The sequence below is a fragment of the Aphelocoma coerulescens genome, chromosome 3 (assembly GCF_041296385.1).
Source record: "Aphelocoma coerulescens isolate FSJ_1873_10779 chromosome 3, UR_Acoe_1.0, whole genome shotgun sequence".
Classification (NCBI taxonomy): domain Eukaryota; kingdom Metazoa; phylum Chordata; class Aves; order Passeriformes; family Corvidae; genus Aphelocoma; species Aphelocoma coerulescens.
Window position 1 is genome coordinate 40,199,730 of NC_091016.1, and position 121,896 is coordinate 40,321,625.

The 121,896-nt window shown below is 46.1% G+C and overlaps 2 protein-coding genes and 1 long non-coding RNA gene across 3 annotated transcripts; 1 reads left to right on the forward strand and 2 right to left on the reverse strand.

Moving 5' to 3' along the window:
- Positions 1–43,414: 43,414 nt before the first annotated feature.
- LOC138107208 (uncharacterized) lies at positions 43,415–48,067 on the reverse strand. The gene is made up of 3 exons (XR_011149318.1): positions 45,134–48,067; positions 44,822–44,852; positions 43,415–44,502 (listed from the first exon to the last, which is right to left on the reverse strand). It is a non-coding gene; the product is annotated as an uncharacterized lncRNA (long non-coding RNA).
- A 24,691-nt stretch (positions 48,068–72,758) lies between these two features.
- Positions 72,759–94,753, forward strand: MRPS18A (mitochondrial ribosomal protein S18A). Its single transcript, XM_069009897.1, has 6 exons — positions 72,759–72,878; positions 73,042–73,073; positions 76,581–76,685; positions 84,598–84,721; positions 85,471–85,537; positions 94,139–94,753. Exons 1-6 carry the CDS (start codon positions 72,779–72,781, stop codon positions 94,281–94,283), a joined length of 573 nt encoding a protein of 190 aa, XP_068865998.1. The 5' UTR covers positions 72,759–72,778; the 3' UTR covers positions 94,284–94,753.
- Positions 94,754–94,892: 139 nt separating this feature from the next.
- Positions 94,893–114,712, reverse strand: RSPH9 (radial spoke head component 9). Its single transcript, XM_069009896.1, has 5 exons — positions 114,486–114,712; positions 114,157–114,319; positions 113,321–113,450; positions 112,616–112,762; positions 94,893–96,467 (listed from the first exon to the last, which is right to left on the reverse strand). Exons 1-5 carry the CDS (start codon positions 114,710–114,712, stop codon positions 96,307–96,309), a joined length of 828 nt encoding a protein of 275 aa, XP_068865997.1. The 3' UTR covers positions 94,893–96,306.
- Positions 114,713–121,896: the final 7,184 nt, after the last annotated feature.

Sequence of the window (121,896 nt, forward strand, 5' to 3'; positions counted from 1 at the left end):
CTTCCAAATGTGAAGCTCATCCTCCAAGGCCAGCAACCAGAGGTGAGATATGTGATATTCAACACACAAGACCATAAATGAGGTGATCAACATGTGCCAATAAAATGAAATTGATTTTGAAGCACTGGAGATTTGCAAATAACAAAACTTCTGAGAGTTCATCTGTAGGCAAGACATAAATGTATCACTTGAGATGACAAATAATCAATCATAAACTCATGGGCTGCTTAACAACATGACCGGGGTTGAAGTACCCCAGATACATGATCGGGAGTGTTACTCACTTGATTGCAGGCATGACTCCTCAGGTCTACATGGAACCAGAAGCTCAGCCAAGATCTCACCAAGCTAGCCCTAGCTGCCAACTCCAAACCCCTTCGCTTAGTCAAGTCCTCTGTGCAATACACACTTCCTGCCCTATCCCTTGCCAAAGTCCCACTTATCTGCAGCTCACCCCCAGCAGCAGATGGAAAACATCCACAGCAAGAAGCAATGAGAAAAATCAGCTCTGGCTGGCTTCTTACCTCTCAGCATGCTCCAAAATCAGTGAGCTGTGCTGGCTCCCTATCTCAGACAGTGCTGCCATCTCTCCCTTTCCATTTTAACTGCTTCACATAAGGAGTGGAAAATTCTGCAAGGGAATTAAGCTGCTGGGAACACTGGTAGGCATTAAGCTGTGAATAACCTCTCACTTGTCTGAGTCACAAGAAACATGTTAGTGAGGGAAGCAGGGTAGGTCAGTGCCATGATGGGACACAGGCATGGATGTCTCTCTGCGTCAGATGCCATAAAAAACAATAACCCATGCATTATATTTATTATATAGGTTTATAAGAGCCCAAAGCAGCAAGATGTACCAGTCTGCACTGCATTACAACTTTGCAGAGCTCCAGACACAAGGTATAAGCAGGCACGACTCACTCCCTGGCAGAGTATCTCACAGAGCAGTGCACTAGAATTTCGTAAGCACTGTGTGTCCCCCAGCACAGGAACACGAACAAATGCCGCGTGCCTAATGCACCCGGGTGTGGAGGCTGCGCATTACTGCAACTTTCATAATCACAGCTTCGTATCTCCGATGTGATAACAGACTGACAGTTTCTATTATGCAAACAGCACCAGGTAGGGCCAAGCAACCCTCAGCAAGGTATCACTGGCATTCTAGGAACGGCTCTGGTCCCCTGCTGCCAAAACACACCACCCAGAGCACGTCCCAGTGCGGTGACATGCCAACGGGGAGCTACAACCGTCTTTCGGCGGCAACACAAGGTGCCTTTTGGGACTGACAAGGAGCATATTTTGGGAGGATACCGTGAAGTCCTGCTGGAGAAGGTCAGCAGCTGGATGACTGTGGAGCAGCTCAGGCAAGACCTGACACCACACAGGGTGCCTGTTGCTTACTTAAGGCAGCTAATAAAGCTGGTTATCATCCCAGCAACTCTTGCCTTAGGTGTCAGTGGCCTAAGGAGGGAGGACACCCAAAAGCAATACACATGCTGGCTTTGGTGCCCAAGGAGAGGAATGTATAGTAGGAACTCAGCAGTTGGATTTTGTCGGTCCTTTAGAAGATATCTAGCAAAAAATGTGGAGCAAAGCTCATTTCAAAAGGCACTTAAGCATGTGTGGATTAATGTTAAGCATGTGTTTGTGTGCTGTCCTAGATCATATCCATTGCAATCTCAGGGCCTGTGTCTGCAGAGGCTTTGTTGGCAGAAGGTGTCTTAATGCAAAATGCCACCTACTGAATATAGGCTTTTGCTGGGGTCTCCTGCCTAAATGGAGGACATAGCCAGCCAATGTGTAGAAACAGAGAATTACCCCAGCAGGTGTAGAGGCTCCAAACATTTTTAGTCACACTCATCAGAAAAAAGCAAAACAAACCCAACAAGCTGTTATAGCTGCATCTTGCTCACAGACTTTCTTGAAAGAGCCTAGAAGGTGCATAAAAGACACATATTCACACCTCTGCCTGCTGAGGACAGACACATTCTTCCATTCCTTAGGGTGAGAATGTACTGCGGTGTATTTATTTGTAACCAAAAGCATGACAGGAAAGGCCTCAGTGAAAATTCATCCAAGGAAATTGTAAAAGAACATTACAAGTACCAGGGGCATCAAATGAAAGCAGCAAGCAAAGCACACAGTAGGATGTGTCTGTTTACACAACAGGTAGGGACACTGTGGAAGTCCTTGCTACAGGACGCTGTGGATACTACAAGTTCACAGAGTTTAAAACCAGCAAAACAAATGTGTGGAAAAAGAACAAAAAATGCAACAAAGATACTAGGTCTGCCTCAGAAAGTTCCCCAAATAACAAACTGTGGGACACTGGGGAACACTTGGGAGATGTATCGCTCTATCACTATTTGCCTTCAAGTAATGCTCTTTGCATGTGTTATCAGCCGCTACTGGAGACAGGCTGCTGGGCTCCAAGAACCCTTGGTGTGACATGGCACAGCTGTTCCTCCCCTGTGGATGTACACTTTTTTCTTGGTGGGGACAGAAAGAAGCAGCAGACTCCCAGCAGTCAGTGCCAGAGGGAACACCTCAGCTGGGATCAGGCTCCATCCCATAGCTGGTTGTGCATGATCGGGGGTAGATATTTTGCTCAAAACAAGATTGGGCAGAGACTTGAATCTGGGCATTTCTCCCTTGGTACAAACACTAGCATGCACCCGTCATATTTCAGCTCTGAAAAATGTAAGTTTCACTCTGAAAATCACATTTCACACACAAAAAATGGAAATTTGACACAACACACTTTCTGCCAGAATAGCTGAAATATTGTGGCTTTGTCCCAACATAGACTGAGAGCTAATTAGAAAGCTTTGAAAGTTGTTCCCAAAGAGAACTGCTTTCCTCTGGTTATCTACCATGGCAGTCTCACTCCAGAAATACACAAATATGTCCAAAAATACAAGGATGTGTATCAGCAATTTGTAAATGTATCTGGAAAAGAATGGCACAGTCTATTTTACATAGAAGTGGTAGCACGGCTATGGATAGAAGCTGAAGCTCTGAGGAGTGTTCAAATGCTCCTTTTCAAATGTTATGAGAGGAAATGCCAGAGGTGAAGGACATGGGCAGTGCTGGGGGGAAGCTGGCAGAGGGATCTGGGATGTCAGCCACAGAAGGAAATTTCTGTGATTAAAAAACACAACAGAAAGGTAGTAAAGAATTATTCAAACACAGTAATGGCAATTCCAGGCACCCAAACTCACAAATCAGATAAAAAAATTCATGAGCTTTGTTTAAAAATAAAAATTTAAATCCAGCATGGTAAGCTATAGCTTTTGTATTTGCAACAGAGCCTTTAAGCGTTCAGACTTCATAATCCCAAGCTTTTATTGATGACTCTTTGAGCTAGAAATTTGTTTTTAAAAGTGCAGGAAATGTGTGGTGGGGGGAAAATCAAACTGATTTGGGGATTTTTTTTGTTACAGTCCTTTTGAAATCCTTGCTATTACATGCAGAGCAGCTCCTGCCTAAGTAAGACTTTGGCCTAAATATTTGCCCTGAAAAAGACTCAAAAATAGCAAGGTCAAAGAAGAATAGGGCCGAGGATCCATTCATGACTATCAACACAAAAATAAAATTTTAAGATAAGAAAAAAGAAGAGAAACTTGCTACGTGTTTTGTTTGTTTTTTTTTTTTCTTTTTGCTTTTTTAAAATAAATATCATCAATAGCGTGAAAGAGGGCAGCCAAATTTTCTGGATTAATTGATGAGTAAATCCACTCAAGTCAAGTGGTTTATGACCAGAATAACCTGCAGAGTGTTACCAAAAGAAGGAACAAACATGTTAGCTGGTTTTGCAACACAGAAAAAGAAAAAAAAATACTTTAAGTAGCTGCTTTTCTGTGCAGACAGTTCCTGACATTCAAAGTCATTACTGAATGTTTAACTTACCAACTCATTAGAGGCTATTTACATTGTTTATGAGCATATGAATAATTACACAATGAAGATAGTGAAACATAATCACCTAATAACAGCATACAGTTGTGGCACAGATGAATTGGATGATCGAGGAGATCCTGCCTAAGTGCTGCCAGCAAGCCCCAGCCTGCCCTGATCATGGGGTGCTTGGAGACTCCTTCCTCATCTCCCACAGGCAGCAAGTCCAGAAGAGGCAAAAAAATTTCCAGGAACACTTGCTCTAGGAGGGCCACAGTCCAGAAGGAAAGCAAGGAGGGAGGCATGCATACTCTTGCAGGGAAACACGGGTGAGAGGCCCTGCACAGAGCCTCAGTACCAGTGTCACCGCCACAGAGAATGCAATCGGGACGAGTGGTATTTGGGAGTGGTTCTCATTTTGTCCAGAGCCAAATTCCAAATCAAGAATTTGATCCTGATGAAAGGTGTTTGACAGGCAGCCTTGAAGATCGAAGGCTTCAAGGTATAAAAAAATGGCAACATCGATGCAAATTCAAGTTATGTTAACAAATTCTTACAGTATCACATCTCCTATTTCTTATAGGCTTCCCCTGACCACTTCACCATATAAAAACAAAAAGTCTGACACGGTCCTGTCTTAACCAAAACTGATGTCTCAGGGTAAAGGGTTGTCTCAGGGATGGTAAAGGGAAACAGTGACTTTGAAGACCTAGCTCCAAACTGATACCAAGTTATGGCACAGAAACTCTTTAAGTGCTGCAAGATGCTCCCTTTGCAGAAAAACCCCATGCAGGAGGAACATCCACCAACAGCACACAGTGATGTGAGCTCTTCCTCTTCTGCTGTGTGCAGTGGCCAGCATCTGAGGGAGCGGCAGATACACCGGAAGGCTCTGCTGCCACTCAGCAGGACCTCAATAGGCTGAAGAACTGGGCAGAAAAAAACCTAATGTGGTTCAACAAGGGCACGTGCAGGGTCCTGCACCTGGGGAGGAATAACCCCAAGCCAGCACAGACTGGGGACTGACCTACAGGAGAGCAGCTCTGCAGAGAAGGATCTGGGGTTCCTGGTGGATGACAAGTTGTCCATGAGCCAGCAGTGCCCTCATGGCCAGGAGGGACAATGGTGTCCTGGGGTGCATCAGGAAGAGTGTGGCTAGAAGATTGAGGGAGGTGATCCTGCCCCTCTACTCAGCCCTGCTGAGGCCACCTCTGGAATGCTGTGTCCAGTTCTGGGCTCCTCAGCACAAGAAAGAAAAGGAGATACTGGAGAGGGTCCAATGAAAGCCACAAAGATGATGAGGGGTCTGGAGCATTTGTCTTACGAGGAGAGACTGCGGGAGCTGGGCCTGTTCAGTCTGGAGAAGAGAAGACTGAGAAGGATCTCACTAATGCATTTAAACCTCTCAAAGGTGGGTGTCAGAGGATGGTGCCAGACTCTTTTCAGTGGTTCCCAGCGACAGGATGAGGAGCCATAAACTAAAACACAGGAAGTTTCACATCAACGCAAGGAAGAACTTCTTTCCACTGAAGGTGGCAGAGCACTGGAACAGGCTGCTCAGAAAGGCTGTGGGGTCTCTGCAGACATTCAAAACCCACCTGGACTCGTTTCTGTGCAACCTGGTCTAGGTGACCCTGCTTTGGCACGGGGAGTTGGACTGGATGATCTCCAGAGGTTCCTTCCAACATAAAACATTCTGTGTGATTCTGTGTGATCTGGTCAGTGGTCCCACATGCGCTGGACTTGCAGATGCACTGTAACAGGGACACTGAAGCATGGCCAGGTCAAGGGGGTGCAAGACTGACTGCCCACCAGTAGCCAAGAAGCCAGAGACCCTCAGTGTTCAATAACCTCAAAGGTAGCAGAAGAGCCCTTGCCTTGTCTGTGAATGTTTTTTCCATGACAGTGCCCAGAAGGGGATGAACACTTCTCTGATGGGGCAGACAGGCAAGAAGGACATAGATGAACCCCAACACCAGTTTCTGCAGGCAAGCAAGTGGCAGCACTACTGTGATCTACAGCTCCCTGTGCCTGCAAGCTCCTCATGCTGCTCTTTCCAACAAGCCCAGTGCTAACCATATGCTACAGTTTCCCATCTGCTGCCAACTTCATCCTAAGCTCATGCCTCCAAAGCTGCCAGGGATATGTACCCCAAAGCCCAGGAACCAGCTCCTGCTTTTTGGACTGGCTCTTTTGGCCTAAATGCAAACTGAAGCTCCAGCAAGAACCACATTGTCTCTGAATGGACCACAGGAAATCTCAGCCCAACTCAGAACCCACAAAGGAGAGGCAAAGGACCTGATCTGTGAGTTACCCTCTCATCTTCTCTCCCCTTCTGCCCTGAACAAGATGGTCAAAAAGGAATATGGTGATTTATTAGTGTAGCTCTTGTTCTGAAAAGAGGCCCTGGGTGCAGAACTGCTGAGCTCAGCTGAAACTGGGCATCTCCCACAAGCAGCAGGACAGGGAAATTTGTGTCAGCTGAGGAGTGACCCTGCTGCACAGCGTCCAGCTGTTTCCCTTCCTGCCTGAGACAGCGCAGGCCAGCCTACCCACTTCCCTCCCCCAAACCGACTGTCACATTTGTCACAGACTACATTGGCCTAAATAGTTAGGTGTCACGTAGCCAGCAACCCATATGGGAAGATCTTACATAACTCAGATAAATGGGACAAGGTCAACGCCAAGCCCAAGATCCTCTTGCAGAAGACCCTGCACCAATAGGTTCTCACAGCCCTCCTGCAGCATGGGGGGCTGTCAGGTATGAGGGGAAGCAGGGGCTTCCCAGGAGCCCTGGCCACTGTCCACAGGCCAATCAAAGGGCACTGCTGATACATGCAGGAAGGGATTCCTGGTAGGATTTGCAAGACTGGAATTTGCCATCGTCAGTTAGTAAGCAGCAGTGCCAGATCAGGTGAGATGGTTTAGTGAAACCACAGGTGTGGCCCTTTGTCTGTGCCCAGCGTCTGGCGCGGTGGAGTTTTACCTGTGTTATCTCACATCCCCTGTGCCTGCTCATTCAGGTTCCTCTCTCTATTTTTAAACAAGGTGTCTAATGTCACCCAGTCAGGAAAATTACTCTGTGCCTTCAGGAACAGAAACTATACCTTATGTCTGCTTTGCCTCATCCCAGGAGAGTCCCTCAAGGATAATACCATTTAGCAGCCATCAATGCTGCTCCTTCATGCACAAGCATTTCTGCTGCATCTGCTCTGAGACTGCAAAACCTGTGTTTATGGGAAACTCACTGAATGAAATGCAAAGGGGGCTGAGCTGTAGGAGAGGAAAGCACAAGAGAAGAGGGAGCAGGACTGTATGTTTTTCATTTTCATTGAAAAGGAGGGAGGATAAAAAAACACAGTCTGGGGAGATGGGCCAGGGAGACTGGGTGCTGTGGGCAGCACTAGTGGAGGTCAACAGCCAGACAGTGCTGGGCCGCGATTTGGGAGCACTGGCCTCAGGAGCAGGGATAGATACCAGCTGGGGAGGACAGATGTGAAGAGGGGCCTGCCCCATGCAACAGGGAGAGAGGAGTGGTCAGGGGGCAGAGGCACACAAATTAGGATAGGTTTTGTGATAATGTGGGTTTTCCTTAAAGACCCTGCTTTCACTGAGGGAAGAAAATTTTCAGGACTTGCCTAAAAAAGAAAGGCAGTTTCTAGTCTTGGTGGTTTCAGAAAAAAGCTTAGAGTTCTGTCCCAAGAGTAATTTTAAGGGTAAGCAGTTGGAAGTGGGGAAGGAGGGGAAGGGCTATTAAATACAAATTTCTTTACTGATATTTTTACTTAATCAATTTGCTGTACACTTCAAGCTGGCAATTTTAAGAGCCAGTACGCAGGGTGGCTGCTCTCTGGTCACCTCTGCCTTGCTGGAAAATGCAGTGAGGCTGCAGCACTGCTCCAGCTCTGTGGCCAATGCTGCTTAGGAAGGGTCCAGCCCCACAGCAAGCCTAGTGCCTTCATTTCACTTCCCCCTCCTGCATCCCAAATGTCTCTCTCTTTCAGGGAGCATTGGCTCCTTTATGCAGACCCTTTTCATACCACCGCACGTTGTCATGTCGTGTTCTGCAGAGTCCAGAAAGCAAGTCTGCAGAGTGGTGATGACTTTGTGTCCCAGTGCCACTAACCCTGACCCATATGGGGACAGGGGGCCAGCTACAGGTGTCCATCACCTGGAGGAAGCAGTCGGTGAGGAGTGTTTTTATCACGTGTGGAGAAGGAAAACCACAGTATCAGCTGGAGGCCAAAAATAACAGCCGGGAGAGGAGGAATTCATTAAGAAAAAAGTCAAGAGAAGCAAAGTGTGTTTATGTAAAGGCAGAGCCAGCAGCAAGCCATCCTGCAACCCGCAGCCCCACAGGGTTGGAGCTGGAGCCATGCCCACCCAGCTGCTCCCACACCCAGCCATCTCCTCAGCTGGGCTGTCCTGGCACTTGGGGACCCTCCTGCCCCCTCTCAGTGGGCCTGCATAACCAAGCTTGATGTTTTCACATGTCCCCAGCATCATCATTTGTCGCTGGGTTTGGGGCATTCGGGCAGCAGTGGTCCCTGGAGCAAATGGGTGTTTTTTCAGAGCCCAAGACCCCACAGGGGACACACACCCCTGCTCCTCATGGCTCCCCAGCTTAGCATCCCCTCTGGCATGCAGGTCAGCAAGTTCCCAGCAAAAGAGTTGGAACAGACTTCAAAAGGATTTACAGTGAGCAACCTTTCTATCTCTTGATCCTCTCAGCTGTACACTGGATTAGGGGCTGGCTGAAGCCTGGAGCCCCCAATCTGAGGCTCGTTCCTCTCGTTCTCTGGGGATGCACCAAGGACCTGCTTATCCCCAAGTCCCAAACTCTCTGTTTCCCATGCTGGCCTGAGGCAAGTTCTGTCCTGTGTCAATGGCCTTTCCTGGACTCTGGCTATTGGGGGACAGGGGACCCCACATGGACATGGGATGGGTTTGCCCACTACAACACAACCTGGTAAAGCTCACTAAGGGAACAGCATCTTCTCCACCTTGGGACTGCCATTAGAGCTGCTTCAGGCAGAGACCTTTATCCAGAAGGAGGGAATTAGCCCAAACCTTGTATTCCCTGACTGTTTTTGCTGGGACTTTTTCCAGTAGGTGGGGATGGGATCCGAGGTGGAGTCACTTCATGAGGACAGGAAACTGCTCAAGCAAAGTTCACACTGCAAAAGTGGAGATATTTAGCAATCACCAAAAAAAATAAAGTAGCCAGGATAGTGGACAGGGCAGTACTGCAGGGCAGAACACCAGGGTTTCCCTCCAAAGTGAAGGAGAAGGGCTGAGAGGCAGTGTTGGAGCAGCAGAGCAAGGGTCGAGGAAACAGGGTGTGAAAGCAGCATTGCTGCACTTAAAGCCCACTTTTACCACTGACTCCCTGCAGGGCTTTGTGTAAATCTCCTTTGTGTTTCAGCCTATTCCTACAAAACGCAGAGTGGAAAAAGGTGGGGTGACTTCCAAGGGGAGGTGAAGGTGTCATGTGTTTAGAGAGCTGCTGAAAAAGGGAGAGGACTCCAACCTGACACTGCAAATGATGGATCCATTAGGCTCTACTGGGATGAGCTTGTTTGCTGAGCCTTCAGCTCCCATCACACTCTCCACACAGCTTGGCTAGCCAGTGCTGTGGGGGAATTGCACTGGGAGGTGCCGGGTAATCACTGGACAGAGTCACCACTGCTGCCAGTGCCGCTTGAGCTTGTTTGTTTTCCTTAATCCCAAGAGGCAGCATCTCTGACATGGCAGCAGCGTGATTAACAAGATCCAGCATTGCTGTCACAAGCATGTAATTATAGGTTTCCTGTGTCACTCCTGCTGGGAGGTCAGTGACTTGCCCTCCCTCACTCCAGCAGAGTGAAGCCGCCAGTTCCCATCTGCCTCTTAACCCCCTGCCCAGCTCCAGCCTCCAACCTCCACAGCCCTGGCGAAGGGAGGGACAGCAGGCTGTGAGGGGTCAGGGAAACCCAGAGCAAAGAGGACAGGAACCAGGAAGAGTGGAGAAATGGGGGCTTGAAAGGCAGATGACAGAGGATCCTCCCCCCTTGCTGGTACTCAGTACCCTTAAGTTTGCTCACAAGACTCAAGCACAGTGGCACACGTGGAGGTGACTCAACAGCTGCCAAGAAGGGGCTTGCCTTTCAAGAGAGGGTGTCTTGTGCATTTTGGGAGGCTGTATTTCAGACCCAACAGCAGTGGGACCTGCCTGTTCAAGGAGACTCCGGTCCCAGGGAGATGAGAAACGTTCTCCTCATGAGCACAAGGGCCTGCTGGAAGTCCATATGAGGACTGCACTGCCCATGGATCCAAAAAAGTGGAAACTGTGGCCTATTTCCTCTCCTACGATCCTTTTAAGACATTATCATACATCTGAGACCATCCTGAGAGGCCTGGGCAATCCTTCCCATCCCCTGCATTCACATACCTCTGCCTACAAGTGTATCATGTATGGCACAGTTTGCCCATGTTCTCCCAAAGGCACTGCAAAATCATTTAGGAGGCCCCATCTTCAACATGTATATTTTCCTTACAACTAGCAGGCTGGTGAGGGATGCAGAGAGGAGCTGCTCTCACCAGATCAGTTTCTGAATCTGTTGTACATGGGATTATCTGCAAATCGCAGTGGAGAAGGACCTGCTGCTGGCCTGTCAGAACAAGAAGAGGTTTTGTGCTGCATTTGCTCCTGGAGAAGGCCAGGTTTCCTCAAGCTCTGTTTGTTTAGTAACCCCTACAGAAGGGAATCCATCACATAGCCTCCTTTATTAATGCTGGCAATCATCTGCAACCAGCTGTTGCCCAGCTGTCAGAGCTGGTATTGTATGGGAATCCCTGCACAGAGAGCCACATCTCCTTATAGACCTGCGCTCCAAAAGAGACTTAAGGAAGAGTCTGATGGCAGCATCCTGTTTAGTGGGGTTACTGGTACAGGCAGATGCGGCCAACCTTAGCTCTTAGCCACACAACAAACTGCAGGTCAGCTGTACTCCAGGCTGGCTGTGCCCCCACAGCAGCCAGTATGAATGCTCATCCTTTGGCAGGAGTAAATCACTTCTGTCTGAGGAGCTGATGTATGGTCACCAGTTCTCAGCCCCATCAAAGAGCATCTCTCTCTAAAGCATCTCACGCTGTTGTATTTAGATGGGGGCCAAAGCCCAGAGTTGTGTGTTGAGGCCAAAACAGACTGGCACCTCATATGCAAAGCTAGCTGTGAAACTGAGTCTCAGTTCTTCCCTTACTGATCCCAAGTATTTGCATCTAGCCAGGCATACCTTCCAGAACATCATCCAGCTTCAATCAAAAGACACCAAGAAACAAGGAAGCTGCTATTGCCCACAACAGATTGCTCCAGCAAAGAGTTGTCCCCATCACTGAAAAATTCTGCCTTCATCCTAATTTGGACTTGGCTGGCATGCTAAGAAGCAGGCAAACCTTACATGAGCTGTGTTCTCACCTATCACAGTTACCAAGATCTTCAGTCTTGAAGTAAGTGCTGTATAAACCTACACGGGACCAGACGGTGAGGATTTTTGTTGCATTAAAAGGTAAATAAGCCCCACCATAAAATGTGCTGTGAGCAGAGGCACAATCTAGAACCTCACAGACAGAGGGGGAGGGTTTTCTAATTCATACCAGCAGCCATCCCAGCCACAAGCCATTGCTCAAATAATCAAGGTTTCTCTGAAACCGAAAACAAAGGAGCACAGAGGTCCTTCAAGTGAAGGCTCCCAGAAGCAGCCTCACATCACAAAAAACTGCAGCTAATGCACAAGCTTAGGGGTCACTGGGTGACTTAGCTATAAAGATACTTCTTCAAGGGGCAGCACAAATCTAGCAGTGGGAGTGCAAAGACAAACTGGAGGAGGCATGAGGCAGCTGTGTGGATCCTGCCAACCATCCTTCCCACTTCCTCCACAGGGAGCAGAGGGGAATGCTGCAGCATGCTGGCCTGTGGTGAGGATTACTTCTGAAATCCCCTCTCACTGATACAGCCCTCTGCACAGACAAGGCCTCCATATGTAGCCATCTTGCTCCTGACCACTTGCACAGCCAGTCCCTGAAACTCCCCCGGTTTCTTTCTTGCACCCCTCAGTTCACATGACACAACACCTTTGTGTTTCTGAGTGTGCTTGGCGTGATTCATAGGCACATGGACAATGGCTTGTTTTAGCGAGAGGCCAGGGAGGAGCTCTGCCTGCCATGACAGAGATACTGCTGCTTTCCGAAACATTTCCCAGAAGGGAAACCCTTCACCTTGCCGAGGGCAACGTCATGTTCACTATGCCGCTGCAGGCTTAGCAGTGACTGACACGTGCAGAGTCCCCTCCCAGAATGTGGGAGCTAATCACTTCCCCTGACCTGTCACAGCCCTAGGGGTGGGAACGTGTCCCACAGCAGATGAGACACAAAGTGCAAAGCCCAGAGGTGTTGCTTCTGGAGGGGAATGAGATGCTGCTCTGTACTGAACTTCTATTATATTTGAATTTCTATATAGTGGAGGGATCAACATGTTTGCACACAGTGCAGGTAACTTTGAAAGCAAAGCACAAGGCATCCTTTAAACACCAGGCAGGGAAGAGGGAGGCAGTTGTTTGTCATCTGCAGTACTACTGGATTGGTTAGGACCACCAAGGCCATCAACTACAGGCCGATCCAGAGAGATCAAGGACATTCACCTCCATCTTCTCCACCACTCACATAACTGTGTCATTTTTCTCCTCTGCAGTTCACAGGAACATCTCCTGGCCAAGGGAAGCAGACTATGCCACACATTACAGAAGGCTAAAACATTGTTCCGGACAATCTGATTTGGATGGAAATACTTTCTTGACCCCTAATCTGGCATTTCCTCAAAGCTAGAACACATGCATTAGACATGTCAGGCAGGCCTTGGAGGTGTTTCTGTGTGCCACTAAAATAACCATGACAACCCACAATATCTTATATCTAGCAGAAGCTAGTAATTTGTGCATCAGGGAGAAAAAAAACAAACAAAAACCTTTTGAATGTCTTTTCAGCATTCTTTCTAAGTGAATCAAAAGGGTAAAAAAGTTTGTCAGTGTATTTACATGGGCAGCTTGAGATAGGAATTAAATTAGCAGAATTGTGTATATTCACTGCGATTAGTTAGTGCACTGCACCAAAATGAAATGAGATCACCTTTCATGTCCCTTTTGGCAATATCACCAACTGGAACATCCAAAACTCAATACTGCAAGCTTAATCCCTCCAGTCCAGAACCCCGTTTTTCTGATATCTGATCCCCTCCATAAATTCAGCAATCCTGCCAACGAATTATGCAGCTGTCCTAAGTCTTAAGCATCAGCTGCCATCCCCATGTAAGATCAAGATCATGGGGAATGAGAAGAGGGAGAGACCTTTGTCTTACAAAAAGTAAGACAGTCTGCTTTTTCTGTAGATAGAGAATGCCCTATAGCACATCCCAGGAAAGGGCCCAGAGCTCCCCAAAGTGTCTGTGCTTTTCTAGTTAAGATGCAGAAGAGCCATGGAGAAGGGCAAGAGGTTCATGCACTTCAATATGTGTATTGTATTAAGACCATTTGTTGAACTTGTATTATTTGAAGATCTTGGTTCTTGAGATTTCTATGAAACTCCATTTTTCGCCGCTTTTTCATTTTTCTCTATTTATCTAACCCACGGATGTAACTGGTGCAGGAAGTACTGACAGGACATGACTCAGAAATACATACAAGTGTATCACTCCACATTTATGCAAGTAAATTCCCATGGATTTGCTGCCAAGGATGGTTGCATTGCACTGGATATAACAGGTACTTGTACCAAATGTCCTCAGGGCCCTCCAAGCTTGTGTAAACGATCCCTCCTTGGACACCCTGGAGCCTTCTCACATGATAGGAAACAGCTATACTTACTCAGGCCTGTGACCCACCACCAGACGTCACAGAATCATAGAATCATTCAGGCTGAAAAAGACCTTTAAGGTCACCAAGTCCAACTATTAACCTAGCACTGTCCTCTTACTTTCTGCTAACAAAAGTGAGGAAGCTGATGAAGAGCGGTGTGTTTTGGAGTGTGAGGTGAGATCATACACTAGGTGACCCTGCACCAGGAAGCCAAGCCCAGCCTCATCTGTGACGCCTCTGCTGATCTTTATCTGATAGAAATGTGATTAATCTATCCACAGCTGGGTCTGATGGGGCACTTGCAAAAGGTGAAAGCTCAGTGAGGCGAGAGGTGGATGAAGGATTGATTGGCTCTGATGGATAAAAGCTTTCCTGCAGCTCAGACCAAGGGGACCAACACTGTAAACTCTGCAGGAGGACAGGGGAAAACTGAAAGTCAGTGAGAAAAAGCAATGTATGCTCCTTTGGGACACTTTTTGAAGGCCATTACCATCATGCTATGGCCAACTGCTGAAAGAGGCAGATCCCAAATTACAACAAAAGACAGAGGTTCTGGGAGTTCTGAAACAATGACTTAAAGCAGGACAAACATTGCCACAAAGACATAGGAGCAGCACTGGAGAAGCTGACCCTGCTACCAAGCACTGCAGAGGAGCACCAAGTTGTTAGGTCTTTTCTACATGTCCTTCTTGAAGGACATGTAGAATTATTCCTTCTTTAATTCTGACTGCCAAGGTGCTCCAGAGAGAAACAGAACTTCAAAAAAACAAGTGTGGTAGAATGAGCATGATGCAAACATTTAACTGCACATAACACATTCATTGGAAATTCCACAGAATTCCAATGTCCTTCATGACAAGAACCAGTTAAACATCACATCCTTGCAAAAAAAAAGCATTTCCACTTTAGCAGTTAGGAAACTGAAGCACCAGGAGATTCCAACCAATGTTTCTAAATGTAGAAGTTTTAAATCAGGTGTCTAAAAGTGCTTGCAAGCATGGAAAAATGGTCTCAGTCTTTCCAAGGTTCTTCATGTCCCCACTGTTGCTACCTGAATAACTGCCAGCTGACCTACTTCAGCATCCATAACCACAAACATTTCCATAAAGCTGACAATTATTATTTCTGATAAGAGGGCAAAATTCTACCACTCCATTTTTCTAATTAATTCCAAGGCTCCCAATGCCATTTCCACCTGATAAAACAGAGAAGAAGGTTGCCAAATAATTTGCTTAAAATTTCTCTGAGTTTTCACAGTTACCTCTTGCACAGATTCTTTTTTCCAATCTGAAGGCAGCAGACTCATGCATGACTATATGGGGCCATTTGATCCTATCACTTTTTAAACAAACGCCCCCCCGGAAATCAGGTGCTAGCAAGTCCAAGCAAGAAAAATCTGTGTTCCAAGACCATGGGTGACTGCAGTTGAGATCTGTATTAACATGTTCTTTCCAGGCCAAAAGAGAATTCATATCTTTTTATTGTAAGTTCACTTTATCCAGACTTCTGGTTTGGATCACTGAATTGGATGTTTAAACAAATCTTCCCAATACTCCTCTTATGGCAGGACACTAAGGAGATTATGCAGCAGGGTTTATACTATTTTGTAAGATAAAAGCACACAACCTTTTAAACATCAAAAAAGTGACCCTTCATCACTTACAACGCAAGTAGAATTCCTGTCCATGAAAATACTAATCTTAACACTTTCCCGGTCTGTGTTAAATTAGTAGCATTCATATGCAGCACTTCAGGCCATTTATGAGGCGCATTTCCTGCAATCAAAAACATATGTCCTGTAAATGGCCCATTTCTAAGTTTGCTTTCCTAGAGCAGCTGGCCATTCCTGAGAATACAAAGGAGAATATATAAGTGAGTGTAGTGTTTGCTGATAACCGGAGTTGGCTGGGAAATAGAAATCCTTTCTAGCAGGAAAGAAAACAATGGTAGCTGAGTTTCTTTTTAAAGAAAATACTGAACAGAAAAATCAAAAATGCTGACTTCATTAGAGTTCCACAAAAATCAAGCTTTACAAGAACCAGAATGAAAACTTCTGGCCTCCTGGCTGTCCATCTGGTTGGGGTGTATTTGCTTTCTGGAGCAGGTGAGCTGTCAAAAACCTAGGGGAGTGACTTCCCATCTCCCAGCCTTCTTGCACCTCTGACTGCTCAGCTGCATCTCTGATTTCTGGACATGAGGGGAAGGCTGAGTGTCTGAGAGCTGCAAAGAAAGAAAATGTCTGTTAGTTCACCTACAATGCTCTTGGCAATTTTATTTTCTTCTTGCAAAAAAAAAAAGAGCCAAGGATATACTTCAGTTTGATTTTCCCAATGGAAATCTGCAATTTTGTTACAGAAACTGCTGAGTTAGTGAAAACAGCATTTTCCATTGGAGAATTATTCTGATGGAAAATTTCCCAACTAGCTTTATTAATACCCTTGACATTGTTTTGCCATTCCTCCTATTTGTGTATCAGTGTTTGGCCACTGAACCAAATTTCCAGCCAGGGCTTTCATAGCTATCATTCCCAGAGGGCCATCATGTAATTCTTGGAGTACAGTAGACCTGAGATTTATTACAGTAAGTGCTCTGGTGCCACACGTTAGGCAACCTGGACGTGTATTTCAGTACTCTCTTTCCAGCCAAGATGGCTCAAAGAGGCTGTGTGCTAAGCCCATCTCCTCATCCTTTCATCAGATGTCTCCGTCGACTTGGCTTGTTCTCTCTTTTCACATTGTGTTAAGATTCATGTCACTCTCCAGGTGTTTGTGGTACTCCTACCACATCACCCAAGCAGGAAGTACCCCAGAAAACCTTCCTTTTTCCTAACCAGGCTGTTCCTGCTAATACTGAAGCCAGTGTTTGGCATTTGCAACCAGAGTAAATTGTTTCCTCTTGAGATAAGCTGTGGTTAAACCGCTGACCTCCCAAGACGACCCGTGGGTCTTTTCTCTGGGTGTGAGCAGAGCGCTGCAGACGGATGACAGCGAGACCCAAGTGTGGCTCTTTATTTTACCCTGATGTCTGGCTTTCAGCATCAGTGTTCCAGGCCTATGGCAAAGTGCTGCAAGCGAATTTTACAGGCAGTTTCATTTTTCTGTTAATGCAAAGTTGTTTGCTTCATCTGGGGCCTTGGCACATCATGTGGATCAACATTACTTCTGTCCTTTGTGCACTGGTCTATTTAGGGAGTGTAATAGTGTTGATGTGTTGGGCAAGACCCATTGGTAATAACTGCCTATCCCCAGAAAGGAAGATAATTGTGACATATCTTGTAGTTGAGGTGCCTTGAGGATAGCCTCATGCATTACTTTGATTTATGAATATCATCTACAAGACCCACAGCATATGGCTGAGACTCTGGAAAATTCACTTTTCCCTCATTAGCTCTGCAGCCATTCTTGACAGTCTCACCAGTACCTCCACAGACACCCCTTGTTGTCATTTCCAATAATCCTTGCCTGCATTGCTCTGAAAGTTAAAAACATTTTGCAATAGATGGGCCAAGACCCTCCATCAGAACATGAGTGTGGAAACTATCCTAGTGCTGGCCTGTTATGCTGGAGTAAGACCTTGTGTGCATTATTCATAGGGGTGTTTTTTGCCATTAGCCAGCACTCCCGTAGGGTTGATAAGTTTTGCTTAGTCAAACCTAGGCAAAGGATATCCATCTTTGTTCACAGAAACTATAGAACCACCACAAAAAGGAAAACCCCATTTTTCCTCCTCATTGACATCTTTCCTCAGTAGAGGGAGAGGAGAGGATCCCAGGTCCTACCCACATTGTCTTTCTTCCTCTACACAGGTTGTCCTGCAGATGGATTCTTGGAGCACAATGGAATTAAAAGCATGTTTCACTTTCAACAAAACTTTCTCTCATTAATGTTTTCAATACTGATACTCTTCTGAAGGACTTTCACCCCAAAGGGGAGACTGTCCCCCAATAAAAGTTTTGTTTCAGGCTGTTTGATGCTGTTGCAATTCCCTGTCTTCTGGAGTAGCTGTATCCTTTGACACAGAAGTTCCTAGAGCACATTTTAAGGCCAAATCAGCCTCAGTTAATAACCGTTTTTGTATTGCTTCATTTTACATACCACACACTAACTGTTCCCTTGACACAGTATTTAAACTCTCTCCAAACTGGCAATACACTAGTAATTTCCTTAAACATCCCTCCCCCTTCCCCCCCCCCCACCCCCCCCCCCCCCCCATATTTAGAAGTTGTTTAATTTTCCTTTTTTTTTTTAATTGCATTTTTCAGGAGCTTAAACACAATGCCATCACAAGTGCCTTTATTTGGAGAGGATTTGGGAAAACTTCCATCATCTAGACAAGCATTTCACCCATTGGTTTAACAGAAGCCACTATTCTGTGGCTTCCTCTTTAACCTTTTAGCCGCCACTGTATTCCAGGATCATAATTCCAATCTGGTCACCATTTCTTGTTTATCTTTCCTTCTTAGACATAATACAAAGAGCCACATGGTCATGGATCAGGGCTGAGTATATACAGCAGTCTCTCCCACTACAACTTGGCCATGAGTATGGAGCAAACGTTGCTTTCTCCTTCAGCATTTTGGCCTGTCTTCTTAACCATTTATTTGCTTCCTGGAGGCTGTTTAGTTTAGGGATGTAATGAAGTGGTTTGATTACACATCCTCCCGGAATATCTGTGAACTGATCTTGGGCACCTGGTGATCTCCATGTCAGGTGCTGCTCTCATACCAGTGAATCCTCACAGGGTGGAGTTCAAACACCCAGGCTTCTGTATGTACGTGGTCAGTGGTGTTGAGACCTCACCGCAGCACACAAATAACTCACCCCGTTGCCAACACACGTCTCTGCTCACAGCTTCAGGCCTTTGACCTCTTTCTTCTCTCTTTTCCATAAGGGACAATGTGGTGCCTTTGTTTTCCAGTTCATGGTTCCCACTTTGCTGATAGGGAACCTGAAGTGAAGAGACCAGCACCATGCAGCAGTCACGGGGATTCAGCCTTCCTGTAAGCCACTGTGAATGCAGCAGTTAGCTGCCAGGATGCCTATGAGTGAATGCCCTGTAATTCCTCTGTATGCCATGGAGGATCTCTTCTGGCACCACAGGAGAGTGGCAGAGGTGCCACATGATGCTCGTTTACTCTGCAGGCACTGTCTCTGCTCATGGCCAGGCAAGAGGATGTCTGATGTGCATCAGTTGTGGAGGGGACAATTAGGAGCAGAGAAAGGGGGCCCATGTATCTTATGGGAAGGAGGGAACTGGAGGGATAGTGTATCAAAACACAGGGACAATCCAGGCACCCGGAAGTGGAAAGGCATTTTTCACACCTTCCTTCTGGCACCACAGTATATTCTGGCAGGGCTGTGGCAATTCACCTGAGGTATTACATCATTGGGGCCTGGCAAAAAAAGGCTGAAAAGAAAGAAGTTTCACCAGGCACCCAAGCACTGGCTGCAGGCACAACAGCCTGGCTGGAAAGGTACTGAGATGTCAGTGAGTCACAGGTGCAGAGTCACATCAGAAAGGGGATACCAGCTTGTCCCCTCCCAGTCCGGTTTCAGACAGAGTTGCTGGTCCTGCTAGTGGTATTTTCCATGTAAACTTGGCAGAGCTGGTGATGCCCAGGATTAACTTCCCTTGAGGGGGGAAGGGAAAGCCAGGTGATACTTGGCGTTGCACTAGCCTGATCCTCATGCAAAAAGAAGACTGGGCTCTTCCCAGGCTCTGTTTCTTTCTCTTGCCTGCATGGGAACCACTTTCCCCCGAGGGGACAGGCTGGGAGGCCACAGGGAGAGACAGAAAAGCCCAAGGAAGCTAATGCAGTTGTGCTACCTAGACAGGTCTGATGCTACAGCAGTGAGGGGCATTGCAGGATCCCCCTGTTGCAGAGAGGAAAGTAAATACCATGACTGCTTATTTGGTGGGGTTGTCCTTCCTCTCTGACATGCTCCCACTCCCGCTGCCTTGCTCACGCACAACACACACGACAGACCTCACAACAGCTGCAAACTCTCACTGCTGTACAGAAAACAACAAGCCAGCAACTCCTCTCTGTTTTCTTTTAGCCTAAATATGATAAATGTCAAAGAAAAGATGAGAAATTACTTTGGCCTGAAGCTCAGTATGGACAATAGTGAAAGTCAGGCTTAAGGCAATTTTCTTTAAGGCAATTATCTTACATGTTTTGTAGAACATTGGTGTCCTGCCTCAGGGGAGGAATACTGCCACCTTTCCAAAAGCACCAGGCTGAGCATCAGCTCTGCATAGTCCAAGGCAGCCTGTCTAACACAGCATGGAGCTCAAAGCCATGACTTCACATGAAAAGAGGAAGCTGTTCAGGAGCATCTGGAGGAGAGGGCCTGCAAAGGAGGACTGCACTATCACAGGCATTGGGAGGCTGCAGGACACAGGCAGAGCTGGGGTCCAAGGCTGGACCAGCCAGGGCTGAAAGGCAGGAGTGTGGAAAGATGCTTTGGGTTGAATGAGTCGCAGATAGGAATGGAGGGCACAAGCTGAGCTGCATGGATGACACTTCCACAGTTGCTGTCTGCAATACATGCGGATCTTGCCTCTGCCCTTGGTCTAGTCATCCTTAATGAGCTGTGGTTGGTTGGTTGGTGGGTTGGTTGGTTGAAGCAATTTCAAACCCAAGAGTAAAGCTGAGTTGCCTGGAGCAGTGCTACTGTCCACACACTGTGTGACCTCATGCATGTATATACCAAGGAGGTACATCCACCATACAGTAATGACCCAGGACCTGCAGCTTTAAGCTCCAGCTCTGGGTGTTGCATCAGGTTATGTAAAGTTCAGTTGCATCATGCACTGTTGCACAATGCAGCCTGATGGCAGCATGCCATCTTCATTCATCGATCAGGTCTCATCGGCCATAGCAAGCTGGTCAGGAGAGAGGTGTCTGCTCCTCAGGGTACCCCAGTGTGGGAAAGCCTCTCCCAGATCACCACACCCTCCCAAAATGCGCAGGGGGGGTTGCCACCCAGTTCTCTGTGGTATTTGGCACAACTGCAGCACAAGAGCCCAGTAGGTGAGCAAGGCATGAATTGCACAGGTGGCCTCCTCTTGACCAAAGCTGAGACCATGTCTTTTTGGGGAGACCCTCTGCAGGCACTGCTCCACGAGCAGCTCTACCAGGGTCTGTGCCATTTCAGAGCCCAGGACTCACCTCACCATGGTGTATCTGTGTGGCACCTCTTGAAGATGGTCTTGGCCAGCCCAGCCCAGCATTGAACCCAGCCAATGCAGCTGCTGCCCTAGACATCACTGCCAGGATCTGCAGAAAGCATCTGCAGATCAGTCAAGGATAGGGCACTGCACCAGCACTGCCCCGCTCTAGCAATTCAAGCCATGGACTAATGGGAAAGATGATGAATGGCTCTTCCAAGGGCCAAAGGTGACAAGAAAGCAGTTGGAAATCACAGACCACCAGGAGCATACTTGAAGTTCAAAGGAAGTTTGCGTTTATCTCCAGAGAGCCCCTGATCAACACCCCTCCCTGGATGTGCTGGGCCACCCATCGTGGCAGGCTCGGCAGTGTTCAGTGGATTCACTGCTATTGTGTGAAATGCTGCCTCCTTGCCAAACTGCGGCCCTCCTCTGCTAAAAGCGCAATCCCGCGATGACCCACTCCAGGGCGCGGCACTGCAAGCAGTGGCCCATCCACCAGGATAAACTGGATGAAAGCCCTACAGCATGGGAGGATCTCTTCTGGGAGGGGTGTAGGGGCACCTACCTCTGCAGCAAGGTGCTCTGTCCCCCTCCAGTGGCAGAGACCTCCAGGAATCAGCTACCAGGCTTTGCTTGCCCAGTTCACCCAGCCACAGCCATCTCACACTTTCCATCGCAGAATGTGGGCATTTGTGGCCATTGGGAAGTGCCATATGTCATAGCCATGGTGGGTTCCAAAGACACCAAGGCATTGTACCAAGAATGTCTTTAGCAAGAAAGGTGTCCTGGCTTGTGGTCCAGTAGCCTGTGGGAGACCTCAGCCAACCAGAGCCTGATCCCTTACAGATCTTGACATCAGGAAGGGCATACAGACCTTCATGGCTCCTATATTCACTTTAAAAGAATACTTTTTTACTTCTGCTTCTTCTCTTCCCAAGATACTGTTGCTAGAAACGGAGGAAAGAAACCCCCAGTGTCTCTGTATACAGAACTAAATACTTGGTCTTGCATTTGCCATACCTGCAATTTCCTTGTGGAGCTGTAATTGAGCAGGGACACGGACTGGTTGTCTGCAAACCTACCTGCCTCTGCAGTACATGTATCTCCACAGAGATCATCCCAGCTCTTGTGGAAGACCCCAAAAGAGCCCAGTGCAACAGGGATCCACCCAGACAGTGGCATGGAGATGCTCAAGAGATTTTCCTAGAGCACTTGCTGGTAAGGTGGTAACACAGCACAAGAAGACATAGACCCAGCTTCCCTGCAGACCAAACCCCCTTCAGGCAGCAGGAACATCCTCCAGCCAGAGCATGAATTTGGCACAGGAAGGATGAAGGTGAGAGGTCTGGGAAGATAAAGGAGCCTGACAGGCTGGCACGTCTAGTGATTTTCCTCTGTGCAATGACAAGAAGAAAACACGTCCACACCCTCATGACTGATTTTAACACCAAGCTATTGTACATAATCACCTGCAACAGGAGCACATGCTGTGGAAAAGAGTTACAACCAAGCCACAGCCCAAGTCTCCAGCAGCTATTTGCTCCCTCCAGGAAGGTACTCTGCAACTGAAACCTGGCTTTGTCAGGTTTGCTCAGGCTGTTGAGTAGGATGAGGGTTTAATACCAGTCAGTCAGTGGTGAACTGTTAGGGCAGACTGAATTGGCCAAGGGCATGGAGAATTTGTTGGACCTACTGTGACCTCTGCTGGCTTGGTCTGAAATTGGTGTGCTGGTTGGCCTTGTCTCACCAGAGTGTAGTGGGAGGTGGTCCCCCTGCTGCAAGGCTCCCCGGAGCTCCCACACTGCAGGGGATCACTGCCTCCAGCGACGTCTTTGCTCTCACTCCTGATGTAAACGCAATGCAACACCCTTGACACCTCTGGAAAGAAAACTGGCCTCTAATCCTCATAACATCTTTCTGTGGTCCCTGGACATCCCAAGTTTAAGTGGTCATCTCCCCCGAAACCTATGTGGGGTCAGGGAGTGCCACATTGAGACAGCAGGCTCCCATGGGGCAGTGGTGTTCTGCTCCATGTGGACTGGTGGTTCATGGGTTCCCACTGCAGGCCTTCCCCATCCTGGCCCTAGTGTGGCCATTATTAGGGTGTGCTAACAAGGGGCCCTCTTGTGAAGGATGAAAATGATGCTCTGAGTGACTGTGGCCATGAGAGGCCAAGACAAATACCTGCTTGGGTCCCCTATAGATGAGGCTTGGAAAGGACACCCCAATGAGGTGAGCAGGACAGCTCACTCCCTTCAGAGCTGCTATCTCGGGGTCTGAGTCTTGATCCATTTTTCTCCAAAAACAAAGCTGATTTAAAAGTTTCTGGCCTTTCCTAAGCCTGGATGCTTGTTCCTGAATCCATGCTGCAATGTTCTGCCTTCTCAGGGACATATTGATGATAATTTTTCCTCAGCAGCAAAGCTGCTTAGGAAGCTCCTGCCCTACCCTTGTGTTCCTGACCCTGCATAGAAACTTGTCCTTCCTCTTGTCCCTCCACCCCCGTGGTGCCACTACATCAATGTACATGACCACAGAGACAGCTCATTCATTGAAATGGTTTGGGCTAAAGAAAAAAAAAGCTTCTAAAATTATAAAGCAAGTTTTGTGCCCCTTTGTAACCCTCTTTGTGATCCATCTCGCAGATGACAGCAGTAGCACAACCAAAGGCATTGTTAATCTCAGCACAGGGGACAGAAACCTCTGCCCATCTTCGCTGCCAGGCAAACTGCAACTCTGAACTGTGCCCTTGGGGTTTTGGGACACCAGAAGAAGGTGTTGCATTGCTTCTCTTTAGATCAAGGGTTTGATCTTGTCTAGGCAGGCAGAGAGCTGGAAGCTTTCTGTTTTAAAGGAAATCTGAGCTTTCAGTTTAATCTTGTGTTTTTAGGAATGCCTGAATCTTAATCCAAGCCTAGAGTTTGGACTGTTTTAAATGGATGTTGCATTTAATTGGTGACCTAGAGTCTGTTCCCACTGCTTTGTGTGTTCCCACTGTTTTAGACTACAGTTTGATGAGAAACACCAAAACACATTTACCCACAAACCCCTCTCCAGCCTTTACATATAAAAAGAAATATGGACAGAGAGAGAGGCAAAATAATTTCAAACCAGTAGGGTGCTGAACCTCATTTTGAAAATAAAAACCAGAGACTTATTGGTAGTGACACATTAAAGTGTCACAAGTTATTCCCATAAAAGATACTGCAGAACTAGTTTTGGTTTGTGCTTTTGGTTTCTGCAAGTTACCTCATCTACAACACCACAAATGTTTCTTGTAGCAGAACTTTTTCAGTAATTTAACATTTCAAGCTCAATTCCTCCCGCAGCACCAAACAAGACTGAACACTCATACAGCTTCAGGGTTTTGCAGTCATCTGACCTCTCTTGTCGTCCAAATGCTCTTCATCACAGCGAGCACACCTTCCTCTGGGCTGTTTGTTCCTGATAAACACAGAACAGATTCTTACCAGTGCTGCAATATGTACTGAACAAACATTGTATCGTGATCTAAAAATAAAACCTGGTGAAATTAAAAACTGAGACATTTAAAACCCCCTAGAAGACATTCCTGGGTTACGGGAATGTCTTTCGAAAAGCCAAGACATGCAGACAAATGACACAACACATCCTTATCAGACAACCTTTGTCCCGACCCATCACACTGCTTCTCTCCCATATGATGTATAGTATGGACTTGTGGCCTTGATCTAATTGTGAATGCTTTAGTAAGAGCCTAGCCTTTCTTTAGCAAAGGGGATTGTCCACACAGACAAGGGGAATTGATTGGTACACCTCCAGATACCTAACAGTGTCACTGAAGAAAATATTGACAGCACTGAATAAATGATGGTGAAAACCACTAGACAGAAGGTTTTGTTATTACCCTTGCTATCACATTTGGGTTGCAAAACCACCTAGAAGATTCCAAATCCCATCTTTAGGCCCAGTGTGCAAGGCTGACATACATTTGCCAAAAGCTCAGATCTGCTCCAAGCAACACATGAACTGAGACAGGCAAATGAATGAAGAGCATAGAGAGGGGCAAGGTGATGACACAGGGAGTTCCCAAATATGTCCTCCACCACCGGGGCAGCTGAATTTTCCAGGTCTGAAACAAAACTTGTACAATTGAGAGAGTTAATCATGACTGTGACTGTGAGAAAAACTATCCTGCAATATCAGCCTTGACCTCACTGAAGCAAAACCCTCTTAGTCCCTGAGGCAGGGTGGAGTGAAGCAAGATAACTTAAGGAAAAAGAGACTCAAACACTCCCAAAACAAGAGGCTCAATAACAAGAGAAGAGTGACTGAGCAGGAAGGCAGTTGCAGGCTCTGCCATGGGCTTCAGGCTGAATCCCCAAAGCTGGAAAGTTCCTTTCAGTGTCCATATAAATATTTCTGTAAGTTATTTTTAAGTGCGTGTTTGGAAACTGAAGTATATTTAGACTAGTTAAATGAAAATGTGGTTTAAAGGAAGCTGCCTCTTTAGAAATTTCCCACACTGGGGAGTCTGCTCAGCCGTGCTTGGTCCATGCCAGGGCTGCCCAGTCCCGCGGGCAGCTTTGCAGGCCGGTGTCATGCGGCAGCAGTGGCACTGCGGGGCAGAAGCAAGGCCACTTCTCTCACTGGGGACAAGACAGCCGTGCACCCTTGTTGGCACAGGATTGCTGGCAGCCCACACAATGCTTCCATGCTGCTTTTTGATCCTGGCATGCCAGGAGTGGGGTAAGATGTGGTGCAGCACATGAGAGAGGGGAAGGGGGAAGGAGGAAATCCTGGATCTAGAGAAGACAAGCTTTCTCCTTCCTGTGAGCCATGGCCGAGTGACTTTCCCAGGGCGCAGCAGGGGTCATGACAATAGTCTCTTCCCGATGCAGCACAAATCTGGGGTACTCATCACGTGTGGTCTGATCCCAAAGCACTTGCCACAGAATCAGGATGTTGCTTTGGCCAGGCTCCAACCTGGCTTGAGCAGCCAGCACCCTTTTCACAGAAGCCAGAGATCAAAAAAGTTCATGAGATGGACAGCACAGTGCCCTTTGCCTGGTCAGTGGAGACTGGCTGCCTAGGACCACAGCATGCCATGTTCCACCTCTCTGTTTCCCTGAGGGAGCTTCAATGGGCTGCAAACTTATTTTTCCTTGCACATCTCAAGCCATTCTGCAGTACACATAGACAGCTTTCTGTCTCACCCCAGAGAGAACTGCTCTGCAATGGGTGGTAAAGTCTTCCTACCTGTACTTAAGGCTGAAGGAGGAACACAATTATTTATGCACTAGTTCACATTAAAAAATGCTGGGAGCGACATCATGTAGAAAAATGCTTTTTCTTCCATTTTTTGCTTGCATTATCTGTCATCTCATGAGTAGAATTCTCACAAGCTTTCCTGTGGATTTCAGCTGGCTGGGTTGATTTAGGAAAAACCTTTTGAAGCTTTTGCACTCCTGCCTGCACAGTTGGATGACTTTTCGGGGGAGTTCTGGGAAGTGCACATCCAAGAAAATCTTTCCAGGACTCTGATTTTCTTTTCCAGCTTTTATAGATAGTCCAGCTGGAACAGCAGCATCGTGTATGTTATAGTTTAGAAATCTGACCTAGTTCCTTTAATCCTCACTAGCCATGGGAGCTCTCAGAGGGCTCAGAAATTGTGCACAGCCTCACCAGGACACTTGCAACACAGGCATTAAAGAAAAACTTTCATCCAAAAGTAAAAACATCCTTTGATGGATATGAAATTAACCTAAAATAGGGGGCAGGGGAGACTTAGGCTTAAGCAATGGCAGAAGTGTTGCAAGTCTTGGTTCTTCTGCAGATAAATGAAAGATAAACTCTCTGAGATGCAGCCTCCATCACCCATGAGAGCCCTCTTCAAGGGAATTCCCGAAAGCAGAGCAAGAGGTATATCTGCTAAATACAAACAGGATTAACAGCAACTGACCCAATGGCAAGACCCCAATCAAGCCGCTGCAAGGAAATATAAAGCTTGCAGCAAGTCCCAGATTCCCTGTTTTCTGTGCTGTGTACCCCCAGTGCTGGAGAGGCAGTGTTCCCCAGCTGGTAGGCTGCCATCCGCAGAAAGGCTGCCGAGGGGGGGGGGGTGGGGCAAGATCACCAAAGTGTTATTAAATCCCAAATAAAAGCAATGCTGCTTCTTTCTGCCTCTCTCCCATAGCATAAGTGATATGCTTAGAGGGCCAGAAGTCACCTCTCTGAACACCACTTCTCTTCCCCAAGTCATCAGTCAAGCATTTTGATGTTCCTTTTATTTTCCCCTCACATACAAGGGCTTCTTTTTTTCTCTCTTTTTCCCAAGTGAGAGCTTACTCCTTGCAATAGGAAAAGGCTGAGAAAAAGAAGGCTGAGAAACCCATTTCTAGGTGCCCTTTTCTCAGTATAAGCAGAGGTTTTTATAAACCATATTCATGGTCTGTTTGGAGTCTGTTTTCTTCTTACAATGATAGGTGCCATTTAAATAGAGGAACAGACCTGCTCTCCCTCTAGTCAAAGCCAACGACAACATTTCTTATCCTAAATCACCCTCATCTTTTCCTTCTCTCATAGAAGTGCTTTTCCCAGGCTCCCAGCCTTTCTCAATAGCAGTGCCCCAACCCCCTCTTGTTTCTTTTTTACCAGAGCTGGATACTATATTCCCTTCCCATGAGAAAATGCCACTATAATATTTGCTGGTTTTTCTTTTTTTTTTTCTCTTCCACCCCACTCCGGTTTTTGTTTCCTTTTGACCCCAGTGACACACTGGGAAGAGCTTTCCATCCAGCCATGCCCACTGATACTGAGCCTCCCGGCCAAGCAACTACAGCTGATTTAAAACACAGTCCTCTGAATGAATGGTTTGACCAGTCCCTTGCTGTGCACCTTTCTCCAGACTGGTTTGCTTCTCTCGGCCTCAGAGTCCAGATGTTCTCGCCGCCCTCCTCACGCCTCCTTTGGAGCAGAGATAACACTGTCCCAGAGAGGAAACCTCTGGGCCTCATCAGCAATGCTGAAAATGCATTTTGAATGCATTTCATCACAAAGTATCCTGACAGCAGAGACTTACTCATCTCATTGCTTTGATCAGGCCACTCAAGAATATCGAGTATACAAACAGGCCGTTTGCTGAGATCAGCTATGAAAATTTAAGAGGTTGTCACTACCTGCCCTGTAACAAAATTCCTGTTCCTAATCTGCACAGGGAAACATTTACAGAATCACTGGAGTTTTGTTTTGCTTGTTTTTAGACAATGGGAATTTTGGTTTTGTTTCCCAGGATTCACATGCAGCCAAAGGGCTTTTCTGAAACAAAACCATTACACTACAAAAATATGGGCCCAAAGGGCATTCTGACTGCACAAAAGCAGAAATATTATACTAATAGTAATAATTTGAATCATGAGAACATTCAGGGTGAGACAGCTGAACAGAAAGAAATAAAGGTGAGTTTTGGAAAGCCATAGCCCCTGCTGCTGCTGCAGAGCTGATGCTTCTTTTGGACCCCCAGTGTCAGGAGAAAACCACCCTGGATACAGGTCACAGCATCACTGTAGGTGTTCATACACAGGTACCTGTGCAACATCACCATTTGGCTGCGGTGAAGAGGAACCCCAATATTCCCATGCATGGCTGGACTTTGCAGAGGCAGCAAGCCTGTGGGGCCAGCCGTGCATGCAGTCTTCCCCACCTCCCTCTTTTTCAAAGGGTTCTTTCTTATCATCCCCCCCTCCCCACTAAACCTCCCCATTTCCACATCTTACTGGCATTCAAGGCAAATATTTCTCCCAGACTCTTTGGTCTGGTGTGTCCCCCCCGGCTTTTAGGAGGCCCCTTTATCAGGCAAGATCACGGCGAGCCGGGCAAACATTACCTCAGGGGCACCGTGAATCGGGGCTGGGGGCGTGAATAGGCCCCACACATTCTCTCCAGCCTCTTCCCTTTCCTATAGCAACCAAGTTGGGAGCAGGCAGGTCACACAGCCCCTCCGTTGTGTGGAGAGCCCTGCCGGGGCCGGGGGGGCGGCAGTTTGGTGGGAGAGGGTCACGGGGGGACGGGATTGGGAACAGGGGGCGCGGGGGCAGCGCCCAGCCCTGTGCAAATATGGCAGGGGCTGCCCCGGCTTCCTGCGCGGGGCCGGCCCGCGGCTGTGCCCCACCTGCTGGCGCCCGGCTCTCTCTCCCCGGGGAACCAGGCATCTTTTCCGGCGGGGAAGCGGAGCTGCTCCTCTCCATCCCGGCCTTTTCTGCCCTTCAGAGAGGAAAAAGGAAAACAGCGTAACAAAAAATCCTCTGTGTCAGCCGCAGATCCCAAAGGGGAGCACCAAGCGAAAGGGAGGGAAGGAGCAGGAGGAGCCTGGCAGGTCCTTCCATAAGCAGGGGTTCCTCCAGGAGTCTTAGAGAGGGACCCCCTGCCAGCAAGCAGACCCAGCACACTGTGTGCAGCGGAGGAGCCACTGCTCAGGAGGGTCTCTCCAAGGCAGCATTCCAGAACAAGGGATTGTGCCTGCCTCTCCACACCAAGCCCCACATCTCCCTGACAGACTTCTCTGGGAAAGCTCCTCAGCCTTGGTGCCTAAAGAGCAGCACCAAGGTGGGAGACATCTTCCTGTGCCACTTGGATTTTGCATGGCAATGCCAGGGGCTGGGATCAGCTGTGCCTCTCACCAAATCTCAAAGCAATGTGGACCTCACTTCAGTAGTCCCCTCATCCCTCACCAGGTGTGAATGCCAGCTCCCTCACAGCACCCAGAAGGTTTTCCACAGCCTGTGCATTCACTCTCCTGTTCATTTCCCCACCACAGGGCTCTGTGCAGTTTCTTCCCAAGGGAATTTGCAGTGCACAGATCATGCAGTGCTTAGCTAAAGATACCAAAGGGCCATCTGTCCTCTCACTTCTGACCTCCACAGGTCACCCCTCTCTTGGCACACTTCCCACTCTGAGTGTGGAGATCGGGTCTAAACACAGTTTCCCAAAAGGACCAGATCTCACTTGGCCCCATGAAACTCCATGGCTGGGTGCCCTCAGGGACAGCAGACAAGGCACAAACCCAAGGCACCAGTGGCATGACCAGAGACAGCACCGACTAACACCCTGGGAATGTGAGGCAATATGCTTTTTCACAGGGAAAAGGGAAGAGAATGACATTTTGGCTTTGTAAAGCTTTCCCTTGCAAAATATTTATGATTTGATGTGACAGGGAGAGTCATGGGCAAAACTCTACGTGCAACAGCAGCCTCCCTGTGGCTCCACACATAAAGAACAAGCACAGCTGTGCTGAGTCAAAGTGAGCATCAATCTAGCCAAGTGCTCTGTCTCCAATGCTGGCTGATAGATGCCTGAGGGAGAAGAAGAGAAGAGCAGGCCAACAGTGATATTGCCTCTGCATGGTCTTCCAGGCTGATTGTAGCTCAGGACTTCCTGAGACAGAGGCCGCTTTCATAACTAAGAGTCCTTGAGGGACTTTTACTCCTTGTGTCTGACTAATCATCATCATGAGTTGCAGATTTGTAGCACTCGCTGCATCCTGATGCTTACCCAAAGACTATATGAAGGACTAACCCTTTTTGCTTTTGTCCTGTACATTATACTGCCTTCCCCTGGCATCTTAAATAAACAAAAAAATAACATTAAGTTATTTTCTTCTTGGAAGCATGGTGGTGTCTGGGATGCCAGACCAGATCCTTTGACCCCAGACTTCTGGTAAGATGCTGAATACACCCACCCAAGTAATGGGATGCACAGGCACGTGAGCTCCATCCAGTGTCTTTTCCATCACGCCCAGGTGTAGCAGGGCTTGTTGCCTTTCCATGCCAGAGACACAGCTCCTGGGCTTGATATTGTGCTTAGCTGTTTGGGACAGCTCTTGCCTCTGACAGGGAGCTCTTCCAGGAGCTCCTGCAGCATACAATGGCACCACAAATTCAGCAACGTTTTTCTCACTTTTACTTTGCTCTCCTATTTTATGTTCTGCAGGCCTCCCCCAGCAGCCCTTTCAGTCACTGACATGGCATACCTCTCACAGAGGATGGCCATGGATAGATGCAGTCCCTTCCTTAGGCTCAGCTTAACTCACCACAGAGCTCCCAAGCCATCACAGAGCTCCCAAGTCTAAAAACAAAGATATTGAACAGGACTTTGTCTTCCAGGAGAGAAAGTAGGATAGACTGTAGAGGTATAGGCATGAAAGGGACCCTGCTCAGGTATCACCAGCACTATCTGAGAGACACTAATCTAAGACCCTCTGAAAACATCACAGGAAGGATTTCCCATTGTACCCTTAGATTGTTTGCCCCTGCATTAACCAGCCTGACAGAAAGTTTTTCCCTCTATCATACCTCAAATATTCCTGGACACTTTTGCGTGCTAAGCTCATACCAGCTGGAGCTTTTCCAGGACCTGTGGTTTTACTCCTAAGTATAGAGGGAAACTGTCAATTTGAATTCTCATATGTTTCCAAAATGAGTGTGTTGTGGTTATTTTACTAACATTTTTTTATGTCACAGTAGCAGCCATGAGGCACTATGAATTGTACAGATGGTGAGGAAAGAATGGTCTTCCCAAAATCCTACATGATTCATGGAGAATTAGGATGCTGACAAAAGGTGGGTAGCAGGGAGCAGTAGGCCAGGAAAGTGATAGTGATGGTGACTAATATCCTGAAATCCAGGAGCCATTTAGGCTCTCCTACCCACGCCTGAGACCCTCCAACACTCTTGTGGTTTCACAGTCATATATTCCACTTTCTAAAAAAGCTTTCGCTCTTCCCCAAAGTTTGTGCAAGGCCCACCCAAACAACGGAAGAACTCACTGACCAAACGAAAACTGATTGCACCCAAAGTGCTGACACACGCACTGCATGACCCAGCCAGGAGCCGAGCGTGAGCGTTTTCCTCCGCTCTTGGGAACTTCACAGCTCAGCAAGGGGATGGAAGTAACTATGAAGTGCATTTTTAAGTGGATAGTGCCCCTTCAACAAGTTGCTATGTTCTCTGCTGAGAGATAACTGGGTCTATATCAGGGTATTTTGGGTTGTAGGTAAAACATCTGATGCCTTCTGCTGCCTCAAGGGTAGGGAAATTCCTCCTTGCTGGGCCACTCTCTTGCTCTGTGAGAAGTACACCTCCATCCCAACATCCGTAGCCATCCCCACCACATGGCAATGCTTGTGCTTTCCAGGCAATGGAGAACACCAGGCTTTTGATCATGCACTGGAGACACTACTAGTCATATCACAAGGAAAAGGCTGGGGGACAGCAAAGAGCAGTAACAGTTTGCAGAGTCCACAACCTGCTCCTCACAGGCCTCTGAGGGCTTCAGGATAGAGGTGATATAAGAAGGAACAGGTACCATGCCAGAGAATGTGGTCTGGCAGACTTTGGGCTGTGGCCTGCAATCCCAGCTCCACAGGGTGACATGAAGGGGTAAGGCAACACCATATGTATGATGAGCTACCAGATGTTTTACCAAGCATGAGACACAATAGGGCATAGTAATACCCTCCAACATCACCCTGACCCACCCCTTCAATGTAGGATTATTGCCCTGTGCATCCAAGCTCAGGCCACATGGGACCATGGGGAAGAGTTCCTGCTGGTTCCCAACCCCCAGGGAGGCTGGAAATCAACACTGAGAAGGGCTAACCACCACCATGGCATAGATAGCCTCAGCATGCAGAGCCACCCACATTCCTTCTCCCTGACTCCAGGGCAGAAAAACCAGGCACTGCCTGGCAATTGACTGTGTTATCTGGGTTTAGGATATTGGCCAAGTTGGTGGATTTGGTGCACTGGCCATGCTGCAGGCAGGGCTGGCTGTTCACTGTGCAGCAGGGACAGTGTGCTGCTAAAAGGGCACCAGCCTCAGCCACTGAAGGCTCTTGCCACACTCTTTCCACCAAAAAACCCTGCCCTTGAAGAAGGATCCTGGTAGAGAAGGCAACTCCCAGCACTGGCCAAGAGGATTTATTGGCAGGCTCTTTGTCTCCGCAGAGCTCAAAGACTCAGCAAGGGAAATTTTCAGGAGTCCTGAATTGTCAGATGATGCTCCATCCTAACACAGAGGTGGTACCAATCACAGCTTTTGCCCTGAGCCACACATAATCTTTGCACCTCCCTGTTTTTCTCAGCTTTTGTCTCTTCACCAGGTATTCCCATAGAAGAGAAAACATGAATTTGGGATTAAAGCACTGGGCTCAGGTCTCCCTCCTCTGCATGCAGCAGGCAAACCCCTCCTTGCCTCAGTCCCCTCTCTAGGACCCAAGGCTGATAGGTCCCTGCCTCCTTTTCCTGGGGTGATGGGAAAAAAAATCCCATCTGCTGAGGGCTGTGTAGGCATCAGCCCCCATGCTTCCTGATGGGGAGCAGGTTAACACGCAGCTTGTGCGTCATGTTTCCAGTTTATTTAAAATCAAAGACAGGCAGGAGAATAGCAGGGATGCGTTGGCTAAAGGCCACTTATCCTGCCACCCCCATGTGTACAAAGTCTCCATTTGAGGCATCTGTGCCTCCCTAGAGACACATCCTCTGCTCCCGGACTGTGGGCAGAGCATCTCTTTCCAGCTGCCTCCTGCCCCCCTGCCCTGCAATTGCCTGTGAATGAAAATGAGTTATTATTGCTACTTCTTTTAAAACCCATTTCCCAGAAAAGAGAGAAAAAAAAAATTCCATGTTAACAGGAGCCTTCGGCAAGGCACCCACCTTTGTCTTCCTGCTCACTGCCACCCACCCAAATCAGAAAGAGTAGTGGGTGGCATTTACAGAATATCTCCCTGCTGAGACGCAAAAGCACTAGGAAGGTGGGCCAGCCACCAGAGTGGGAAATGCAGTGGTCTGAGAGCACTTGGCCTCAAATCGAAGTGGTTTATTTCTGGTAACTCAGCCACAGCAGCTTCCAGTAACACTCATAAAGCTCCTTTCCGCTCGGGAGACTGACTTCCAAGGGCCATCTCAGCTAGCGTTCTAGTCTGGCTTCCCTTAAAGCGTGCTGGTGGTAGGCTGAACTCCATGAGGGAGCTGAGGCTGACCAAGATCCCACGTGGGGGACACTAGAGATCTCCTAACAGAACCCACAAAGCACTTTTACACCATGAGTATTGATGAGCCAACCTCATATGGTCTGGCCAGCATCCATGCGTTTGGAGAACAAGGGAGCAGGATGACTTACAAAGACTGCCAGTTCCTGTCATTCCCAAGATCTGCCTTATCCAGGTAGGAACTCCCAAAGACCTGCTCTGGACAGGTTGCTCACATTACCTCACTCCCACCAAGCCCAAGACAGGGTAGTGTTAGCTGGCACAGAAACTGTGGCTTCTCCTTACATCTGCTCTAGACCTAATGACGTCTGGCATTTGCACTGTCCCATGGGGAAGCTGGGATGTTGCCTGAAAGACATCTCTTGGGGAAGCTGCAAGAACAAAACCACAGCACATCAAAGCCCAGCCTTGCCCAGAGCTGTTGTACATCCAGATCCAGTGACTTCATGCCATAAGAATGCCATCAGAGCTGCACCAACGTGAAGCTGAAGAAGGCATGGTCCAGCCAGCTACCACAAACCACGCTCTTGCCATAACAGACGCCATCTCTGATTGTTATCCTCCTTGTCACCAAACAGAAACAGGAGGTCTCATCTATCATGGTGTCCTGCCTCCTGGCCCCAGTGGAAAACAGTAGCAGGGTCATAGAGCATCAGCTTCAGCAAAACATAACCTCTGCTCCCCACAGCACCCTTTGCTCTCTCTGGGGTTTCTCCTGACTGCGTGTGTCCAGCTACCTACCATTGCCACAGCTGGGCACTCAGCCCTGAGAACCTGACCTTGGCCAAAGCCTCTCCAGATCCTGGCTCCAATGGCTAAACAGCACCACCTGGGGCACTTTATAAAGCAATTGGCCAATGCTCTTCTTGGTCATTAAAAATATTTCATGTGTTCTGCACTTAATTATTTGCTGGTTTTAAGGGTTGCACAATCACCCCTTTTATCTGCCTGGAGTTTGGCCTCTTTGCATTTCAGCCTGTGCCCCATTCATCTGACACTGAAAGGTGTGACACACCAGAGCCTCTCTATCTCCCTGTAACATTTATTCCACTATTGCACTGCCCTTATTTCCTTTTCAAGCTACCAGGTAGACCACAGTGCTCCCTTGCTTGAGGCCATGCACTTGCTACAGGAAATTGCTCCCTGTTTTGTCTCCTGTCCTGTCTTTTTGGGGGACAGAGCTGGCCATGTAGCACAGAGATGGGGAATGATGGAGCAGCAAGGAAATACAAAACCTCTGCCCATAGAAAGCACAGCACACCCGATGGGTACACACAGCTTGGCCTCAGCAGCATCCCACTGTGTGAACAGGCATGCACACGCAAACACAGCAGCAATGCACACACAGACCCAACCACTGCCATCCAACACCAGCACACTGGTTCCAGAGCACAGCTCAAGGGATCTGCCCCTCAACTACCAGATGCAGCTTCCCATTTATCCCCTCTCCCAGGGACTACCCAACACACTTGTTCATCTTCCAACCCAAAAGAAAGGGCAGGAGCATCAAGGAAGTTGTCCAAGCAGATCCCACTTCCCATTTGGGTAGGCAAGCACTGCCAGTTTTCTGGGGTCAGCCAGGGGCTGTTGCTAGCACAGGGAGGAGGGATCTCATTCCCAGCTGATGTGGAAATGATGGGGATCAGCTGAGGGCCCATTTCTGCTCCCTCCGCTGCTTCAGGCTGTGATCTGGCCTTTCCTCAGTCACTTTAATGACTGAACATATCTGAATGTCCTGCCAAGTTTCAATCACAGGGATGGAGAGAGAGAGAGAGAGAAATACATGCAATAAAGGGGAAAGGCAAGCAAGGCAAAGGGGGGGGGAGAGATATGTTATCTTCAGCACGTCAGCTTGGGAGAGAAGGTCCTGAGGAAATGAAGGCAAGCAAAGCAATACATGCTAGCAATGAATGCCCTTTCCCTCAGGCCAGCCAAAAACTAAAGCTGGGCAGGGAGGTGAGGTGATGCAGTAAGGGAAAAACACAGCCAAAGAGCAAAGGACCCCAGTAGGGAAGGAAGAGGAAGAGAGGGAAAAGGTGAATAAGGATGTAAGCATCTCCATCCTCCACACAGACCCCCAGTAATCAGGAGTATGTAGGAGCCTTCAGGCTCTAGACAAGCAAATTAGTGAGGATTAACAGCCAGTAGAGAACAGCTGGCCAGAGCAGCTTGGATGCAGTGCAGGCTTGCAAAGAGCTTGCTGATCACTAATGTTTGTAAACATAAGAGCCCTGTGGTGCTTCCAAGTACCACTGTCCCTCTCTCTGGGAAGCCCAGCCACTACAGCAGTTGACCCTAATACATGATGTTTTCCAGCAAAGGTATGTTCCCTTCCTGTCTGTGCCTCTGTCTCACCAATCTGCGAATGAAAATTCCAGTGAGGATGCGGCCATGCTCTGTATGCCTCAACAGGGCAACGAGGCCAGGGGCATGCCTGCCCTTTCAGTTCATTGTCTGTTGCTCACCCTAAACCAGGATGTCCCTCTGTCTGCCAGTGGCTATGGGTAAGGCTGGCTAAGGCTTCTCAGTAAGGAACCCAAAGTTTCTTCTGCTCATGCCTCTCCACTTCTCTGATCCACTAACACCACTGCTTCCACCCCACTCAGTTTGGACTCTGGACAAATGAGCCTTGAACTTGTCCTGTCCTTCTTCAGTGACCAGGGATATGCTGGAAGTGCTCTCCCAGGTCAGCTTTGTTTGTCACTGTGGTGTTTGCCAAGCCAGGACTCATGTGCAACCCAGCCTGGGCTTCTACAGTCCACCTGCCTTCCCTGTGGGGCCCCACAGCTCTGGTGTTCTGCAGCCCCAGCACCTAAAGGAGAGCAGGAAAAGTTTTTTTTGGCTTTGTAGAGGGGGAAAAGACAGAGAAGATGGTAAAAAGAGAAGAGCTCATGGCATCTGCAGTGTCTTCTCTCTATGCAGACTTGGTTCCTTCTGTTCTCAGTTCTGCAAATAGCAACTAACACTATGCATTGGTATTACTGCTGATGTTTTAATTACTGTTACTAATAACACAACTGATGTTAATAAACAGTGCTTTCTGAGGAGTGGAGAAAAGCCTTACAGCAGATGCAGAGGAGAATGAAGTCAAGGAGATGACCTTGGGTGTATATTCCACACCTGCACTCCCCATACCCCACTCCACACGTACACCGTTGCTCTCCCTCACCCCATGGCCCATGTGGTATTTCCCAAAGAGTGCTGTGGCATCAGGACAGAGTCAGTGTCCTGGGCTTCCTCTCAGCCTGCTGGGAGTCACCACGCTTAGTCTCACTTTGCAGCAGTGCTGAGCTGGCTTGAAAACCACTGTGAGTAGCCAAGGAGAGGAAATTAATTCTGAGATCACTTTACCACGAAGCCTCAGAAGCTAATCAGGGAACTTTATTAAAAAATAATAATGGTGATAAAAAGAGAAAAAAGTAAGCCGCCTTGGAAGCCATTCAACTGTGAGCTGCTGGGAGCACGGGAGGCCTTTCCAAATGCAAACACAAACGAGCCTCCTCAGGGCCAAGCGGTGCTCAGGGCAGCAGGTTGCAGTTATCAGTCCTGCCGAGATCTAGTGCCAGATCATTTCTGATCAAAACCAGCCCCTGCTGGGAATGAAACACATCCCCTCACCACTTTTTGCCAGGATCAGTTCCCGTCTGGACAGCAATGAATGAAAGCATTTCACAGAAGCTGGTGGTGCTTCTTCCCAGAAGTTTTCCTCCCTAAAACCAGGGAATCCTCAGTGGCATGCCTGAGGCTTACCCAAGTCCTGCTCTGTGGGCAGCCAGAGCTCTTCCACCACCTGGTGATGTGGCAAGACCAAAATCATCTCAAAAGTCTTTTATTTTTTAATGTTTTTTTTAACAAGTGTTTACAAACAAAGCATTGCTCAGAGGCTCAGGGCACACACCTTGATATCACAGAAATCAGATGGGGCAGGGCTGGCTGTCCTCAGAGGTACTTGCACCTTGTAACTGTATTCCCTAAACTCCCTCCCTGGTACTCCCTTCACCACCACTGGCAGGAAGGGTGAGAAGATGGGAAAGTACCACTGATTTCTTTCTAGTCCATTCTCCAGCTGGTAGCCAAAGCGTGACTGAAACCAATGCAAACAGGGAGCGGCCAGCCCCTTCCTGGGGATAAGGTTCCACGGACTCATAAATGCTGCCTGTAGTCCAGCCTTCTCATCTTTGTCATGCCTCTCCTCCCCACAGCTGTCCTGCTTCAGTGCTGGATATCATGGCTTTCCTGCACTACTTACTAGTCTTCACCTGTCTCTGACTTCAGCTGCTCTCTAGCAGTTCCCTATTTTTTTTTTTTTTTGCATCTTTCTGCTCAGGTGAACTTGTACAACTTGAGGGAAGGGCTCCACTGATTTATCCTTCCCACTCTGGCAGGTTCCCCCCAGGTCACAGCAGAAGGAATGCTCCAACATATCCCTCACATCTCTTCATACCACAGTGCTTCATCCTTCAGATGCTCAGAGTTGGCATCTCTCAGAGGATATATGTTGTTTCAGCAAAGCATGATGTGATGCTCTATTTTCCATGACACCTGGAGTACATCAGCCTGCCAGTGAAATCCTCCAGGTAGAAAAAGTCAATTCAGCATGCCCCAGCTGACATGCCCAGGGACAGTACCTCCTAGCATCAGCCCTCAGGATGGTCCTGTCCTCATGTGGATTCACCCTGCTTGTTCCCTCACTAGCAGCTCATGGACAAAATGGCCATTTCATGCAGGTGAAGTGCCTGCGGCAGAAGATCATCTCTAGGCAGGATGATATACTGCTCCAGGAATAAAGGAGGCCCAGGTAAGAGGCAGAAGCTGAGGAGGGAACTGAGGGACAGAGGAAGAAAAGCCAAAGCAGAGAGCAGAGCCACCAGAGAAAGGATTGTGGGAGGCTGGGCCTTCATGGATCAGCCTGATGCATGTCAGAGCATGGCTGCAGTTGGGCCATCATCGTTGTACTGGGTTTGACTGGGACATCCCAGATGAGGTGATGCTGTGGTCATTGGAGCTGGAAACCACTGTCCTGTGTCCAGTTAGTACATGTTGCCCTACACATTGACCCTCCACATCCAGAAGAGAGCTCACCAGCAGCAGGGCCAGACTGGGTCCCAGGAGCTAAAGGCACTTTCCAAAGAGGTACTCCTGTGCCTGGCCGGATTGGGTTCATCAGCCTGAGTCACTCCTGAGACAAACAGCCACTAGCCCACCTCCCTACAAACACAGCCAGTACTGGGGCAGAGCGCAGCGGCTCGCCACTGCAGGTGCCTCACACACAAACCTGGCTGCGAGTGGAAGAAAGAGGCAGGGAAACCTTCAGCTTAAGGAAATCACAAAGCACGTCTCTGCATCTTCTGTGCCAACTATCTCCCGATGGGATCAATAGGAAACCAACAAACACCCTGTACACACACAGCATATGGCACGGCAGGGACATAAGCTTATTGCCCACTTCCTCTTGAGTGTGTCTGCATCTGCCCTCAGTCCCGCTCCCAGCACGTAACAAGAGGTGCAAACAAACAAACTGCCAGCTCATGCCGACCTCCTTGTTCCCAGGTGGCCTCCAGGGAGCAGCTCCCCTCCCATTTCCACTGTGCCATTTGGGGCACAGTGGAAGCAGGAGAAAGTGCTGCTCCTCTGCCCCAGTGAGAAAGAAAACCTGCAGCCCACACTGCTGGTGCCTTTCCAGGAGTTTTCTCTCCTCCAGGCAGCACCCACCAGGCTCAGCTCCCCAGCACCTTGCCAGTGTGGCAAGGAATTGCTCCAGCAACTGGGCTCATTGTTCTCCCCCCAGCCCAGGGTTCTGGAGAAACTCCTGGAGTTACATGAGAAGGAGAGAGCACAGGCACTTAAGGCAAGGGAGTTAACAGGCACTCAAAGCCAGAGACAAACCCCTCAGGTAAGGGAAACAGGCACCAGGGTCCCTTCAGCATGTCTTGACCACTATCTATGAGGCTTTCCCCTGTAGTCTTTGTTTTCCTTTGGGCCAGCCCCAGCATGAGTCCCTCGCTACTTCTATTATTTCCACTGTGTGGTCCATTACACAGCTGGATGTCTTGGATGTAAAAAGCAGCTCTCATGGCTAAATTGACTGTACTGCCTAATGCTTCATCACGGCTGGGAGTTTTCATCTTGAGGGAGAAGTGACAGAGGTCACTTCACTGCCTCTGTTAGGTTAAATGTGAATCTCTCTGGGGCTCTCTTTGAAAATTAGTCATCTGGGAGCCGTGAAGTGCCCCCAGGGAGGCATAGGAAAGGCAGAGGAGGGCTGAGAAGGGAGCAGAAAGCTCCCCCACAGACCTGGAGTGCATCTCAAGCACTGATATTGAATAAACCCCATGAGCAAGTTCTCCCTTTGCCCAAGGACACCCTCAAGAGGAAATAAGTCCTGGAGGAGACGCTGCACCAAAGCCACAAGCTACTTCTTTGCCTGCAGCCTGCCTGCAGCCAGAGGAGATATTTACACCTTCACTGAAAGCCCACCAGGATTTTCCTTTTGTCTGCAGCCCACACTGCCTGGCAGAAGGGGCCAAGGTAGGGAGGCTGAAGTGACTGCCACAGCCCCTCAGACTCTTTGTGCCCCTCCACCCTGGTCCCAAGTTTTGGGAGATCATTATCAGTCACAGGTGACCCCCAGATTATCTCTCACCACTCTTCAGGCTCCTGACATTCTTTACAAGTCTCCTCCCTTCTCAGGGGCAACCTGGCTTTCCGGACCCCCCTGCAAGTTTGTCAGGATGTCGGGACACAGAAGGGGTGTTGGAAGACATAACCAATAGCCCATGACGTGCTAATCCTGGGATTAGCCAGAGTTCAGAGGTTAATTGCAAAGGTGTGGAGAGGAAGAGGGGAGAACAGGGACCACGGGTAGACCGAAAATGACTCCTCTTCCTAAAGCAGCAAGGCTGGCCCCAGGTGGGCTGCAGTTTCTGAAAGACCGCGTGAAGGAGGCAATGCTCTGAGAAGACACGATCTCCCACCTGCAGTCAGAAGGGCTGGTCCCCCCCAGTTCCTGCCCCATCTCCAAGCCACTGAGCATCTCCTAAGCCCCAGGTCATCAAACTAGTACTGTCTCCCCCACAGGGGGGTGAGAAAACTAAACCCACTGGAGACTGTGCACAGCTCTAATATAATCCAGGCTGTGCAGGAACATAAAATGGGAACGTGCAGGGCAGATATCTCAGGAGGAGGCGGCAGGATTTACAAATCTTCCCACCCAGACTGATTTCTCAGACATCTCTGCGGCAGACAGAGGCATCCCGCAGAGAGATCTGAATGGGCTCGCAAGTGGGAAGCAGCATAAACGCTTCAACCTCAATTCATTATCAGAAAACATTGCTGATTTGCTCCAGCACAACCCTACTAAGTGCGGTTTTTTTGGCTTCCAGGCCATAAAGTGGCTATCTCTGCAGGATACAGCTCTTGGTTTAAGTAGCTTTACCCACCTGTGGAGAGCTGCCTGGGTGCTCAAGCGTGGCAGAGGCAGCCGTGTGCCACCCACTGAGCCCTGCCTGATGGCAGGGGGAAGAGGGAGAGAGCAGAAGGCCCCTCCCCAGGGTCTCCAGACAGCAGCTCCTGGGGAGTCAGTGCTGCCAGCCCACCAACAGGTTCCTGGCATGCCCCTCACCCGCCCCATCGCTGCCGCATCTCCTGGGCTTTCCTCTGGGATGTCGTTAGTCAGAAACTGCAGCATATGACCACACATCTGGAAAGAATTAGATGACAAGAGCCTCTGCCAGCTGTCTTCATTTAGGTTTGTTCATACTTGGAAGTGCTCTGCAGCGTGATCTGTAAAATAAAAAGTTGTGCTGATTGACACGAGCCAAGGGTTTCCTCTGAGGCGCTCCCTGCCCCCATCGCCTCTGCCCAGGACATTAGTACTTATTATATCCCGGAGGCTGGCTGCATACTATGAAGGAGGTTGTGTAAGAATAATGATGGCACAGCTGTTAACCATTGCCTTTCTCCATGTCAGAGCATGGCCAACTCCAGCATGGACAGGGAGCCCATGGGAATGCCAACCCTAGCCGATGTTTGGACAGACCCAATGACACCACCAAGCATTGCCACTTAAGGGGCATCCAATGGGTCTTCGGTACAGCCCTGCTGGGAATCCAGGGCCTCTCCCTCAGGACCTCACCCAATGCTGAGTGCTGCAGTATGGGCACCCCGTGGGCTATGGGGCAGCTGGCTCCTTCCCTATCCCTATTTCTGTACGTTGGGCATCTTTGGCCTCCTTTCCAAACCCCGGCGACCCCTGAGCTCATGAGTTTTGTTCTGCTGCGAGAGGGAGGAGAGCCCCCTGCTGCAGTAGTCTGGGGGTGCTGGCCTCCCTCCAGCACTTCCCACAGACCTCTACATACCAAACTGGGACAGCTGGGCAGGTTGTGCTGCCTCCGCTGTAAGGAAGGAGATGGGTAGAAGGACAGCAGTGTTGTGGGACACATGGGGCACTGGTAACATAGCAGCCACCATCCTGGCAGCGGTGTATCAGTGGGGTTGGGCATGTTGCCCTGACCACAGTGCAGGCATTCCTGACCTGTGAGTTCAATCTAAATATCCCAGATACCTGCAACACCACTGAGCTCAGGAAGGGCTGCAGAACTCACTGGAGAAGGAGATGAGAAGCTTGGGAATCTCCCTTTTTCATTCCACACACCAATCTCCCATCTTAAGCTATTTTTGCAGGCTTGCCTCTGGGACATTAACAAGGTCTGAGGTCAACCAAAGGAGGCTATCAGGAGAGTAGTGTCTAAGCTTCACTGACTCTTCATGGATTTGCCAACAGACTTTGGATCAGCTGTTCCCAATCTAATAATCCAAGTCCCACACACGAAGCCAGGGGCTGCTGGGAAAATAGCTGATCTTTTTTAGGATCTCCCAGGGTTGGATCCTTCCCTCAAAAGATGAAGCACAACAGGAGCAGTCAACCCCTGACACTGACTCCTTCCCAAGAAACAGGATGCTGCTGTGGGGAGGTGTGATGCTTCCAGAGCATGGACTCCTGCAAGAGTGCCATGCATTCACAGAGCGAGGTACAGCTTCCCTCAGCTTCTGTAGGACATGTGTGAGCCGCCCAAAAGCAGCACAAGGGGCTCACAACAGAGCCAGGGAGATTGTCTCGGCTGTGTGACACATGATCTCCCAACGAGGCTGCCATTGCTGGGCCCCAGCCAAGGGATTGCGTTCCTAAGGACATGGCTTCAATTAATGTATTTTCTTCCCCATTTTGTTTAAAATTGGGGTTGAGCTGCTTCTAAACAGATGTGTTGGGGTAGCCAAAATATTTGCGCTTTTGCCAGCTGCTTGTTTGGCATCCATGCCTGGCTGATGCTAAAATATTCTTTCCTCCCACGGGCAGTGAGTGAGAAGCAGCTCAGGGGATGTGGTGGGCACCCTCCACTCACATGCCCAAAGAATCACATTCAGACAGGTCCCTGTTGCCACAATGTCTTTAATGGAACCCTAGCATCTCCCACATCAGCTACATGCTATGGAAGCACAAGAAATATGAAAGCAGTTTCTCCCCTGGGAAACTCAGGGAAAGAGTGCCCAGCACTGGAAGGAGTGGGCACGAGGCCAGGGAAGGAGCATCCTTGTGGGGGAACAGCAAGCAAAGCCATCCTGCACTCACTCTGATCATCCTGCAGCCCACACCGAGAGCAACGAGGCAAGCAAACCCCCATCAAAGGGGTTCCATTGCCCCCTGTCAGGGTGTCACAGCCCCAGTAACCCACAGCTTTTTTATGCCCCTGCTCAGCCAGGTAACAGTGTCAGGACTTGTCCATTCTGTGGAGGGAGATGGCTTTGGAGATACCCTGAACTGGAGGAAAATATAAGGAAGCACTTGAGAAAAAGACCCCTCACCAGGGGGTGCAGCAAGGCCAGCACCTTCTGCCCCCGTGCTTACTGCAGGGGCAGAACCCACAAAACACAGCGAAGTCCTCAGGGACTTCCACCCACTCGGCGACATTTTCAGCCCTGGCTTTTCCAGGAATGTGCCTTTGGAGACGATTTCCAGCTGCCTGCAAGGAGGCTTCTCCGCACGCAAACCCTTGTGCTGGGCGCTGGGAAATCCCCCCGCTCTCAGCCAGGACCCGAGCGCTGTGATTCAGAGGCAGGTGGCCGGACGGACATTTGACGTGCGGGCGCACGGCTGACTCTGCTGTGTGCCTTGGGAAGCAGCGTGCAGACTCCCTGTGACCCAGAGCAGCTTCGCCAGCCCGGCGTCAGCCTCGGGCTGGGGAACGCGCCAGCGTCACAGACGCGGGGGAAACCTCTCCCTGTCTCGTCCTTCGCTCGGGAGGCGTAAGGAATAGCATCGTGCAGCTCCCGCCTCCGTCCTTTCCGTGCAGACACAGACCTATTCATGCCGGCAGAAAACCGCAGTCCCTTTCGGCGTTGGAAATGGGGCTGTCTCCACAGACTTCAGCCACGTGCAGGGTTGAACACAGCCCCCTGCCCTCACAAGTGGTCTCACCAAAGCTCCCAGAGCCTGACACGCCACCTTGACTCTGCAACAACCTAATAACCAGTGGAGAGAGCATTAAACCAACTGCTCTAGCCCAGCAGCCTGATCCACTCCTACCCAGTAACGCACCTGGAAACTCATCCATGATGCAGACAACCAAGCTAGAAACAGTCCTAGCACATCCTCTGGCTCTGAGCCTGAGGCACCACGATGGGAGAAGGACATTTCAGCATTGCAAGCTTCTGTTCCCTTTTGCTAAGGATTAACCCATTATGCTATCAGTTCACCCCAATGCCAGTCTATGCCATCTCTGCCTCCTGCCACCTTTTTTTACCCCTCCCACATTTCCCAGGTTCCTCTTTTCTCACTTACCATTGTCTGAGTCCAGATGCTCAGGACAGACCTGGATATAAAAGGACAAAACACACCAGTCAGGTCAGTCCCTGAATACCCATCAGCAGCTATTTGGGTCTCACTCAGGGGCTTATTCTTGCTGTTTGCTTATACAGCTACCAAACCCTAAAACCTGTGACTGCAGCCCCACAAGATGAGGTGTCACGATTCTGAGGAAGAGAGACATTTTACACTAGTCACTTGACAAATTGTTTGAGACTACAGTAAAACTGAGCCATCAGCCCAGTGCTCAGCACCTCAGCAGAGTATCAAACCATAGAAAGCTCTTACCCAAAACTTTAGGGTCAGGAGCTGACCCAGGAACGTCTCTTGCTATGCTCTCATGTGGGGTTTATGAGTTTGATGCCAACTCTTTGGATCCAGGTGCTTTTAAGCTTCCTCTGATCTCTGTGTCAGCTTCGTGTCTTTCCTATACTATTCTGTCTTCCATCATTTCCCTGAAACAGGACCTAGTCTTGTCCTCCAGCAGCAGACCTGAGCAGATGAGATACCACAGAGCTTCACCTCAGAGGCAAGCGAGTTATTTTCGACAGCAGTTTAGATGCCAAACCGACCATGTGGGTCTCGCCTGCAGTGCTTTCCAGCTGGAGGTCTGATACTGAGGCTCTCACCCACATTGGAGTCTAATGCAGCTCACACAGACTCAGCATCCCATCCCTGGAAGTGTCCAAGACAAGGCTAGATGGAGCTCTGAGCAAGCTGCCCATGGCAGGGGGGTTGGAACTAGATGATCTTTAAGGTTCCTGCCAACCCAAATCATTCTGTGAATCTGTAATTCTATTATTCCATGACCTGCTTTTGGCAGTGGATGGATCCAAACAATAAGAGACAGGAATCAGTGCCAAGGAAGTAGTGGCTGGTAGGATATGATAGTCGCAGGCAAACAGTTGGCACTTGTAGTCAAGCTGATCAGAGATGCAGAGCCAGGGAGTTAGAATGGTCCATCTCAGGGGGACACAGAGCAGCACCAAACTCCTCGCTGCTCATGGCAGCTCAGTGCCCCCAAGGGTTTGTCAGAATGTCCACCTAGCTCCCTTTCCTTTCTCTTCACTGAAGTCTTGCCTTGTCTCCTCTGCCTGGGAAGGCCAAGGGGAGAGAACAGTGGTGCAGCAACCTTAGTCACAGCACTATACCCCAGCAACACCCTGCAGCCTCCTAACTACTCCATATAAATGCTACAGGCCATAGAACGGGTTTCCAGCAGCTAATCATGTCTGGGATCCATCCCTTCACCAGGCAGAGGCTCTGCCTCTCCAGTCCTCCAAGTCCAACACAGTAGGAGACCAGACCATCTTCTCCTTGCTGTCCAACTCTTAAGTCCTTAAGTATGCAAGTGGAAAGGAGTGACATGTAAAGGCTTAAAGAACATTCCTGCTGGTCCCACATCTGGGTCAGCACTGGCTCCTTCCATAGATGGGCCTTTGAAGAAAAGGCCGCAGAACCCAGGGATATTCAGTTTCTCGCCTGCACTTCAGATCACTGTGGGATCTCTCCTGATCCCAGCAAAGACCTGGGCATGCTGTGAGTGTGCCCCACAGCAGCACATCTGTGACCCAGCTGTGCACATCTGGCAGCACTGGCAGCATCCAGATCCTCCTGAGAGGGGAGGAATTGCCAGCCTATGTGTGCTGTATGGTCTATCCCTCCAACTCGGAGCAAGGAGCTGGTGCCCCCTCTAAGCCTTTGAGACAGGAGCTGGCTGGTCCTGTCTCAAAGGAGAATCCCACTCAGCAGGAATTTGTGTCTGGATGCCACTACATAGGAGTACCCAGTAAGGAGGGAGGATGGTGGAGGGGCATTGCTTTTTCCCCGATCACCAACTCACTCACTAGCTCATCACAGTGCCCCGGATAGGTCAAACTCCAGAGAGTGCTTCTCCCCAAACACCCACCAGGATGAATTCCTTCCCTCTTAGCAGAAATGTCTCATGATAAAACAGGACTTCCCTTGTTTCCTCAATACCTGTGATTTAGGGCTTTGATTGCCCAATGCTTGTGTGATGGGCTCGAAGGGAAGGGGAGGGAGGTCAAGCGGGTGTCTTCAGAACTTGATGAGCATCATTCCAAAAGAGCCTCACGCATGTCTTGAAGGCCTGCCCTGAGTCATTCCCTGCTGAACTCAACACAGCCGTACAGTAAACATCCCACTCTTCAAGCTAGCAACGTCAGATGCTGACTGTCCCTGCTGGCTGCTCACATGCACTACTCACGTATTACTAGAGAGCACTCACAGATCTGTCGCAGCATCAGAGTGGGATTGTATTTTTCCAGTCTGTCGTGACTCACTGGTGAGCAACTGGGGACGTGCGGACTGTGTCTGGTGATGTTGTGACATGCATACACACATCTGGGGGAGTAATTAGATCCCTAGCCAAACTCTAACCTCAGCCTTCCTCTGTGGTCCCACACTCAACCTGGAAGCCGGAGATCGAGGGCATAGTCTGGCCTTGCTGACCCCAGTCTGGGGAGACCTCCAGTTTGAGGACATTCCTGGGACAAAAGATGCTCCAATGTTCATACTAGGCAGGGTGAATGTTAGGGAGATGATGAGAGGCAGAAGGATGCTGGTGAGGCTCAGCTCCCAAGGCCTAGCACCACACACCATTCCCAGCCCCGACTGCCCCATCATTCTCCCCAGATCCTCAGCTCAGTGGCATGTCAGGCAGGGCATCTTCCAGCGGGTGCAGCCAGCAGGAAGCACAGACATGCTCAGCTACAGAAAATGAGGCCTCATTCCTCAGGAGTCCCATGCTGGACAGGCAGAGATGAGACCCTCCAAAATTTGCTCATAAAAAAACTTTTCTCTTTCCTTTGCCTTTCCATACTGTCCATCTCTCTCTCCCTGCCTCTGACAGCCCTCCTGTACTCCCAAGGAGGAGGCAATGATAACAGCAGAGCTGGATAATATCACCTCTCTGATGCCCAGAAAGCCTTTGGTATGTCTGCTAAGCACTGTCTCGGGGTAGCTGCAGTCCATGCTCAGGCAGACTAACACACGGGGGAGGATGTTTCTGTTGCCTGGAGCTCCAGTGGGGAGGATTGGGATTCTCCAGACTGGGCAAGGTGTGAGCAGACTGGGCCCCTGGAGATAAATTCCAAAGGTGAGATGGGGTGCAGCTGCTAAGGAGCAGGGAGGAGGTGACCGCCCAGCTTGGCAGGGGAATCCTTCTAGATGAAGAATGGCTGTAGTTTAAAAAATGCAAAGTTTTCCCATATTTCCCTACCAGTGCATCGTCTACTCCACCTCAGTTAACGTCAGACCTTGGGGAACACACAAGGCACAGGACCAACTCAGGCAGCAGCAGGGCAAACCCACACACCCTCTAGCAGCATCACCATCACCCACCAGTTCACACCAGTGAATGCTCCTCCCTGGGGGCCAAAACATCACTGCTTTTTTGTGGGGAGGGCTGCTGCAGGGCTATGGGATAGATGCTGCCTCCTCCCCAGTTTTGCCAACAGTAAGGTCAGACAAACCCAAATCTGTAAACAGCCCACATCCTTGTTGAAAAATCCTTTCATCAGGATAACAAATTCTTCTTTACAGGATATATTGAGGATATCTGTGCTCCTATGCTGTGCATCAAAGCTAAAAACCAGGGAAAATCAGGCTGGGCTGGCAAAACTTGCCCTAGTTATTATGGTCTGGCGCAGCTAGGGACCTTTGGTTTGGGGGTTTCACATGATTGTCTTTCAGCAGCTCTTTAACACACAAAACATGAAAGTGGAGAACTGCTCAACCTCTGCTCTCCACAGAGGAAGCAGGAGTGAGTGTTTGCAGGCTTCTTTTAGAGAAGTGAAGCCCACCCCAGCCCAGCCCTCAGCCCTCCCCAGCCCAGCCCTCAGCCCTCCCCTTCACTCCTTGCCAGCAGAAGGGCTCACTGGCCCCAGCTGTCTCTCCACCCCAGTTACCTCGCCAGATGTTGGTCATTAACAGGGACCAGTGTGAAGCAGGGCTGGCCTCTGGGAGCAGCCTCCCTGTGCTGTTAGTGGTAGTGTGAGTGAGCGAGAGTGTGTGTGTGCAAGCCAGCACGCGTGTGTGCGAGCGTGTCTCCAAGGGCTGCAGTAACCGCTCCTTTGGCCTGCTGCCAGAGGTGAAAAGTCCTTCTTGCACACACATGCTCTTGGCTTTTTGCTCACCCTTGCCCCCTCGCTGTTTTGTAGAGCCCCAGACTCATCTGACTCAACAGCTGAACTATCCAGAGGCCCAGAGCTGGAAGTGTCCTTCCTCCTCAGCTGTGTTCACATCCAGCATACGGTGCTTTCCCAGCACACGGAGGTGCCACCTTCTGATGCCATTTCTGCCGTCTCCATTTGGCTCACTTGTTCTTGTCAGCCCACCTCAGACACACACACAAAAAGCCCAGCCTTCTGATTCATCTGCCGTGGGTCCTGAGGAAAATCAATCTTCAACTTTTGTTTTCTGAGGATGGAGTGGGAACTGTTTACTCAGCAAGATGATTAAGTCTTTTTTTTTCTCCTTTACACCGGCAACAGAAAACCATTTCAAAGGGAAAGGAGTGGGATTGGATCTGGCATCAGGCAAAAGTTGAATGAACCCAGACAAGAATCAAAGGCAAACAAAGCTTCTGAGTGGCTTGTCCATAATACTGATCAGTCCTGACCCAAGTTCTCTGCCACCACAATCAGAAAAAGACTCTCCTTTAAGGATAAAGCTACAGCCTATGAATCCTGGCTCCTCATCCCCTCTCCTGGCCACCTAACCTCAACCCCTCCCACTGCTAGGACATGATTTCAGCAGTCCTGCCTTCCAGGGGCCTGCTTCATCTATTAGGTCAATTCATCTTTAATGCTGGAAGGGAAGCTCTGGAGTCTTTCTCTGGTTGTTCGGCACTAGTATTTGGAAGAGGTTTTTTTTCCACCCACTGAACCCAGCAGGGGCTGTGGAGGCACCTAGGGATAAAGCAAAAAGTGGGACTACCTTCATCCATACACATGGCCCCTTCAAGTCATGGACACAGGGTCCTCAGCTCATGCCCAGCTCGATGCCAGGAGGATCTGAGGTCGAGTATCTCCATCCTAGAAGGAGGGAGGAAGAGTGTTTGACTCAAGCTGAATGTACAGTAAAATTTCCTCTAATATAAAGGTTTTTTCTCCTCAAATCTTTGTCTGATCTTAAAGCCTCCTCCATTTGGCATTTACACATTGCAGGAAATGCAGCCAGAGTGCACCAGACACTGGGTGGCTGCTTAGGAAGATGAGCATAGACTTGCTGCCCTTCTTGCTGCAGGACCCATGGCAATCACTGCTGTTCAGTCATGAGGAGCAGCATGGGAGATGGCTGCTGGTGCCCAGTGGCTGATAGATTTAGCATTTCCAAAATTTTCTTGGCCACAGTGGGCCAGTGGTCCTAGGGGTGGCCTCAGCTCCTACATGGGCCTCTTCATGCAGCAAAAAAATAAGCAGAGATTGCAAAGCCACAGACAATGTATTTACAAAAACCTGCGTTGCTAAGCAGACATGCAGGTGGAATTGACACCAGTTGATGTCTCCCTCATTCCCCCTTGGCTCTGTTCCCAGGTACAATGAGTTGTATTCAAGGAGCTGAGGGGGTCCTGCTGCCAGATCTGCATCCAACAGAACATGCACAGGGGCAACCCATGGTTGTGTAACCCCCAGGACTGGAAATATCATCACTGACTTCACTGGGTGCCTTTCACTGCTCTCCAGAACCCCACAGAGCGACTCACTGACATCATTCCTATGGCTGGGCTTGGCAGAGGCAATGGGGATGAGGCTCAGAACAGCCAGCAAGCTGGAGATGATCGGCATGGTTTCCACATGTTAGTTCTTTCTTGGGAGTCTATCTTTGCTGCTCAAAAGCTTCAAGTGCCCTCTTTAGCTCACCAGTGCAACAACCGTGACTGCTGCTATGTATGCAATTGCAACACACTTACAGCAAGACACCCTGCCTAAAGGAGCAACCAACTGGAAATTCTTCAGCTGATTCTGCTATAGGCTAAGGGAAATGAAATGAGTCATCCATGCAGAGCCCATCCTGTTTGTTGAGTTGGCTATGAAATGTAAGGCTTTCACCACTGCTGGAATACTACCAACAACTCACAGAAGGATTTTGGATGTACACACATCTGTGCTTCCCCAAAGGTACCTGGACAGTGGGCAAGTGGGATGGGCAGAGAAGAAAGGGAAGGAAGGAGAAAGAGAAAGAGAGAGGAGGAGAGACAGCTGGAGAAGCACAATGGCAGAGCACTGCTCAAAAAGTAAACAGCAGAGAAAGAATAATGGTTGCCATTATAAATTAACATTATCACATCTCACACTGGTCCACAGAATCCATTAAGCAGACCAGAGCCACAAGAAGCTTTCTCCCAGTAATGTTTCTTTCCAAAAGGAAATTAAAATGAGCACAGATTTGACTTTACCTGGAGCAAAATGTACACACCAAACAATGGTGTTGCCCACAAATAGCCAATGAGAGTGGCTCTGCATCTCAACACTTCAAAACCAGAGAAAAATGAAAGCTAGAAGTAACACAATAAAGAAGATAAACATAACTTGTCCTAATGAGCAAGATAATGAGCTCCTCCAATAGACTAACAAATTGATGTATGTGTACATTATCACAGAGCAAGATATGCTTGAAATGAGGAGAGATTTCATGACATTTTGGAAAGTGAGATGGTGAAGACTTACACACACTATGTCAGGATACTACGAACAGGGCTTTACTTTCCTATGAAAAATACCATTGAACTCCGTATTGATTAAGAGGAAGATCACAGGTCTGTTATCTCAGCCAAAAGATTGCACTTCCTACACCCTAGTTTCTCCTAGTACTAGGATGTGCCATTGGGTTCAGCAAGGGAAAGTGCCAAATCTTGAATCATCAGGACTTCCTGTTCACTCCGCAGTGACTCAGAAGACATATTTCTAAATTCTATCCACTCCTTGTCTCCCTTTTCTCCATGCTGTTCATATCAGATAAGGGTAGTCAGGCAGAAAATATTACACAGCCTGATTTCTGTTACCTGGTGTGTCAAACTAAAGATCCATTTTGTTGGGGTTTTTTATTTCACTTGCATGTACTAGTAGGCAAAAGGCTTACTGGACACTTTGCAGTGCATTTTTTTCCCCATGAAATTCATCTGCTACAAGATAATTTCTGCTGCAGAGTCTTTTCTGGGTGGAAGATTGACATGTCTGGACTGGATCTTACCTGATATTTCTCAGCACGTTTTCTTGCTGGTATTTTTAATTGAAAAAAATATCAATTTACTGGAAATGAAGAGCTTTGTGGAAATTTATCAGGGCCAACAGATCACATGGGTCAAGGTTAGGTATTCAAGAAGGATGCAGGAGACCTAGATTCATGGTCTGCATCAAATGGACCAGAGACACTGAATCATTACACTGCTGTGTTTCCTCTGCCAGGATGAGGCCTGTACTCAAATCCCTCACCAAATGAATAGTGAATCCCTTACACAACATGAAACACCTCCTTGGGAAGAGGGAGACCACTTCCACACAGAAACTTGCAGGATGGGAAAAATGTCTGGGACACTAAAGACTGAGATCTCAGTCCCTGCTTCAATCTAAGCAAATATTTAAGCAGCTCTCACACAGCATCTTCAAAATCCTTTGTGCCACATTGCCCACAGTGCTCTGGGTGGCCACTGCAGTGACCCGTGCCTGGCAGGTCTGACCTGCAACCCTGCTCATGTATCCTTTCACTCAACAGATTAGTGAGGACAGCTGAGCTGCTCCCAAAGCACATATCCAGTTGTTAAAGAGCTGAAGTAAAGTGCTGAACCCCTACAGGATAGTGAATGGTGACCACAGATACTAAAAACTGTTGGGAAGCCAGTTAATGAGCCACTTCATTGCTGAGAAAACAGGGCCTAAATCTCCTAAAAGGCTTCCACTGGCACCCCAAAAAGCAGATGGGATTTCAGGTGCTTCAGGCTGCCCACTGGAGGCCCTTCTCCTCACAGGTCATGGACAGTCCCTGTAGGCAGCACCCAGTGGCCCCAAGCAAGTATTTTACCTCATCATCCCCCAGACCCCATTGCCTAAGCAGGTTCCTAAGGTGGTAAGCAGCTGTCATCTCCACAAAAGCTGAAGAACAAGATAGAGTTGAGCAAATGAAAGCCACACTGGACACCCACTTCTCTCCAGCAGAAAGCGCACTGTCCACCAGCCACATCCTGGTTGTTCAGCCCTCGATGTCTCAATGCAGCTTAGTGCGAGTGCTGCCCCCACCTCCAACCACGCTCTGATACCACCAACAGACAACAACCCTGACTCCACAGCCACCACAGCCCCACGGGCCAAGACACAAACAATAATCCCCCAGCGTTTCCCAAACCGCCTGAAGGATGCACTGACTACACAGCTCAGACCTTGTGTCCTTTTTCTCTACCAACCTATACCTGGTGGTGTAAGAGGCCATCTCTGGAGCTGGACATCAGCTGTGCATTCATTGTTCACAAGGGGACCTCTCTCTGCTCACTGCAGGGCCACAGAGCCGCTGCCTGCCTGCAGCAGCCCTGTGGTCAGGCACGTGTTTGTCATTGTGTGGGAAGCTTGGCTATCAGGAGAGCTGTTCCCAGCTGCACCTTGGCAAAGCTGCTTTCTGGCAGAAGGAATTCCTCATTGCTAGCTGGTTGCCGTAGGCTAAGGAGGGCTGTACCTTCCCGGTGCTCCTCCTGCTCTTCCTCCCCACTCCTGGGTGCTAGTCCTTGCCCAGCCAGGGCGCAATCCCTTGCTGCTTTGCTTCAGGGGCAGTAGCTCCTGTGCTGCAGGACCAGCCCTCCTGAGTGCAGTAAAGCTCTGTGCAAGACAGGTACCCCAGGTTCTGCCCTCCCCAGCCACCCTCATGCCGTTCCAAAAGCCCTGTTGGCAGAGTGCCTCTTGGCTCCTAAGGAAACATCCCCTCGGGAGCTGTTCCTAATTGGTGGTTTCCTCCTCTTTCTCTTACGGCGCTGAGTTTTGCTTCCTAGCTCATATTTTATAAGGCTGGTTTTTAATAGGCTGTGCAGGCTGCCAGACCTGAGTCTACCTTCAAACTACTGGGAAAAAACATCCTGTCTGCAAACCAGAGGATAGACACGGCTTTGTGTCTGGATGTGGGCTAGGCCAGTGGGCCTATCCAGAAGCCAGTAAGAGCTCTAAGTTTTGAGGTTTCAGGCATTCAACAATTAGAGTAGTGCCCAAGTATCACTGCAGCCCAAAGAACACAACCGAGGGGTGGTTTCCAACGTGCATTCCTGAGACTGGCTAACCCATGGCGTAGTGTATGTGATGGGTGTGAAGGGAAGGACAGATCTTCATAGACTGTAAACAACCTGAATATTTATTACCCTCCCATCATTACTATATCCTTCTTCTCCAGGGATCACCAGCTAGGAGAGGGAATGGATGAACCTGAAAACAGCACTGTCTGAAACGCAGACAGATTTTATTGCTGTATGTCCCAGCTGCTGAGGGAGGAGTGACTACACACAGGTAATTTTCCAGGACATGGCACACACACAAGAGCAGCCTTCTGCTCCCTTCAGTAGGCCAGGCATGGAAGACAGAGGCTGGCAGAAGCAGCACAGTTCCCTCCAGCTGTCTTGGTCTCTGTCCCACCCCTACAAACCTTCCCAGTCTGCCTTGAGAACCAGGACACTGATGTCTCCAAGGCTACTTTGGCCCTTTCCTCCAGTGTGGGGACTTGTGGAGTAGTCTGGGCAGCAGAGTTGACATACTGAAGCTGAATACCCAGAGGCACACCAGAGGCAATTGTGCTGGCCAGCATCTTTCTCTCTGCCCTGAGAGCAAGTGGTGGCTCTGGCAGGGCTGTCACAGCAGCAAGGCCCGTGTCCCCCTCCAGCCAAACTGCCACTTGTCCAAACAGCCGAATTCCATTCTCAGGGAGCAGGCAGGGATGGAGGCACATGGCTGTGGTTGATCAAAGCCACAACCTATTCTCCAGGAAGAAGCCCAGGTTGAACTCTGTGGTGGCAGTTGCAGTTCCATATCCTGGAGGCAGACTGCAATGAGAAGGAAGACAAAAAAGCCCCACACAAGCACAGACAAAACCTTCATTCCTCCTTCCATCAGATTGTCTCCTTTGCCAGCTGCTCAGCTCCTCACCTCCAAATCCTCACCAGCTCCTGGGCTTGAGCAAATCTGCAAGTTATCAACCCTCACCTGCCTTTTTGCTCAGATCCAAACTGAGGAGTCATCACCCCTCCCACCTATTGCCCTCACCACAGTCCATTGGTGCTTGCAAAGGTTTATCCTCTCCAAGGGGCCCACACACAGTGTGACTACTGAATTCCACACGTGGCTGGCAAGTCATGAGGGGATGTTTGTGCTCCCAATCCAATTTGCAGAACCGACCAACATACCATGAATTACAAGTGTCAGATATCACAGGCACATCTCCAGCTGGATTTTCCATTCACAGGGGAGGTATTGGTTCCAGAAACGGCAGCAAGTGCCTCCCAAGAGCAAGAAAGAAGGGTGACTGTCAGAGAAGGGTCACAGATTGATCCCCTGCCTCTATCCTTCCTCCTTGCTCACTTGTGAGCTGAGGATGAGTTGCTGTGAAGTGCACCGCCCAATCACTGCCTGCTGGTGAATATTCAGACAGTCTGTGCCACACCTCTGAGCCTTTGACCCTATTTGCATACAAGTCTCCTCAGAGATAAGGGGCAAAGGAGAGAGACCAGAGGCAGGATTGTTTCTAGAGAGAATAGCGTGCCCTCTGTTTTCCCAAGAAGAATCAGGAGCATCCTGCATCCCTTCCAAGACACTGGCTTCCTTGTATTCCAGGGATAAACCCCACCACCAAGCCTGGACACCAGGTCACGAAGAAGGAGCTCACAACTTAACCCTGTGAACAGCAGAGCAGGGCTTATTTAGGTGTGAATTGTTACTAACTGCTGTGTGCACTGCAGCAGAACAGAGAGGCTCCAGTGGAAATCATGTTTTTCAGGCACAGACGCATACACAGAAGCTCATCCCTGTCTCAGAGCCTACAGACTAAGGAGGAGCAGATGCAAAAGGTCCCAGCAGGAAACATCAGAGGCTGTCTCAGTTCAACCTGAGTGCTCAGCTATCGGGTAATACATGCAGGGAGAAACACTGAGGGTCTGTAAAACAAAGCAGGTAAAGTACATGGGAGACTTGAGCAAAGAGGTTCACTGGCACAAATGCCGAGCACCATTTATTCTTGCAACCAGAAGGCATCCTGATGAAAGCATACAAAATACTCACAGAGCGAAAGGCAAATGGGTGTTGCTGCTGTCCTTGGACACACAAGGATAAACAGATATTCAATTAGATGAAGAAGTGACCAGTCCAAATTTCATCAAAGTAACTAATTTCCTTCACTCATCTGGACTAAGCCATCCCAAACACAAGAAGATGTGGAAGACAAGAATTAGCAAACCTTACAAAAAGATTGGACAGTGACGTGGATGAGAAGAAACAAAAAACCATACTAATGATAGCTAAGAACACTTTTGGGAAATATGCTAAAATTTATCCTCCTGGTCCCAATCCCATCTCTAATAGATAGTAACCAGAAAGTGATGTTAGGTGTTGAACAGATTATGTTACATCTGCTTACTGCAATGTTCTTGCACCTTCCCCTGAAGCATCTGGCAAAGGCATCAGAGAAAGCATCAGATAATCAGTGACAGGATCTGGGAATAAATGGATTTTGGGGCTCATGAAGTTTGACCATTTCAAGGTTCCAGTGTTTCCAGGGTCAAGATTGCAATCTCCATATTTGCGTATACAAAGTCCTTGCAGACACCAGTGAAGTGAAGCCACTGAAAGTAGCACTGCCAGTGCAATGTGATGGGTTGTGGATCTCATTATACTGTTCCTGTTTTTCCTTAAAGCTCCAGAACCTGATGACAGATGATTAGGTGAGAAACATGTTATCTGTATAGGACAAATTTCTAGTCCACTCATGTGTGGAGAAAACCAAAAATTGTGATACTAATGCAACATGTTTTCTAAACAAGAGAAGTTTCTAGTCATCTTCACTGTGGGTGAAAACTACAAAATGCTATTTAAAAGCAATTCTAAAACTCAGCAGCCAAGGCAAAGAGATAGCATGTTGCATTTATTCTTTTACAAAAGCTCATAATTTTACAGTTATCACAAATTTTTGTGGTTCAGCTTAAAATGTCTGAACCCTTGGGGCTTAGAATACTGAATTTAAGGCAATGTAAAATGCTTTAAGCTCCCTTATATCTCAGTTCTTCCTAGCTTCTCTCAGTTGCAGGGCAGCTCAGCAGCTCTTCAGAAGCCCTCCTCTGCAGGGTCTGCCTCCCCCCATGCTGCTGACTTTCTAGATTTCATCAGACATCCCGCTGATGTCACTGTTTTTCTTAAAGCTCCAGCTCTCAGACTCACTCAATTATGTGAAAACTTACATCATATAAGGAAAAGTTCCTACTCCTCATAGGTGCCAGGAAAAGCTAGCAGTGGAGCCTCACTGTAACCTGAAAGCCCAATACTGAAGGCCTGAGAAAAACACCGGTATCTTCTTACAGTACTGAGACGTTTATGATTTGAGAGATTCAGGTCTTGGATCGTGTATCTGAACTCCTTCTGCTGGCAACATTGCTCTCCCCAGTCCTCAATTTTGAATGGGTCTCTCTTGCCTCCAGCCTGCTAAATTTACACCACTGCTTCCTAAAAAGGCTAAAAAGTGCTCCACAGTAGTATGGATTCTGGATAAAAAAAAGGAGATTGATGTTCTCTTGAACACCAAAAGTCAGTCCAGCTCAGGCACTAGTAGTATGTCCTTAGCATAGCCCTGAGCTTTGTCCCAGCAAATATCACTGTCGTGTCTGCCTCCAGCTGAGCTGTGTGTCCCTTTCCCTCATCTCAGGGCATAGCATCCCTTGGCCAGGAAGCAAAAGCAGCTCTCCTCTTCCTCCTCCCCTCCATTCCTGGCTCCCCTGTCAGGTTAGCAGAGGTAGCCAGAAGCTGGTAAAGGTTATGACTGGTTTTCCACTGCTGTTGTAATTTGGCTCTTGTTTCTACAGCACAGCACCCTTCTAGGGATGGGCTTTGGAACCCCAAAGGCTTTCTGACTGAAGATGGAGTTGGACCCTGAGGGTTAGGGCGTTCACAGTTTACATGGGAAGCAAGTTAATGCTCAAGCTCAGGCTCTGACCCAGGTTTAGCATACATTGTGAACATGCCCACACACTACAGTCTTCTCCTGGGGCCAACACCTCACTGCAGTATCTTGAAGGTGAATGTACACATCTCCTTACTTCGTGTAACCTGCTCAGTGAGGGGTTTCCAGTGCCTCCCTCATCCCAGTACGCAGGTGTGTGAGATTTGCATCTGTGGCTGCTGCACACAGGCACAGCTTTCTAGGAAAGGTGTGTTTTCCAGCTCTTTCCTGTGCCAGTATTGCCGCCACCTGGAGATGAGAGGAATGAAGGGCTCCCAGCCATTTCCTTACCTTCATCCCTCTGCCTTTTCTCAGCCACAAAGCATCCTCCTCTATTTCAGCTGGAGGGAGAGCTGGCAGCCTCCCAGCTTCTGTGGTTACGATGTCCCATGAGTGCAGCCTGTTGTGAGCCTCGCTCTGCAAAGGACGGGGCCCTTACGTTCTTGGTAAAAACACAGCTCCTGGGCACTGGGGGAGGCTTTGGATAAAGGAAGCAACCCCCATTCAGCCTACTCGCAGTCCTTCACCTTTTGGGAGGAGGCAACTTGCCCTGGGCCTTCCTGTCCTTGTTAGTTTAGAATTTAAGTTGCAGATCTGCGTGAATGAATACAGGCTTGTGTGTTCAGCAGAGCTGTGCACATAAAGGAGAAGGGGTTTTGTCCATGTGTTTTATGGCACTGCCTGCGTAGGGAGATGGGAGGGAGCTTATAGGCTGCATGTGCACGTGCACATTTTCATGTTGTCTGCACGTGTGTGCATGCGTATGTGCATTTCCATATTGTGTCTAATAGGCTCTTTGTTTCTCCAGAGAAGAAGGAAAAGGAAATCCGCATGTAATGAATCCATTTATTTTATGGAGCTCCCCTGGAGAGGGGCCCGGGAGCATGATTTATGCAAAAAAACAGGCAGCTGCTGTTGGGAGGGGGGCATCAATCTGGTTTTGATTTTAATTCGTAAGTGGAGGTGGCCACACAAGCCAAGGCCTCGTAAACTCCCCATAGAAGAGAGTGGCCCGTTGGTGTGAGGCTGTCAGAGCCTATTTGGCCATTAGTATCGAGCCGCTCTCTACTGCATCTGACTAATTCCCGCCCTGTTGTTCTGCTTTCTTAGGATGTGTTTCCCCATGTTGAGGCCTCCCATTAAAAGAGAGAGGCAGAGCTGTACTGGGGCACAGACTGAAATCTTTGTATTGAAGGGCAAAAAAGCCCTTTACAGAGCATTTGCAGTTTATGTCACAATTCAGTGTACAATGTATACTAATAAAAAAAGCCAACAAAAAGTAACATGACTTGTATGCTACAGTCCAGATCCTCCCTGCCATTTACAAAAACACAGGGAGTGAGGTGGGTTGGAAAGGCTTCTGGGTTGGGGTAAATGGCCTGGAAACTACATACCACTCATCAGTCTTTTTTCCATCCCTGCCATTCTGCATAACACAATGCATACTGTCAGGACTCTGAGTGTAAAGGGACAGTGGAGAGGTTCCCAGATGAAGAGATGTTTTAACAGGGCAGAATTCTTGACAGAATTCTGTTTTATTATATGATTCTTCATCAGATCAAGAGTCCATGGAGTTTAACCATCAGTAGTATAGGAAAAAACTGCCCATAGCATACTCACTCACTCTGTGATTGTCCCATATGACAAGAAAGTTGCATTGGCTTCCTGATCTCCCCCAGCTGTCTGTGCATGGCATAACTGATATGCAAAGAATCTAACTCAAAATCTAGCTCATGTCTGTATTCTTCACCATAATCTCATGCATGTCCAGTAGAGGTAGGTAGGTAAGTGGACAGACAGATATATCAATTCAGGAAACCAATGAAAACTGGTCTTTTCTGAAAATTATCCTCACGTTACCAGCAATTAATTATTGGACAAAATTAATAATTTTTGTATTTTACTTACTCTGTATAACTTGGGTCCCTACAAAGAACACAGATTTTCTAGTTCTCAACACTGAATGGTATTTTTAGATCACTCAGATACATGTTGTCCCTACAGAGAACAGACAACACTTGTCTGTTGACATTGAACTTTAAAAGCTTTTTCCTTGGCAGAATTAAGGCCTAGTGGTGGGTCAGTGAGAAGAATTTGGAAGAAGAGGTGTGGTTCACTTACCACTCCCTAAAATGCCCAAAACACCTTGCAGAATAAGGATTTGTTTCAAGAGCTACAAAAAGGAAGGCAGCTCATTTGCATGTTACACCTTTGTTGATTTTCCAGGTAGTCTTTTTGTGGCTTTCTAAGAACTTCATTTGGCACCAGCTTATAAGTCAAGGGTGTTTACTCTATGTTGCCAGCAATACAGCCCCTGGCATTGCCCTGCTCTTGCATCACCAAACATTCTGAACCTCCTGTTCCCAAGTATCTGGAAAGGAAAAAAAAAAAAAAAACAACCAAAAAAACCCCTTTGAAAATATAAAGGCCAAGTATGCACTGATGTGAAATGATGACTTTAGGAAGCAGCCACAAGGAATGTTTTTATTTTCTGAAACCAGTGGGATCAGGGCCTTTCCCTGAAGCCAAAAGTGGTAGGTCAATTGGACCATCAGTTTTCAGGCCAAGAGAACGAGCTGCTTTTACAGGCCATGCTGGAAAAAGCTCCTGTAACAGAGTCAAGTCTGTGGAGGAATGGATCAGGTCACAGAACTTCTACCAGCAGTAGCTTTCAAGCATAAAGCTGGATCCATTTCACAGTTTTATTCTGAAAGAAACCTAATTGCTTACTAAGTCTCAGAACTACTAGCCCTGCAGCACAGACTAATAAAGATTAGCTGAAAGGCCTCAAATTTTCAGCAAAGTGCCAATATCCACACTTGCCCCTTGATAATCCCCAATTCAATGATTTTGCTCTGTTTGAGAGACAAGACTGAGCACCAACAACCAAAACACTGTGAAAGCCACATGAGTAGCTAAAAGTAAACAGATCACCTTCATGCTCTTCAACATGTTTTACATTTTTCTTCCTTGTATATAAACATAAGTGTCTTAGTACCATTGCAAAGGATATTTATAATCAGGGAAATGTTTGAACTGATCTACCTTTCCACCTTCTGCCTGTTTTCACTTCCACTTATCAAGTGCACATGTTTCAAGTCATCGTATGAACTGTACATTTTATGAAGTCTTGGCTGAATGATACTGTACCTCTCAAAGTTTTTCAATGGTCCCTTCAGCTACAGCTTGTGCAACTCTTAATTTTAACGTGTTAATCTTCATACAGAGCTACAGGAAGGAGAGGCACAATTATGTCCCAATTATGGTTAAGTCCCTGAGGAACTCAAAAGACTAAGCCTTTTCCCACACTGCAAAGCTTATTCAGCCAAAGAGGGCTGCTGATATAATTGTGCCAGCAAAACCCCTCATGTAGGTGTCTTCAAACTGAAGCAACTGATGCAACTATACTGTCCTCATTTTTGTCACTGGATAAACAAAGAAGAGTCCCAAGGTTGGGAAAAGGAGGCAGTAAATGATGCCCAGTCCAGCTTCTAGACATGCAGGCCATATTCCTCCTAGGTGACTCTACCAATGTTGCTATGCTCCTAATCATAGAGTAATTAACCTATTATTCCTCAAGTAAAAACACACAGACCACATGTAGGTATGCTCTACTTCATGAATGGCCAGCATGCAAAGGTTTATTCTTGCTATTCTCTTGGAGTTTGACTTCTGCTTCTAGAAATGTGTCCCTTAATAGCTCACAAAAAAACATGCTGGAAAAATCACCTCATGACTTGTCAATGCCATACAGAAAGTCTGTAGCAAAGCAGAGAATTGAGGCCAGGTGGTCTGTGTCCCCAGCTAGTCACCTAAGAACATGGATCAGATGAGGCATGAGAAGCAGAACAGCCTGGAAGCACCCCAAGAAAATTTGTGCCATCATTAGAATGTCACAGCCCAGAAATCAGAAAACAAAATAATCCTGGGAGAAAAAGGATGAGCTATCTCAACCCACAGGCACCAGGGCATGTTCCCATATGCTGCTGCAAGGCTAGAGACATGGCATGCTGAATATTCCACAGGATAGCACTACCTACATTGGTGTGTCATGCTAGGCTATTACACCTCCTCTCCAAATGGGCAGCTCTGAGGACAGTGAGAGTAAATAGTTTCCTGCAATATCTCTGAAGATCAAGAGAAGCCTCCACACAACCAGAGAGAGGACCACACAGTGGGATTGAGACAGCAGCTGGGAGTAGAGAAGGTTCCAGCCTGGCCTCTGGGCACCCACAAAGGGCCTAGTAACTTCTGATGCTCCTTACACAACAGCTGTAGGGCCACTGCTGCCTGCTTGGAAAGCTGAAAAAAAACTTGAAGAGACTAGTCTAGCTCAGCTGGTTGAGAACAAAGACCCTCCTAGCAGCAAATAACTCAGCACGGCCCTCACTCCTTCATCTAGGAGCTGATTTTCATCCAAGAGCTCCTCACCAGGAATTACACCTTTTCAGCCAGCTCTCTGCAGTTCCTACTGATTTGGTCTAATGAAAGTGACTCCTAACCAATACTGGTTTAGTAAAGTTCCCACTAGATCAAAACTGACCTCAGTTGGCTCCTGTCATTTCCAAAAAACTCCTGCTGATTTGGCTGACTGACTGAGCTCCAGGAAAATTGTGTGTAAGCCTTGCATTTGCAGAGGGTAAATTCTCCCTTTCTGGAACACAAAGGAGACAGGAACAAAGCCAACAGGAACAAACAGAGTCAATTTGTCTGGATGAAATTGTTTGCAGCAACCCCTGCTCTAGGGCTACTGCCTTTGAGCCGGACACCAAGATATCCTGGGCAGACCAGCATCCCATGCCACAGAGACACAAACCTTCCCAGCCCTTGGCCACTTTCTTTCTAGCTTTATTTGATTGCCCCAGGCCTGGGCACCAGCACAACTGCATGCTGCAGCTACTTGCAGAGAGAACTATCATTATGAAATACATGAAGAGTTCTTTCATCTTGCAAGGGCCCAAAAGATTAGGCCCAAAGCAGACACTCAAAAGCACCCTGTACTTCGGAGATGAGCTCAACAGGACTTCCAGGCACTTTCCTCACCCCTCTCAAACTCTTAGCAGAACTGTGATTCAAAATTATTGCTTTAATTAGAGGCTTACAGCTACTTAAGCATCTGACTTCCATGCATGGCCCACCTGGCAAAGCAGGCACACCTCCCCCAAACCCACGTTGGGCCCATAACATTTGCAGGCTGTGTGGGCTGCTCCGTTTCAGGGCTGTGGAGCCTGTCGTGTTCCCCTCCAGCTGCAGCGTCGGCAGCGTCACGCTGACAGGTTCAAGCCATGCAGAGAAGGTTGTTTTTATAACCCACTCTCTTTTAACAAAACTTTCCCAAGCTTATTTCTCTACATTATAGTCAGGATCACCTGCTGCTCAAGGGGATTCAGATTCTTAAAGGAAAATTGCAAAAAAAAAAAAAAACAAAACAGCCTGGAAAAACTGACACATAATGGCATCCAAGGAAGAAGAAAGCACCTCAGCACTAACCAGTTAGTCCAAATACTGAGCTCTGCCAACATCTCTCATTCCTGACTGGCAACTCCCCTCCTTTCTCTGTTGTTCCCTGGTGTCCCCACAACGAGCTCTGCTGATCTGCAGCTCTCCCTACTATTCCAGCCGTGGGACCACAACATAATGCCCAGTAGGTGTCTTTGAGCCTTGATCAACAGCCCCCAGTGTGACCAGTGACATGCTGGTCTACTCACAAATTAATCACGGCTAAGCTCCAGGATCCCACAACCCATCTCTGCTGCATGCTTGGCCTTCGCTCACAACATCCCAACTGTTCTTGACCCTCATTCACAGCACAGCTCCTTCCATGCACCTCAGTCCCAATTCACCACCTTCTTCAGCCCATATGGATGGAAACCAGCAGATGTGGAACATGTGAGTTGCTCCGCTGTATCAGTCCCAAGGTCTCCATAGTTCAGGATTCTACCTCCTGAAAAAGCTACCAGACTAGACAGGGAAGGGTTTAAAATCCACTTAGTAGCCTGTCCACCATCTAAATTTGAACTGACATTAGCTTGAAAGCCTGAAACATCATGTTTATTCTGGCTTTCAATTATGTTGTTAATAACTACAGTGATTCTCCACATACTTACCATTCACACACTGCCCAACCAAGTAAACAGTAATACTATAAGTGCACTGAGTAGTGCTGCTCAAGTCTTTTCCTAAACCAACAGAGTTAAATTAGAGCAATTCAAGATGTCTGAACAAATGAGTTTTCTCCCAAATCATGCACTGTCTCCTGGCATTCTACAGGAAACTTCATTTGCCATGGAGCCTCCTCTTCAGTAAGTTTAGCTGGGTCTCTCTGAACTCCTCTCTAGTCTTGATCAACCTAAATTTGGCTAGTGCTCACATAGTAATATTTAAAGCTCACGCAGTGCAAATGAAAAAAACATGCTATAAAAGGATTCAAAACAATACCATTTGTTTTTTGTTTTAAAATTTTTGTATTGAATTTCATGCTATTGAATCCACAGCCCTGGAGACCAAAGTCGCCTTCTTAACTCAAAAGGAGCTGGAGAGGCAAGATCAGGTTCTTCACAGTGTGCTGGAGGATTGACTTCTACACTCCCTAGTGAGTTTAGAGTCTGAGTAACATTTAGTCCACAACTTTTTTGAATAAAATATCAATGAGTGCAATGAAAGTCCAAGGCGTTTTAGAGAAAGGGATATTCTTGCTCACTAGGAACTGGACTACAAAAAACCCAACTTATTTCGCACAAGTACTGCCAAGGAGCTGTCAAATGGAAACAGCTTATTGTGAAATGTTTTTGTCATGAGAATGAATATTCAGTCAAGAACAAAACAAAACCTACCAACCTCTCTGACTTTAAAATCAAAAAGCCCTCTGGCCAAGAGTTTCAAAGCTGTTCATCACCCTCAGATGGCCTGAGATCCAGGATCCAACAAAGTTCAAGAGCTGCTGCCCAGTAGGACAGAGAATGAGATCTCAAACAGGTGTGGACCAGGTGTGAAAAAGAAGAAGGTTAACGCACCCCATCCATCACGGGACAGCACATCTGTAAAAACGGAAATAAATATTAACTCAAGTCACAATCTTGTCTGGAGATGAGCAGAATTCCCCCCAGTGGCAACTACAGAATATCATGTGGTAAGGACTGCAGCTGAGCTGATTTACTGCTAAACTATGCTTGTATGTTTGCAGGAGGCTCTCATTCCCTTGCTGCTGAATTGCTTCATCTTAATACAAGAGACAATGAGTCCTAGTGCTCTTCTGAGTATCTCTCTGGTTCATTTTTCCAGTTGCAAAGCAAATGGTTTGAAGTTTCATTGTCTTGCCAGACTCATAAAAAGAAACTATCAAGTGCTAGCCAAATTGTGAAGAACAGCATGTTTTATGAAAACCCAATTAAACTATGGCCATCAGTGTCTCACTTTCATCTTTGCCGAGCACTGCCTCAGCTTTCTTGTTGCATGCCAAACTCATATTCTTCTCTGATGCACTCAGTGAGGTTACAGTTAATAGTTTTGTTTAGTTGTTTGGGGAAAAACACACACACTCACACACACACTCCTTGTTTATATACTAGATCTGCAGGGTACCAGAAACAAGCATCTTTGGGGCCAGGAGAGGATTTTATTTCCACTGATTGGCTGTCAAAATGGGAATTGGTTGTTATTATAACTCACACAAACAGGCACAGAATGTCTTTCCCAAAAACAAACTGACAGGCATTAAATGAAAAGCACCACGTTGCAATACACTTTGGGAATCCTCATCAGTGGAACAGTTCTTTGAGCTGCACATCATGACCCATGTAGACCCTACAGTGTAATGTAGCAGGAGATTTGGAAAGTGTCATAAAAGTACACTCTTTTGGAAATTCTCTTTTCCCTTATCTGTCTCTGAACAGGTCAGGCATCCAGCCATCCACCCTGGAAGACAAAGGGAAATGCAAGATCCTATTGTGTTTTCACTTGATGGCAAGGAGGACATCACTATAGTTTTCCACCAGCTTTCAAGTCTCTTCCAGGCCGACGATTAATAAAGGTAAAGAGTTCACTAAAAATGCAATGCAACAGATTGCAAATACAGTTAGGGATGAAGTAAAACTGATTTAAATGGACCACTAATCATCACTCCAGCCCATCTAACCATTTTTCCAACATGCCAGTCCAGGAAGCAACTTGATGATGACTGAAACAAAACAGAGCTGTCCTACTGTCTTGCACTGTTATCACTCCTCTATTGTCTTCTCTTTAGAAGACTGTCTAATAAGACTGTCTCCTATTGTCTACTACTCAGTGCAATTTTGATACTAGTGAGAAGTGCATTCCCTGCTTTTATTTGTTGCAATATTTGAGGCTTTTCATGCTGAATAATACGGGAAAATTAAAGAAAAAAACCCAAAAACCTAGAAAGAAAATGCATTCTTTCCAGATTTGCAGAATGCAAAGATAAATCAAGGTTCAGATAACAGTTCTCTGTGGATTAAACAAATCTGCTGAGACTCAGAGTGGTAGCACATATAGGTGTGTACAAGAAGTTCCATGTTCTAAAAATTTCTACCCAGCTGGAAGACAGCAGCATTACAAAGAAGTACCACTCTGAGAACTACATCAACAGCACAGTTGGCTAAGTGAGCACTCTTCTCAGAAATACTTGGAGGGGTTAGATGACTGAAAGTCTCTGAAAGTAAAGGACTTTGAGGCGAATCCAGCTGATATATTTGTTATATGGTGCCAGCATAATTTCCCCGAATGGCTAAAGAAAAGGAGAAGCATGAAAGGGGTCAGTTGGGAATATATGTGCATGTGGGGGAGGGGGGCAGAGAAAAGGCAAAACTAGCTGAGAACAGGCTCCATTTAAATTGCATACAGACCTCACACAAAGCACAGAGAATTGGTCAGTAGATTGAAGCCATCTGGCTGGAGGAGCCATAAGAGTAAAACCCTGCTGGAGATCTCCCCATCACGTCCCATCATGGTCCAACATCAGAGCACAGCACGGGCTTCCCCCACTCCAATCTCATGGAGTGAAATATGGGAAGATGAGCAAGAAGAGGATTGAAAAGTTCATCGTTATGACACAGCCCCTACTCCTTTCACAAAGTATGTTGTCCCAAGGCCTCTCCAATAAATCTCAGGCTTTGGTGGCAACAAGAGAGAAACTGAGTCAAGGCTCTACGTGCTGCAGCCAACAGCGCAGAACACTGACACCGACAGCTGGCTTCAGGCTTCCATGACTCCCCAGTGAAAGACCACCCCAGGGCTCTCCTAATGTGAATGAACCAGAGGACTCGAGTCTCCTCCTGCTCATCCTGGCCATTTACAAGCATGTCTGCTGTGGAAGGCAGACACAGCATTTGTTACAGTGCAGCCTGGAAACATCTGAAGAAGCAACATTTTTATTATAAAAACATACAAATGTATTTTTAAACTTATAAAATGTATCTTGATTTATGTCTCAGATAAAGCCTCTGATTTCATTTAATGCAAATTAACACTGCTTGTGTTTCAGCACACTCGTATTGGAACACTCACCAATGCAGTGGTCTTTATGCCAGCCAACCCTTACAAATTTAATGGGTTTTTACTGCCTGTTTTTCTGAAGTCCCTCCTTCACCTGGGTTGGAAAATCAAGGCACTTAACATCTGGAAAAATTAAAGCTTTGGAAGTTTGCCGGTCTGATTGCCATGGTGTTGTTACAGAGTTTTTATTCCTTATGATTCTCCCATGCAGCCCAAATATTAGTTGCCAGAGATCAAATCCAGTGCAAGTGGTTCAGTTGTTTTCCATCATTTTGACTTGCCCATATGGAACATTCCCAAAGCATCAAAAGACATCAGTATTTTTTAAACACTGAAAAGCTGTGAATTTATCATTTCTGTATCAGAAATTATTTTGAGTGATCCCAAAGTCTTCTCCATCTAATAAATGCCATCACTGAAGTATTTTAGCTGGTGTCAGCAATGCCACAGATACTGGGTATAAGAACAGTAGCAGCAAAAATATATAAGGACTGTGGTGGGGGGAGAAACAGAACTGAAGTGCTCTCACAAAAGGAAGTTGGATTAATTTTCCCACTGGATTTTGCTTGTTTACACTTAGCTTGAAATCTTGGAAGGAAACGTAATGAAATTATTCCTTGGTTATTTTACTTTGAAAAATAGTCATATCCACTGGGAAAAAAAGAAAACCTTAAAAATATAAACAAGTTATATTCAAGTGAGTCACTCATTCTTCTATCCGAGTGCCATCTCTGCTCTCTTTGCAGCATTTCCTTCTTAACATCTCCAGCCACCTTTTCATCCCCTTCACACTTCCAATTATTAATTTTTGTCCCAATGTCATTCTCCTCCACCCTCTAAAGTCAGTTTCAGAAGCTAGCTGTCACTTCTTTATGGACACAGGAATTTGGGGTACACTGTTGTGGTGTGGAATGGGCTGGCCTTTCCTGCTGACGAGATGTGGCCACTCTTGACCAGACACCTGATTCACGTGTGATGAGCCCTGCAGGAGCCCCCATGCCCTAAAGGACTCGTGCCACTAGACAATCTTCAAGGACATTCCTGTATCTCAGTAGTTGAGTAGGACAAATTGTATTTTGGTGCAGGATGATTGCTATTCTCTTCCCTTATTTAGACCTAAGAGAGTTTTTGTCACTTTTGTCTTTTACAATCAGAAATTTGAATTATCCAGACTCTTGTTTATGTAACTATAAAATATTATAGTAATATGTGCTTTCTAAGTACGGATGACCCAACAGGATAAACCTGTGAATCTGTGTCCCTCTCATTACAGCCAAGCATCCCCAGAACAATTCTCAGGATCTGTGACATCTAATGTATGTGCATATCTAACAAGTAATTTTGACGAGCTCACTAGTTTTCCTCATTTAAAATCTTGGATGATCAATTGTTGGATTTGAACACATTTCTTCTGCTTTTGATCACCCAACACAAGATTATAACATAAATTCTAGATGTTTTGCAACCTACTTGTAACCAGATTCAGGTTTCCTAATTTTTCAAGAAGGGGGAAGGGCTGTTGGATGCAAAGTGAGCGCTGACCTGCACTGACCCCTTCTGGAAAGCACCAAGAATGTACCATTGGAAACAAACCTGCACTGGTCCTGGAGGTGCGTGTGGGAACTACTTGACCTAATAGCTTTTTCCATCTTGATTCCTATGACTTTTAATCATGTTTGGTTGGAACAGCCTCAGCCTTCAGAAGCTATTTGCATGGGTAAGGCTCTGGAGCAGATATACATGTCATCCATTAAAATCCAGTGGACCAGAAAAGGCTCACAGGACCAGAAAAGTTTCTCTGTAGATGGAAGCAGATACACTAATACATTACAAGAAACAAGAAAAATAGCAAAACATAGTCCATTTTCAGACAAGAAAATAACACAATTAGTATGAGAAGAAAAATGGAGCCTTACAGAACATCTACATTGTGTAACCCCAAAGCAGTTCAAACAAGAGAATACAATTTCTTTGACAACAGTCCCATAAAGTTTCTGGAGGCCATGAGCAATTAGGGCATAAGTTTCTCAGCTAAAACACGATACTTTCTTGCTCCTGACCAGACCCATATTTGGGAGCATAGGTTTAATTTTTATTCAAAAGGGAAAGGACTAATTCCTCAACGGCCCGTGACATCCTGTTCTGCTCCTTGGAAACGTCCAGTTCTATCTAAACTGGATGACCCACCACAGTGCTGACAAATCACAGACCATGGCTGAACCAGTTTACAGAAAGAAAATCACTTTCTTTTCTCTCATGTACAGGGACATAGTATTCAGGGCTGTATTTCTTCTTCCCTGAACACAAGGGCTTGATGAAATAAACACATTCAAAAATTATCTGCAAGAAATCAGAAATATGTCAAATTTCCAAATTTGGAAAGAGATTATGGGCTTTAACTCAAATTGGCACATGCTTTGTTTGTCTCCTTGGGACTTGATGGTCTGCACTGCTAACAGTTGTAGAAAATCCTCACAAGACAAAAAAAAAAACATCTTGGGAGAAGAGACAAATTGCTCAACCCAAGAGTGCAGGTTTTTAAGAAAGCAACAATCTTCCTTCTTTGCATTAAATTATTTGTCACTTAAAACTCCTTTAGAGACAGCATTTATTTGAAGGTGAGGCAAGCAAGTGGAGTACGTACTGTATTCGAACTATGATCGTGTTGCTGGTCTCTTTCTGTCTGACCAAAAGCCACACTGCTGGTTAAGTATCTGCTTCAAAAGTCCCATGACATGGAAAAAGTTTTGAAAAGCCACTAATCCTCTGTCTACATTTCTTTACAACGGTGAGCTAGCACTGTGCTTATCAACTGTTGGTTTCCATTCCATAAAGAGAGCCATCCCTTTAGTTTTCCCAAACACAAGAGGCAACAAAGCCAGCAGAAGAAATTGCATTTATTTTAAGCCATTGAATAAACTCTTCTGTTAGGTTATTTCTTCACCTAGGATAAAACTCACTTTATAAAGAAAAAAAAAAAAACAAACAAAATAACCAACTTATAAAAATGTGACCTCACTACACCACTGTGCCCAGCAATGTTCCTTCTCCTCATAAGGAAATGAGTCCCAGACTGAATGGCAGTAAATATTTTGTTTGGCTCTTATGTTTAACATTTTGGACAAGTTGAAGATCACTCCTAGAAATCATTATATAGCATAAAGCGGCGAGAGAGGAAGGGATCTCTTCCAGCAAGCATTCTTACTCAATTTGTTCTCTGAATAAATGGGATGGCCCTGCTTTCACTACTTGGCATAAAGCACAAGAGTCTCAACAGAAGTCCTGCCTTCATTCCCACTTCTTTGGGAAGTCCCAGAGTTGAGTCCTTAGACCTGCAACAGAAGAGATTTGCAAAGTAGACTGTAACAAGAAGCAAGTGTAACACACAAGAGGAAGGAGATGGAAGACCTCCTGTGACGGGAAGATCAAATTATATTTTACAATCAATTCTACATTTATGTTGCAGTTTACATTTTGCACCATGTTTTAGATACAAACTCAGAAAAACATACAGAACATCTTGGATGAGCACTGTTGACCACTTATGAAGTAGAATAGCATGAATGTCCATCAGCGCACATGACTCACAAGTGATTTTAATTTACTCTGTTAGTTTTCACTTTCTGGATTTTTTTAAAGAGTTGGAATGACAGAAAACAAACAAGCACTTAGAGAAACTCCATGAATGACCTTTGCTCTCAAGTACAGTTCAACTCAAGTACACTCTTCACGATGACGCAGCATTACCATCTAAGACGAATTGTTTGTTGGTATCTAAAATCCCAGTGGACTATGTGGGCATAAGCAGGCACCTCTATGCTACCCTCCACCAAAGGCAGGTGTAAGAAGTCAAGAGATAAGGTACGCTAAGAAAGATGATGGGGAAAGTCACCTCTCAGCAGCCTCCAAATTGTCAAAGGCAAGTGATATTAAAACAAAAATGGAAAGTATTTAAACTAGATTGACTGTTTACAAGAGTTACAGCCTGGCAACATGCTGTTTCAAATTGTCATCTGCTGAAATGCACAAAGCACCGCAGGAACAGGCAGGAACCTCAGGATCCCTGGAACATACAGATGTGGTAATGATGATTTGAAACAAACCCCTTCCCTGAATCGCACAGCTGGCCTGAAACCCTCCTTGATGCAGGAGCCACCCCAGAGCCCATTCAAACAGAGGAGCCATATAGTTCAAGCAAAACCACCCCTCAGCCTTCCCTCACCAGAGAGCTAGGAGATGTAGGAGCTGTGGCAGGAGTGTAGCTCAGGCTTCCACAACACAAAGGCATCACTACGTCTAGATTTACCTCCATCCGCCTGAACATGAGCCAGTGTGTGCCCAGGGGGCCAAGGAGGCCGATGGCACCTGGCCTGTATCAGGGATAGTGTGGCCAGCAGGACCAGGGCAGGGATTGCCCCCTGTACTCGGCACTGGCAAGGCCTCACCTTGAGTGCTGTGTCCAGTTCTGGGCCCCTCACTGCAAGGACACTGAGGGGCTGGAGCGAGTCCAGAGAAGGGCAACAGAGCTGGTGAAGGGTCTGGAGCACAAGTCTTATGAGGAATGGCTGAGGGAGCTGGGGGTGTTTAGGCTGGAGAAGGCTCGGGGTGACCTCATTGCTCTCTACAACTCTCTGAAAGGAGGCTGTAGCCAGGTGGGGATCGGCCTCTTCTCCCAGGCAGCCAGCGACAGGACAAGAGGGCACAGCCTCAGGCTGCGCCAGGACAGGTTCCGGTTGGACACCAGGAGGAATTTCTACAGAAAGGGTGAACAGACACTGGGATGTGCCACCCGGGGAGGCGGTGGAGTCACCGTCCCTGGAGGTGTTCAAGGAAGGACTGGACGTGGCACTCAGTGCCATGGTCTAGTTCCCATGGTAGTGTTCAGTCGTGGGTTGGACTCGGTGACTTCGGAAGTCTTTTCCAACCTAGCAGTGATGCTGGGATCCCAAGCTGATACCACCGCCAAGAAACCCCGCCCCCCAAGCCCCAAACAAACGAATAAACCAAACAAAAAAAACCAGGAAAGCCCGAACTCGGTACCAACCACAATAGACTTAAAAGAAACAAACGAAAACAATGAGGAGGACCACCCCGCAGAGAGGAAGCTGGGCAGGAAAACAGACCCGGTTCTGCCCTCGGGAGCCGGGACGGGGAGGACGCGCCCCGAAATGGCGGCGGCAGCACCGCCCCCCGCCGCCGGAAGCGGCGTGACGGCAGCGCCGGCTCCGCAAGATGGCGGCGCCCAGCCTGCTGCGCGGGGGGCTGCGGCGGATCCTCTCCGGGCTCCTGGGGAGCGGCTGGGCCGCGCCGCCGGCCCGAGCCCTCCGCGAGGGTGAGTTCGGAGGGGGCTCCGCACGGCCCCGCTGCCTCGCCGCTGTCTCGGAGAGATGGTCGCGGTCATTGTAATTCGCCCTCTTCTCCCGCCCCCCAAAATGCTGCTTCTTTCAGGCTGTATGAGTCTCATTCCGGCTTCCTGTCTCTTTTTTCTTTTGCAGTCGTGGAGGTGACTGAAGGCAATACGACCACAGTAAGTCCCTGCACCCCTTTTCCTTGGTAGCTGCCTTTGACATTGCTTCTCCTTCCTTCAGCCGTTTGTGTGTCCATGCCCTACTCCACAACAAGTAAAGGAAAAACAGGGACATTTTTCTACTTGAAAAACCTCTCAGGCTGTGAAGGCAGAGCCAAGGCAGGAGTTTGTTGCGAGTGTAGGTAAGCAATGGAGGGTTTGGCTGCTGAAAGAGGATGATCACCCTGTGCCGCCAGTCAGAGCCACTCATGAGCACCAAACCCCTCACCGCACCGCGGGTAAAGTCGGAATCCTTGCCCAGAGGCATTCAGCATCCACCACACTGGAGGCCTTTCTTCAGACGGGTTCGTTTCCTAAACTGGTGACCTTTGGCTTGGTCTTGAGTGTGGACAGGCACGAGGGAGGTTTGCCGTGGCTTTGTCACTTCATCCTGCACTGGCAGTGCGATGTGGCATTGCAGGACGTGTCCCTACCGGCTACATGCCACACACATCGCTTGCAGTTGATCTGAGTTGTGTTTGTTAACCACAGCGTGTGCCATACTGACTTCAAAGCTTGCATCTTACAACACACGTGGTAAAAAAAAAAAAAAAAATTAAGTGGAAGGGGTGTTTTCAAAGGAAGATCTTAAATACTAAGGGAAAACAGCTCCTGAAAATAAAAGGGAAGTTCTAAAGTAACTGATAAAGAAAAGCGTCTTCTCAGCTATAGTTTAAGACAGGAAGGAAAAGATTAAAGCAGTAGAATTAGAATTTTGCCTAGTTAGCACCATCTAATCTGATGTACTTTTATCAAGAAAATTGTCATTATTTAGAAGAAGCACTGAAATTGCTGAAGGCAAAAGGAGATTGCATTATTCTGCTCACATTGCACATGGCAGTAGCTATATATGCCTTGGCTGGAGAGCGGTAATGCAGATATTTTGAAATACATAAATAAGATGAGGAGAGTGGAAGAGGAATTTGGGAGTAGATAGAAGGCAGTGCACTTAAATGTTAATCTATATAGACATAAATAATAAGAAGGGGATGGGATTTTTTTTGCTTGCTAATGAAACAGAAAAAAACTGCTTGTTCATGCCTTCAAAAGTCTGATTATTTTTGTCAGAAATACATTTTGTTGAAAGTTTTATTGTATTTGTGTTATTGGACATTGTCATATCTGAAACCTGCGTGGAGCAGATTACTTACTCTATTTTATATATCTAAAATATATGGCAGCTAGCAAGATGTCATAAGACTGTCAACAAAAAATAAGTTTAATCTGTGACAGTAGGTATGATGGAAAGTATCTATTTCTTGCCTTCAAGTGCCAAACTACTAATCTTTGCCCAGAAACCTGAAGAGAAGAGCTTGCAAGTGTGACCTGAAGTTTTTTTAACCAAAACAAGAGGGGAGTGTACACACCAACAAAACACACTCAGTGGATTGCTGTGTTTTGCACTCAGTCGGTTTCAAACGGGATGTAAATTATAATCTCAGAAGTCCAAACCATTAACTGAGGCATGAAGTGAAAAAAGTAAGCATTACATTAGCATGAAAATAACTTACATAAATAACTTACATAAATAACTTACTTTCATAAATTACATTTATGAAAATAACTCTTCCTGGAGATCTGGATATATTTGCTGTGTAATATCCTAGCATCAGTCTGGAATCCGTCAGTGCCTCTAGATGAGGAAAATGTTGTCAAAAATGGTGTAAATTGACCAAAGGGTTGATGTGTTTCTCAGAGTATGCATTGGTCGCTCCATTTATCCTGCCAATTCTACATCAGTCTTCCCTGAATCCATCTTTCTCTGCTCATCTTTCTATGTCCTCATTTTTAATCAGTATTGAAGGAAGTGTTTGATGTGAGCCAGATGAATAAATCCCAGAGAAATACAGATTTCATCAGCATACTGAGAATGTACAGCCCCTACACTCCCTCGTAGTTGTTTAAGAGAAAAATAGCAACTGAGTGGATTAACAGTATAAAAGTCCTCAGCAGTTGGGGAATAATTGCCAAAACCTGTACACTGAAATTTATCTCAAGAAAAATTGATGCTGACATAGCATTCTGAATCTTTATTCATTTCCAAGATGGAATTACAGTCATAGTACAGTCTGAAGCCAGACTGGCAAGAATCCAGACTAGATACACTGGCTTCCTTCAAAATAACTTTACTGATTAATAGAAAATTAGATACTGGCCTACATTTTATATTCATAGTTAAGTATTTGTTTTCGTAAAACTAGCCATTGTACTTGTGGGGAGAGGAATCTTACTTAAAAATTGACAGTTCTGTCTGTTTGAGGTACCAAGATGCTTAAACTGCAAGTAACTTATCTGTTTCCATTTTATCATCAGAAAGGCAGAAATCTGGGGTATGAAATAGTTCTGAGAGTTCAGCTCACGTTCATCATGGGATGCCAGCCTTCCCCTGCACACTTACAGAAAAGGTCATGCTTTGCTTTTCCCAGATTTTCAGGCACAGAGCCTGATGGTTTCTTAAAAGTAACCTTGCATTCCACCCAGGGTTTCTTTTCAAACTCTCTGGTGCTTGCGCTCTTTGAGGCTGACAGTTTACACTCAGAATCTGGTTGTGGTCCTAATTTGACCAGAGGAAACTCCAAAATATCTTGGAGAAAAAATGGCTTAGTTTTAGTATCTCTTCTGTTCATTTGGGTGCAATTTGAGATAGCTCTTACTTCTATTAGTAAGTCCTCAAAAAAACCAGACAAGTGCACATGTAGATGGGCTTTGTATTTCTAACACATCTACGTTTAGGAAACAAATTTGTCAAGTTCTTCCTTTACACACCTCCTACATCTCTTTGCATGTTTCTTGTGAGAAAACTTTGAGTATTAGATGCCACCACTTTATAGTGATGTAGAAAAGATCATTTTATAATCTCATAAAAGAATTGTTCAGAGAATGAAACTGGATAAAATACTGGTATTGTAAAAGAAATTTAGAAGCCCCACAGACATTTCCTTATGATCCTTTCTTAAATTTTAAATTTTGCTCAGAGTTTTCCCTGCTGGTGTTTTATAATCCAGCAAGCCCCTCCATGTTTTCAACTGTAACATGCATCTGCTATTCTGTGACATTCTCATATTGCCAGAAAAAAGTTAGTTTAAAGCTTTTGGCTAAAGGGCCTCTAGAGTTTCAAGGCATGGTGGTTCAAAAGAGTACTGCAATGAATGGAATTCAGGCAAATATGAGAACTTTACACTGACTGTCAGCTAGTTTACATCTAGTAAAACATACACAAGAATTTGCCAAAGGGTTTTCTATGCCCTTTGAATTTGTCCTTCTCCCCATAGTCTGTGGCATAGACATACCAAAGGGCTTGTTATATCTATATAAAAGTGAAGTGAATGATGCAGATACTGTTCCACTTACATCCCCACATAACTGGTCAACATACTGTGGACTTGATGAAAAGTATTCCTTGAGTCACAGGTGCAGGTAGAGCTGTAAGCCATGACTGATCATTGCATCCTTTGAATTGTTTCCTAGATTGAAGGGAGAATTATAGAGGATGCTGAAGCACCACCTCCTCCAAACCCCTCTGGCCAGTGTCCCATCTGTCGCTGGAACCTGAAGCATAAGTACGATTATGTGGTAAGTTTAATGAAGGAGTTCCCCTGTCCTCATTGCTAGACAAGTATTGCTCTCAGTTCTAGGTACCCCACAACCTGCCCCTCTTGTCTCTTGCTGGGTGTAGTAAAGATACTTAACTCCAGCTCTGCTTCTCTTGGGTGCAGCAAGAGCCTCCTACACAGTAATTGTTTACCTTGGCTGATGGTGTTCCTGGGAAAAAGGATGAGCTTGTATCAGGTAGGAGATTTGGAATTACTCACATGGCCATCTGATCTGAAAAGGCCACATATCTCTTCTGTGCCCAGCTGCCTTTCACCATTGCACTTCCCGGAGAATCAAACTGGAATGCAGCATTTAGTCAGTGCATACAGGCCTAGCTCCAGAGAGGCCAGAAGACTTGACTAGGTCAATTACGTGACTTCGAGCACTATGATTTTTCATTGGTCATTGTCAACTAAGATAATAACTGTTTATATAGCTTTTAAAACCCTTGAAGAGTATGAAGAAGAGCATACATTTTTACTTACCTTGCAATGGAAAAAACAGGTTTTATTCAAGCATTTTGCAGGAAATGCTAATGAGAAGTTTATTAACTAATGAGGGGATAACTAACACTAAACCTAGAATATGGGAAGGAAATCCTGTAGTGCTTTAAAACAAAAGCACAACAGTCACAAACACTTTAGAATAAGAAGAGTGATATAGCAGATGCAGAATGTAAATTTACAAGAGGTCATTCAAACACAGAGTTTACAAAAGGACTAAGTCCCCACCCCTTGCAAGCTCAAAACCCAGCACTGGAATTGGAAAAGAAGAAAACCAGACAGGAACATGCTGTTACTAAGATAAGGCAACAGAAAACTCAGAATAAGCTAATGTCAATAGGATTAGAGGGGGAGATACATTGGAGAAAAAGAAACGTTTGTGAGAAAGTCCATTAATGAGAAGGGGACTGAAAGCCACATTGATTGCAAAATGACTGAGCTGCTTACGTGTAGTCCTAGTGCACACACACAAAGGAAAAATTATGTTTTAATATCTGTGTAGTGATGGCAATCTTGCAAACATTAAACAACAAGAAAAAGCAGATACAGAAATAACTTAAGCATTGAATTAATTACAGACCAGCAGGCCTGGATTGCATGTTACCTCAAGGTCTTGAAGGAATTAGCTAACAAATATATTACTTCACTCACAGGATTTTTTTAAAGCATGAAAAAAAAATCCTAGGGAATCCCCAGACAGTTTGAAAACAGCAAGGGAATTATTAAGTAGATGAGAGAGGAAGGAGAATGATGCTGATGATTACCAATTGGTAAATAAAATGTTGGAAATTCCAAGTAAAAGGGTGTCAGCTAGGAGTAAAAGCAAATAATCTATTGGATAAGACTAGTTAAGACTCATGAAGAATACGAGTATGGCAGTAGTACCAGACAAAATACTTGCAATTACTCCACACAGCTGAAACCACAGATGTGAGGTGTAAATGAAATATGTTTAATGCCTTTCAGAGCCTATGTTGCAGACATTGAGGCATTTAGAATCTACTGTTGTGAGTGATTCTTACTCAGGCTAGGTGCAGTATTAAACAGTGAAGTAAGTTGGGAGCAGGGGAGTATTTAGTGTTTTCTGGCTTGGTTTCTCAACAGCGTGGGAAACCTGGAAATACAATGAATTTGCGCATTATAATAAATTAGGTGAAATGACAAATACCATTAAGGTTTGTCAAGTACTACAAAACCAGATCATGTCTGTTTTGTGTTGCCCATGTTTGAACACAGGGATTCCTTGCAATTCTTCTTCATGCTTGCTGAATTGTGTTGTGATCAAAACCAACAAGTTACTTACTCTGAATAATACCTTTTTAAAGTTCATATCTTTTTATGTGACTTTTAAATGCAAGAAGTAAACAGCATCATTAAACTGGGTAATTCTAGAATTTTACAGAACGCATTCCATGAGTCACACATTTACAGCCCTAGAGAAACTATAAACTGATGTTCAGGGATGAAATGAGCTATGGCAGTGGATTACCTCTTGGGAATTAATACACAGGCTTACACAGACTGAGTTTCTACTGCTGTGTGTGGTAGAAGACTCCACTGAGTAGCTGGAGAGATAATAATGCTATCAAGAACCAAAGAAGTTTTACACAACGTGATTCTGTAGAGTCCGAGTTCTAGGATTAGAAATCGGTCACAACAGACCCTGTGAAACATGAGTTTTATGTGTGTTTGTAGAGTGAACTAAGTTATGAGTTTTCTTCCACACTTCACTTTGATTCTTAGATCCTGATTTCTACTGTGCAATAAGGAGGCAAGAGAAAACTAAATGTGAAGAGAGATTCTGCAGCCAGTCTCGAGAATCATTGCTAAGAGCACTTCTAAGAAACTGTGGTGCTGAGAGACAGTCTAGGAACATATTCATCTCAGCTGTCACATGGATTTTGAATGCATGTGCATCTATTGTATATATATCCAGTACCCCTTCTGGACAAAAAGCTAAAGAGACGAGTGTGAACTGGTATTTTGGAATTGTAGGTTTCTTACCTCGCATTTAGAAGCATCCCTCTGTGGGGCTGATGAGAACTAGGAGAAATTTGAGTTCTGGAGTAGACCACTTCTCTGCTTGTGTAAGTCTCTTATGTTTATGAATGCGTTGTACCAGTCACAGATTTTCAGGATTTTAAATGTTAAGGTGAATAAAAATCTCCCTTTTCTGCACTAAAGCACTCTCTCTATTCTATTATATTCTTTGCTGCAACCATGATGAGCAGCAGAATCTTGATGATGCTTAAGTACTAAAGTGCAGGCATTTAACTCCGTGAGCAATTAAACAGTGGGACAATTTTCTCACTGGTGGTTAATTGTCCTAAATGTCTGTAAATTGATAGCAGCTATTTTTGTTAAAGATATAGCTCAGTTCATACAGCATAACCTATAAGCTGTGCTTGGTAAGAGATTGGAATAGGTGGTGGTTCCTTTGAGATTGATAAGATGAGATCAGTCGGTTGCACAGAAGGGAAAGTGTGAGTTTTTTTGCTTGGGGCGCTTGTAATTGGACTGAATGAGGCACTATGAAAAGGGAAGTGTTGAATTAGCCCCTGAGGGAATTGAGTAATATGACCTCACAGGACTTTCCTTTTGTCATGTGCAACTAGCACAGTCTAAAGTAGTGGCATAATGAGTTACTCTGGCTGTCAGAGAACTGGGGGACCAGTGTCTCCAAAGTCATTAATCAACTGAACAGGCATTGTGAGCACTAGCAGGTCATGATTCCAACCTGCCTCAGCTGTGGTATAGAGGGCTGCAGTTGTCTTTGCCAGTTCAATTCTGATCCTCTCCTGTGGCTCAGGATAACAGAGCTTAAGAAATAAATTCCCACAGTTTGTGGTCTGCGTGTATCTGTCTAGTGAAACTGAGATCTCAGTTGATTTTTTTTTTTTCATATCCATTGGAGATAGAAAAATTATTTTGGTCATTGTAAGGATGCAACTGGATTGAAACCCGCAATTCTGTTACAAAATGCGTGGAGAATGGTGTACAGCTCCCAGGACTAAGGGAGAAAGGAAGAGCTAGACTCTTGTATAACTGGAAATAATGACTGGCAGGCTTGTCTGATACAGCCCAGTAGTAATTTGGCTGCACAGATAGAGCTGTTCCTGCGGTAAATCGAAGTTTTAATGAATCACGTGTCAGTCAAGGAGCCTGCTTTTCAAAGTGTCTGCAGACATTAAAATGCAGGTGCCTCTGCGTTTTGGTTACCATCTATTCACAGGAATGTGTGGTATATAGTGCTCCATTCAGCAAGTTTGTCCAGCCCTTTTACAAGTGAAGGCTATACTTGTTTTTCGTTTCCCCCCTCATCCACTTCAAACATCCTTAGTTTGAGTAGGCAGTAAATATGTCATCTTGCTTTGGCAACAATTAGGGGAAACCGAACTGCAAGCTTTGCCTATTAGCCCTAGATCAATTCAGTCCAAGTTGTTTTCATCAAATGCTGCAGATTACAGGGGTGGGAATCTGAGTCCAGCCTCATGGGAGCTGTCCAGTGATTAAAGCAAATCCGTGGTTACAGGCTTGGCTGTCCACTAGCACAAAATGTGAATTTCATGGAACATGACGGCACCATGAGCACTTGCCAGACATATTTTTTAATTTGACCGCTCCACATACTTGTTCACTTCCCTCCACAGCTGCCCCAAAAAGTTGGCTGTACCTGTCTGCCTTCTCCCAGTGGTAAGATACATCTGTGTAAGTACTCTGGGAGAGGCACCTGGCCTGTTAACTGTGGGGAATCTTCAGAAATTGACAAACCTTTGGTCAAGTGTGCAGCATTTTAAGCCAAGCAGTGTGAGTGTAATTTGGAGCTGTAGCAGCTGGAACATGACTGATGATTTCAGTCAAGAAATGACTGCCACACCAGGGTGTTGGTCAGTTGGTGACACTGTTGGTCAGAGATGATAACAGAGAACAGATTTTCTTGGTTTTTTTTTCCCACAGGGAGAAAAAGAAATATCTCCATTTGCTTCCCACCACCCCCCTTTATATGGAAACACTTGATAACAAGTGTGTGACTCCATGAGGTGTGGTGGTAATATGAGAAATACTTGGACCACACACACACCCTTAACAGGAGTGTGTGGCCTACTTAGGCTTTCATGGCTGCAAAGACTGAAACGGCTTCAAACTTGCCATCAGCTCTCTTTTTCCTCTTCTCCAGAATAATACAGCAGGCTACTAGCAAAGTCTTGCAAGTTTTTCTCTTTCTAGGCACTTGGAGCTGAACAGCCCTTTTTCACTTAGGAAAGTGGTATGTGCTAAATGGCAAATTGAGCTGTTGGTGATTTGAAGATCCAGACAGCTAAAGAAGAGGAAAAAGGGGGATGGAGTCTTGTGCTGGTTTCCTGAATCTAATCCAGTGTATTTCAGGAGTAGTCAGAAGTCAGTGCCCTTGGACTGTTTGGCTGGCCTCCATCCACTTCCTACCAGTGCAGCTGGCACCATCTGGTCCCTTGGTTACTGTTCTCCTTGGCAGGGCCATGTTTTAGCTGGGCTGAGGGACACTCTGCTTCCCTTTTAACCATCAACTGCCTCCCAGGAGCGTGCTGCTAGTTGCTTAGCTGGGCTTTTCTTGTTCTTTGGATACAGCATCGCACTGTAGGGTGCCTGATAAATCATTTTGTGTCAGTGAGACATTAAAGTCAGTGTCTAAATGTCAGTGGGCCTGCATGATGTGCCATCTAAAAATCAGTCTGGATGTGTTCACTGTAGACAAGTGGATGTAGAAAGCAAGCCAAATATGGGAAGAGGGAAACAGTGTCTCATGATGATATTAGTGAGGGTGGTATTGATTGGGGGTGGGAGTGGGGGGTGGGAAGGACAAAAACAAACCACAAACCCCCAAACAAATAAAGACCCTCAAACTCTCAAGTGTTTTGTCTATAACACTTGTAACCAACACTTTGTCCCAGGTGACTGGAATCCTTTTCTAAAAAGGATAGAAAGGAAAACCCTGAGAACTATTGACCTATCAGCCTTACCTCTGTGGCTAGGAAGATCACGGAACATCCTCCTATAAGCTGTGCTAAGGCACATGGATGACAGACAGATGATTCAAGACAACCAACAAGGCTTCACCAAGGGCAAGTCCTCCCTGACCAACCTGGTGGCCTTCTGTGATGGAGTGACTCCATCAGTGGACAAAGGGAGGGCTTTAGATATCATTTATCTGGACTTCTGTAAAGCCTTTGACATGGTCTCCACAATATCTTTCTCTCTAAATTGGAGAGAGATAGCACTCTCTCAATGGCTGGACTGTTAAATGGATAAGGAGTTGGTTGCATAGTCACATCCAGAGGATAGTGGTCAACTGCTCAGTCTGATAGACATCCATGACAAGTGGGGTACCTCAGGGGTCCTTACTGGGAGCCATTCTATTTAGTACCTTCATTAATGACACAGACAGAGGGATTGAGTGCACCTTCATCAAGTTTGCAGATGACACACCTGAGGGGTGGGATGCCATCCAGAGAAACCTGAACAAGTTCAAAGTGGGCCTGTGGGAATTTCATTCAATTTAACAAGACCATGTGCAAGGTGCTGCACCTGGTTCAGCACAACCCCCGGTAGCAAGATAGGCTGGGGATGAGCAGATCAAGAGCAGCCCTAGAAAGAAGAACTTGGGGGTGCTGGAGGATGAGAGGCTGGACATGAGCCAGCAATGTGCCCTCACAGCCCAGAAACCCAATTGTATCCTGAGCTGCGTCAAACAGAGGGTGGCCAGCAGGGCAAGGGAAGGGATGAACTCAATGATCTTTAAGGTCCCTTCCAACCCAAACCATTCTACGATTCTATGACAGCATCTGTCAGAATCCATCATTACCAGAAGGGCATCCTAAATTCCAGCAGCCCCCTTGACAAGTGAGCTGGTCTTGTGCAGTGGGGGTGGGTGAATAATTCCTAGTTAGATAGCTTTCTGAATACTCATTTTATATTCACTCGTGATCATTTGCTTCTGCAAGGTCAGTAAATGAAGGTGGGAATGTTCCAGGGAGCTCTTTGTAAAAGAGCAAAGATAGGGGGTAGGAGCAGGTCTGTGAATCTGTGAACAGGCAGTCAGGGTCACCCAACATGAAAAGCAACAAGTGCTCTTTGTTCTTGCCTGTTGCCCTGGCCGGGGGGTGCGAAGTTCTGCCATGCCTCATTTGAACTCGCTCTGTCCGGGCACTCACTGGCAGGCCCCTCAGCCTGCAGGCAGCCTCTGCGTGGTCCTGCTGCCTCAACTAGGAACATACTTACAAGAGCCATGGAGAAGTAAACTCTCAGCCAGCAACAAGTCTGTCAACAGAAGGGATAAAAACAAGCACAAAGTTTCCAGAGGCCCTTTGGGCCAACTTATGCTGATGTCAGGATGTCAAGGATGGCTGCCTATATTGGCCTAAGGGGTATCTTTGCACTGGTGCTGTGTGTGGAAATAGAGAGCATGGATCTGAGTCCTGGGCTGTTGTACTGTGTACAGTTAATGGGACACTCGTGCAACAGCTGTTGCTGCTGTGTTTAAAAATTTGTCATTCCAGCCCTGTGATACTATCTGATCCTAGAGATCCCTTTAATTTTGTTATTATTAAGAGGGCTGGTTTACATTTCTAGAACTTTTAATTGTAAAGGTCAACAGCAGTATAGTCTAAATGGTTCTTGAATCACAGACGAACCCTCAGCATGCTTCAAGTGCTCCTTGCATCCACCATGACTGTCACAGCCCCACCTAATGCACACACAGTTGAAGGACTGAGTGCAGCAATTTATCCTATTAGTCCTTACTCATCAGCACAGGCTCTTTTCTTACATAAAGCTTCCTCATGCAAGATCTTGGACCATTTCCCTACTCTCCACCTCTCCAGAGAGACATGAGGGAAGCTCCACCATAGGAAACCGGATAAAAGTTGGAGGAGTAGATAGCAGAGAACAGTCCTGCTCTGAGGGAACAAGGAGGGGGTCAGAGGTGATCTAACGTATCTGTGAACTTTAGGACAGCAGCTGTGATGGCATTTCAAGTTGTATAAACAATATCCATCTGTAGGTCTTGTGTAACTCTCCCTGAGTACCTAGGACGCATTATCTTAGCAAGAATCTTGGAGCAAGTAGTGAAAGAGTGAAGGAGCAGGGACTGCAGCTGACATCATGTATTTACACTAGTGAAGTCAGGGAAAGACTCAAACCATCTGAGTGACCTTACTGAGCTAAACTGGCAGGCAGTGACAGCAAGCAAAAGCCACTTGTCAAGCTGCAGACAAAATGCGTAGGAAGGAATCATTGTTTTGTTTTACATTGTTTGGAGTTCTGTACACAATGCAAGGCTCAGCACAACACCTGCAGTCACAGCAGTTAAGGTAGGTGGGACACTGAGGGTTTTGCCCTTCTCTCTTCCTCAGGATGTCTTGCTGCTGAGTCAGTTTATCCGTTCAGATGGAGGGATGCTGCCACGAAGGATCACAGGCCTCTGCTTGGAGGAGCACAAGAAGGTTGCTGTCTGTGTGCAGATGGCTCACCGTGCAGGTACAGAGCTCTGCCAGAGACAACCCCTGACTGTGGGTTACCTATTGAACCCCTTGAGGGGGGTCTCCTGCCCAATTGGTATAGCTTAGTGACATGTCATTGTCCACTCACCCAGCAAACTTGTTACGGTTCAAGTGCTGGGACAGGGTGAAGGAACAGAGACTACTTGTTCTGCTTTGTCTGTGTCCTGACTCCTGCCTTGACAGCAGACATTTATCCCTGCAGATAAGACTAGCATTGCAGAAAGATCTGGGAAGTGGTTCAGTCTCCAGTAACTAATGATTAAACACCTGCTTCTGAAATTACTTGATTTAACTAAGCTTGACCTACCCCATTAGTAGCATGCAATCCTACCATCTGCCGTGTGACGACTTTTTTACTTTTTCCTGGGAGTGGGACCCAGGTTGACGCAGTCAAGAGTATTGTGCTGATCTTTATGCCTAGTACCTGAGTTGTATCCAAGTTAAATGGACTGAGAATTTTAATAGTCAGATTTTCCATCCTGGAGATGGAATCTGATTGGACTCCAGTGCCCAGTGTCCTCTGAAAAAGCCTCTGTGATGAGCCCAAGTGACAGTGTCTTTGGTGTATATTTCCTCCCTATACCCAGTACAACTTCCCAGCTTCTCTGGCTGGGGTGCAGGTTCAGTAGTGACCTGGGTTGCTTGGTTTATGAGGTGTAATGTGACTTCTGAATGCAGCAGAAGCAGAGACACTACAAGATATTCTCACATCTTTTTCTGTTTCAGGTTTGTTGCCAAACCACAGGCCTCCACTTCCTGAAGGGCATATTCCCAAGAAACCCAAGCTGAACAGGTGAATAGTCTTGTGTTTCCACATTTCTCTTTTTGAGGAATAAACTGGAAGGGGAAGAGCAGTTCCTTACAACTGGGTGAGAAATGCCTCAGGCAGCAGGGTTCATAAAGAGTACTCAGCATTTTGGAGATCTGTCACGATATTCTCTTGGCAGTCTTTTAAGGACAAGTCAAATCTCATATAAACAGTTTATTAACACAAGATTAAAACTGCTACACATATTAGAGTCTGCCTACCCTTCCTCAGCTGTGCTCACCTCCTCACTAACAATCAGTAAGGCACTCACAGGAGGATGCCACAGATGGAGTCACAGCACCACAGAATAGCTGAGGTTGGAAGAGGCCTCTGAAGATTGTCTAGTTCAAGCTCCCCACTTAAGCAGAGTCACCTAGAGCAGCTTACTCAGAACTATGTCCAACCAGGTTTTCAGTATATCCAAGGATAGACCTTCCTCCATTCCTCCTGAGGGCAGCTTATTCCAGAGAACCAGCCTCATACAAGACCATGTTCTTTTACATTCGGACAGAATTTCTTTTTTCAGTTTGTGCCTATTGCTTCTTGTCCTGTCAGTGAGCACCAGTGACTGGGGGAAGCCCACCCCCGTCTTCTTTACATCCTCCCTTCAGGTACCTAGGAACATTGGTAAGACCCCACTGAACCTTCTTTTCTCCTGACTAAGCAGTCCCTCCCTCTTAGCCTTTTTAGCCCCCAGCAGCAGGAGGGTGCTCAGGCAGTGGTACCAGCAGTCAGGGGGACTCTGAGCAGCCAGCAGGGGCCCATCACAGGCCTGTTACCCTCTGCCCCATCCCCGTTTCCTCCAGTCAGCGCTTCACCCTCGGCCTGTCCTTCCTATGCAAGAGTCTCTTTCCCCTCCCCAGCCTGAATGGCCCCTGGCCTTTGGTGGGCGAAGAGAAAGCCTGCAGCCTCTTCCTGCTCTGTGCTGGGCACTTGGAGGTGCTAATCCCCTGTTTATAAGCTCACACTCTGTTTCCATGGGGATGTCAGAGCAGTGTATGAACCTCGCATTAGCAAACCATGAGGTTACCAGAGGCCATGGGGCTGTCGCTGGGAGAGCTTAGACTGTAGGGCTGAGGATGGCTGGAGATTCCTGCATTTCAGGTCTGACTACAGTGGAGATTTGAGAGAGGCTTTTGGAAATGCTGGCTGGTAACATAATGGGTATCAGTGAGGATCAAATTAGAGGATTCTATGTTTGATGCAGCCCTGTAGCCGTCAGATACTCCAACTGTGATAACTTCTTCCTTGTGTCTCACTGGTCCTGGGGATTCCTTAGTATCTGTGTCTTATCTGACAGCTGTGGGGTGGAGCACATTATCTTGTTAGCATTCATATTGCAACCCTGCATAGCAGGTTGAGACTGGAAATGGTAAATGCAGTATCTTGCAGGAATCACACCAGGACTCCAGATCTGATGTCCTGACTCTGACAAATTGTTCGATAGACTTTTAGTGAGAACAAAGAATGAATACCTCCGGATACATTCTACATGCAAGTAGGCGTGCTACACCTCGAACTTAATTAAATTGGTGATTATTGCAGTGTTAGCCCCTCCCTACACCACCCTTATTTTTCTCTTCCCAGAGAGGGAATGTAGCAGGGACGGTGGAAGCAATTTAGAAAGAAAGCTAGAGTTTGCTGAGCATATGGAGCAGCACTGAAGTAGGCAGACGTTGGGGTCTGGGTGGAGGCAAGGGAATAGGATAAAGAAATGGGATTGAAAGTTTTGGTGGTGGGGGTGACACTAAACAAATGAGTCCCAAAAGCTTGAATAAAGTGCAGAAGTACTTCAGGAGTGCTCTCCTGGTCCCTCATAATACTGTCTTCTCAGCCTGCTGGAAGGGGAAAGCTCTGTGTGTTGGAACCTTGCAAAATCTTGGCCATTCTGTAAGAGTTTTGACTGTGCAAGCCCCCACCTGTACTTCCCTGGCTCTCTGGAGCAGTAGCTGGCACAGCATAAGGCAGGAGTTACAAATTGCTTCCTTCCTCTAGCCTGAAGTGCACCCACATGCTGAATGACTTACTTTGGGAATGAAGCCAGAGCTCTTATCAGAAGTTTCCCACATGAATGACTTGTCCAAGCTTACCTTGTCTTTGCCTCTGTACTTGCTTCCAAAGCTTCCTGTAAGTCTGTAGTAACTTGGGAAGCACTCAACCTGTGGTGCTGCCAAATGCAAGCGAGCTGACAGAGGAGAAAAGGGGCAGAAGTGGGCTTGGACTTGAGAGTGGAACAAGCTGCCTTGTTCAATGCCATCAGAACATGTCTGGGTCATCCTCTAAACATGTAATATCGGGGCTTCTCACCTGACTTAGCTTGTTCCTTCCTTGTGTTTATGTCTCCTGGATTTTTAAGTGCTAGTTCAAGAAGGGATCAACAGGATCTAAAGAGGGCCTATTATAGCAGGCAGTAAATGACACAGTTAAGTGACATATTTTCCAAATCTTCAAGCTTCATCTCTTTTTGAGATCACTGTATTGGCTATTCTACTCTTCTTTACCACTCTGCTTAGATGAGAGGTAGCAGTGCCTTTCTCTACTGCTGCTATGGCCCTGGGAATGTCAACAGGGAGAAACTGAGATGCCTCACAATATGCTTGGGCCCCTTATTAAAGCTTTTCCAAGACAGAAACACAGATAATGTAAGCAATCTGTAGTCTAACTCTTTACTCTGAATGGAGAAAGTTTTCACTTTTGTAAAGGAAGGGCTTCTGAGAAGTCACTGTCTGCTCCAGATGTTACCTCACACACTTCTGTGGGAATTCCTAGCATCTGGGAACTGCCTGCCATCTTACGCTGAGCTGAAGAATGTTTTGCTCATGGTAGAGTGCTTGACATAAGACTACAGCATCAGCTGCTAGAATGACAGGACCATGATGAAAGCCTAAGGTAGCCTTAGGGACTGATTCCACTCACACCACCTGGAGACTGAAGGAGATTTATCATGGTAAGTGTAACGTGAAGTGGGAGTCAGAGCCCAGTGCCACTGCCGTGATACAGACCTGAGCATTGACTTACTGCATGTAGACTGAGAGCAGCAACCCCTGCCTGGCTGAAGTCTGGCAAATTACTTCACTTGGATGAGCAATCCTTTTCATTTTTTTCCTGTCTGGCAAAGTTCTGGTTGGTGCTCCCTTCTTCCAAGGCTGTGTCATTATATTTGAGAGCAGCTTCATTTGTTGCTGAAAGAGGGACAAATGAGCCTGATGAAAAACTGATGTGTCCCTTAGACAGTGTGCAGGTCAGCAACAAGGGAACTCTATGGCTCCTGGGCAAAGGTGCTAAGGAAGTGTACAAAGGACTTAGGAGCTGCATTAATGTATACTTTTGAAAGCACCAAAAAAAGCTGCTCCTAAGCCATTTCTTTACTGCAGTTGTGGCTGTCTTGGCCAGAATGTTTGGCCCATGTCACTGTCACCCTGATTACAGTGAGCCTGCTTCAAATCCAAAGAGTCTGGCTTGCACTGGCTAACACCTAGCTGGGATTAAAAGGTATCATGCCACCATATGGAACTATCAGCAAACTGTCTTGTTTTAACAAGGGTCAGGGTTGCTAACGTGCCATTGATTTAGTGTTGTGAAGTGTGGGTTTATCATCCAGAACCCTTCTGCCTCTCAAGAAAGTGATCTTCTGGTGCTTATTCAATGATGTTTTCCAAAAAGCAGAATTCCTGCTTTGTTTTCTGAACTGGTTTTACTATCTCAATTGTATGAACTTTGGACGTTCCCTTCTGCGTGCCCCAGATTTCTCTGCAAAGAGATAAGGATTTCCCTGCTTTGCACTGGGTCATTTGGTAGCCGGCCTTCCTCTACCCACTTCATCTCCTTATCCTGTTTCCACTACTGGAATTCAAGAAGAGCAGAATGCTTTGAGAACATCTGACCTGCAGATCCTGCCTTTTACTTGGTTATACAACTGTCTAGTGTAGTATGGAACATTCATTCATGTAACACAGAGGAGGAGATTGGGAACTGCAGAAGAAGGCCTAACATGGAAGTGAAATGCTAAGCTTTGTAGTGTTGAGGGTGGTAGGAGAATAAGAATACCTTGTGGTCAGAATTCAACTGGGGAGCATTCCACATCTCCCTCTTCTACCCCCTGCAGTTGGGACACTGTCCAGGTGAGACTTGCCATGATATTTCTCATTTCTTGGGCTTTAGTTCTTTGCCTTTTTGCTTTCTGCCTGATTTGTTTTTGACAGCAATAGCTCATGAGTGTTACGACTTAACTGCTTCACTAGCTATGGTTCTTTTGAAGAAATGGCCATTAGAGTAACCCACATCATCCATGAACTCTTGAGTCTCCTGTCCTCACCTTCTCTTACGTATCATTTGTCTGCAGAAGTTGGACATCGAAAACAAATGAAGTTTACCCTGTCAATGTGGAATTACTCCCTACAGTTCATTTTCCTCATGTTTGGCCCAGTCTGGGGTTTTCACTCTTTCCAGGGGATCATTCTGCAAGCAAATTTGTCTTGCAGCCAAGGATTGTTCCCTCATCCTCAGCCTGTATTCTCCCTTTAAAAACTTCCTGCTGTTATTTCTGCATTTGTTTGTGCTCCAGCCTGGCATGTTCCAGTTAAGTGCTGCAGCAACAAAGTATTTTCACTAGCCCATGAGGCTGAGGAAGTTCTAAGCAATTTCACCAGCATTGTGTAGGGTGACAGACTGTTCCCGTACTCTAGAGTCATGTGTGTGCAGGCCATCACACACCAGAACCATTTGGGATACAGTCAAGCTCAGCTGTAGGTCAAACTTCTTCCTTTCAGTAATGGAAACCTGAATAGCTGAGCAGTTTTCTTTTCAGCATGGAGGTTTTTGCATGGAAAATGTGGACTAGTCTATCCAGAACAGTCCCTGAATTCAAGCCAGCATCTAGATGCTTTCTTAATGTGAATACAGCACTCATGTTCTTCTGGCAGGTCCAAAGTATTGGTCAAAACACAACACTGTGAAGTTGTTCCCTTTCCAGAAGGACTAGGGGATATCACAGGTTCCCTCACTCTGGGGTCTGTCAGCAAGAGGTGCTGTAAGATTATGGAGTACTTGATTTTGAGCACTCAGCTGCCACTCCATTTTCATCTTCCTACGGGAAGAGCATAACTTGGCACAGATAGTATCCAAGTCAATCCTTCCTCCATCACCTGAACCAGAGGAGTTGCTCTGTGTTAAGCAAGAGGCAGGCTCCCTACAAATTCCTCATGAATTACAAAGTTCTCAGGCTCTGTGGACACCTCTCGTCCCTAGGAGCAGAATCTGGTTTCCCTACTATCAGCATTTCACTCCAGCAGCATGTGGTTCCTCTCATCTGCATGGAAACTGTTGTGCATAGCATGTGTATTCAAAAGCAAAGAGCCAGAGCGGCTGCAGGTGAGCAAAGCCAAGAGGTGTCATGGGAAGGGATGTGGCAGGGAGGAGGCAGTCTTGCCAGCACTTTGATCGAGTGCTTCCTGCAGTCTCCAGCCCTCTGCCTTCTGCTCTTAATCCAAACAAAAGCCATATTGAAAAAATTCAGTGAGGGTTCAGAAGTTCAGACTTGAACTGTACCAACATGGCCTTTGCTTGAGCTGTGTACAGGACTGTGGTTTTCACATTTCCCTTATGCTGCACATGGAAACCTTGGTGCCTACTCCTAGGTCTAAAGTGGCAGCCTCCAAGTGGGAAGGCCTGCCCACTGAACAGAATCCATGAAAACAGACTTCCACATGCTACAGAGATTTTAAGCTCTTACAGTGAGTGCAGGCGAACTAACCATAGTTGTTTCCATCCTGCTCATATCTTGCCTTTTCCCATCAGGGAAATCCCACCAGGGTTCCTATCACACTTTATCCAAACTACTCATTTGTGCACTTGGAGTCTAGGAATTCTTGTTCTTGCTCAGGTCCCTACCATACTCAAGGGGGCAAGCAGAGACCCAGGGTGAGTCACAGTTCCCAAGACTGGCAGTTCTCTCCCCCTTTGCCTAGAGTGGGAGCTCTCCACACTGAGGCGACAGGTTGGAAGACTGCGGACCAGCCGCATTTGGCATCCACCTGAAGGGTCTGTCTTGACAACCTTCAGCTACTTGAGAAAATTCAGTCTGCCAGTGTGTGTGATTATAAAAACTCTCCAATACAAACCTTGTTGGATACAATGAAAAGCTGGGAGACTTGGCTAGAAAAGGGTGTACAGTATCTTACATGAATGGCAGAGTTTGCAGAAAAGTCCTGTGTGCTGGACTTTGAAGCTGTCCTATGTGAGTTTTGTGGATTGTTTTTACTCACAGATAAAACCCCAAATCTGTGAATCAGTAGGAAATGGAGTTAGTCAAAGAGGAGAAGGAACTTTGTAGACTGACTGCTCCCAGGCATCAGGCTTTTGCACTGCTGAATCAAGGTAAAAAAAAAAAAAAAAAAAAGAGGCAGCAAACAAAATAGGACAAGTTTGAGTTTGGGACAAAGCAAGTATTAAAAGCCCTAAAAGCAAATGTGCTCCAGGAAGGGAAAGCGTCCAAATGTCTGTTTCAGCTAACAATGAAAAGCCCCAGCCTGCAGTCCCCAAAGGAAGCCAAAAGCCTGGACCAGAGGGCTGGATTAGACCTGCTCAAAAGAGAAATAACAAAAGCTTTAAAATCAGGCCATTACTAAATCCTCCTTCCTATGCAGAATTGGGGTGTGCACTTCCAGCCCCCACACAGAAACAGAGGGATTTCTTAAAAAGCCACTGTCTGTCTAAACCTGCATACAGCATTGATGTGTATCTCACATTCACACATTCACTTCTCTCCCAGTGAGATCATTTATTATCACAGGAGCACTTTCCCGTAATCATGTGGACACGTGACCAGAATTGCACTTGGCACACTGATGCATTAAAACAATTTGGGATTTTTTTCCTCCTTTGCTCTTAAGTGTAGTCTTGCAATACCAAAATTTGTGCCATGGCACTCCCCTTGCAGCAAGGGGAGTATGAAATGGAGGACCTAGCCCATGTGCCCATCTAATACGCCTACAGCTTCTCCCAAAGGAGCTGCCTTGCCATGGTCCTTTGCCAGATTCCAAACTGGGGACCTGCATTTGGTCTCTCTGAACTCCCCTTGCATGTGAAATTGGAGACAGGAAAGTCTCTCCTACTTCCTGTCTAATGCTGTTATGTAAGGGATTCCACTAATGCACAGGCATAGCATTACAGGTCAGAAGGGATGAGTTTAATGCATGTATAGGAGAGCAAGTGCCTGGATCTTGCTCTGTGTCATCACCCAGACCTTTCCTGCTGTTGCATCTTGGTCTTTTAACTGTCATAAACTTACTCCTCAAAGCAAAAGCAAATCACTTTGAAAGGGGCTTGATTTCAGAGGCGGAAAGCTCCACATGTGATTCATTTTTCAGTTTCTGTTGTTGCGGAGTACTGAGGAAGAAAAGTGATAAATGGGCTGCTGTTACGCAGTCTGTAGCTGCCTGGCATAGCAAGCTTTCTTTGTAGTTCTCAGGAATGTGCCAAATGCCTTCAGACAAATGTATTACATGGTCTCTATCCAAAGTTCTTAATATCTCAAATTTGCACGATGCAAATAAAAGGTAACAAAGCTTATTGTGGGGGAGGATGACTGATTGAGGTTACATTAACACCATGGGATTACTCAACAGAGGCATGCAAACATTGCTGGACAAAGTTTATCAGTCTGTTCCAAATTCTCATTTGTTGGAGCATTGTTTGTGCAGATTATGCTAAAGTTTTAGTTTGGATCTTTATTGTCTGAAAAGACTCCTCTTTCTCTAAGGACCTCTATTCCCCTCTTTATTGGTAGCAAAAGATTTAAAGCCTAACAAAACTGCAGGCCACCCAGCCACAGGGTAAGATTTCCAGTAACTGATTCTGGATCTGAAATCCCCTGCCTGTTTGCAAAGCCAAGTCTAAAACTTCAAATGGTCAAAAGTAGAGGATATTTGCCAGGCACCGCTCTTCACAGAGATTTGTAGTTGTGATGATAATTCCATTTTAATACCTCTTACACTGTAGGTGCTGACTTCCTGCACTAGCAAGCTGCAGTAGTATTGTACAGAGAAGACTAGAGCAAATTTGGACATATAAAAATACTAGACTAGACCAGAAACCCATTCCATGCAAAAGTAATAACTAATTATCCCCCCAAAGTAAATTAATTCATTTTCAGAAGCTTTCTCACAGAATTTAGCCTTTGTAATTAGTTTACCTTATTGAGAGCAGCTGTTGAAATAACACTTCCCCTGGAGGCTGGATGCATTCAGTCTTGGGTTTAGTTCCAATTAAGGGATTTGGCACTCCAGTTTAGATGCAGGTGAACAACTTGCCAACAGCCTGAATACTGCACCTGACTTGTTTTGTGAAACTGGAAGTCAAGCAGGTGCCAGTGGGTTCAGTAGAGAGATGAGCTTAGAAATTCCAAAACAAACAAAAACTCCTTTCCAGTGGTCCCTTGTGAATTGAAGGAGCTCGGGCTCATGGTTATTCCTTTTATAAAAAGGCATGTTAGGGAGGCAAAGGCTATAGTGCCTTGCTTCTGCTTCAGTTGGAACATTTTCTCAGTGATCAGTCTCAGAATGAAATGTGTTTGTGTTCTTTTGACAGGTACCTGACCCGCTGGCCCATCAGATCTGCAAAGCCCATTTGGAAGAGGGGCCCTAAGTGGTGCAAAAAGCCCTTTCCAGTTGGACACCCTTTGCTGAAGGATAATGTCAAATATACACAAAAGCCTCTCTGTTTAAACCACTAGTGGCCAGAAGTGGCATAGTCAGTAAGCACACATTTTCCACTGTTCTGCTGGGGTTTTTTCCAAGTTTGTCAATATCTCCAATTTTCTTATTCCAGAATTGTCCTTAGTACTCTACGTTGTGTCCAGCTGTGATCTCTTCCTCTAGGAGAATACAAGAGCTATCAAAGCAAAGTTCAGTGTGCAGGATGATTTGAGGAAAGCAAGGGGCAAAGACTTCTACCTCAAAGCCAGAAAGGATCTGAAGGCTTTTGTTTCTTTATGTTCCACAAATGGGTTTGGGAAAGGATGTTTCCTTCTTTTCCCAGCAGTGAGTGGTGTTTCCCCATTCACATGTGTTTCAACTCAGATTTGTCTCGTTTGGGCTTTTGTACCTGTGACACGGATGGAAGAAAAATTTCTCTGCAGCACTGTATTTTCTTGGCAGCAACAGAAATTGTTAATGACTACTGAAATTAATTTTTTTATTATTATCATTTGTACTAGCCATAATTTGCATCAGAACACCTGTGGCAGTGGCAAACAGGTGTGTGTCTTACACATCCCCTTAAGAATTCCTGGCTCATGCTTCACTCCTGAATCTGGTAAATACACAGTGGTGACATCCTTGATGACCTGGCCTGGTTTTTTTCCCCCTGGCAAATAAATTTTCCATAAATCTTCCATGTCAGTGATATGGCTGCTTCCTGGGATAATTTGGAGCTGGTTATCCATCCTGTAACTAAAAGGTGGCACCATTTCTCTCCCTGTGTAGTACACATACGGATCTTCCACCTACTGACCGCTGCTAATTCCGGGCCTGGTTTGAAAGGCTCATTAAATTTATCATGGTCATTATTGTTTTGGCTCCATTTCTTTGGTATTTGTTTGGGGGCTACAAATTGATACGGAATTTTTATGTCCTACTGTGACACTTAACCTTGGATTGCTTTTATCAGAATAGTCTGCTAATACCTATCAGCATGGACAGGAACAAAAGGTAAGGATAAATCTGTATTATCCAGGAAATCAAATTAGATTCAAATGGTTCTTTTTAGCCTTATTTTGTGAAATGCAAGCCCTAGATTCAGCCCCTTGAGCTGGCCAAGACCTTTTGCTTTGGGAGACAGAGCCAAGACTTCATTAACCATACTGAGATAAAATCTCTGGCTGACTGTCTCTGTTTTATAAAGCTTTGAAAGCTACAGCCCTTCAGAAAGGAAAATGTTTTTCTTTATTCTCATACATACAGAAGTTACTATGTCTTCTATCCCAGGTAGCTCTGCTCAATGAGCTTTGCTAAGGGAAAAGTCACTGGATTAAACCATTGCCTTGAGATGAAGCTAAATAAGCACATTTTTCAAGACCAGGTGATGCCCACAGCTATTTTTTTCCTACAGTTGAGTGACATGAGCTGGAAAGACCCCTCTAATTTTGGACATCTAACATCTCTTCAATACTCTCTTCAATATGCCTTTCTAGAGTTCAGGGTTTAGTACAGATCTCTTACAGTATATATCAGCTTTCCACTCTGACTCCAACTCTGTTTTTGTTATTCATGGATGACAGCAGGTATTCATTCATGTCTCCAAATTAGTTCTTGTGTAAGCAAGGTGCTTTTGTAATCAGACAGATGGCCTAGGTTTGATTTCTGACCTAGAGCTTGCCTGTCAGGGAAGAAAATGCCATTTGTTACTATCTAAAGGATCTGCAGTGACACATTACAGGGAGAGCTTGGTGCTAATAATGCCAAGGTTGTGTTCAGTCCCCATATGGGCCATTCACTTACAAGCTGGACTTGATAGTCCTTGTGGGTCCCTTCCAACTCAGAATATTCTGTGATTCTCTGAATTCAGTCTGGAGTTGAGGGAGGATTGCATACAATGAAGTCTTAGGAAAAGAATCAGGGCCAGAGTCCAGGCACAAAAGAATGCTGCTCAAAGTCCAGAGGTTTCACTTTTTTATTAGAACAAGCAGTAAATAAAATTTCCTATGTATAAAGTCTAAATCTTTTCTAGTTCTTGAGTCCTTGTCCCTGACAGAAGAGTCACAGCATGAAGGGCAGATCGAGGTTCTTCTCACCAGTGCCAAAGTAGACGTAGCCAAATTGCTTGGTCATTGGGACATGGTAGAATGTCAGTCCCAGCCACAGCAGGCTCCGCAGCACCACCACAGTGCCTCCCTTCTCCAGCTGGATACTCCAGGAGCCTGTGAGAGAAGATAGGCAGGTGAATCACTGGAAAAGAGAAAGAGGCAGTGTTCCTGCAGCGAGTTGCCCTAAGCTGAGAGACGGGCTGCCATGGGTTCTGCCTGACCAGTTAACAGGGTGCAAGGCTGCACTGGAGTTTGTGACACCTGCAAGGAGGAAGTCGGGGAGAACATACACCTCGATGCCCTGTTTTCCCTTTGTCAGTTCAGCACTGCAGGCTGCCCTCATTTCCAGATGTCTGTGTCTAGGTCCACATAGTAATATTTTCCCATGGCTCTGGTGGTAATGTTATATGCGTCACAGGAAGGGACCCTCAAGCTCCAGACTTGAATAGTTGATCCCCAGGAGAGGCTGCAGCTATTCTTGACTGCTTCTGAGTGGGCAGCAGTTACTCCAACAAGCTCTACCACCTACTTGGTGTAGCTAATAGCTATAGAGAGCCAAGATGAGTTATAGAAATCCTGCATAGGTATGAAATTTGTCCTTAAAATAAACTTGTAGCATTAGTAGTGGGAAGAGGAAGAAGGTGCTTTCCTCCTTCAGGGAAGACTGGTTTCTCTGATGCAGCAAATGGAAAAAAAATGAGAAAATGAAAAGTAGGGTATTTCCTATCTCTGAGAAATTTATGGAAAAGGTTAATTCTCTTCAGTCGTTCTTGGCTCCACCGTTGAAGAGGATGTGCGTGGTAGGGGCAGAGGGATTAGTTTCCACATTAATTTTGCTTTGGCTCCACAGAAGAGGTTCAGAGCCAGTGTGAAAATGCAGTTTCTTCTGGATGCAAGGAGCTCAGAGCCACTGAGTATTTATTTTGTATCTGACATGACAGCTTGGGAACTGTGCCAGAGGGAGGGGGCTGAAGCATCGCCTTGGATTCAATGCCAGAGGGCAAGGAACTGCCAGGAGAAGAAAATACCAGCTTCAGCACCAAATTAGTAATGCCTAGAGGCTACAGTGTAGGGAAGAAGGTTCCTGCTGAATCTCCATCTAAAAAAAAAAGGAGCAGGCCCAAATTAAAAAAAGTGGTTGGAACAGTCAGGCTACCACTGGCCTAGAGTCGAGCAGTCAGCCTATCGGCACCCAAAGCCAAAATCTGCCAATTCCAGAGTAAGCAGAAAGTGCTTAATGTGCTCGGCTCTTTAGGCAGTATTCATCTTTGTAGATAATTTTAGGCTCATTAATTTTAGGCTCATCAATTTATGCTATGATTCATGCTTACTCATGTCACGGTTAGCCTGGGGAAGGGCTTCTATGATTGCTGTCAGCTGCCTGTCCTCCCCCTCCCACTCACTTGTGACTCTAGGCCAATTTTAGTCACATCCGACAAAGGGCTGAAGGGCTTTAACACCACAGGTTCCCACAGCAGGTCTCCCTGGGATGTGGCCCAAGCGTTGTCTGCAGCTCCCGGAGCTTTGTTTGGTCTTCCAGCAGCTGCAGGGAAGCACAGGCTGTTAGGCCTGCCTGACAGCCAGAGGCAGCAGCTAGCTGGACAATCCGCATTTGTGCAGCTCTTCCATGCTCCCTCACAGTACATGTTCTCTCATGCACTTCACGGCAAACTACGGTAGCTGAGGGAAGGAAGTTGAAGGGAAACGTTTATGTGGTGGCTGCAGAACCAGAAAGGAACAATACAATTCAAACCCCTGTAAAACCAGATGACATGAGTTGTGCCACTGTTACCTAACTCTTCACTGCGTATTTCTGTACTTCTCAAAAGTTTCTTGGACACCACTATTTCCTCTGTCTTCTTCAGTAGCAAGTTCCACATGTTTGTTATACTATAATATGCAAGCCCTATGTCACCTCTGATCTGTTACCTTTCAAAATACTCTCTTCAGCCTTGTGCAAATGTGGAACTCAGTGAACAGCAATACCTACCTCCTTTCTGACAGACTCACTCAAGCTGCTGGACAGAAGTACAAAACAGACATTCACAGTCTTTTGACTCGGGAGATTTCTGCTTTGGAGAACTTAATTCTGACTCACTCTTCTCCACGTTTCCACTAAAGACAAACAACTGGGGTTGCAGTAAAGCAGTGCACTACTTAATATGAGACGGTCAATACAGGTGTGTGCCATCTTGTCACCTTTCTTGCCCTGTGACATTCTTTACACAAGTCCTAGGTACAACATGAGCTAATATCTTCACAAGCAGTGGTTTCACATACAAGGCAACCCCAATCTCCCATCCAGTCTCTCCGGTGGCACTCATATGGACACAAACTGGACTGGATCTTTTTCACACCTGGAGTAAAAACACCTATTATGGTTCAGCCACTATGATTACAAATCCTGACTGAGGGGGTCTCAAAAAATCTGCATGTTCTTAAGAAATTTCACCACTTGGATAGCATGTAAACCCAGATGAGGAACACTTCACTACAAGGCAGATCATCCAGCAACTGAAGCACTATAGCCACTTGCTGTCAAAGGACAAGCTTTCAGTTTCTGGAACTTTGTCTCTACAAGTGGCAGTAGCATGACCATGCATAGGAGCGTTGAGCAACAAGCAGCAAGCAAATAGGTCTGAATGTAATAGTGACAAATAACTCTGTCAATTTCTCCTCTGAACGACTGCTCCCAGTGCATGGTTCTTCAGGTTGAATTTGCAGAAATGACCTACAAGTCTTTCCTCCAAATACTGGTGGTACTTGCTGCAGCTTTACACACTGGTTTGTGGGGAAGGGGATGACGACATGCTGTAAACTTTTTGAAAAGTTTCTCTGACAAAAAGATAATGCAATGAAGAACTCTTACTGTCTTTGATTTAGGACCAGTCCTCTGAGAAGCAAGTCTGTCAAGAATAGGACTATGCCTTGCCTTGCTGACCGGTGAAAACCTTTAGGTATTATCTACTTTGGTAGTGCCTCCCAACATACTGGAAGCATCTAACATCCTGGGTACATGTGATAGCTTGTTTATGTATGTTAACCTACACAGATGAACCTTCCGCCCCAAACCATTTACTCAGAACAAAAAGAAATGCATGGAGCATGACAAGTGGGAAAGGTAAGAGTGAAAACAGGGATTTTAATGCTCTTAGGAACTATATCTGCATTCAGACATCTTTTTGTTGGATAAATTCACAGAGGAGGTAGAGTAAATCAAGTTCAACATAATTAAATCCCCACATCTGTGCTCTGGGGCAATAGAGCATGGATCCATGATCTCAGAACATTTACCCAGTGACACACAGACTTATCAATCTCAGCAGAGTATTCATCAGCAGACTGCTGATCAAAGGAAGTTCCCATGCACCTTCACATCTGGCAGAAACGGACAGATATAATTGAAGATGGCTCCATTCACTTTCACGCTACATCTCTGAAGGCTGTGATGTGCAGTTTCTGCATTTCCCTATCATCTGTCCAAGCTGTGAACCTTCAAAGGGCTCAAATTTGCCATTTCATAAATGTGAGACCTTTGGGGAATAATAATTACTATTGTTATACTTTCCAGCTCTTCTCTGGCCCTTCACTCTCCATGTAGTTCTACACAAATATGGGCAGTAAAGTTTTGCTGATGCTGCATAAGCCTTCCTGTGAACTGAGGGCCTGAACAAAAACAAGCAGGGTACGTAAGGGCAATCCCATCTGGACCAGCACAACATAGGTTGAGAACAGGAAAAAATTACAAGAAGCTGTTTGGAACTGTAATGTCATTTTCACTGGAATCCTGTTTTCAGCCAGAATGATGATTAGTCCTAGAGCTGCTCTTTATTCTGCAGAGCCGAAGAGGAGCAGCAGTGCCACCTTCCACCTTCTACTAACTGGATCACTAGAGACATTTTTTTAACCTAGTCATCAAAGGTTATTTATTCAATATACTTTTCCAGACTGGACTTTTGCAACACACAAAACCCATTCAGAAACTGCATTTGATACACAGTGCTGGTGTATTTTCTAAGAAGAGATTACATTAAAGATCTGTAACCTATCTGGGTTCTTTGGACCTTTTCATTAAGAGAAAAAATAAGAACCTGTTATCTCAGTACTTTTTTTTCCCCATAACTCACCACATCAGCAGTACTTCAAGAAATGGTGCATAAAACAAAATTTGAATTCGTGAGACGTAGAGAAAGTTGTTCTCCTGGAAAGATACAGGACACTTGTGTTCTCTTCTATCACAGCTCAAATCTCACAATATTCAAGCAAGATGCTTTTTCAGGCTCAGGTTTCTTGTAGGAGCTTGAAATACTGCTGTCATAAATTACTCTAGAAGTACTTTAAGCAGTAACTAATGAACAGTATGGCAATAATAGCTTAAAATGAATTTGCCACCTTCCTCAGGAGAAAGTCTCAGAAATGCATTTAATAATGCAATATAAAAAGGAATGAGAACTATGAAAATTAAATGCTACTTTTATCCTTTTTTTTTCTTTTTCTCTCTTTTGTTTTTTAAACTTCTGTGCTATTGCAGACGGTTCTTGGGGTAAAACCATTGCATAGATAGCTGCAGGTCTGTGTTAGTATACAAATCAGAAGCAGGCTGCTGGGTCCAAATCTTTTCCATCACTGGCTGAGAATATTCCATGGCAGTTTCTCTGTCAGACAATATGTCTTTACTGAGAGACTGGGAAGCTCAAAACATCAGGCTAAGGTACACCAAGATTCCTAGATAAAAGTTGTCAAGAAAAAAAGATTTAAAAGTATTAATATTTGCATTGTAGGGAATACAACTAGAACTAGGAGACAGCAAGTAAATGTTGGATTTCCTAGAGTTAAATACTGATTCTAACTTGCATCTCGATGTGTGCTGTCTCTAAATCAGGCAGCAGAGTTAACTTCACTCATCATGTAAAGCTTGCTGAGGTGCAGGGAACTGGTCATTGCTCTCACACTAGAGAGTCCTACCAGTAACACTGCTCTGTTGAGGTTCCCAAAGTTCAAAATGCATTTTTTAAAAGAGCAAGTTAATATTTAAGCTGCACCCAGCAAACTTAAGAAAGCCAAGCACTGTCTGTGCTGAAACTATTGCCTGTTGCAGCTCCAGAAGGGAAGGGAGGGAGCTGCTGTGTGGGAGGAAAGAGCATGGGAAAAGTATCCGCTGGATGAAGATCTGGAGCTTCCTATTCCCTCTTTGGATCAGGCTGCAGCCTCCACCCCTCCAAACACAGGCTGGAATTCTGAGGAGTTCCTTACATCTTTCCCAAACAAGAAAGTGCTTTGAAGATCCTGATGCTCACCCAGTGTTAAACCACTGCCTTTTTTATGGCCCTTCAACAGCTGCCAGAACGCCAGGGCTGAATTTCAAAAGTCAACCTCCTTCTCAGCTTCTTCTTCCTTTCCAGTCGCCAATAGAAATCCCTGTCTCATCCCCCATGTCTGCCTCAGCTATGGGCTGAATCTTGTAATCCACAGAAGCAATAGGGAGCGTGAGACATGAGCTTTTAAACAAAACCCTTTTAAGAGGGCTGTTTGCAGAAGAACTTTCCTGCCGTAACTGGTCCACTTTCAGTATGACCTCTCATAACACTGCTGCTTTGGAGGTGATTCAGCGATGTTTCATTTCAGTGCAAGCTTGAGAAGAAACAGCTTTAAGAGCTAGACAGCCTGATAGAGAGGCTCCACATTGCAAAAGCTCACAGAGGGTCATAAAAGTGACATTATCAATTCCTCTTCAAAGGAGGAAATGTCTCAAGGGAAGAGCAGCTACAGCGTGGTTGCACTTACCATTAACACAATATGCTGCCACAAGAGCAGGTTACAACATCTATTGCTGCAGTTAGTCCCGAGTGAGAGTCAAACATGGAGTTCCAGGACAAATATTAACACCCAGAGAGGGGCAACATAACATTTCCCTCTGCAAAAGCAGCCACTGCTTGGCTGCATGACCCCAAGCACTTAGAGCTGACAAAGCCTCACTACACCCATGGGATTTATCTTCCATTTCCCTCCAACAGAAAATCCTACACTGGGAAGAGCTTCCTACTTCTAATTTGTTGTCTGTGGGGAACAAAGACAAATTGCAAACCAGAGCAGCTGTAAGGAAAGGTCACTGTGCTTTGGCTCTCAGTAAATTGTGCCACACGGACATTTCACGCACAGCCTACCAGCCATAAGGACACATCCAAACACTCCTATGTGGGGCCCAAACTCGTTCGTGCCACTTACTGGCTGCAAACTAAATCTCTTTCATTTGCTTGACACACCACCTGCACCCCATATGTTAACACTGCTGTCAATATTTCCAATTCCCCATATAACTATTTAATAATAATTAAATAAAAACACAGACTGGTTGCAGGTTCAGTACTATTTTTAAAAGCCTCCAGAGCCAGGAAAGCACAGCTTACAGTCAGATGCTGCCAAGCAACTCTTGCATGGTCCTAATGCCTGCCATGTCCTTGACACACAAAAACCACCATGCCCAAACCCCAAAAGTAAAATGATCGTACTTTAGAGGCTTTGCCTCTCCATTATCCTCTCCTACTGGGGATGCCTCTACAGTAGAAATGATTTCAACAGGCCCAGGCCTTCCATTTACACATGAAGAACCTGTTTCCTGCTGACAAGGAAGACTCAGGGATCACAGTGCTGTCCCAGATACATGGTATTCAGGTTCCAAGTAAAAATGAAATTCAGGCCATACTTAGACATCCAACAACAGTGCTGCTTAATCCAATTGAAGCAGCCTCTGCCCTCAAACCTGTATTCCCACCCTCATCATTCTTCCATCATAGAGATCACGAAAATGTTTGTTTACTGCTCAGTGAGTCAGGTTGGGGAAATTATCTGGCTGAAAAATATACTGGACAGAAATAACATTATTTTTCCAGCTGGAATCTGATTGCACAGCCAGCAATGCCAACACAAAAGAAGGGACAATACACAGATATAAATGAGCAGCAGAGGATGGGAAGGACTGAAAAAGCTAGCACTGAAGTAACACACATCAAATTAGAGCCTCCCTTATAGCCCTGTTAGTTTGCCCTTTAGTCCTAAATCCACCTGATAAAACAAAACAAAACAATTCTCATTTAAAAAAAGATGCAGACTGCGCAGAAAGCATTAAAGACTTGGAATAGGGCTGTGCACTAGAGGAAACAGCAAGATCATACGCAATCAAAACTTACAAGGAGTAGGAAAAACTGATTAAAATCCATGCTATTTGTATTCTGACAACTACCATACACATCATTGAATCTTGGGTTTTCTGTAGTAAATTTAGAAATCTCTCAGAGTGGCAAATCACCTCCTTCCAAAGCACAAGTTAATGCTAGATCTCATCACACCATATTTCTTGTTCAGCTGGTCGCTGTGGAAACGTTTTTGGAGCGTGCCAGGAGTCACGTAGCATCTACCTGGGGAGCCCCTGCATTAATCCGTCACCTTCGTGGGTTTCTCTGAGCCCATTGGTTGGTAGGAAGAAAAAGGAGTCTCTTGCTCCTCCCTTTTCTGAATGAAAGACGCTTCCTCTAAATCTTGCTACAGGATTTCAGGCTCAATTCAGCTTCTTTGGGGCTTTTGTCACCAAACAAATGTGATGTCTTTGAAAGAAAGATTAACAGTTTGATGAAAGGATGCAATGGGCAGCTTTGTTCTAGCCTGCTTCCCCTAGAGCTTTTGGTCACTGTCACTTTCTTACCCACGGGAGAATATCTGTCTGACTCTCAGAGGAGATTATGGCCACCTTGTAAGATTTTTCCTCTCCTGGTAACAAAGCACTGGCCACTTTGAGGAGGTGATAATGATGAACAGGGGCTGGATTAGAGGCAAAGAACCTCACATTGATCTCTGAATTCTGAGAAAACACAAAGGAGTCGATGCTGAGATTCAAAACCCATCAAATGCTTAGAGCACATCCAATTCGCTCTCCTGCAGGAGGGGCAAGGCCACAAGCCCTGTCAGTCCCCTAGTTGTACTTCTTACCTCATCATCAAATTAGCAAGGCTAGTTAAAAGGGCTTGGGATGAGGAACAGATGGCACGGATTATAAACTGTTGATGTTTTTGTACTAAACTAGATATGAATTCTGGACCAAATTACCCGAAGACTTTACCGGTTTCTGAGAATACTGTCACACTGAGCATATCCACACAATGCAGTGTTGATATTCAAGCTACTTCTGAATACTAAAGATGGCTAAGCATCTTTCAATGGCTGTGATAGCCTAGCTATTTCTGCTCAGCATAACTGCTGTACAAATACACCCAAAGATGAACTGTCCCCTGTCCTTTTCCCTTTACACACTGCCACACACCCCTTCAGCATGCAGAATTTGAATCTATATGGTATTTGTGTACAATAAAACAACATAATGCCAATTAGCTTCCTCCTTTGAAAAGCTCTGTGGCCAAAGGGGCAGCAAACAGCAAAGCAAAGCTATATGCAGGGCTGGCACCAGTGCCAATGACTGCCCAGGCAGGAGCTGCCACTCCTTGGAGCCCCTTCAGGAATAGATCACTCCTAGCAAAAGCTGACCTCGTTCTGACTTCAGTGACACACAGACTGTCCTAGGATTCCCCCACAAGTAATTTTTCATCATTCCCTAGAGAAAAAGTTAGGCCAAGGCCAACTGATGTGGTAATAAACCTGCAGCTTCTGGTTCTATAAGGCTTTACCAGCATTTCCCATCATTTTAGCAAGAAGTTCACCTCCTTTTTATGTCCAAGGAACCGGGAGCTTAAATGGAGACAGGGTGGGTCACGATTTCTTTCACTGAGGAGAAAAAAAACCCTTTAAATACAATCCCTGGAAAGTTGCTACAAAGACTCTGCTTCTGTCCTCATTCTTTCCCTACAGCAGTCAGGAGGGTGAAGGACTCCACCACAACTCTCAGTTGATGGGCAGCCCTGTTCCAGTATAAACTCATTCAAGGTCTGACTAAACAAGACCTGAGGTGATAGAGACCTAGGACCCAAAAGCAGTTGAATGCACTGCTTTATTACCCATAGACACAAAGCCCAAGGAAAACATGCTCCTTTCCAGCAATCAAAGCAGACCATGATCAGCCAGTCAAAAGCTCTAATAATAGCTGGGCTGGGAGTCCTCCTGCCATGCTGCCATGTGAGAGGTTGCAGTCTGATCTTGAACTCCTGAGCTGGCAGCACCCCAGCTTGTAGGAGGGACAGCATCTTGTCTTGTTCCCAGCTTTTTTGGATCACTGCAGGAATGGCCTTAACAGCCTCTAAACATCACTAGCAAAAATTAAGAACGACCCTACTTTCGAAGAATGTAGGGGACATGCTTATATATTGTGTATGTCCATTTGCATGCTTGTGATCGCTAAGGATGCTGAGAAAGCTACTGAAAAGCCTAGTGACCATTCCAGAAATTGCCTAAGCTTGAAAGGGAGAGAATATCTTCTCTGTACCTAAAGTTCAGGAGGCCAGTATGCCACACACAGTCTGGAAACTCAGGCCATACCTTTTTCTCGATTTGATGCTGCTCTTGGTGATTTTCTTTCTCATTTTACTTTCCCGTGGTTTCCTTTACTGTGCTCAGCACTGACAATGCTGGCACCATAGTGCACCCTGCTGGAAGGCAGCAGGTAGAGCCATCCTGGAATTACTGCTAGGGATGGCCGACTTCAGTTTGAACAGAGGAATTCAGGTACCAATGCTTTTACTAGCAACCCACTGAGCCAGATACTGGGTTCGATTTTCAGATCAGAAATTCTACTGTTCTGGCGCACACTCATCTAGTTTTCTCATTCTCTAACACTGTATTGTAAAGCTTGTTTGTCAGAACTACTTGTATTAATGTCAGGTAACTCCATGGGATTCTGTAGCTCAGTTTCACACATTCACCAAGCCTAAGGATCACATCTCCTAACGAGGAATGAGGATAGCTGTGAGCCATGCTAGGTATTTCAGTCTACATTTTGGCTACCTCTTTTTATCCCTGCGAATATGAAGTACTGCCCTCTCATTTATTATGAGTCTTTTAGTTTGGATTTCAGTGAGACAGCTTGAAAAGCCTTGTCCCCGTGTGGCTCTTGGCAGGCTAAAGAGTAAAGTGCTCTTGCTCTCAGCTTTCACAGAGCTGGGGAGGTGCTGCTTATTGTTAAGCAATGAAAGGGGAGGGCTCAGGTCACATCTGTGAAATGTTAGTGGAGAAGGGAGGCTGGGTGAAAGTAGGTGGCCAGCTCAGCACAGCACTTTGCTGGATTTTGCAAGGCCACTAGGGAGATAGGCAGCCATTTGTCTTAGAGCCCTGATAAAGGGCCCTTGCCTCTGGTGGCTGGCTGGGGGCTGTAAATACCTCTGCAGACACAGACTCTTCAAATAGCTGGAGACCGAGGCTGATAGGGGATTAATCGCCTTGAAGGGAGGGGGAGGGGGATCGAAAGCAAGTTAATTAGCTTTGTTAATGTATGGAGATAAAGCAGGGTCGTGCCTCCTGGCCTTCTTCCTTCCTGCACCCTGACTTTTGGGACAGCCATGATGAGGCTACCAAAATGGCCCTTGAGAGCAGCCACGGAAACTATCTCCATTTAGAAATGCACCCCCCTCCATCTTCAAGGACCCATTAGGCACCAGCTTTTGCTAAACCAATAAAGACTGCTAATGAACCTCAGATGACAGGAGGTTAGTGTTCTAACTGAGGCTACTGTTCAGCAAGCTTACAGAAAAGCTATTGCTCAAAGTGTTCAGCCAAAGAAATGGCCACAAATCCCTTTGTCTGTAATGCTGTATAAGGAATGCCCCAAAACCACTGCACTTTCAGGTGAAGAAATAGAACTACAATGCAAGTGGCTGTCACTTCCTCCACAGTCAAATGGTAAAGGAGCTGAAATGATCTTCTAAGCACTTCTTCTACCCTACCTTCATCTTAAAACAGCAAGTACACAAGACTCACTGATTCACCCTGCCACTGTATACCCATTTGGATTGATGCTATAAAATCTCTCCCAGCAATAAAGATCCACAATGGACATGACTAAGTCAGGAATCTCCCCAGTTCTCTTTTGAGCCCTCAACTATCATAGTTCAGAAAGCAAAGCCAACTGAAGTGAGCTGACATGCACTTAATCACCGTCTCAGGAACCCACTGACACCTTTGTGTTACTACTGACAATGAAGAAGTCCAAGCTGAACATCACCCTCCATGGCTGTCATCAAGTTTATGGCCAGGCATACCAGGAATCTGGACTCCTACATACCACTGCCCGCTTAACTGAAGTCAGTTATGCATGTCTGGGACTATCAACTTGTATTTGCATTTGACTGAATCACAGTTCCCAGTAAGACATCCAACATGATGTTAAGATATCAAGAGACACAGGCTCATCCATTACCCTTACTAACTGGTAATCATTTCACTGTTAAAAATTCTATCTAATTGTTCATTTTAGTTCTGGCTATACTTTTTAGCTGCTGATTCCTGTTATGCCTTTCTCTACTACAATAAATAGATCCTCAGTACCTAATACTTAAACTCCACGGAGTATTTACACAGTGTAATACAGCCATTCTCATGGGCTTTTCCTCAAGATAAACAGATTGAACTGTTTATATCTCTCACCAGCCCTTGAATAATTTTGTGACTCTTTTCTGCAACTCTCCAGTGTTCAATGTGCAGTAATCCAGTTATGATTCCACTAACAGTATATACAAAAGTAAAGTCACACACCCCCCCCTTCCTATTTGCTACACCCTTGTTTATGTATTTGCAGATCAAATTACCCTTTTAAGTCTCAGGATCAGCCTGGGAGCTGATGTTCAGTGGGTTGTGCCTGGATTTCCTTTCAGAGCCACAGCTTCTAGAATACAATTCTCAAAGTCTGACTTACGTTCCTCATGTGACTTTGCAGGTAGGCACATCAAAATGTACTGTATTTAAGTAAGCCCAGTTTTCCAGATCTCTGTATCCATCCTGCCCGTGTCATTAGTTGTGTCTCAATCAACCCTTTACTTTTAGATTATTTATAAATAAGTTAAAGAATATCAATATTGGCACTGGTCCCTTTCTGACCTCTTCCAGAAATACATCCATTCAGAGAACTCTGAATCACAACTGCTAAGGAAGACTAAATTTAGGGGAATAAATCCGCAATGCTGGGATATATTAAAGGTTATTATGCCACAAGTCTCCTGAGATAATGATTTCAGAAGATTTCGGCCATTTTAATGTTTTTGACCCACAGTAAATGTTGTTTAACTCTACCCTCCCTTAGCAAACAGTCTGAAACAGTATTTTATTGTGTTGATCAAGTCCATATTTTTTCCAAAAATAGAACAGAAAAAAATTGAGCTCTTCTGCCCTTCCACATGCTTATCAGCCTTTTTATCATCACCATTTAGTGACAGTTTCCAGTACCTTTACTATGCTTTCTTTTCTTCTCAATATAGTTTAAAAAAAATCTGCTTTACCGTTGTCATGGACTACTCCAGTTATTCTGGCTCCCTTTGTCATTCTCTACTCATTATAAATTCCAATTTATATCAATCATTAATCATTCCAAACCTTCTGCATTTCCTTTTATATGTCTTTTTAAATTCTAATTTCTATTCTTAATCTACAAGGGAACTGTGGTAGGTTTTCAGCCAAAGGCAGCTATTTACTGACTGGGGGTCATGACTTTTGAAGAAAGTCTTCTCATATAAATCCTATTTCCACTCATATCTTTTCCTATCTAGACATACCTCCCCACCTACATCAGTTTTTAGCAGTGTTCTGTTGGTGTCCCTTATCTCCATAACAAAGTAATCTGAGTCAGTAATCTGTAACAAACCCTCAGAGTCAAGTTATTGCTTTTCTGAACTTAGTTTCAAAGTGCCCAAGAACTGAATTCCCCATCCCTTGTCTCACCTCCTTCCAAGCTTTCTGTTCTACACTAGTACCTTAGGCTTTCCTTCATCCCCTTTCTTTATCCTTGCATAATGGAGCATACTCTGACCTGATACCAGGGCCACAGTAAAATCAACCTTCCCCCTCCATTTTCACTTCCTCCATCATTATCAATGCCTGAGAAGTCTCTCTTATTTCATATCTCCACAACATTAAGTCATCAAGGGAAAATGCTGTAGGCATGCTAGGAATTATGGCTATTTGCTTTGCTATTCCATTATCTACAAGCAGATGTAAAACTGCCACAGCCCTAGTTCCTGAAATACTATGTCCAGGGTTCCAAACTCCATGCAGCAGAAAGGACAACGCTGGCAGTGTGCCAGCAGCTGAAAGGCCACATCTAATTGTGCATAAAGTTGAGCAGATTGTCTGCTTAGACTACAGCAAACAAGCTTATCTTTAATGCAGACATATGGCCAGCAAAACCTACAGATCCCATCATGCAACGGTCTGGCCAGCTGGCCATTTGGATCAAGATGAAGCATTACATGATCTGATACTGTGGTGACAGAAGATCAGTATCACAACCTCTCCATGTTCATGCTGTCGAGACAAGGTTCTCATTTCCCACTTTTCTCTAGAATCATTTTAAAAAATGCATTAAAAAAAAAACACAACAAAAAACTAAGTCAGTCACTTGTCTGTGGGGGCTGAGACACCAAGAAAAAACAGACAGACTCACAGGATGATTAAAGGAGGAGCAGCAACATATTCTGAACTTTTAAAGTACCTGATAGATAGACACACAGACAGAATCTGGAACCTGCAAACACCATGGATATCACTGGTAAAGATAAGAATGGCAGACAGTTTTGTTACAAAACTCCAGGTTTTCCAATTTTGCACTAAACTCTGCTTTTACCATTGTTGCCTTTATTCAACCTAGTTTTAACTTCCTTTCTTCCCACCTCTCAGCTGTCATATAAAATGTTCTCTCTGCCTCCAACTTTGCATTCTGTAAGACACCTCTGCTCTCCTATAATGACACACCATATATCTTATGACAGTTACCCCCTTGACAGCCATCACAGATGCTAAGTCTCCAATTAATAGAGAAAACTATTCCAACTGAGTTGTTACTTTTAGACAGGTTAAAATCAGCCCTTAATCTCTCAGTTCTGTTCTTTAGGTCTTTTAAGATGCTAAGGGAATTTAGCCAATGCAGGCTGGGAGCATCACTCCAGTGTCACTTACCCCAGATCACTTCTTATGTATTTGTTGAGAAAAGAGACAATTCTAGCTTCAGTCACAATTCTAGATGCAATAAATTTGAGAATTCCTACTTCTGCTCTGACAATAACTGGTCAAGACAGGATCTAACCAGGAAAGGCAAGAAAAATTTCAGGTCAAAGTGAGGGGATTTGCCAGAGTTATGAACAACATGTCAGTAAATAGAAAAAAAAGCACTGTCTACTTTTTCTGCTCTGTCAGGACCAACATGCACTGTCAGAGCTGAAGGAAGTTATCTGAGAACCAGAGTTTGAGTGTCTCACAACCAGGAGTGACTTTGGCAAAGCCATGCTGATAAAATCAGCAGAAAGCCTGTGTCTGCCCTCTTTTTTTTCCCCCACATTTTCACAAGCAACCAGTACTTTTAGGCAACCTGAATGCTTGTTAAAGGAGGCTGGGTTGATCTTTCTTTAATGTCAGAGCTCCTATCTGCATGTAACAGAATGCAATTAGAGAGGCTACATGCCTTGCTGATCCTGTAACCAATTCCTGTCTTACCGCCTTCACCTCATCGCCGAATTCAGGACAGAGCAGGCAGAGCTGCACAGGCACCACGATGAATCTTCTCTTCCATTAAGAAGCACTCAGCTGCACTTTAGCTCAGGTAGTCTTTAAGAGGTAACTTTTTTAAGAAGACTGAAATCTACACTAACAGCAACATCCGCCTGGGAAGGGGGCAAAGGTTCATGCTTACAGAGACATCAGGCTGCCACAGGAACACAATCATGACAGTGGCACGGTTGAGCCCCACTTTCTGTCTGCCACTGGGTAAAATACAGCTACAAGTCAAATTTGATTTGAAGACTTTAAAAAAACCACCATCTTCATGTCTAACACATGGTGTGTCTCCCTACCACGAGGGAGGGAGGAAAATAGGGAGGGGAGCAGGGGGAAGGCAAACAGTAGCAACACCCGAACTAGCACACAAACGTGCAGCTAAAATTTTCTTAGGAGATACCTAGGATCTAATCCCTCTTGCAATTCTGCTTTGAGTCAAAAGGGCCACCTCAATGAGCCAGTGTATGTAAAAATGTGCAGTCTCTCCAGTCTACACCTCTGGAAAACAACTGCATCAAGAACACTCCCAGTAAGTTGAAGAGTGGTTTAGATTTTAGCGGTTTATGCTCTGTCAAAAATGTTCAGAATTCGGGCAGGAGCTCACATTCTCAGTTTTTTGGGGTTTTTTTTTGCCAAAGGGAGGAAGGGGTAAGAAGAGAGAGGAAGGGAGAGAGAGTCTGAAAAGCTATTTACAACATTGGCAATTCACTGTCCATCCACTCATCTGTGCATCTGGCAGAGGTCACCTAGTATCCTATCCTACTACTCCAGGACAGGAATAAAATAACAAATCTAACTTCTAATTGTTTCCCTAGAATCTTTCTCAACAGAAGACATGAAACATTTGGTCCAATCAAAAAAAAAATGCAGCAAATCAGCAAAAAGCAGATAGAAACAAATAACAAGCCACTCCCATCTCTTTAGAGAAATATCCTGCCAGAAGGATCCTTGGAAGAGACTTTAAATATATTTGCAGTTCTCCAGCAGAACAGTAGAGATGTAAACTGAAGATACAATCCAGTATGCCTATATTTTTTTCTCCTTTCACAGTGTATAATCCTGCCAGAGTACAGACTATTCCCACCTAGCTTATCAAAGGAACATTTGAATTCAGCCTCTTCGAGATATCAGCTTGGTGTTAATGAGAGCCCATTTAGATAAAGAGCAATACTGGATGGGACAAGAGGTGTGAAATACTTCAAACCACATAAATTCCCTCTATCACTGGTGGAGTTATCTCTCCCAATAGGGTCACCAGTTGTCACAGGCTTTAACAGAGGTCAGGAGGGAATATGGCACTGAGGCAGAGAGTGGTCAGACCTGTTGCGAGGATGTGACAGCCCTGGTACACTTACATCTTTCCATTGTAAGCATTTAGAATTGCATAAAACAGGAAATAACTAGTAATACTTAGTAAAGGATAAAGTTCCTTTACAGATTCACAGAAGCTTCTCCCAAGCATACCATCCCCACAGTAACCCACACCAGTCCCCTCAGTGTTTCCTAGGCTATTCAGACTTCCCTGCTGTCTTCCCTTGCATTGCATCTGTTGATTTTGCTACCTTTACCTCGTGGGATATCATGCTCCAGAGAATCTAGAAAGTCGGTGGATGGGTCCAGGTCAGCCTTTTCCAGCAGGGTTTTATTCTTCAGGTTAACAGGCTCAGTGAAATGGAAATAGGAACTTAACTTTTTTGCCTCCAGCAAAGACAGACCTGCAAACAGCCATTGGTGAACATTAATACAGTGAACTAGGGTAACATTCATTATACTGTTGAGTATATGTTTCTCTGATGCCCACAGCCTAGGACAGAATCACAGTCTTTCTCCAGTAGACTCCACAGCAGGCTTGTGAGAAACAGGTGTCAGCACTCCCTGATGCTGTGCATTGCAGACCATTCTGACTGCAGTCCCAGATAACCAACAGGTACCGAATTGAGGACAACTTTCTGTGTCCATTCAATCATATCCTGTATCTAAATGGACAATTCACTACATCTGCAATTGCTAAACACTGACATAAACTACAGTTTATACAGACAAATGACTCAGTTTAATGACTCAGAACTATTACTGACTTTTTTCCCACCTTCCAGAGTTAGATCATGCACCTGAACATTAGTGGCACTGGATTCTCTCCTCCCTGTTCATCTTACCAAAGTGAAAAAAAAAAACCCAACTGAAATCAAAACATCAGTTAGAGAAAGTCATCTTAATTTACAGCCTTTATGATCAAAGTACAGTTGATCCTGATAAAGGCAATCAGAATTTACCTTCAAAGTGTCTGTTTTCATGCACAGACCCAAGAGGAGTCTTCACAAATGCCCCCCGGGGGACGATACCAACTTCTCTGTCTATCTGTTCTATCGTAGCTATGAGGCGGGCCTCCTCCTTGATCACAGGCTTTAAAGAAAAATAGGGAAATTTTAAAGGCAGGGCTTTCCTTGTTTCCATTTCTGAAAATAAACTTGAGGTGACACAATGGCCTTACCGTCTTGGAGTCCAGTGGCACTAAGAGGACCTCAAGAGACATTTCTCTCATAAGATATGACAGAAAACATGGCTAGGAGCAGACAGTTTAGACTCACCAGAGATCTAACTCTCCATCCCTTCATCTGTTCTTTCCTCCCTCTCAATTCACCTACTTATGATTTGTCTAATCATTTATAAAGAACGCTGCCTGCAGTTACTATTAAAGCTTCAGAAACCGCAGTGAAGATCTGTACCAGTTGTGCATAATAAAGCATAGGGGATATATACTATTTCTGAGGCCTGTTGAACTCCAGCAAAAACTCAAGTAAGAATTCAATCAAGAAGCTGTTGCTACACAATGACAGTGAAGAATTACAGACAGAGCTACAGAATATTCTGAGTTGGAAGGGACCCATAAGGATCATCAAATCCAACTCTTAAGCGAACAGCCTGTACAGTGGTAGAACCTGCAACCTTGGTGTTATTAGCCCCATGCTCTAACCAAGAGGAAATTGTGTATCTTTTGCCTGACCACACGCTCATGCTGCTCATTACAAAGGAGGAGAAGCCACCACCTGTCCAGTGCAGGGGGCACAACTGTAGCGAAGACAGTTTGAAAGTGTTTTGCTGCATTTACCTCCCTACCACCTTCAGTCAGTCTTGCAGCAGCTTCTGCGTTTATCTCAGCCAAGTTGTACTCAAAAGAAGGATCCCCCTGGAAGCGGCCCTTCAGCTGCTCAGCCAGTGCAAGCATCTCCTTGGTGGCTGGTGTCAGGAGGCTCCAGTCCAAGCAGTTCAAGCTGCCAACGACAAGCACGACTCAGGGCTGAGCCCGTTAAAGAACAGGGCTCGAAGCAACTTCGCCAGGCCCCTCAGGGCCCAGCGAGGCTCCCTCCCGAAGAGCCGGACAGCACCCCCCGACTCCCACAGCCCCAAAGCGGCCAGGCCGGTCCCCGCTCCCCCCACCTGTACAGGCGGCTGCGGGGCGCGGCGCGGTTGGGGCCCAGCCCCTCGGCGATGTAGTAGGCGCCGCGCAGGCCCTGGATGCAGCCCCAGAACCAGACCCGCTCGAAGCGGTAGTCGCGCTGCAGCAGCGGCAGCGAGGCGCCCAGCGCCGCCCGCCGCTCCGGGCTGAGCCCCGCGCCGCCGCCGGCCACCAGCGCCAGCGCCGCGGGCAGCGCCAGCGCCTCCATCCCGCTCCGCGTCCCCGTTGCCGGGAGACCGCGGCCCGCCCGCCCCGCATCGCGGCCGGAAGGCTGCGGGTCACCCCGCGCTTCCGCCGCAGCAGCGAGGGAGCAGGCGGGCTGCGTGGGCCGAGCCGTGCTCAGCTAACCCCGGCCGGACACAGAGACGCTGGCGAGCAGCAGCACAATAAGCATGCAGTTATGGGTGTCTGCCTGCGCGGGTGTTCCTCAGTTTCAAGAGGCTTAACTCCAAAGCCAAGTCCAAAAAGCAGAAGGGCGTACAATTGCATTGCACCTTCACCGGGATACCACAAAGAGCTCAGTTTTCTTTATTTCTTACATGGACAACCCCTTCTAAAGCTCACTGCTTACAATGTCACTCTTAGAGATCCTGAGGGGTGCCATGAAATTGATGAGAGGACTGAAGCACCTCCCCTACAAAGACACACAGAAATTTGGGACTCTTCAGCTTGGAGAAGGTTTTATGGAGAGCTCATTGCAACCTTCCACTATCTGCAGGGAAGCCAGAGAGGGACTCTTCATCCAGAACCATAGTGATAGGACAAGGAGTTATGGGTACAAACTGAAAGAGAGGAAATTTAGATTAGACACTCGGAAGCCTTTACTGTGAGGGTGGTGAGACACTGGAACAGGTTGCCCAGGGAGGTTGTGGATGCCCCAACCCTGGCAGTGTTCACAGGCAGGTTGGGTAAGGCCTTGAGCAACCTGGTCTAGTGTGAGGTGTCCCTGCCCATGGCAGGGGGCATTGGGACTAGATGATCTTACAGGTCCATTCCAACCCCTTAACATTCCATGATTCTGTGATCTTACCTAGCTCATGTACCTCTATAAATAAATGGCTTATTTATAAATTACAGCATTTGGACTGCTCTTTGGCAGCTCATTTTGCTGAATCACAGACATCCAGGAAACAGCTCCTGCCCTAAAAATCTTGCTGTCTGGCTTAACACAAAATACAATAAATAAGTAACGAGATTTTGCAGCTGCTTAGACAAATAGAATTTCTGTTTGACGTCTTCAGGAAGTTTAAGCTTTTATATGTGTATGTTATATACATAAATATGGGCATGCACTTACATTTAAATCCATTGTAAAGACATAAATTCTTTCTTTTTCATCCGTTTCCTGTTCACTTCTAAGGAAAACACTGATCCTGGGACCGCTGCCTGTAACAGTTATCGCCTGATTTTTTGTCAAGTGAAATGTTTAATGGGCTGTACAGCACACAATCTGACCCATTAGCTGTACTTACCCTGCACAAAAGGCAACTCAGATTCCTGAAGATTAACCACCTCTCTTTGACACGAATCATGCAGAACACACAGGAGTGACCGCAGACTTTTTGTCCACGCTGCCACCTACTTGTGCCTGATCTGCTCAATGGAATAGGAATTTTCAGGCTTTGTAGACTCATTTAATCACTGACTTCTCTAGAAGTGTGTGTTAATATTTTATGTTAGGGCTACAACTGACCAGTAAACAGCAGAACTGCAAGCCAAACTCATTTCACATGAGTCAGAGAGGCAACCCAAGATCATAATGAATTTCTGCCACTGTCAACCACTGCTGGATTCAAACCAGATGCTAACAGCTGATAGGCTCTTTAGCCTGTTAGGGATCTTCTAAGCCACCTAGTCTCTAGTCTTTGCCTGTCCTGACTGAAGATTATCAAAAAGGATATCTATAGCTTAAGGAAATTCTTCCTGGTTCAGTAAAGTCTGGTGGGTAACTCTGCTCCCCTTTGTCTTGACCCCAATTACTAAACACTGATAAGGATCGGGAAGTAAGTGGTTGCATTATTTAACAAATGAAAGGTCAAAAGCGCTGCTATTCAGTAAGGTCAAAGGTTACCATCACTGTTATTAAACAGTTCGAAAGCAGTTTCTCCCATTCCTTGCCATCCCGGGCTCAAACAAGGAACTGCTCAGCAGTGGGGCAGACAGGAGGGAAGAGAGGCACCAGGCATCATTCAGCTGGCAGCTGGCTAGGTGGCATTTCTGAGACACCTGCTTCAGCAAGGACAGGTGCCACAGTCCAGCAGCTCCCATCAGAGGACTGAGTTCTCCTGCCTTTGCCCAGAACATGCACATAGCTGTGTGCCAAACCGCTTCAGTTTCTCCCAGCTCCACCCTTTAGAGCTGGCGTCCTTTTGGGGGAGAAATCAGTCTCAGGCTCCCTTCCACTCGTCTCAGGCAAGGTAGTGAAGCTTACAGAACTGAGCAACTTGAAATACATGTGAGTTGCTGCTGTGTGCACAGTGGCTCCTGGATGCTTGCACACCTTCATGAAACGTTTGAAAACAATTTTAGTGATGTAGTGAAGTGAGCTCATCTTCCTACATGTTCTTTAATATACCTCATCTCGTCATTCTTACTAAAGAAGTCTTACCTTATTCTTTCTAAAGAAAGAATAATAGCTATCATTCCATGTCACTTCAGTTTCTGCTGGTACAAATTAAGAAGGCTGTCCTCAAAATACTCTTGCAAAAAAACTATTGCACTGTCCTGGGCATCCACTGGGCTGTCACTGATCACAAGTTATACTGCTATCCATCACTCACGTTTTTATGTGGTGGGGACAAATCTGCAGTTGGTTCTGATGCAGAAAAAAATGGATAGTATAGGGGTTATTCCTCCCAGGTGTGTTGAATATAAAATCTGATTTTCCTTCGAATTATCTCAAAAGTTCAGACTGTCTCTGACTTCATAAACATTGCAGCTTTGAATAATTTTCCTGCATGTAAGTCATTACTGCTAAGGATAGTAAAAGACAGTAAGCAAGAAAAGAAAGTACAGGGTTTTTCTCAATAAGGAAGGAAAGACAGATGGCTGCTTGTCAGAAGGGGAGGAGACTGTGGATGATAAACAGCTGAACAAACTTCAAGAACTGTAAAGTGAAGCCTTGAGCTATGCTGAGCATAAAAAGTAAGGAACTAGAGCCAAGTAACAGTTTAACAACAACAGAAACGATCAGGAGTGTCCCAACCTGATACAGTACAGAGACTTTCCTCTGTCTTGGAGATTGTACTAAATATGGAAAAACTCTGGAAATACCTTTACTGCACACTGTTCAAAGTGTGAAAAAGGAAAAGGATGTGGGTCTATTTGTCTTGTCCAGGACCAATGCCATTTTCTCCATTAATGACACCTGAGCTAGCTGTGTGTAGTCATGGGGAGACACAGAGAGGAAGGGGTGAAAGTGCAGTGTGTGCCATGAGCTGGACTCCTCCACTTCTGGAATGCCTGCAGTAGCACTCTTGGTAACAGCTCATCAAGAAATTGGGCTAGTAGGTCAGGATGGGAACAGCTGTGCTGAGATACAGAGAAAATCTGCAAGATGACTGTCACAAGCCTTCCCTGGGGATTCTCTTTGGCATAATCCTGGGCAGGCAATATGCCCAAAAAAAGTGGTTATCCTGCCTTACTCAGGAAAAGACAGGCACAAGAGCCAAAGAGCTTTGTCATTTTGTGACATGAAGTTTTCTATGTCTTTAAGGTTTGTTTCATGCTTTTCATCACTTCCCTAATAGCATCTATCATGCTGACTACTCTTGGCACAGGGGGCAGGTAGAGTTTACTAGGATAAGAAATACCAATGTGCTGATTACATCATCCTGCCTGGGCATCACTCGAGGTGCTGTGATACTTCTAGCTGACAGCTGAACACACATGTCTTGGTTGTTTTTCAGGTACCCAGAGGAGTGAGATGCAGCACTGTGACTTTGCACACACCATGCTGCCAATCAGACTGCTGACAGCCTGAGGAGGAAGGTGCTGTTGAGGAACCCTGGGAAAGACAAAACAGCACAGTGAGAAATTGCTATGTCAGTGTAGTTCTGACTGTGTTTAGGCTTCAGGAGGATTTAATGCATTGGTATAGGTGTTATCCACATTGGTATGGGTGCTATCCAGCCCATCATTTTAGTGTCTTGGCACTAGGATTTAATATATTCACAAAAAACTAATACAGGGTTTTTCAGACATCCTACAAGGATAGGCAGTGCATGAAAGATTGCTAAATTGTTTTGGTGATTCCCTGGAAGCAACTTGCTGACAACAGTCCCTGGTCTTCATAAATTCAATTTTTAGGACTGACACTCATCCTTATCTCTACAAGCTGCAGTTGCTACAGCAAAACGGTAGAAGAGCGTGTCTTATAATGCAGGGACCTGAATGACTTAGGCTTTTGAGAGCCGTGACCAAGACTACACAACACAGAGAGGAATGAATCAGCAGCCAGCAGTAATCACGGTCTTGGTGTAACAAGGTTTAATCAACTTGTCCTTGGAAGAGAGCTCAACAAGTCTGAAGCTTTCGGGTGGCTCCAGGCAGAATCTCTCCAAAGTGTTTAAGCAAAGGAGCAACAAAGACAGGGGTGATGCCTGATGCATATGGCAAGCTGATGATGGGATGAGTGTTTCTGACCTACCACCTGAGAACCCAGAGCAGAAGTAAAGAAGTGCATCCAGGGGAGCGCTGGGATCAGAACAATTGATGGGGCAGATCTCATTAATTAAAGATGAGGTTTCCAGAAAATATTCTTCTTGTAGTAAGCTTAGTTTTTATCTAGGCAGAGTTTATTCCTGTTGGAGACATCTGCATGCCTTTCTTTGCCAGATAGTCAGAGACCCCTGGCCTTTTCTCAGAGTAATTTTCTATAGTGATTGCTGTTTTCAACAGTTTGTTTTTCCTCGGAAAATACTTCCCACTACAAAATTTCTACTCAGTCTAAGGCACTTGCTTAGGTCTTTTAACCTTTAAAAATGTGCAGGAGTCAGAGACCAACTCAGGTGGGGTGTGTGGCTTCAGACAACTGTCTGTGCCCTCCAAGCATCAAATATCCATAGAGGTGTTTGCATCCCCATCTTTGGGGCACTGACTCTTGCCAGCAAATCTCCACCATCTCCTCAGAAAGCCTTTTGCTTTTGTGTGGATTCACTCTTCCACCTGCTGCTGAATTACTTCATTTAAAAAACCCAGCTGCATTGTGCTGACATTTGTATGTGGTTTCTATTCCCAGTAATAGAGTGGAGCCAGGTAAATTATATCTAAAAAGGGGAGGAAAAGAGGGTTCTCTGCACAGCATCTGCTGTGGAGTCTGTCCCTCCACATGCAGTGTGTGGCCCTCACCCAGCCAGCCTTGCAGCTGCACTAACAAAGGAGGGGTTTCCTCATTTTTACTGCAAGACTGAAAAATATGTTCTGTCTAATTCAGGTGAAAATGTTACTCCACTGAAATTTCCAGCTTTTTTTTCCTGCCTCAACTCAGCTCTGGGCAGAGATTGAGGAAATCTGAGATGACCCAGGAGAGAGAGCAGCAGAGACTTCTGCCTAAACTGTTTGAATGGATAATACCCTTTCCAAATGCTGGCACCTGGGAATCCTTTAATGACTTGGATGGTGCTTTGGGTAGACTGAGTATCTCCTTTCAGAAACAAAGGCTTATTATTATTTATTTATCTGCCTTAAATCTTACAAGCAGTTACAAAGTAACCCTTTCCTCTGTTACATTCCTACCACTGTGCTGAATATCATGAGGTCAAAGTTTGTTCTCATTTACTCTGATTTAACTACAAGTGTAAATCTGTAGATTTACAGATACTTTACATCAAATTTTCAAAGGGCAGAAATTTCGTGATCATTTTATTCATTTAGTGATCTTAAACACACATTTCCCATTCATAAGGGACTTATATGTGAAAAATTCCAAATATTAAATGGATGTGTGCCTCCAACATAGCTATTATTGCAAAGCTAAGTAATCATTTGTAACTGAGAGGATAGTGTTGTCACTGAAAGAAGTAACAGACCACCCTGTAAAACGTATTTTGTCCTCTGCATTGGGAAATCTTTTCAACAACTGAACCTTTATTGATATTTATTGACAGAGCTCTGGTAGGAGTAATTTTTCCTTCTTGTCTGCATAGAGGCATCTATTTGATCTAAAGAGAGAATGCAGTCTGTGGTTTCATGAGTATGCATGAAGGCTCTTCTTAATAACCTGATCCAGAGTCCTAATCCTCTGAAATGTATTTCCTCTCTCCTTCTCTTGTTTATCATTGTCTGCATCACTCCCAAAATCTGATCAACTCCATAAAATCATAATTTGTAGGCCTAAGCCACATTCTTTTCAGACTCCACCCTTTCTTGGTTTCATCTCTTTTCCAGTTCTTTGATCTTTAAACAATATATAGAAAAAAGAAGGAAAAAAGAAAGTGAAGAAGTAAATGCTGCAGCTTTAGAGGTTTTCCTTTACCTGAGCTCAGCTTACAACTGCAAGGTTGGAGAGTCACTCTGGGTTTGTTTGGCACCTTGCAGAATTAATCCTCCTGCCAGTCTGGCCTTTATATGGGAATCCAAGTGGTGTCACAATAATAAGTACCAGCTTGCTTTCCTGCAGTAACTGTTACATTTGCCTTTGCTTCCACCAGCTTCTACCTCAGAATTTTCTGCAGCAGAGTGACCTTGTCCAGCAAGGTCTGGAGGTCATTGCAGATGTGAGCCAAGGAAGTTTCCTTATGACAATAAGAGAAACCACATGCCCAAGTTCCCCCTTTGAGTTTGTCAATGCAGCAGCACAGCAGTATGCCCGTGAAAGATGGTGCGGGTCTCTCACAGCCGGTTATTTGGGGCTCATAGCCAGCCACAGGGCAATTTCCTGCTTAAAACAACTTGTGAGGCATAGAGGTGCATCTGAACTGTGAGGCCTGGGGCTGTTTTCCAGCTTGGAGGCCCAGATGTGCACTGCAGTCAGATGCTGCTTGTTTGTCAAGATGCGGCCGGGGTGTGTAACTGTCTGCCCTCTCCTCTCTCTCCTCCCTACCATGCTTCCGGCTTTCCATTGGAAAGAAAACGTATTGAGGACAGGAGGGTGGGTGGTGTGGTGGACTCCTGGTTTACACTGCCTCAGAGTCTCATACAGTTCACCTCAGACTCACAACAACACATTGCAAAGCTTGACCTGGCACAGTAGAATCAGTGTGGGATGGGTCACTGCCAACTTGTGAGCAGATAAAACATGCAGACTTGGACTGTGGCAGTGTTTTTGAACCAAATTTCCTTTCCCAGACAACCACCATGAGGTGTCCTCAAGTACTGTTTGTTTTAGAGCTATCATTACCAGCAGGGATGAGCTAAGGTGTAATTGTTTTGGGAGAGGGCTGTTAGGGTCAA

Excerpts from the sequence above, each read along its gene's own strand:
- RSPH9 (XM_069009896.1), bottom strand. The coding sequence starts at position 114,712 with ATGGAGGCGCTGGCGCTGCCCGCGGCGCTGGCGCTGGTGGCCGGCGGC. Across the intron at positions 114,320-114,485 it reads CCCCGCAGCCGCCTGTACAG|CTTGAACTGCTTGGACTGGA; the intron begins GTGGGGGGAGCG and ends TGTCGTTGGCAG. Across the intron at positions 113,451-114,156 it reads TGACTGAAGGTGGTAGGGAG|CCTGTGATCAAGGAGGAGGC; the intron begins GTAAATGCAGCA and ends TTTTCTTTAAAG.
- MRPS18A (XM_069009897.1), top strand. The coding sequence starts at position 72,779 with ATGGCGGCGCCCAGCCTGCTGCGCGGGGGGCTGCGGCGGATCCTCTCC. Across the intron at positions 76,686-84,597 it reads AGCATAAGTACGATTATGTG|GATGTCTTGCTGCTGAGTCA; the intron begins GTAAGTTTAATG and ends TCTCTTCCTCAG. Across the intron at positions 84,722-85,470 it reads GCAGATGGCTCACCGTGCAG|GTTTGTTGCCAAACCACAGG; the intron begins GTACAGAGCTCT and ends TTTCTGTTTCAG.